The sequence below is a fragment of the Notolabrus celidotus genome, chromosome 14, assembly GCF_009762535.1.
Source record: "Notolabrus celidotus isolate fNotCel1 chromosome 14, fNotCel1.pri, whole genome shotgun sequence".
Classification (NCBI taxonomy): Eukaryota; Metazoa; Chordata; class Actinopteri; order Labriformes; family Labridae; genus Notolabrus; species Notolabrus celidotus.
Window position 1 is genome coordinate 3737030 of NC_048285.1, and position 113885 is coordinate 3850914.

Below are 113885 nucleotides of genomic sequence, written 5' to 3' on the forward strand. Positions count from 1 at the left end.
CCCTTGTCACTGATATCCGATCTAGCTTTTTGAGTCCGATCTAGCCGAAACCTGATACCAGGATCTGATCTGTGCATCCCTAGTTGTGGACTCATGTAGCGGGTGGCCCGAGTTCGAGTCTAACCAGCAGCTTCCTTCCCAAATGTCACTTCCCCACACTCTCCCAGTTTCCTACACTATCCACTGTCCTCTCCTCTGTAAATAAAGTTGTAAAAGCCCAAAAATAAAACCTTTAACCAAAAAAAAAGAACTTCTCTAGTCGCTATTAACTTCTTTTTCCTCAAAAATACAAAAAACTATAAAAAACAAACAAAGCTATGATTAGAAAATATGTTGCTCCTTGACCTGCTCGGATTAAACTTACTTTGCAGCACACATGCTCGGTTGCTTCAATCAGCAGCACTAATTACCTGCAGCATGACGAATTACTCTATGGCTCTAACAATAAGGCTAGATGCAATACACACATTAGTTCTGCAGAAAGTGAGCATAACACTCTCAAAAGTTTGAGCATCTCTGTCCTGAGCTTTGTCACATACGAGGACGTGGGAGATTTTCCTTTCAAACAAAAACCTAGAGGAGAGAATCAACATGTTTCTCCTGTTTACAGAGGCTTTTTAAAAATGTTTATTTGTGTAGCAGCGTGGATTGACTTAGTAAACAGATGCCACACTCTACAACATTTATTGTCATAGCTAACTTCTAGTAGCTGTCCAAGAGTGGCCTGCAGAATAGTGTCCATGCACCTTACAGAAACTCTGTTATTGTTAAAGTAAAGAACAGTGAACTGAGGGAACAAATGAAGGAGTGACATTTTGTTTCGTTCCTGAAGTTGCTGCCCAAGTTTTTAATGCTAGGTTGAAAAACTTGAGTAAATTCAACCTTTATCATGTATAATTAAAGCACTTTATTTTTCTAAAGATTGAAGGACTTCTTGTGCTTTGCAACCAGCACAAGTTGAAGGATATGATTGCATGTTTCTTAATGTGAAGAAAATAAAAGAGTTGCATTGAGTTTGGAGACAAAGAAGAATCCAGCGCAGACACCATTGTGTGGTTTGGTGCTCTAGCTGCATACTTGAATAACCGGTAGATCATTTCAGCTTGTGTTGGATGTATTTCCTTTACGATGCTCATCTGTTAAACAGGCAGTGATCTTGATGTACTTCCCGACGCCTTGGCTCACTAAATGAACTTCACAGCCGCTTGTTTACAGCCCTCCACATGCATTTAATTCTGCAACGCTGGTCATTCTGACTTTGCGGTTCAGTCAATGTAAAGAAAGGACAACTTAAAGCCTCAGTGGTTCCCATGGACGGGGAAACATTAACCCTTCATGGTCATTAGCCTCGTGAGCCGACTGTGAATGGGCGGACAGAAACCCACTTAGACAAGAGGGGAGAAAGTAACTCAAAATCCTCTCTGGTCTTGGCAGAGGCCGGTGTCAACTGCTGCGTTGTTGTGCAAAGCAGATAATGTGATTTCCGGACAAGAGCTCTCTTCACACCTCTCTGCAGAAGCAGCCCACTGTGAGATAAAACTCTTTAAGATGAACTCCAAGAGGGTGATTCTGTGAATACACTGGACCAAAGCGCTCACTCAATAGAGCCCGGATCCATTCAGGCGAAGTCCAGGTCCATTAAAGAGGCTAAAGCCTGAAGCAGGGATGACACAGGAGGACACTGCATGTCTCTGCTGCTTTACTCTCCTACAGACGGTGTTAAGAGGTGACAGTCACTATACAGCAACTACACTATAGCTGCTTTATAATGACAGACTTAGGACAAGAAGTTCAGCTGCTGCTGGATTTGATACTGCTGGTTTTCAGGGTAACAGTCGTGTTAAAGTATGAAATCTAACTTAAAAGTATTTTAAAGGTGTGTTTAGGCAGAGATTAAACTGTGTGCATGGCAATGGAAAGTCCAATCCTGTGATTAAAGCATGCAGTTGTTATTTGTTTCTTGCATGAGTTAAAAGAAATAGATTTGAGTGTAAAACTTGTTCCTTTGCAAAACCTAGAAGTTTGCAGATTTTACTGACATTTTGAGATTGCATCAGAATTAGACTCCCATTCAGAAAGCAAGCTTTATGAGAGTTGTTTGCATGAACTCTTGCTGACAGACCTGACAAAAACATATATATTCAAAATATTTAAAAAATCTGGATCCCTTTACAAGTATTTTCACATCCTTTTTGACTCATTTAATAAAGTTGCATGACAAGAAAGTATTTTATGTTGTTTTCATAGAGCTGTATAGGGTTAATCAGAGTCAGCCTCTGTGTGATGTTGAGAGAGAGATGAAAAGCTGCTCCGAAGCTGAAATGGAAAGTGAGTCGATCTTTTAAAATCTTAGAAATCTTTGCACCGTTTTGAGCTGAGCCTAAACTTTATAACATAAAGTTTATGCCAACAAAGTCCCTGTAGGCTGTTTGTGCTTCCCAATGTCACAGACATGTCAGCCATTATTTTAAAGGCTATATCTCAGGGGGAAATTTAAGGGAGGGAGATTTTACTGTCCGTTTAGTGTCAAATGTTCATGTGTAAAATAATGCTTACATATATTTTCTTCTCTTTTACTTTTAATACACCTTAATATCCCCTCAGATCGGAAGGCTCCTCTTTCCAGACACCCACTGCTTAAAGTTCTGTGTGGGTTTCATGGTAACAAGGGAATAATCTCAAAGTTTTATTGTTACTTTTTAAAGGCAACATATCACCCATTGTCAGTTTGGCGGACGGATGTCCCTGACCTCAGCCCTGACTTTGACTGGAGCAATGTTTGGAAGATGGTAAAACAGTCTTCAAGGAATCCCAACCATCAATTAATACACCTTAACTTCATACACAGGACTTATATGACCCCTCGTAGACTCTTCAGCATGAAACTGAAGCCTGACCCAAATTGCACTTTATGTCCATTAAGTGTAACTGGTACTTTTTACCATATGATCTGGGAATGCCCTGGTGTGGCAACTTTTTGGAAAATGGTTAAGGTAAATTTGTCCCTGTTGTTACATGTGTTTATACCGTTGCCTCCTTCCGTCTTGATTTTAAATGAGTTACATCAGCTGCAGCTTCATGGAGCTCAGAAACATGTGTTTTTAGCTTGACGGCTGCTAAGAAGTTGGTTGACACTAGCTGGAAACACCCCTTACTGCTTACTCATAAACAATGGTTATTAATGTTTGTTGATATTGTGTATTTAGAACTGTCTACAGCTCGCATCCATGGAGCCAAAGAGGACATAACTCAGCTATGGTGTGCTACAGTGGACGATCTTAGAACTTGCTGAACAGAGCAATCCCCCTCACACACAATTTCTCTTACATACTCACATACACACACCTACATCGACATAACTTCACCACATTACCATGACATATGAACTCTCTTTTGCTCTGCGCTACGCTCCCAACTTGCGTCCTGTGGACCAGGGCGCAAGCCCTCGGATAGAGCAAACATGCTGCGCAGCCATAACGTGGCGGACATGCATCCGGTGGACTTCCCGGGTTAGAGGTACCACACGTCCATCCTGTTTTTAGGCTCTGGGTCCTGAGTCCCAACAAATATCTGGAAAACACTAATATGACCATGACCCCTGATTTTGTATAATCCCTGTCCTGGTTTTAGCAGAACAGAACAATGCACCATGCCTGCAACACTGATTTGTCCAATCAATGTCATTGCCAAAGCTGTTGTTGTTTTAACAAATAGTTTAAAATCCCTGATGCATCATGAGTTCAATGATGATTTATTTATACATGTGCCAATCAATCACAGTGTGCAGCTGTTGCTCAGCTTGCCCAGCTCTTCATACAGACAGGCTCTGCTTCGTAACATCAGGTAGGCTGGCTGTTACGCCAAACAGGAAGTCAGCTTTTTCCAAAGAGCTCCAGAAGTTTCATAACTTTCCTTAAATAATATCCCGGTGGAAATACTGACGTACAAAGCCATGTTAGGAAGATTAATCCTAATGTTAGCTTGCTGGATTTTAAACATGCTGTTTTGATGTTTTAACAGTTTTCAGTGTCTCTTGTCTCAGTTACTGGTGATCAGTTACTGAGAAGTTAAATGAATGTGAGTCCATCTTCAAACCTGAAACAGCAGTACAGCACTGAAGCAGCATTCAGAGCCTCCCACCCAGAGAGAGACTTCAGAGGGAAGCTGCTGTGGTGTGAATGTGTTAGAAGGGCGGAGGAGCTGTGTGGGACTCTGGAAAATAAGAGTAATGACTGACTTAAACAAGCTGATTTAATTTCCAGACACATTCGATTCAAACCTTTTTATTGATGTCATACAACAAGTCACTCCTCCTGCCTCAGAGTCTAATTGTTTTTATTATGAGGAGAAATTCGACATAGCTGGTCACTGTGTGAATCATGAACTGGCTTCACCCTGACACGCCCGTCATTATAAACACATGTTACTCTGCCCGGCTTTGTCAGAACTCTTGGAAAGTCTTGAAAGTGGAGTGAAGACTGCAGACTTCACAGAAACATCATTATGTCAGGCTGAGTTAGAAGACGAGCGGCTGAAGATGTTTACTGTTTCAGTTTATTCCACCGCTTTATCTGTTCAGAAATTCAACCTTAGACTATTTCATCTTTTTGTGGCTTATGTTTTAAAGTAAAAAAAACACATTAAAGTGGAGAGAAAGGGGCTTAAATTGTGTTCCTCAATGAAGTCTTCTATTGCACTGAGCAATGTGCAATTTCTATGCAGATATGTAGCTCTTTCTAATACCTTTTATTGTCACCCTGCGAGCTACCCATATTGGTAGTCGAGCTCAGCCTAAGTTTTGTTGATAGTAGTGAGGTATGGACGAATCCAGTGGCTGTGACCTGTGCTAAAACTTGCACTACCCTCTCTACTGGTCTCTTGTTGTCCTGCATCAAGAAGCCTTTAAATCAAATTAGCACTCCTCAAGTTTTATTTACCTGATAGTATACCTCTGCTTTCTTTGAATTCATGAATAAGATCTAAACCTGCTCTCAGTGGAGTGTAAACTCTAAATAAAGTCCTTGTATCACTGGGTACAACTTCAACACTTACATGCATGCATGTCACTTTGCATCGCAGCACCTCGCACTGCCTCGCATCACAGCGCCTTGCATCGTCTCACCTCCAATCGCATCGCATAGCCCTGCATCGCATCGCCTCGCATCTCATCACTTTGCATCACCTTGCATCGCATAGCCTCGCATCGCATAGCCTTGCATCGCATCTCATCACCTTGCATCACATAGCCTTGCATCACATAGCCTTGCATCACATAGCCTTGCATTGCATAGCCTTGCATCGCATCTCATCACCTTGCATCGCATAGCCTCGCATCGCATAGCCTTGCATTGCATAGCCTTGCATTGCATAGCCTTGCATCGCATCTCATCACCTTGCATCACATAGCCTTGCATCGCATAGCCTTGCATTGCATAGCCTTGCATCGCCTCGCACCACATAGCCTTGCATCGCATAGCCTTGCATCGCATAGCCTTGCATCGCATAGCCTTGCATCGCCTCGCACCACATAGCCTTGCATCACATAGCCTTGCATCGCATAGCCTTGCATCGCTTAGCCTTGCATCGCCTCGCACCACATAGCCTTGCATCGCATAGCCTTGCATCGCCTCGCACCACATAGCCTTGCATCGCATAGCCTTGCATCGCCTCGCACCACATAGCCTTGCATCGCATAGCCTTGCATCGCCTCGCATCACATAGCCTTGCATCACATAGCCTTGCATCGCAAAGCCTTGCATCACATAGCCTTGCATTGCATAGCCTTGCATCGCATAGCCTTGCATCGCAAAGCCTTGCATCTCATAGCCTTGCATCTCATAGCCTTGCATCGCATAGCCTTGCATCACATAGCCTTGCATCGCAAAGCCTTGCATCACATAGCCTTGCATCGCATAGCCTTGCATCGCAAAGCCTTGCATCTCATAGCCTTGCATCTCATAGCCTTGCATTGCTTTGCATTGAATAGATTCGCCTCGCATTACCTTGCATCGCATAGCCTTGCATCACATCGCATAGCCTTGCATCGCATCGCATTACCTTGCATCGCATCGCATAGCCTTGCATCGCATCACCTCGCATCGCATAGCCTTGCATCACCTCGCATTACCTTGCATCGCATCGCATAGCCTTGCATCGCATAGCCTTGCATCGCATAGCCTTGCATCGCATTGCATAGCCTTGCATCGCATTGCATAGCCTTGCATCGCATAGCCTTGCATCGCATAGCCTTGCATCGCATAGCCTTGCATCGCATAGCCGTGCATCGCATTGCATAGCCTTGCATCGCATAGCCGTGCATCGCATAGCCTTGCATCGCATAGCCTTGCATCGCATAGCCTTGCATTGCTTTGCATTGAATAGATTCGCATTGAATAGATTCGCCTCGCATCACCTTGCATCGCATAGCCTTGCATCGCATCGCATAGCCTTGCATCGCATCACCTCGCATCGCATAGCCTTGCATCGCATCGCATCACCTCGCATTACCTTGCATCGCATCGCATAGCCTTGCATCGCATAGCCTTGCATCGCATAGCCTTGCATCGCATAGCCTTGCATCGCATAGCTTTGCATCGCATTACCTTGCATCGCATAGCTTTGCATCGCATAGCTTTGCATCGCATTACCTTGCATCGCATCGCGTAGCCTTGCATCGCATAGCCTTGCATCGATAGCCTTGCATCGCATAGCCTTGCATCGCATAGCCTTGCATCGCATTGCATAGCCTTGCATCGCATAGCCTTGCATCGCGTAGCCTTGCATCGCATAGCCTTGCATCGCATAGCCGTGCATCGCATCGCATAGCCTTGCATCGCATAGCCTTGCATCGCATAGCCTTGCATCGCATAGCCTTACATCGCATAGCCTTGCATCGCATAGCCTTGCATCGCATAGCCTCAGATTTTTATCGTATCTTGTCTTATCTTTTAACTTACGACACTAGTCTGGTCTGCCTTGTTTTGTATTCAGCATGCTTTGCGTATGGAAGGGCTTGCTTGCTTCTTGGAGGGCAATCTATTAATTTAAATGCTGTAACACAATAGAATAACTCTCTCTGCATATACACTGGACACAGCTCAAGTTACAGATGACAAATAGGTATAAAAAGTGTGTCTAAAATTGTGAAATGAGACCACCAGAAGATACATCAGAGGGCAGAATCAAGTCTACAAAGTATGTTGGCTAACAAAACTTGTTGCTTCAGATTCACTGCAAAGGAATAGTCAAAGGAATAATGTATGCTAAAAATTAAGTAAATTTGAAATAAGCAGCTGTTATTGACCACGTTACCCATAATACCTTAATAAGTTGATAAAAGCTTGATGTTTCACTCCCCCTGAACAGTTAAACAGTCTTTGCTGCTTCAGACCTTCAAACCTGAAGTCAGTTATGTAACAGAGAGGGAGACTCACGATTTACAAAGAGATGGTTGTTTAAACTTTTAAAGTTCAATAAATAAACTTGGCAACACATTGTCAACAGTGAGACCACAGCTCCACTAAAACTCAAACATCTCTGTCACACTGTATAAATACTCTCCATCACTCAGGATTAAATCTCGTCCTTTCTTCTGTCTCTTCTAATTTCCTCTCAACTCTTTGGAAAGTTTGTCAGAGAAACGATGACTCCGATTCTTCATTCAATCTTAAAATAATCTGAAGTTTACGTTTTTATGACAGGCCGAGTCTTCTGATCCGTGTTGTCTGTGAGAAACAAAGGTGGGAGAAGAGTTTCGTTGCTATAGTGCTGCAAAATATTTAGCTTCCCGTCAGCAGTGTTTTCTGTTAACCATAACAGCAGCTCCTAACCTTAACCTGGCCGGCCGTCTCACCTCCGTTTATGAAGACGGTTTGAAGCTTTAAGTATGACATAACATGAACAATGAAACCGGTAAATCAGAGACACTCATCAGCTGCGTTTCTGTTGTTTGTGTTGTTTTGATTGACACTGAAAAGATATGATGAAATGACAAATACTGGGTCAAAAAAGCTGGGTCAACCTTGGAGAAAGCTGGCACACCCGTCCTTGTTTGTTTTTGGACATGTAGACTAAACCACATCCTGCTGCAGGGTGAAGAAGTCCATACAGCATACACGCCATACAACAACATCTAACTGAGGTGCTGAGGAGAAATGCAAAAGATCAGAGTCATCACATGATCAGTTTCTCTGCTGGACAACCAAACCTGGAACTCTTCAGCCAGAGGACTCTGTTTTGTCTTCACGTTGAGAATCCGGCTCTGAATGTGTTTTGAACGCTGATCTGAAACCTGCTGCAGCTTCAAAGACGACCTTCGGTTAATGAGATAATTGTGTTTGTGTTTTTAGCTCGCTGCCCTCACAGGCCGCTCTGAAAGACAGACTAAACTTACTCTAACAGGTTTCATCTATAAAAGCAGAGAACAAAGCACATCTGGTTCACTGGCTCTCAGGTTCAGGCTCGGTCTCTTCAGGTGAGATCTAGAGGAATTCAGAGCATGTGGATATTTAGAGGAGAGGATTTTTTTTAAAGGGGATGGACACCTGCTGCAACACAAGACCAGATCTCAGTCTCATAATACTGCAGTGTCTCTCCTAAAATGCCCTTTGACCCTTGTGTGTAGCAATTTTTAAATAATTTGAATCATGTTTGAGATTCAGGCTTCTTTAACATCCAGCATCCAACAAATCAAGAAGTTTTCAAATCTGATGTAATGCAAAAATGCATCACTGTGCAATCACATGGCCTTCTTTTGAACCTTATCAGGATCCCTTTGGTGGTTTTAAAGTAAAAGGAGCACACCTCTGATTTAAGTTTTCATTTTAAATATCTTTAATCATCAACTCTGAGCATGGTGCCGATTCCCCAAAGGAGTTAGGAGATGTTAATTGATCTTTAAAGGTGACATATCACGCTTTTTTCATCAATATATATTGGTCTAAGAGGTCCCCAAAACATGTCTTTAAAGTTTATGCTCAAAAAAAACACTTTGAAATCAGATTTTGGCATGCCTGAAAAGTCCTCTTCTTCAGCCCTCCTCAGAACACTCTGTTTTCTCTCTGACCACGCCCCCTCAGGAAGTGGATGTGCCCTCGGCTCTCCAGCACGTTGATCTAATGTTTACATGTTGGCTGAATAGACACGGCTGCTCACAGATCACGTTACTTCAACCCTCTGAATCTGATCCAGAATCTGATCCTGACGGAGAGTCGCCTGCAGCAGGACCTTTCTGAAGGATTGGTCACAGATTTAGTGTTTCTTGTTGTTTTATTTATCAGTATGTAGACGTGTGTCTTGGTACACAGCTACGAACATGTAGCTATGTGGCTATGCTAACTAGCGCTGGCACTTATCCATGATAAATAAAAATCATCCACTAGATCTTCAAATCTGCAGACGTGGGGAGTAAAACCGACCTCTACCAGAAAGGCAGCAGGACCTTTCTGAAGGATTGGTCACAGATTTAGTGTTTCTTGTTGTTTTATTTGTTAGTTTATAGACGTGCTACAGCTACAGCTACAGCTACAGCTACAGCTACAGCTACAGCTACAGCTAAAGCTACAGCTAAAGCTACAGCTACAGCTACAGCTACAGCTACAGCTACGACATGTAGCTGTGTAGCTATGCTAACTAGCGCTAGCACTTTTCCATGAAAAATAAAAATCATCCACTAGATCTTCAAATCTGCAGACGTGGGGAGTAAAACCGACCTTTGTGTTTATTAAGACAGCCTACAACTAGCATGCCTCCCTCCTAAGCTCCTTGTTAGCACACATGTGTGCAGGGAATGAAAAACAGAGGAGGGATTCAGTATTATTTTATACAGTCTATGGGCTGAACAAGCTCCGAGCTCTGACTCCGTGACAGACCGGATATTGTTGTTACGTAACAAAAACACGGAAGTCTGAAACGGCTCGTTTCACACACATTTACAGAAAGGTGGAGAAATCAAAACAGGGGCAGAATGGATTTTTTTCATTCTCGGGGGGTTTGTAGACATGCCAGGGACACATATTTCAGGTAGAGAACCATTAAAAAGTCCATTTTGCATGATATGTCCCCTTTAAATCCAAAAAGACACAAAAAAGCCTTCCTAATCTTAATTTAAGAATCCGTGGGATTGTGCAGAGCGAAAACATATAACTTGATATTAATTAAAGATGGAGAAGATCTCCAGTAAGTCCATATTACTTTACATAATATCAACTCTACATTATTGATATTAGCTTCACCTTCCATCCTCAAACCTGATATCAATATGGATCACTGAACACTTATCTAGGTCAAATTTTTGGGGTGAGAGCGTCCAGACCTGAGAGACGTCTGTCCAACAAAGCTTCAGGCTTACTGGGCAGACGCTTGCCGAGCTGGGCGTGTTATCACAGCTCAGCCGGGACAACGGAGCTTAAATCAGCAGAATACCAAAATGGATGAATGAATATGTTTTCATCTGCGGTCATGCTTCAGCTGAGATATCACGACTGTCTCATCTCATGTGATGGAAGACTGCGCGGCACGGCAGAAATCTGCTGTAACAGATACCGCTGGAGCAGAGAGGGGCGTTCAAGACACAACACATCCATCCAGTCTGTCACCTCGTGATGAGATCCACTGAGGGGAACAAATGTGTCTCTTATGTATGAATCATGACTCAGCACACGGTTTTATTCTTATACATGTATACTTTATTTTATACAGCTAGATGAGTGTATACATAGTATACAATACAAAGACAAAAGTAAAAATTATATTAACTGTACATGATGCAAAAGAGAGAAAAATAAAACTGTACAGTATCATCTTTTAGATGATACGACTGATCCCTGTGACCCAAAAACACTGGAAATGAAATGGTTAAAGACGTTTTAAAGTCTTAAAGCTGCGATTAGAGAGTGAACCAAGATTTGCACGACTCTTGCACCAGTACACAGAAGTTATTTATCACGTGAAGACAAATGTCAGTGTTATTTTCACCTTAAAGGCACAGTGAGGAGTTTTCATGTTGTTGATTCTGGCGACCACTATATACAAATTCTATAGAGCTTTTCCGGTATGAAGACTACATTTCCCATGAGCACCATCACCCTCTGTGCTAAAGATGTGTCAAATTTGTTGTTGAAGCACATGAATGAATACAGATCTTCTTTTTAATCCTACTTTTGACTATTTCAAACTTGGCTAAAAGCTCCTCACAGTGACTTTAACCAATTGAAGAACTTGGTGGTGCTATGATTTCTAAATGACAGACAGTAAGAGGCGGATGAAGCCACTTTGATGTGACCCTTCATCTTTGGGTCTTTTCATCATGGCCTTGAGATTGGTGTCTCCCAAATTCCCAGTGACTTCCAAATCCCAGATAGCTACACCAAAATAAAAACCCTGCTGCTGCTTCATCGTTTATTTTACTTTGAATGGACTATAATATAAACTGAGACCCTTCATCCGTAGAGAAAGGTTATTAATCAACTGAGAAGAAAGCTTCTTCATCCTAGACTTCCCAACAACTGTTTTGGAACAGGTGGAATTGCCTCCTAATGGCTCGTAGAAAGACTGCAGGTTTAAAGCTCCTCTGCGTTGGCTACGTCCACTTCTCGCCCACAGAGGAGTTCCTTAAACAAACCATACTGCAACCACTGCACAACATGAAACAGTTGTTGGAAAAGTTAAATGGTCGAGCTTAAAATAAATGTAGGCACCAGTTGTGCACGTTGAGGTTCCCTGCACGGACTTCGCACAACAAAAATAACAAACATCACAAAATGAAGACATAAGAAGTAAAAACACTCGACTGTTTTGCAAATCTGGCAACCCCACCAAGACGCAGCCTCATGCAGAGGAAGACTCCTCCCTCCAGTCTGAAAGGTTATCTGTTATTCTGCGATGTCGGACGCTCTCCAGCTGTTACTTAATGATGAATGTTGACGCTGGACGTGCTGAGACTCTTAATCTCAGAGGTGTTGTAATCCCTCCGTTCAGTGCATTTTTCTCTGTTTTATTGTTGAACATGGCGAATATGTGAAAGATCGAGTCCAGACAGACGCCCTCACACTTTCCAAACTGAGGGTGTGACACCACAAATGGACTTTTACCAAATATCTTTGAGGCTGCTGATATATTCTCTACTTAGCTACACATGTTTCCAGCTGTGCGGGAAATGCAGTTAGAGTTATCCAATGAAAACAAATTCAGTTTGAGCAACAACACGGAGAGCCAGGGAGGAAACAAACCAGTGTGTGATTCAACGATAAAGGTGTCTCATAGAGGAGATCATTCCTGCACTCTTACGTCAGGTTCACGTAGCTGTCTGTTGAATAAAGCAACTTAAAAACCAAAACTAAAGATAGCTATAGCAGTGCTGAAGGAGGGCGGTATGCATGAGCTAGGCCATGTAACGTAACGTAACGTGCACGCTCGTCTCATTAAGGGCCAGAGGTGCTGAAGCAGTTGCAAAACTTCATCGGCTGAAGAAACTCAAACAACAAAAACATGTGAGCAACATAGAATCATTTTTGGCAGAATAAAGTAAGAAGCATTTTTTGAGCATGAAACACTCACCGCTGGTTTTCATGGAGCTTTAAAAAGGATGACAGACTCTTATCTTGTCCTCATCCCATTGATTACCAAGATCTTAGTCAGATTTATTTTGAGACAACACTAATTGATTTAGACAAAATCTCTGTTTATAGATTCTAAATATAAAATTTAGAATCTGTTGGCTCAGGAGAGGATTCAGGTGTCAGGAGGGATCTGGTATCTGTTTACATCCACCAGTGTTTCAGATGTCATTGGCCGTTTGCAGGATAACGGTTCATGTGAGGAGCGAAAGTAGGATTAAGACTATGGTAATGCCATGACAGAACTCATCAGTAATGATGATTCAACTTTCATTAATGTCCTTAAGTAGATATTTGCTGAAAAGGGCAGCTAATATTCTTATATCAAGACTGTGTTTGCTGTCTGATGACTGCAACACAGGACTATCATTTTTGTTTCAAGCTTTGGACATAATCTTTAGATGTAGACATATCTATTGTTGGTTCAAGGTCAATAAACTGTCCTTTTTTGGTTAGAACTATGTGCAGCTTGTGGCAAAAATAGGCGAGCCTGCTATCCTCAAGAATTTTGTTGCATTGTGCATGAGACGCCGACAATATGTGAGCTCTGATCTGTTAAAATGCACCACAGAATGAAAAAGAAGCCGTCACATGCTGCTCACAGCCAGGGTGAAATAACCATCCAACGCTGTTTGTGAACACCAATTTTAATCTTGCTTTTTAGAATTACTGCTCAGTCTGTAAACAATGCACTGAAAAGGAAGGTTGGAGGTCCTTCATTGTTAACCGCTAGCTAAACTGGAGCCTCAAAAAAGTTGTCTGTCGCTCCCAGTTTCATCAACAAATGATTGCTGATGTGTTCTGAGATTGCTTTGCAATTGAAAATTACTTCAGCAATAGTTTGTAGTCAGAAGTGATCTATGCTTTTGGAGAGGTTTGAGAAATCTACACACCTCAAACCCTTCATGGTTCTTCCAAAACAAACACCTGATCTTTCAAATGTCATAAAATACTAAATCCTGAAGCACAGATTGATATCTTAAGGTCCCTTCTTTTGTCTGATCCCCCCCTCACAGATTTGGTTTTCTGTCTTGATGAATTGGTTGTTTGGCTCTATCAGTCACCTTTCAGCTCCAGTTGGTGAGTGTTTGACAGTCAAAAGCCTTAGAGGAACACAATGCAGATGATGTTAAAGAACAGGATTGTAATCTGTAGTCAAATGAAACGATTTAATTTATGTGAGCACTGATTCTGTCCGTTAAAGCAGTACTAATGCGTCTTTGATTCTTTGGCAACGTAGAGCAAACAGGTAAGTGTGCTCAGTTTGGTTTACACAGAACAGACGTGGATGCATTATTGATGCACCGCTTCAAAAAGTGTAACGTACATTCACTACAGAGTATTATCACACCTTACCTCTACTACACTTGTTTCCCTCTTATTAAAAGTGTCCTTTGAGTTTTTGGTCCAAGTTAAAAATAAGGAGTTCTTTGATTTTGGTGAGAGACGTATATAAAGTTGAGACTTATGCATAGCGTGTGTCTTAGACTGCAGGATATAAAGCTGGTAAAGCCGTTTGTTAAGATGAAGTCGCTGTGAAATGATCGCTGCTGTCTTTGAGAATAAAAAAGATGAAAATAAAACAATAGAAAAGATATAAAACTGCATGGACCTGCATGAATGATACAGTACTGCTTCACATTTTGTTCAGTGAAATGAGAAAATGTCGTTTCACAGGTGAGATAACTGCAGTGTGTCTGCAGACGGTCGAGTTTCTCCTCACTACACTTTGTCTTTGTGTCCTGAACTTTAATTTCCCTCATGTTTTTTATCTCATCCCATAAACGTCACTACAGAAGGAGTAAGATATCTGTTCAGTCTGAGATCTCTGCATCCTCTTCCTCCTCTCTGTATGCTCAGGCACTGTGTCGTCGCTCCTGGTCGAGGTAGACAAACCGGCTGCAGAGGGTTCAACAGTTTGTCCCTCTTGTCTTAACAGAAGTCTGTGTCTTCAAACAACAGAGGAAGACCCTCTCTGTCTCCACTAGCTCTCTTTGTTGCAGCAGACGCCCTACAGGCGCTGTAAGGCTGCTTCAGAGAGTATCCACTCAGCACAGCCTCTTCAGTTATGCTGATTAGGGCTTAAGGTTCATGTCAAATCATCAATTTGACTGACAAAAGAAGTCCTCAGGCTGTGTCTGCTTCGCTCTAACATGGCCTCAGGTTGCAGAGGTCCAGTTCCTGAGGCTTCCTCCTTCCAGCACAGTGGTCTCTGGGTAGATGCATGCCGTTGTCTGTCATGCAGCGCACTGGTCGCCTTTTAAAGCCCCTCCCACAGGACTTGGAGCAGTGAGACCACACTCCTACATCCCACATGGGGCAGGGATCTCCACACGCTCTGGAGGCCACAGGCCTGTCGGCGCTGTCGCAGTCCACCGCAGGACGCCCGTCCATGCCCTGGCACTGCACCAGCCTCTTCTGCAGACTGCTCCCACAGGTCACCGGGCAAGAATCCCAACTTCCTGTCACCCAGTGGCTCACGGGCCTCTTCCCCATCATCTGCTTCTTCGCCTCCACCCTGTTACTGTCTGACAAGACGCTGTTCTGCGCCGCGTGGCTCCTCTCCTCTTTCCGTAGAGTCTTCTCCTCCTTGCTCTCCTTGGCGATGTAGAAGGAGTACCTCACCCTGGGAGGAGTCATCTTCCCCACAGAGAGCACCTCCACAGTCAGCGGCTCCTGCAGCGGCCTGGTGGCCTGGAGGATCTCCACAGAGGTGGAGGTGCCGCTGTAGCGCAGCAGGCTTCCCTTCACCAGCAGGTCGCGCTCCACCGCCGACACCACGTAGTTACCGTTCAGCAGGTACTTGCCGTAGCGGTTCTTCACCGCCAAGTAGTTTTCATCACTGACCATCCCTCGGTATCCACGCTGACGGATGTCGACATTAGAGGCTCCGATGGGTAGCATCACCACAAAGTTATAGCCATGACTGAAAAGACAGAGGGGAGATGTATCACATTAATATCACATGAATGAATCCAAAAGACGAGAACTTGAAGGCACTCATAAGAGAGGAGTTTACAGGAAACAGGTAAAGAGATGGGTTGGAATCAAACTAGTGAAGCTGCAGGGACCATCGGTGAGCATCATTTCCAAGGTGTTCCAATACACCATGAACCTCTGTAGTTTTTTTGTGCTAGTTTTGAATATTAGTGTCTCACAAGCCTGATCCCAAGGGGTTAGTAAATCCTAACTTTGCTCCATTGTGCAATTTACCATGTTTTAACAGCCTCTACTGTCAAAACAGTTTCTCAATGCCTCCAAGTTTTTAGCTGGACTGGCTCAGTATGTCTTGGGTTTAATAAATATCCAGTTTCCAGAACCGGATACAGTCTGCCTTGAATTCCCCCACATCATGCCTGAGGAATCACAGCATGCTTATGGAGAGGTTGCCAAAACATGACCTAAGTGTTGTCCACTTATGCACCTCCACAAATGTCCTCACTTATAGTTCTGCTGTAGGGTCCATGCTTTACTGAAGACGCTTTGTGAGCGGGATATTAGAGACGGGGACATGACTCGACAGACTGAAGCCATTCCTACAAATTAACTCCGGCCTCTTATAGATTATGTTAGGACAATCAGTCCCTGATGTTTCAGGACCTCACACATGAACCTCACAGGGGCAGACTATCTGTGTCGTACACTCACAAAACTAGAAGCACTCCTTTGGAGTAGTAGGTGAGGGGGAAGGTTGGGTAGGGCATGCAGAAGAAGGAGGATGAGTTGTCTTCTGAAATGTTAACTAACAGAGACAACCTGAAAGACATCGTTACTCCAACCACCCCAAATGTTGCTGACTATCACCTGCTGTGATCACACATGGGCTCAGCTAACTTCTTGTGGACTTTTTGCCAGGGCACTTGCAGGAAAAGTCTGGATTAAGTTGGTTTGCGTTCACACCTGCAGCCAACGCTCATATAGCCTTGACATTGTCAGGAGTGTGCTGCTGTGAAAGGGGCTGAAGAAAGTAGCTGGAAATGTTTTCTTGACCTCGCAACTTCTGCTTCTGCTGCAAATCAAAGTGCACCTTTTGGAGCTTCATAAAAAGGACACCTGTCGGGCGCTGTCAGTAAATTTAGGCCTCATAAAAACATATTGCATTGGACCCCATCATGCCACTTCTGCAGCTGTAATATATCTCTAAGCGCCCCTTTCAGTCTTTAGCCCTCAGAATCATCAAACATTTCTGCCCCTGAACATCTGAGATGCTTAAGACATATCAGGTTGATGCAGGAGTCCTTGGCTTGGTATATGTTTGATAAAATCCTGAGGAGCTACCCAAAAATGTCCCTTCCGCAAAACTCCTAAAAACCTTGATCTGAAGCTGTCCTGTGGATGCTGAAACATGACTCACATGGGTTTGGTGAACAGTCCTGAGACCTTCTTGCAGCCCTGGTTGTCCCCGCCACACACACCACATTTGTCAAACTTCTTGTTGGAGTCCAGTTTGCCGTCACATCCGGCCTTGATGCATTTCCCCTGAACACACACGGCGGAGGTATCAGGGGAGCAGGGCGTCCCGTCCACAACCTGCAGAGTCAGAAACATCCCATCACGCCACTTATTGTGCAACAACAGGGAAGAGGAAAGCACAAGACAGGAACCGTTGGCACATGCATGTTCCACCAATTTACAAACTTCATTCTTCTGACTAAACAAACCTAATAAGCCAATGAGCTTCAGTGCATAAACAGAGAGTCAGAGCAGCACCACAGGGAGTGTACAGTGTCCTTTAGTGTAAACGAGATGTTGGCTCGTGTTGCTGCTACAAGATTGTTTCCTTTCTGGTTGCATAAATAGTTGCTGACAAGCCACAGCTGTGAAGTGATACTGTCCCTGCATGTTTCCCTCCCTCACCACTCCATCAATCCTGCAGCAGCGGCAGCAATCACTTTCTCTGCTGCCAATAGCAAATCAGAATCAGAATCAGAATCAGAATCAGAATCAGCTTTATTCGCCAAGTATGCTTGAACACACAAGGAATTTGACTTTGGTAAACTGTGCTCTCTTTGTACAAGGCATAAGAATAGGAATAAGAATAAGAACTACAATAAAAAATAAAAAGAAAATATAATAACAATAACCTTAGCTATAAATACAAAGAAACAACAAATAGCTTGACTAATATGTACAGGCTAAAATAATATGATAAAGTGCAGTGGTGAGTTGCAGAGGTAGTTTTACATTATAAAATAGAAGTTAAATAATACAAAAAATAGAAATATGGAATTCTGCTTGAGAATTGTTGCATTGTATATCTACATGTATATTTACAGAGAGTATTTATCTGACAGGTATGACACTGTTATGGTTTAGTGTTCATCAGAGTGACAGCCTGGGGGAAGAAACTGTTCTTATGGCGGGTTGTTTTGGCGCACAGTGATCTGTAGCGCCTGCCGGAGGGGAGGAGTTTGAAGAATTTGTGTCCAGGGTGTGAGGGGTCAGCGGTAATGCTCCCTGCCCGTTTCCTGGCCCGGGACCGGTACAAGTCCTGGATGGGGGGCAGGTCGACACCGATGATTTTCTCTGCAGTCCTTATAGTCCGCTGCAGTCTGTGTTTGTCTAGTTTGGTTGCAGAGCCAAACCAGACAGTGATGGAGGTACACAGAACAGACTGGATGATGGAGGTGTAGAACATGATCAGCAGCTCCTGGGGCAGGTTGAACTTCCTGAGCTGACGCAGGAAGTACATCCTCTGCTGGGCCTTTTTTCTGATTGTGTCTATGTGGGAAGTCCACCTCAGGTCCCGGGAAATAGTGGATCCCAGGAACCTGAAAGAGTCCACAGTAGACACAGTGCTGTTCAGGATGGTGAGGGGGGGGAGTGGGGGGGGGCTTCTCCTGAAGTCCACTGTCATCTCTACCGTCTTGAGCGGGTTCAGCTCCAGATGGTTCTGACTACACCAGAGGGCCAGCTGTTCCACCTCCTGTCTGTAAGCAGACTCGTCTCCGTCCTGGATGAGACCGATGACGGTGGTGTCGTCTGCAAACTTCAGGAGTTTCACCGAGGGGTCCCCTGAGGTGCAGTCATTGGTGTAGAGGGAGAAGAGCAGTGGGGAGAGAACACATCCCTGTGGGGCGCCAGTGCTGATGGTCCGGGTGCTGGATTTGATGCTCCCCAGCCTCACCTGCTGTCTCCTGTCCGTCAGGAAGTTGGTGATCCACTGACAGATGGAGGCCGGCACTGTGAGCTGGGTGAGTTTCTGGTGCAGGATGTCTGGTATGATGGTATTGAACGCAGAGCTGAAGTCCACAAACAGGATCCTAGCGTAGGTCCTGGGGGAGTCCAGGTGATGCAGGATGTAGTTCAGACCCATATTGACTGCATCCTCCACCGACCTGTTTGCCCGATAGGCAAACTGCAGGGGGTCCAGCAGGGGGCCTGTGATGTCTTTCAGGTGGCTCAACACTAGTCTCTCGAAGGACTTCATGACCACAGACAAATCACCTCTTACTGAGCTCCACATTGCCTCTTCAGTTTTGGATGAAGGTCATTCAGATTCAGAAACATTTGAAACAGCATTTTTTTACTTAATGATTCACCTTCCTGTGAAGTTTTACGTCACGATGAGGCGTTCAAAGACGAGGAGTTCAGATTGCATAAGCAGGTATGATAAATGATGCCCCCTGAGCTTGGTTTAATAACATATTTTCCTAATGTTATGCTTTCTCTCCTGTCGGATCAAAGTGTGGTAGACTTTGTTTTTGACATTCACAGCAGCATAATGGAAGCTGACAGCATTGCACCATATACTCTCTACAGGCTGCAACCACATTTGCACTAAAGCTGGCAATTATCGGCCTCAAACCAGCCTCCAGATGGTTGGGTAATTATGTTTTGCTGGTAATGTGAAAGCAGTCAATATGTCATTTGGAGTTTCTCTACTTTTCTAACACAGCGTTCCCTCTTGGGTTCTCTAATGAGAATAATCTGAAGTTTGGAAAAGTGTGCCATTGATTCAAATGGAGATAATAATCTGGCGTGTGTGGAATAAATAATCAGCCACATACCTTTGGAGCGAGGACGTAGAAGTATCCCGTCCCGTTGGCGCGGCAGATGAGCTTACATTTGTCTTTGGGAGAGATGCCGGAGTATTTGGGAACCCAGACCACAGAGGAGCCCAGTCTGTTGGTGTTCAGGTTGAGGCCATTGAATGCCTCACACTGCTCCTCGCGGAAACTCTTACCTAGAGATGTGAAAACAAACACAGATATGATTAACAGCTGATCCAGCCCTGTTGTCCTCAGAGGATGGGATGCTTGTGTTGATAATGTCGTCAGATTTCAGCTTGTTTGAAGCTCGTAGTCGTGTTGTCAACCGCTGACTGTGGCTGGTTTATTTTATCAGCTATGTAAGCTGATATCAACTCAAATGCTTGGTTGCAAAACATGTCCCTAGCTCACTTTTTAACGTTCCACTGACTGATATGAAAATGCAAAAGCTTCACTCTGCAATAGCCAACTATGAAACATAATAGTTGTTTGCCTTTTTGAGCAGTTTGTTTACTTTCAATTTAAAGGATAAACAGCCTTAAAGGATAACGATGAAGCCCTTACAGCCTGTTGAGTGGCTGCCAAACAAACAAACAAAACTCAGGACCAATCATTTCTTTAGAGTCTAAAAATGTGAAATAAGAGCCAAGGTTTAGAAATATCAGGATTCCTTTGGAAATGAGGACGACCAACTGTCTTTGGCAAACGTAATGCTTTCTTTGAAAACTGTGGCCGGGATGTCCAAAGTGTACACTTTCTGAAGCATTTTGGAGCAAGAGGAAGCTAACGATCCCCCAGGAGCAGCAAACAAACAAGAGAGTAGATGTGCATGTCATGAAATGGGGCCTTTTTGGAGATGAATAAGAAAAATCTTGGCCCAGGAGGTACCGTGAAGAAACTTCCGGAGATGAAGCCAATGCAAAGACATGGAAACCCAATCAGGCAGGTCTAATGTTAAAGGTGACATATCACGCTTTTTTCATCAATATATATTGGTCTAAGAGGTCCCCAAAACATGTCTTTAAAGTTTATGCTCAAAAAAACACTTTGAAATCAGATTTTGGCATGCCTGAAAAACCCTCTTCTTCAGTCCTCCTCAGAACACTCTGTTTTCCCTCTGACCACGCCCCCTCCGGAAGTGGATGTGCCTCGGCTCTCCAGCACGTTGATCTAATGTTTACATGTTGGCTGAATATACACGGCTGCTCAGAGATCGCGTTACTTCAACCCTCTGAATCTGATCCTGACGGAGAGGCGCCTGTAGCAGGACCTTTCTGAACGATTGGTCATAGATTTAGTGTTTCTTGTTGTTTTATTTATCAGTATGTCGACGTGTGTCTTGGTACACAGCTACGAACATGTAGCTATGTGGCTATGCTAACTAGCGCTAGCACTTATCCATGATAAATAAAAATCATCCACTAGATCTTCAAATCTGCAGACGTGGGGAGTAAAACTGACCTCTGCCAGAAAGGCAGCGGGACCTTTTCTGAAGGATTGGTCACAGATTTAGTGTTTCTTGTTGTTTTATTTGTCAGTATGTTGAGGTATGTCTTGGTACACAGCTACAGCTACGACATGTAGCTATGTAGCTATGCTAACTAGCGCTAGCACTTATCCATGATAAATAAAAATCCTCCACTAGATCTTCAAATCTGCAGACGTGGGGAGTAAAACCGACCTTTGTGTTTATTAAGACAGCCTACAACTAGCATGCCTCCCTCCTAAGCTCCTTGTTAGCACACATGTGTGCAGGTAATGAAAAACGGAGGGGGGATTCAGTATTATTTTATACAGTCTATGGGCTGAACAAGCTCCGAGCTCTGACTCCGTGACAGACCGGATATTGTTGTTACGTAACAAAAACACGGAAGTCTGAAACGGCTCGTTTCACACACATTTACAGAAAGGTGGAGAAATCAGAACAGGGGTAGAATGGATTTTTTTCATTCTCGGGGGGTTTGTAGACATGCCAGGGAAACATATTTCAGGTAGAGAACCATTAAAAAGTCAATTTTGCATGATATGTCACCTTTAAACAACAGATCACACATGAAGACAGCCTGGTACAAAAAATGCTTTTGGTCACCAAACTTTTCGGGTGGAATCATGACTGACAGGTGGGTACATTGTAGCTTTTTGTCTGGTGGCAAGATTGCAGCTTCAACTGAGCCTCTTGGCCAGTTTCCAGATTTCCAATAAGGTGAGCACAATCTTAAAGCCTCATATAGCCAGTTCAGAAATCAATGGATGGTTCCCCAGAAACTTGTTCCAGGTAACACTGGATTTAGTTCTTGCTGCAGATGGGGAATAGTTAGCCTGCAAAGATGCTTTTTTGAAATCCATCCCTGTGAATTTTGCTCACTTTTTGGGATTTGCAAAGACGAAAGAAGGAGATACAATCCCTCCAAACATTACATACCCATGCACATTGCTTCAACAATCAAAGAAAGTTTCCTCATACCCGTTTCAAGACACTGGTTGAGGTTACAAGAGCGGTATTTGACTCGAAGGCCGTAGCAGTATTTGCCTCCGTTTTCAGGTACAGGGTTGTTGCACTCTCTCTTGGCCAGCTGAACTCCTCCACCACAGCTACGGGAGCAGTCTCCAAATGCACCCCACTTCCCCCACTTGCCATCCACCTGAGGTAGAAAACATGCACAGTGGTGTTTAAATGTGTTAGAGCAATCAGCTGACAGGATGAAGAGGTGCTTTCACCGTACACTCCCTCACCTGGATGTGCATGGTGGCGTTCTTGTCCGCGCAGGCTCCTCTGTAGCAGACCTTCCCGTTGCCACAGTTGGTGCCGTCCGCCCAGGGGAAGTGCCGGGTTTGGCAGACCAGCTGACCCCGAGCCTTCCCGGTGCACCACAGCTTGGAGCAGGGCTGCATGTACGGGCAGGGTTTGGATCCCTGTCCGAAGGCCAGCTCACACTGTCGGTGCAGACTGTAGCTGGAACCAGGCAGGTTGTCTGAGAGAGAGAGCTGCCTTTGAGGCTGGTCGAGCAGACAGTCTCCTGCAGACACAAACAGAGCAGATGTTCAGACTGCAGCACAGTTCTGAAGAAGAGAGGAAGTGTTTGGACATAATTGGTTTAAACGCTGAGATGACTGAGCTTTCCTGTTGTCTTATGCAGCCTCAAAATTAAAGCTGCACTCAGCTGTGATGTTTTTGTGTTTACAGAGGGAGCTTTTAATAAAGAAGGTGCTCCTTTATTGACCAACAGAGAAAAGCTGTAGTCACCTCTGTACTTTCCTTTAGTTGTATGGGCTGTTTTCATGTTGTTTGGATTTTAAAGATAAGCACGCAACTGTTTACCTTCACACTTTGAGCTCTCAACAACCTCCTATTGGCTTTTAAACATTTTTTACCCAGCTGTGCTAAATACTTGCCTCTGATTGGTCTATACCCCTCAACATTGAAGGGTTGCCAGTGACAATCTGATCCCACATGAATCAAATCAATCACCCTAAAGGACTCCAGCTAATTTCCCCTTTGCCTGTTGACACTGTGGCAACACTGTGGTCCCTGCCAGCATGCTAGGATATTTAGGGCCCGAGCACCGCTGGTGGTGAAGGCCCTATTGTAACCCTAAGGATTGTTCTTTCTTCCGCTACTTAAAACGCATTTTTGGACCCCTGAACGTGAATGAAAGCGCGGATATTTTTGCACACTCATCGGGTCTGGTGAAAATTGCAAGTTATTATAGGTCTCACAAAAAAAAAATCAGTAGCGCCCCCTAGAGGTAAAAAATAACATGCTACGCATAGAGTTTTTTTGAGCTACATGCATGAAAAGTCCTACACATATTCATGGCATCAGGACGCATAAAAAAGCCTCTTGCACCCATATTTGAAACTCAACAGGAAGAGCACCACCTAGCTTTAACATGAAAAATGGGGCCAAAATGTGTCCGTGCAAGGGTGCATACTTTTCTAATTTCTCCTAGAGCTTTTCTTCGATTCAGTCCAAACTAGGCACATTCTATAGTAAACCCATTGACGATTAATACAAAGTAAAGGCATTCCGTTCAGACGAAAGATGTGGGCGTGGCAGATTTTGGGGCGGGGCATAAAAAAAAAACTTCTGAAAATTGATTTTTGTGACTTTAAAATGCACGTAATTTCACCTCATCCAACACGCTCATCAGTCCTGGGGAAAAGTGCAACATTTTATGGGTTTCGCAAAAAATGTCAAAAAAATGTGCTCACTAGCGCCACCTACAGTTTTCAAAAACCCCTCCCCATAGGGGTTATTTTGAGCTACATGCTTGAAAAATTTTACCCATATTCATGGCATCAGAACACACAAAAAAGCCTCATGCACCCATATCTCAAACTCAACAGGAAGAGCGCCACCTAGCTTTGAACATGAAAAACGGGGCCAAAATAAGGATGTATACTTTCGCTATTAACTTTTAGAGCTTTTCTCCGATTCAGTCCAAACCAAGAGCAACCTATAGTAGACAACTTGATGAGAAAAAATTATCAGAACAAATTTTGCTCAGACAAAAAATGTGTACGTGGCAGGCGTTGAGGCGGGGCATCAAATGCACATACAGCTTTGAATGTGAAGAATGACGCCCAAATAATGGTGCATGCTTTTGAGAACTCCTCCTAGAGTTTTTCTCTGATTCAGTACAAACAAGGCACATTCTATAGCAGACATATTGACGATTAAATTATTGTTAAAGGAATTCTGTTCAGACTATAATTGTGGGCGGGGCACTCAGTCAAGTTTTGAGGTTTTCTTGGCAATCTGCCAAAAACTTGGAACATTTGCACCACCTGAGGCAGTATATACTCTCAGATCTTGCTTTCGCATCATGTGATGGCAAATATCAGGCGACGGTTTACATGTGGCGGCGGCTCGTTTGTCCTGTTCCAGTCTGATACAACACAGACACTGGATGATGTTTAGAATAAGTAACTTAATCGTGTTGGAAAGACTGCGGTGTATCTGTGGTGTTTTCATTCGGTTGTTACAGCGAGTGTGCTGCTCGAGGGGAGGTCATAAATCGTAGTCTAATTCTGTCTTTTAAACAGAATCTACTCACAGTCACTTACGGGAGTTTGACTCAGACTTGAAACAACAAGAGCTCCTGACGAGAAGAAGACCTTTGACGTATTAATATACTTCTGAATGTTAAGTTAATAGGGATGCTGGAAGAGTCTTATCATCAGCGTATAAATAACATCAAGACTTCCTTGGAAGCACATGTTCAACTTCTTCTCTGTCATTTTTATTGCACTCCAGTTTCAAGTGTTATTCTAACATGCAGTGCTCAATATTGTTTTATTTCTGAAGAGGTATCTGTGGGTTTAAAACCTTTAAAGGCTTTTGAACACAACATTAAATCTGCTCTGATTTAAAGCTGACTGTAGTTGCTGTTAATTTAAATGTGACAGGATCTAAATACAGTTACATATATTTATGAAATTATAGGCCAAGGACAAAACTTTGTGGTATAACTTGCTCAAGGTACAAACTCTTGGCCTAGAGAAAGCCTTGGCCTAAATATCTGCAGTCAGTTACCTGCTGTAGCTACATCTGAAGCCCTGACATGCTGAACATGAAAGGAGGATTCAGACTCTGTGTAGGTTCCCATATTGGTCATCCTCAAGGACTTTCCTAGCTTCGCTCTGAGACGCTGCAGGTGCTGCCGAATAAACGGGGCTTCTGAAAGCTGACGACCAGGTGTTCACTAAATCACTCATTTTTTTTTTTTGAAGCATTTCAAAATACACTTTTGGTTTAAAATGATTCATGTCTGAGTTAGTAGACAAGAAGTAAGTGGGATATTGTTCATTGATGAATATAGAACAGATAGCGTCAAGGTAATTATAGGGTTGGAAGCTCCCAGGGCTCCAACCTGAGATGAAAACACACTCATATGATCCCTAACTCATGAAAAAAGACACGGTACATAATCAAGATTAAACTCTCGTCTCAACTTAGACCCTTCAGAGTGAAACATCAAATCTTCTGTCATGTGAAAGCACTCCAGAGTTCAGATGTAACCATGACAAAGCAGCACCAAGGTCTGCTTTTGTTTCTTCGTGGGTACAATCAGATTACAACCAGCTGAGCGGCCTGAAGTCTGGACAGAATTAGCGCTCCATCTGAATCCACACGATCGTACAGGAAGTGTTCACTAACCATGACCTCTGTCCAGGAACTCCGTAATGATGGCTGCGCTGCACACGGACCAGGGCCGGCTCCTGTCGATCTGAATCAGAGTGGGAGACATCATGTGGTTGTCCTTCAGTTTCCCAAAGACCTCCTCGCATGCTTTCACATTGTCGTGGGGCATGTTGAAGACGTGGCCTGAAAGGAGGAGGAGGAGGAGAGAGACACAGGGTCAAGTACTTCTAATTTCAACCCTGGCATGATTTAAACTTGATAAGAGCTGGGTGAAATCCCCGGGAAGCTAAAGTAAAGCGTCTATGGACAGGACTCTCTGCCAGCTTCACTCCACACATGTATGTTTAAGGCAAACTTGGCCTGATTTGAGGCTGATGTCATCGCAGACAGGAATGCACTTAAACATGGGAATATCCAGCGTGGCATACGTCCACGTCCTAAACCAGCCCGGCAGGAGAATTCAGTTCCCAGGGAAATCATCTCAGTCCCTAAATACGAACTTAAGCTCTTTCCAGGAGAAAAAAAAACATGTTTCAGCAGACTCCCTCATGAAACAAGACCATGTTCGGGGGAAATGTGTAATTACTCCACATATATGTGACCAGTGTAAACTTATCCGTCTCCTGAGGCCTCATGAGTTACTTTTGAATCTGGTCTCAGGCATGAGTCATGTTTCTTTTCTCAACCACAGAGTATTGAACAGCAGAGAGAGAAGCTGTCACTTTAACAGGATTAGCTTTAATTAAGCAGATTCAGGAGTGTGTCAGGCTGCTGCAAGAAACTGCATACAAAGAAGACAAGGAGGGATTAACAGTTTAGCTTCCTTTCCTTTCGCAGCTGTAACGGAATACAAAAGGTTATCAAAACATGTTAGATTCACCGCTCTGCAGCAAGCTTTGTGTTACGTTTTCTTTCAGCATTGCAACACAGTAAAAAATCTCACTCAGTTTAGTTCAAACATTTCCCTCTCCATGTCTTGGATTAGGGCCCCTTTGACAGTCTGTAGACGATGTAAAGTCAACTGTAGGTGGCATAAGTGACCTTTTTAGAAACCACTATCAAATTCAAAGTTATAATTCAGGATTTTAAGAAATGTGTGTGTTGGCTTTCTTTTGAAGTGGGAAGACAGGCAGGTTAAAAATCAGTCTCATGCCTGCTGTTAGAGGTTTGAAGCATAGACTGTATAAATAATGGACGTAGTATCCGTGACGTCACTCATCTGTTCCTGAGAGCTGTTTTGAAGCCAATCGTCGGCGGCAGCCATATTGGAAATGCTTAACTCAACCAAACTTAGTGTGAGGTAAAGAGGCGGAGTTTGAGCCTCCTAGCGAACAGCTATGTGTTCGCGCCTGTCAGTCAAGTCAGTCATGTCCTTATTTGGGCAAAAACTCGTAATCTTAATATCTATTTCTGCTGTAAAGATTGTCTTCTTTGAATGGGTGTGTATGTGGTTTCCGGTGTTTCTGTAGCCAGCCTCTAGTGGACGCTCCATGAATTGCAGTTTCTAAAACGTCCGCATGGGCTTCATATTTTGAGACCGGAGGTTACCGCTTGGTTGAAAGCTAAGGCAGCCACATGGTTAGTATTAGCATCAGGACAGGGGTGTGTCCACAGGAGAGACCCCTGGTGAAACCCTCAACTATGATTGGATATTTGACTTATCAGAGGTGGTACTTTGTGCCTCTGTTGTTTAAAAATCGTCATTACTTGTGCTGTGTTGCAGACTGCTACAAACTTTCTTTGCATTTCAATATCACACATTCCCTTTTGTTGGAACTTTAAATTTTGACTTTGGCCAAACATCTTAGAGTATCACATGAGACAGAGAATTTAAAGAATGAAGGAAAGGAAACTTATGTTAGTTAAAGAGTTGAACACTGGGGATAGATTATTGGCATGTAGAGAAAGAGAGTCTGTCAGTCCAGTCAGCTGTGGCTCTAATGATGCAAAACTTGTACCTTTAAGATCTGCTGTAAACATGTTTATTAAGCTGGACTAAATTCTTGAAAAACAGCAGCCCATTTTACCTCTTCTTAAAGGGGAAGTATTTTGAACCATGTCTTGATTTTTGGGGTCCAAATTACTGAAGATCTTGAAATTGCCTTTGTAGAGTTCATCAGAAGCTGTAATGGTTGCAATCTTTCAGGGCCTAGTACCTGATCAAAGAAGGTCCAGCATGCATTGATCTGAACCTTGACCCCGAGACCTGCTGGTTTTGATTCAGTCCTTTGGATGAGGAGCTGATTTGTAGACCGAGCGTCAGGTGATTGTAATTTAAGAGCCACCCAGCAGAGCTCCAGGACGTATAGATCATCATGAACGTTACACGGCCCTCCACTGATTACTCAGGTTCACATCCGTCAACCGGACCCCTCGACTTTTTAAGCTAAGGTTACACTCTCAGGCCACATGTGCATTAGCATATTTCTAAACATGACAGCACTCAGGTATGTTAATGAACACCTTCCTCATGTTTTCCTCACCGAGCTCGTGGGCTGTTGTGAACGCTGAAGGCAGACCGTCGTCTTCAATAACAGAGCAGCTCCTCTTCGGGTCACACATGGTCCCAACATCCGCCATCCCCAAAGTGTCACAGGTTGTGGCTCCGCAGAGATCCTGTAAACACACAGACAGGAGTGTTAGCTCAGGTTAAACTCAGATAGGACTCATTCCAGGAAGGTTTGTGAGGCTGGGCCGGGAGCTCCGGCATGAACAAACCATGAAGAGCACTAATGCAATACACATGGAGCTCTGCTCTGCTCTTCAAACATATGAAAGCGGAGTATCAGGGGAGATAGCCCACCACACTCTGCCTCTGAGTGTTTGCTGGCTAGATGAGTCTCACCTGCAGCTTATTAAAGGTAGAGTTACACCATGACAGCTCCAGTATGGTCTTTATTTACACCTCTGTAATATAATAGCCTCCTTTTTTCATGATTTACCGCCATTTTTGTTCTCTCTGCCACTTAATACCTCTGTGAGTGTGATGTCACAGCTCTGGGAAGATGTTGTCAGATGGAAATGATTATTGTGACAGCATTTCTCTGAGGTTATCTTCCAGAAGAAGTTGAAATCTCATTGATGCAATGACAAGATATCAACACAAAACCTAATACGGCATGGTTTGGGCTGTGTGATCATAACAAGGAGATTCAGGGACATCGGCACTTTTGAACATCCTCACAGAAGAAGATAAAAGAACACCATGCATGTGCTGGTACTTTTGCTTTGCAGCTCTAAGTACAAAGATGGAGAGAGTCCTTGACGCTGATGTAGCTAACTAATACCTGGCAGGACCCTCCACTGGAATTATTCAATGGTTGCGTACTAAAGGTTGTGAGATTGTAAGCAGATACCTGTGGAAATCATGTATGAACATGAAAGTTTTATCATAACAGACAAAAATGTTAACTTTTGGACCAATTCTCACTTGGAAACATTATACCAGCTAATGTATGCACACAGTATGTTCTTGTAGTCATACCTAAAATGACCCAAACTCCTCCTCTCTGCATCGGGATGGGGTGATGAGATGTAAGGTGTCAGAATTAAGGATGTGAACATGTGAAACAAAGCCGACAGAAAGTCAGTAAGGATGTTTTTCCATGGTGGATGGACAAATCCATGACACAGAAAGAGATATGAGTCATGCTAACAGAAGACTTGTTCCTATTTTCTTTTGGTCAGGCTGTCACTGTCATGTTAACATTTTAAACTTTGGTCTTTTTTTGTGTGCCTTTATTGGATAGGACAGCTGAAGAGAGACAGGAAATGTGGGAAGTAGAGAAATGGGGAAGATATGCATCAAATGGTCCACCAGCCAGGAGTCGAGCCGGCGACCTCTACGAGGACTATAGCCTCTATAACGTGGGGCGCTTAGACCGCTAGGCCACCAGCGCCCCAACATTTTAAACTTTAAGTAAGAATGAGGCTGCGTGATGTTTTGCTGTTATTTTCCCCCTATTCACAGCCTCATCCTGCCCGTGTGTGCTCTGATTGGCTACTCACTTCCAGGGCTTTCTACCATCAAGCTCCCCACCAATGAGTGAGGAAGGAACTGTTTGTTTGCTGTGCACAAGTCCACTTATGATCCACTTTAAACCAAACCAAGGTGAGAAACACTTTCCACGTGCACTCTGCATGGACTCATGATGCAGAGTTGGATGGTTTTGGTAGTTTCAGTGATATCAGTGAGTCCAAACACTTATTTTCTGCAGCTTCACGAGCTGCTGATCTGTGAGTTTTTGTCTTCTAAATCAAAAAGACATTTCATAAACCTTCTCCCTCCGGAACAATACTTTATGATTGAAACAATTTGTTTTTATTGGAACCGTTGGTTGTTAGTCATGATCTCATTGGTTACCAGGATGATAGCTGCCTTGTTTTATCCCGAGGCTTACTGGAATTCTTCTTCAAAGTCTAAGAACTGATTCTGTCTTTGGTCAGGATTTTATTGTTTTATTGGATCAGAATGACTTCCCTGTGCTTTATTAGTGTCCAAACGAAATATTAACACACAGTGGACAGTGAACTTGCTAAACCCAATGATACAATACGGCCCGGCGGTGCCAGAAGCTCCCTCTGCCAGCCATGTGTATCCTGCAGCACTCGCTCTCCGTAACCTATTACGAGGTTTTTTCCAGCAGCAGCTGCACTCATTGTGCCCGACGAGGACGACAACACCGGACCTGCTCTTTCCTACATACAATCATCCTCAGTGTAAACAAGAGATCCGTCCCTGCAGCAGGGCGATCCTCTGCTGCTCTAGACCCTGAGATGTTTGTGGTTGTTGCTACGCAGCGAAGCATCGAGCACTCGTATCAGATGGCTTAACTGGATCTAATGGAAAGCAGGCGACAGTGAGCAGGCATCAGAGAGGGACAGACGAGGGAAAGTTAGAGATTATGGAGAAAGATTTACTCCTCAGTGGTCAAAGCTCCAGTATCCATGTGGGATGATTAGCTATGACAGGGCTGAGCGCTTCATAATCTCCCAGTGTGCAGGAGTTTGAATGAATGAACAATTAATGTGGAGTTTAAGTGGATTCTTCTAAACCTCACTGAAGGGGTCAGGTCGGGACTGAGCTCTTATTCCTTGAAGCAGACAGAGGTGAGGTGTTTCTTGGAAAGAGTGGGTGAAGTTTCTCTTTTCCACTGTCTCATTGAGGCAAATGAAGGGAACTCACTTCATGCTGCCCGAGCGTACACGTTTTAAGATTGACAGGCAAGAGGAGGCAATTTATTCTGGAGGGATTTTAAATTCTCTTCACATCCTAAAAAATAAACCCAGTAAAGAAAAAAGAAAGAGTATCTGTGGTTTGCAGCGAGTCCATCAGGTCATTTCATTTTCACAACCTGCAATGTGAGCAGAGTCTCCAAAAAGTGAGCTACTTGCACAAAAATTGAGGCTCAGATTTTCAGGCATTCCTATAAACACTCGTTAAACCTGCTGCTGCATTCTCCCTCTCCCCCATCCCCTCTCTCACTCTCCCCCATCCCCTCTCTCCCTCTCCCCCATCCCCTCTCTCACTTTCTCTCTGTCTGTCCATCCTCCTCTTTGAGGGTCCTAACCTAAGCTTCCCTACAAAGCAGACCAGTCTTTGCACAGCCACAATAATTGTCTGAACTCTTCTTGTTGATGATGTGGTCCCTGCTGGTGAATGACAGAGAAGGTTCTTCCAACACTCTCTTATAGACTCATCCTGGACTGTCAGTGAGAGCGCACTGATCTGTTTGGGGGAGTGGCTTTGGCTTCTTCTTCTTTCTGAATCAATCTTACCCTTTCGAGAGTCTCCAAAGCTGCCAAACCGAGCTTTTTGAAAACAGAAAAGTTGAATTTCTTTTGGAGTTGGACAAAGTTTTAAGCACAAAATTGTGATCACTGGATGTCTCCTTTTTTGAATGTGCAACCTTACAGGGTCTTACTTTTGCTGCATCCTTTTGTTTCCTAATAGAACATGCAGGTGTAATAAAATTTTCACCACAAAGGGACACAAAAAATCTCTTCAAATGACATCTCATAGATCTATTAGTTTGAGGGTTCTGATTCACCTGCAAAGAGGGACCTTTTAAAATGTCTGTTTAAGGAGGTGTCATAGTTCCCCCCCTGTGCATGCTTCAACTCCAATCTTTGCACCACCACTGATGCATCACAGCATGCTCACCCCTCCCCTGCTTACCTGTCTGGTGAACAGTATGGCAGTGTCCCAGTAGTCCGGGTGCTTGTCATTGTGTTTATTCAACTTCTTCTGCCAGGAACAGAAGTTGCGCAGAGTCAGAGCAGCGTTACTGGACACCTTCGGTCCCTTGTCAGCTTCATTTATCACCATGAAGCCCACCACCACTATGTTTATTGAGTTGAGAATGCTGGGGTGCTTGTAAAGGCGTGCTGCTACTGACATCAGGGTCAGGAGGTAATGCTTCAGGTCATCCCCGTGAAATTTGGCCATAGATTCATCTGCCACCACCAGGACCTCCACAAACCTGGGGATGGAAGCGAATCTCTTTGACCTCCCCAAACTTTTCAACACAGTTTCAGTTAAACCATCAATCTCCACCTCGCCCATGTGTTTGTATTTCTCCAAGGACACGTTGAAGTTGGAGTCAGGTGTAACTCCACACCTGCTAGTGAAGTTGCCGGTGTGCGCAGCGCGTCTCCGGCGGCGGATCACATGTGTCCTGTCGAAGGAGTTGGCAAATCCAGACGCGGCAGCTGCGTCCTCAGTCCGGCTCTGGCTAATGAAATATTCCATGCCGTCATAGGAGAATCCTCCATGGAGACCTTTGCACAGGCTGAGCGCTGCGAAGGAGTCCGGGTCTGAGTTCACATCCCCGGAGTAAAAGCATTCCCTAAGGTCAGCGGTGGTGGAGGGATTGGATGCTGAGGAATCGCTGTCAGGCAGAAGGCTGCCCGGTGCAATGAAAGCAGAATCCGGAGTGAGGTGGAGGTAAAATTCCTCTTTGAATGCACTCAATCTGAAAACAGTCTGTCTGTCTTTCACCTGCTCCGCGCGCCGGTGCAGATGTTTCTCGTGCTTTTGGTGATCCACACGCACAGGTATGCAGAAATCCACCTCCATGCAATAAGAGAGATTTAAATAAAGTAAAAACTTTGTCAGAATAATCAAATAGCTAATAAATGCTGCCATCTCTGCTACTGCCCAGCAAAGTCTACTCTGCAAATGGTCTGCGTTTGCATGCAGTGAAAGAAGTTGTGCGTAATGGCAAGGAGCGCCGCTCGTGCGTCCTCAGAAAACTAGGCACCCGTTGCCTTCCAGTTTCATTCTCATCTTGCACCGTTTCCACTCTGGCCACCGTCTCCTCTGCGCTGCTGAGCTTTAAAGTCGCGCGTAAAAACTGGAGGTCGCCATCAAGTGAAATCTTGTGTGTGCGCAAGAGAGAGAGCTCATTGGTCATGCGTCTCGGTTTGAGCTGCAGACCGCAGCCACTTGTAACTCTCCAAATATTATTGTTGCTGCACAGCATGTGTGACAGGAGCTGGAGCATCATCCCTCCTCCCCTCCCACTGCCAGACTCACGGCGAGGCGGACTCACAGGAGGTAAACACAAGATGACACAGGAAACACGGAAAGTGACTTAACCTGGTGGCATTAAATGTAATGTAACGCACCAGCGTTCAAACTGTGAATGAAATTATGTTATAGCCTATATTTCTCTACAATTCCCCACACACTCTCACGCCATTCCAACTTCAGCATATTTGTTAACCCTCAATAAGTTGTTTAAAAACCACATTGAATATATCGACCTAAAGATAGAAGAGGAGGTAATAAAGACGTTCACAGAAACACATTATTCTCTCTGCATATCATCTCATGTATACAAAAAGTTAAATCCAGCTGTAAACTGAACTGCAGGAAAAGAGCGACACCTGTTTGCATCAGAGGTGCACAGACGCCTCAGTGCGCCAAAACACCTCAAGACGTTTGTTAGTCTGTTGCGCCGTCCTGTGGTCAAACAGTATAACTACACCTCCAGGGTCATTATCATTGCTTGGAGAGCAGGCATTCTTCTGTTTAGTCTTGTACATCTGAAGCCTTTGAGAACAAATCTCTGTATCATGAAAAATTATTTTTACGCACTGAGTTTGTTGATGCAGGTCATAAATATTAATAAAACTTTCAGGGGTTCACTCTGTTAATAATCTAAATATATTTAGACCTCATTGAGTCATTGCTTCTTTTTATTGAAGGGTTATTTTGATGCACCAAATCTGTTTTTCCATATGAAGGCTGTTTGGTTTATCATTGTCAGAGGTATAAAAACGTGTATTTGCAGAACATGAAGCAAACAAGAAAAAGAAGGATTGAGTGATATTCTTCCAGAAGCTCTACTTGTGTGACTAAACATCTCTTGTTGTGGTGGTCTGCTCCACGCACGCACACGGCGCCTCTCTCCGTCCAGCGGTGGTTTTTTTCTGCGGGAATAAAGCGCCTCGGCCTTCGGGGGGGCTCCGGGCTCTGTGGGGGCCTGTCACTCACACACCGCTCCGAAATAACTCGAGTAGCGGACTTCCAGCTATGCGTAGTATAGATGTCCTGCCGCTGTCTTATAGCACGCTGGGTTAATAATAGGAGCACGGTTGTCAAGCTATTTCAGAAGGGGGGAGTGTCGGCCTATTCTCATTGGATCCGTTTTATCCGCGAGTGTCTCGTGAAGTGCGAGAGTGGGAGGAGAATTTTCCAGCAACGGAGGATATCAAAAATAAACCCCCTCATGTCAGGGAAGAGCAGAACGTATAAATACCCCCGATGTGTCCAGACTGCAGTGGTGCTGGAGAGTGGCACAACAAGACATAGCCTGGATAAGGAATTAGAAACGACAACTTAGACTGAAGTTTAACACAAGTCCAACTTTGATAACCAGGACTGACTCTACAGCACTGAAAACACTTTCGATTTGGAAAGACTCTAGAAGCTTCTCTTTTTATTGGAGACGACGCTCGACCCAGCAGGACATACATTTCAATAAATTGAATATTTTTACGATTTTTGATTGCAATTGAAGTTGCAGAAGATGTGCTCCACTTTGTGTTTTGCCTTTTCACTCCTGTGCGTAATAAACGCGGCACTCTCCACTTCATTTGAATCTGAGGATGTTGTACCTGTGCGGATAACTGGAAGAATCAGAGGTCGCTTTTGGAAAAGAAGCGAGGAGCTGCCGAGATATACCCTCAGCGCATTTGGCAAAGACATGACTCTCAATCTCATTCCTGACACCAGCTTTATCTCACCTTCCTTCACAATATCGCGCATCAAAGCCAGAGATGTTGGCGCTTTACGCACCGCTTCAGGTGCCGCGGGGCTCCAGAGTTTGATGAACCAGACCGTGGAGGATGAAGGACAGCTCAGGAGCTGTTTCTACTCTGGGAACGTGGATGATGATCAGAACTCGGTTGTGTCTGTCAGCTTGTGCTCGGGCATCTTTGGCTCCTTCATAACGGAGGGGAAAGAATATTTGATTGAGCCCAAACTTCAAGGCGGGCTGGGGCCAGACTCAGCAGAACAGCTGCATGTCATCAAGAGGAGGACATTCACCAAAAGCCACGGTGTTCCCCTCCTGTTTGATCACGCGGCAGCAGACAGTAGAGCTGATAAGCACAATGAGGAAAACTTTACGCACAGCGACAGTGACGCACGGAGGGAACCTCGCCGGAGACGCTTTGTTTCCGCGCCACGGTTCATAGAAACCCTGGTGGTGGCAGATTCAACCATGACCCACTTCTATGGAGATGAAATAAAGGTCAGACATGATGAACTAATTCTTTCCTGCACACACGGTTGATCTGTTGATATGTGAACCTAAACACAGCATAGTTGAGTTAAGCAGATTAGGGTGTCGCACAAACACCTCTGAAGACGTCATCTTTTCCCAATTTATTCCCCTGAATCTCGCCTGCAGGGATTCACAGCCCAGAAATATATTCTCAGGAATTGGTTATTCACTGATGTTTCATGAAAACATGTTTTGGCAGAGAGAGAACTTCAGAGGAAGTCTGTGTGCTCCCTGTTTTCCACAGACTGGGAATAAGGTCAGGCAATAGAAATGCATGCAATGCTGGAGCACATTCCTCAGGACTTGGTCACGATTTGGCAGCAGAGCCTCAGCATCATGCAGGGCAGATTCACAAGGCTTACAATATCCGTTTTATGCTGTTTTTACTCAGTAGTATGAATTCATTACATGGCTGTTTCCTGTCAGAAAATCCAATATTCAGATTGAACAAAATATGATGGACACTGATTTTATATTTAGAAATACCCATCCTGTGTTATTCTGGAGCGAAAATCCTGAAAAAGGAAGACAGTTTATGATCCTGGCACAGTCCAGGGCAGCCAAATTCTTGTCTGTTTGTACTTAACAAGCTCCTCAGCTGCCAGACTCGACTCTGTGCTACAGTTTGAAAGTAAAGTGAGGCCAAACAAAGAGAGCACAAACTGCTTTATATTCAAAAATCTTAATCCAGAAAACATCCACATTATTCTTGTTTTCTGTAAGCAGTTTTAGTAGTTTGGAAGTCTAAGGCTCAGACCAACATGTGTGTGTGTGTGAGAGAGTGTGTGTGTGTTCAGTGTGTGTGTGCAACACATGTGGAAACTTTCTTTTTTTTATGTGGGAAAATCCTCCGTCCCCAGAAAAAGTGAGTTCAGCACAGCTGATGGAAGACTTTACACTACACATCATGGCACAATCCTCCCACATTCACAGTGATTTACCACGACTCCACTAAAACACAACATCATGACAGCTCTGTGGAAAAGCCTGCACGTAACTTCTTCACACTCGATGATGCAATCATGGGCAAAAATAGAAAATCGGATGAAGCTTTTTGTAGTTACGTGTGTTTTTACTCAGAAAATAAAGCCTTGAATTAAAACTCTACTCTTTAAAGCTTTAGATGAAAATATGTGAAGCTGTGTCAAACAAATGTTTCCAGATCTAAGCTCATCCTCTGTCCCGTCGAGGTGCACAAACACGGAACATTATTTTAGGTTGAAAACATACAGGTGGCCTCAGACGTCTGTTATGATAACATCTGTTACTCTCATCCCCTTTAAGAGAAGCAGGCTCTTCACTGGGCCAGGAGGAGACTTCAGGTCGACTTCTTAAAGGGGAGAACTGCTCCTCTCCAGTTAGGAGCACAAATTATTGAATAAATAACTTTAAAAAAGTGTGATCATCATACATCTTGTAATGGTTTGAGGGCTAATTATGTCACTTTGTTGCTTAAGTTTCCATTTCTGGAGTCAGACACTCTTCTCAGTGGGAGGAACAGCACACACACAGTTTTTCCATTGTATTCGTCGGAACATGGAGTCAGTGACATAACACAAAATGAGTTTGAATATGAGTTCATATTTGTTTGAACCCTGCAAGCTTTGTAGACATCTTTGTAATGGATTGATTGTTTGTTTTGTGGGTTTGTCAAAAAACAAACATTGGCCGTTAAAGTGTGCAGGGTTTGTCTGGTATCAGGTATTTAAGACTGTTGAATGTCACTGTTGGCCTCCAGTCTGTGCAGCCAGGAACATTAGTGTAACATTATGCAATAATGGCTACAAGCAAAACAAGTCTTCTCACTCTGGTCTCTTTTATCCACCATGCAGTGCGTCTTTGAGATTGTGCAAGAAAGTTAAATGTCCTGCCTCTCCTCCTCAGCACTACATTCTGACCCTGATGTCGATGGCCGCTCAGCTGTACAAGCACCCCAGCATAAAGAACTCAGTCAACATGGTGTTGGTGAAGCTGCTGGTGGTGGAAGACGAAGAGGTCGGCCCGGCGGTCTCCAGCAACGGAGGCGTGGCCCTCAGGAACTTCTGCTCCTGGCAGCAGCTCTTCAACCCACCAAGCCAGAGACATCCGGAGCACTATGACACCGCCATGCTGTTCACCAGAGAGGTGAGTGACGAGTGCACGCCTGGTTTCACTTTACTACACAGCTCCATGATATCTTTATAGATCTGTGGAATAAAGCACACCATCATCGGCATAATGTCGTAGGCGTTTATAAGAATCATATGTAAGATGACCAGCAACCTCAGAGTTTGCTCAGTTGTCTCAAAGTCTCCATCAGTGAAATGACAACAGCAGAAGCCCAATACTTGATCCTTGGGGAACACCATATTTAACATTAGAAGGAGCAGAGGTATCAGGTGTAAGAAACTGATCTGTACTCGTAAGTCTCTGCTCAAGAAATATCACCAAACTCCTTGGTTTGCTTCAGCCATATATCTGCTGACTTGAGTTTTCTGATCTGATCTGTCATCATCTCTCTAACTTGAACTGCCGTCGCACTACTGGACCATTACCAAACAGCAAGTGGACAAAGATAGCCTCTAAGTGGGAATATAAAAGAGCACTAAGGGGCTAATACCCAGATGTTGTCTTTAGGATTTGGAGCAGACTAAAACAAATCTGCAAGGAGAGTGAAAATTAGCTTGTATACACCCAAATCATATGGATGGGCAATGATTTTCAAATATTTGAATATTCGTTCACTTTGTTAAAATCTAAGAGTTACTTTGAATATTTTCTCATTTTAAAAGTACAATTTTACATCGTTTTTACCGGTGCCTGGTTGTGATACGGTATTCCCGCCAGATGGTGGCTATAGAGCATCTTAAAGCTGTTTGCTAACCGCATTAAATAACAGAAGAAGAAGACATTCACGACAGTCGCAGCGATTTTCTCCATTTCTCAATCTCAAACTACTACACATTATGTGAATAATTGTTGAATCGATGCCAACGATTATCCAATAATATTTTCGCTTGGAATGTCCATCCCCACCAAATAACACCTTGTTTCTACTTACATATGTGACTGGTGTCTGTAGAACAGTAAGTAAGAACAGGTGATGCCTCTAGTGACCAACGCAAGGAAGTGCATCTCTATACAGATAGATAGAAATTACCTGCAGCCATGAGGGAGTGGCTAATTTTGTCTGATAAGTGATAAATGGCTAAATTGCTGCGGTGTTACATCAACAAATGTTCCTTTGAGAGTCAAAGCTAGTTGTGTTTGAGATGTGTTTCCCTATTTGGCGCACATTTAAGTGTCTGTTTAACCAACTCATAAAACCTCCGCTCTTTGTTTGCATTTACAAGACCTCTAATGATCGGAGAATAAAAGAGGCAAATAAAGTAGGATTTTACCTCCTTGCGCCACCCTCACAAAATAACAGAGTCCTTATTTGATGGCTATTTGAAGGACTGGAGTCATAAACTCTCTCTTCAATGTGTTTTAATGACCATGAACAGTGATTAAATCTTCACAGGCCTTCAATAAATCAAACATGTGTTACTTTGTTGGAGATTTTCGCCTTCAAGTTAGCAAAAAAAACAACAAACAAACAAAAAGAACGAAGCAGCTTTCACAGTTTTCACTGCTGACATGAAATACCTTGACTTCATTGTCAAATTTGTACAGAATATCTCATGATGGATTATAACTGCCTTACATGTAATCATGGTTTGGCAAAACAGCGTCTTCCAGGTTGTTAATTTAAGAGTGTAACACTGAAATGGAAAGTCTGCTCGCTCATGTCAGACTGTTATATTTTTCCTCCATTCAGAAGGAATAATCGAGCACGGATGAGTCATGAGTGGAGCACTCTTAGAATCCGGTCCAGCTGCGGTACATAATGTGGTTTCAGAAGCAGCAGACCCGACCGCACAACAATTACATGAAACCAAAGAGCCTTTGAGTGAAACAGGTGCATTTTGGGTAAAGAGTGGGGGGCCCCAGCTGGAAACCGACACTCCTGGCTCGGTCATCATCGGGTCTGTGAGATACCCAGGAGGACGCGTTTAAGATTAAAGAACGGATGAAAAGAGAGGAAGTTCAGGAAAGCCTTTTCAGCCCTGAGGGTGAATTAAGGTGCTGAAAAGAGATCTATGAGATGGAATAGTTGTAGTCTTTTCCAAGCAGAGGGAATGTCAACAGAGAACAAACAAACTGCTTTATGGATACTTTGACAGGAAATAAGATCATGAGTCCTCAGGGTTTGTGTTGTGATTGGCTCGCTCAGCTGTATTTGGCTGCCGTCTCCTCTCTGGTATGTACACGTTGACAAGGTGTTAGCAGACAATACGTTAGGCGCGAAACTCCTCTATTATTACTCTTTTATAGCTCGCTGCATTGCTGTTTGCACCATGATCGATGACAGGATGGTATTTATCCGCCTACTGAATGACGTGAGCATGTAAAACTGACCCTAGTTTGGGGGAAATGATGGATTCAACATATGGGATTCTGCAGACTTGTTGCAGAGGCTTTGGATCAAGGAAACCATCATTCACACAAACCCGGTTTATGTTTGTTTTTCCATTTCCGCGGAGATATGCTTTGAAACGCAGAGGACGGAAGGCTCCTTGTGGATGAGCTAACTTTAGTGCCGCCACAAATCAGCCTTGACATGATTAGGAACACTCTAAATGGTCAGGGCTCGGGTATGCAGCCGGGTCAGGGTTGAAAATGTGTGCCATGTCTGCCACAGTCATAAGACACAGTTGCTGCTACTACTGGCTGTTGTGAAACTCTAAACTAACCCTCCGTTTCTTGTAGTGGAAACATTTTTCTCATGCATTTTTGCAGTCGGGTACTGTACATGTGTTCTTTCATATCTGTCTGCATAATGCAATACTGCAGCTAATGCTGTGACCCATACATTCTGCTTTGTGTCAGTGTGTCTGCACACATGACTGATGGGAGTTATTGTGGAACAAGGTGTACAAACACACGCTGAGCTGTGTTTAAACGGCAGCTTCAGGTCCAGATGTGTTTCAGATCACAGTAAGCTCTGCTTTGTGGTTTTCTGAGGATGAGACGAGGACACGTCCATCTCCGTCCTACACAGCCAGGCTTCTCCTCAAGCAGGGAAAGATTTCTGATAGTCGACAGTATTCATTTTCCCCACCTCACGCTCTGGACGATGCGTGCTGTGGATATTTATTTGCTTTGTTTTATGATGGAAACACTGAGCAACATGTTTTTGATTTGTTCCACAAAAAATGGCAGAAAAACAAGTTGACGTAAATAGATGGTGAAGGTCTGCAGTCAGACTTGATTAATAAAACAGTCACTCAGCGCTGCCCATACACCCTCTAAATCTACTCGGACAGGATAATGGCTTTAACTCTTTGATTGCTGACTGTTTGCAGTCAATACTCCTGAATGGAAACAGGCCTCATTTGGGTTTTTAACGATGCACCCAGCCGATATCATCATGAAATAACCATATTTCTGTTGTTTGAGGGTTGCTCAATACTTCACTGATCAGCCGTGGTAATAAAGTAACTGTAACTCATTTGAATGAAACACTGGAATGGAGTGAAGACAAGAATGTATCTTCTCTGTTTGGCTCATGTGGCTCGTGTTATGCAGCTTTTGTTCCAGCAACACGAGTTGATTGGAGTTGGTATGTCAGTGTTGGTATTCGGTATGCTGCTGAGGCTCTGTTGTTTTATGGCACTTATAAATAGTCTGTCTCTCTTCTTCTACTGACAGATAACACTCTGCAACTGCGCACAGCACCTCTCTGTACCTAAGCTCACTGCTCTTTCTGATGTAGCTGTAATTTTTGATTAATGTTGCACACTGAGGTTGGAGAAGTTGGTCTGTAACTTTGCCTCGTGGTAACGTTGGTGCTGCAACTCAAGCTGACCAAGCAAAACTGAAAGATTCTGTGCTGCTTTTGTGTAATAATATGCATAGTATGTTTCAATGTGCAATCTTACATTACATATAAATAAACAGGTAAAGTCTAGGGCTGTCAAATGATACATTTTTCTGGCACTATTGCATCTTTAATCACGTGCTTAAAATTCCATTATTCTGCATTTTGTGTCAAAAAGGACAAAATAACACATGGTTAACAAACATGTCAGACCTTAAAGGTGACATGTCATGCAAAATTGACTTTTTAATGGTTCTTTACCTGAAATATGTGTCCCTGGCATGTCTACAAACCCCCCGAGAATGAAAAAAATCCATTCTGCCCCTGTTCTGATTTCTCCACCTTTCTGTAAATGTGTGTGAAACGAGCCGTTTCAGACTTCAGTGTTTTTGTTACGTAACAACAATATCCGGTCTGTCACGGAGTCAGAGCTCGGAGCTTGTTCAGCCCATAGACTGTATAAAATAATACTGAATCCCTCCCCCGTTTTTCATTACCTGCACACGTGTGCTAACAAGGAGCTTAGGAGGGAGGCATGCTAGTTGTAGGCTGTCTTAATAAACACAAAGGTCGGTTTTACTCCCCACGTCTGCAGATTTGAAGATCTAGTGGATGATTTTTATTTATCATGGATAAGTGCTAGCGCTAGTTAGCATAGCTACATAGCTACATGTCGTAGCTGTAGCTGTGTACCAAGACACACGTCGACATACTGACAAATAAAACAACAAGAAACACTAAATCTGTGACCAATCCTTCAGAAAGGTCCTGCTGCCTTTCTGGCAGAGGTCGGTTTTACTCCCCACGTCTGCAGATTTGAAGATCTAGTGGATGATTTTTATTTATCATGGATGAGTGCTAGCGCTAGTTAGCATAGCCACATAGCTACATGTTCGTAGCTGTGTACCAAGACACACGTCGACATACTGATAAATAAAACAACAAGAAACACTAAATCTATGACCAATCCTTCAGAAAGGTCCTGCTACAGGCGCCTCTCCGTCAGGATCAGATTCTGGATCAGATTCAGAGGGTTGAAGTAACGCGATCTGTGAGCAGCCGTGTATATTCAGCCAACATGTAAACATTAGATCAACGTGCTGGAGAGCCGACGCACATCCACTTCCGGAGGGGGCGTGGTCAGAGGGAAAACAGAGTGTTCTGAAGAGGACTGAAGAAGAGGGATTTTCAGGCAGACCAAAATCTGATTTCAAAGTGTTTTTTTGAGCATAAACTTTAAAGACATGTTTTGGGGACCTCTTAGACCAATATATATTGATGAAAAAAGTGTGATATGTCACCTTTAATGACATCAAGATTAACGTGTTAACGCTGACCTCCCTTATAAAGACCTTTTTATCTAATCCTCATTGATTTATAGACTGATGTAGGATTATTGGGCTTGATACTAATTCAGAGAGGGTTATAGTTTCTGGTGTGTCAGCCAGTGCAGCTTTTTATTAATCTGAAATGAGATGAGACTTTTTTTCAATTTATATTTTGCACCAATATGACCATGCAAAGGTGCTCAGATACCTAGGTCTAAGAGCCTGTGATTTCTGTATGTTTTATAGTTTTTACCTGGCTGCAGAACAGATCTCCACTTTGGGACATCAAAAGTTGAAGCTCAGGTTTATACAGGTTTAATTTATTGGTCAAACAAAGTTACATCCAGGCCGTTTTGTTTCACAGTTCAAGGCCATTGCACTGCGATAACTGTTCTGGTAAATACATCCCTACAGGTTGTCTCAGTGGCTAAGCTAACAGAAAATTACTTCATTCAATCTGTAAGAACAGGAGTGGCCTATGTTCCCACAGTTCCCACATTTATACATTTTTTTTCTGAAATTTGGTCCTATGTTCCCAAAATTCCTTTTTCATAAATTTGTATCAGATTGCATCCCCCTTTCTCCCTATTTGGTAGCCAATTACACTCAACCTATTATCCAGTAGCAATGGACTACAGATGGAATGTAGCTTTTAGCTAAATCTGGTGTGCCCATATCTTTGTTTATTGCAAACATTTAATGTAAGTGGAAATGTGGGACCATTGGGACGACCCCGTAAGAACAGCTGCCTGCAAAACACTTGTATAACTACCTGATTCACCCTGATAACATTCTTTTCCAAAAATTGCCTTATAAAGTTCCAGGGTCCTTCATCTCCACAGTCAAACTCAGAGAGGGATGAAGCTGCCCGTTTCATTGACAATAAATCCATGAATTCTTTTCACCAATCTTCGATGTTAAATTAATTAGGTCTACGTATTTTTCAATTCATCATAATAATATGCTTCACTGACAAACAGGGTAGCGTGATGATTCGTTGTATGAGCGTTGACGTATGGTTCCTATACATTACTTTGCATTAGCTTGATAGGATACAGAATACAACATGCTAGCATTTAGCTAACATTTTCAGTGATTTTCTGGCATGAAAATCATCACATTTAAGATGTCAAACGTCTATTTTTGCCAGTATCAACTTTAAATTGGTTTCAGTTATTTTTTTCAAGTTACTTTTGGAAACATAGGGGATCACATGGGGTAAAATACTTCCACCTCTCAGTTCAACTGCCACTCTTGGTTTCAGCGTCTCTAATCTCAGACCATCATGCCCTGAGTGTTTTCTCACTGTTCTCCGTGTCTGTGTTGCAGGACATCTGCGGACAGAGGAGCTGTGACACATTGGGTGTTGCCGACGTCGGGACGATGTGTGACCCCAAGAGAAGCTGCTCAGTCATCGAGGACAACGGACTGCAAGCTGCCTTCACAGCTGCACACGAGCTCGGTCAGTGCACATTTCTAGCTCATGAGTGGACTGTTGGGGGTGTAGGAATTATGAAAAAGGCTTAATCATAACATACCAGGTCTGTTAGATTCAACTTTGCATTCTACTATCATTCATAATCTCAGTGTGAGTCTATTTCCAGAAGATATTCTAACAAATCACAATCATTTAATGTTTACCTGGGGGCTAAAAGGTGACGTGAAAGCAGTTTTTAAATTCTCTAGGTGTGCAGGATTTGCAAACCGGGATCAAACAACATGATAAGACCTGATTAGGACAGAGCCAAACAGACACCTCGTCACTAGGCTGAATTATGATTGCATCCTTCCCCTCTGCAGGTCATGTGTTGAGTATGCCTCATGATGACTCCAAGACCTGTGAGAGACTCTTCGGAGACCTGGGAGGACATTACCTGATGGCTCCTCTGTTTGTCAGCCTCAACAAGACGTCGCCATGGTCCCCCTGCAGCGCTCTCTACGTCACAGAGTTCTTTGACAACGGACACGGTAGGAAATATATCAGGTTCAGTTAAATGACACGGAGGATAAATCCTGAACTGAGCTGCTCTGCAGAGGCCGGCTGCCAATATGGCCGCCTGCCACGACACTGTGGCTCAGTCATTAGAGCTGATTCAGAGATGAATAAAACATACTGGTAGACCTCTTGCGCTCCAACCATGGCTTTCCTGCTTAAACATGTCGCTGCCCTTGAATTATTGGTTACACGGATAGTTTATCTTGCCCCAGATTTCCACATCCTCTCTTTCCAAGTCCTCCTCCTCCTCCATCCTGTCTCTTTGTCTTCGCCCTGCCCGCTGTCGCTCATGTTTTGCGTCTTGCATTGTTTGTATCCTTGCAAGACCTATCATTGAACTGTCTTTTCCGATGAGTCATACGATGGACTTCTTCCTGTTCTTCACCCTCTCGGCCAAAAGCAACAGCTGGTGTCAGCAGAATGTGTTCTTTATCAGTCGGGGAAAAGCCTCCAGCTAAAAGCGAATGTGGCCGAGGAAGTTGGTTCCAAACTACAGACGTCATTGACAACAGCGGACAAAAAGCTTATTGAATATAAAAAACAATCATTAGCAGAATAATGCATGAATTCAGATTTCCAAAAGCTGCCGAAAGTCCAGATTTGGAGCATAAGGCGGCCAATAAAACTGCACTCCATTAGTTCAATTTAATGATTTATATTTATAGTCTGGACACAGCTTGACCTGAATAGTTCTCCACCGTTGTCATGCTACACATAAGGAGCAACACATTTAGAACTGTCAGTGCTCTAATCTCCATAAAGTACAAACTTCTCAGACTCATGAGGTGTCTCTTTCTACTGTAACCACAGGGGACTGCCTGCTGGACGTCCCAGAAAGCTCCATGTCCTTACCCAGAGAGCTGCCAGGAACCAAGTACAGCCTGGACCAGCAGTGCCAGCAGATCTTTGGAGAGGAGTTCATCCACTGCCCCAACACGTCTGAGAGCGACATCTGCAGCCAGCTGTGGTGTCAGGAGGACGGAACCATGCAGTGCTCCACCAAGAACGGCAGCTTGCACTGGGCGGACGGCACATCCTGTGGCGTCAACAGGACCTGCCTAAATGGAGCATGCAAGTCCACACAGGAAGTGATGGAACCTCTGGTAAGACTGAGTCTATATCTCATCTTAGCCTTACTCTTAATGTTCCTTTTCTCCTTTAGGGGTTTGCCACAACACCTGTAGTTTGTCCGTTATAACCCGCAGCTCCTGATAATTGGACGTTAGACCATATTTGCAAACTTAGCCTCGTGTTTGCACAGATTGGGTAGGGACATAGACATTTGGTTTTAAAAGTGAAGATGATGCATAAGTGCTTTCAACCTTCAAATATTTGGCAGGATGCAACATAGCTGCTTGCAAGAAGAAGTTAAACCGCATAGAAATCTATGAGAAAATGACTTTACCTTGCAGTTGATTCGTTAACTCAGCAAACATTTTCCTAATCTGCTAATCAAGGTGTCATTTAGTGTAAAATATGCAACAAAGCAGGGTATGTTTTTGGGTGTTGGTACCTGTGATTGACAAGTCAGCACCATAGCAAACTTTCAACCAGGTGTGGCAATGTTTATCCAACCACATCTCTAAATTTGGTCACCTCCGGGTGCATGTTTGGTTCAGTCTGTAGTACAGACATCTCATGTAAAGAGGCTGCAGCCCTCTCTGCACTGGTTGCAGGTTCATCCTGTTCCTGTCACTATTTGGTGCATGTTGGTGCACACATATGGTCACTTTTGGAGGTGAACTGTTAAACTTGAAACTTCAAAGTCCAAAACAAATAGATGACATCACCGTGGCTACATCTATCTTATCAAAGTGTTGAGCTGAATCTTTAATCTGCTGTTGGAACGTCACATATACCTTTATTTAGTTGAAGTTAACGATCACACAGTCTTCCTTTGATGCTTCACTCGTCAGTGTTCAGAAATGTCCCGTCAGGTGTCTTGACTTTGTGTGAAAGCTGACTTCATACTCACCAATTATCACCCCAAAGCAGCGCCGCTGTCTCTCAGCTCATTGCCTTTTTGATTCCTGGCAGACAGCTCCATGTTTTGGTTCCCTCTTAGAGCTCTGTGAAAAAGAGCAGTCTGTCCCTGCCTGCCGGGAACACAACACCAGAATTAGGGAAGAGTTAATGAACTCTGAAGAGCTTTTAGCAGCTAATGAGCGCGCTGTGTTCCTCCTGAGTCGGTGAAAAGAGGAATATGAGCTCTGAAATGAACGCAGCTGAAAGGCTTTTAGTGTTGCATGCTGCAGAATCAGCATGTTTGCTTGCACTCATTTTCTGCAGAGAGCTTCCTGTATAGGTTTCAGTGTGTCACTTTCACAGAGCGCTCTCCATGTACTCGGTTATAAGTGATCAAGTCTGAAGCAGTACGTGATTTTTAAGCATTTCACTGAATCCGTGAGCGTGTCAACTTTCGTTCTGCACCAGGAGTTTGCATGTGAATTATAAAACCCTGCTGGTTGGCTGGACCTTAATCTCTTGAATCAAACAAACGTTAAGATTTCAAGCTTTTAAGTTCAGTCTTGACCTCAGTGATTGGAAAATGTTTGTGATTTGATCAAAACCTTCAGAACATCCTGGAAGTGGGATTAAAGTTTACACGTTGGACGCTGTTGTTTCCGATGTTGAGTCTATTGTTTGAGGTTCGTTTGAATGATTCAGCTTCAGATGTGTTTGATTCAGCTCCTCTTTTAGATCAGCTTAGAAAAACAAAACGTCTTGTTGAATTTGATGAAAAGCACTTGATGTGATCTCAGTTCTCAGTTCATGGCGATGTGATCTCTCTGAGTATCCCACCTTGAGTCATTTGAAGCAGGAGTACATGAAGGAAACGCAGAGGGTAAAAGTACAGATCAGTGTTATTTGAATCGAGTGAGTTTAAATCCAGCTGCTACTTGATGCCTTTTTATATTTCCTTTAAGAACATTTATACATCTCGGTGTTTCATTTGAGCTCGGTTGCCTTGATATCTTCTCCTTGTGTTATGATCACACATGTGTTTGTGAAGCCAGACGTGCTGGCAGCTGGAACGTTAGCTGATCCAAACTCGTAAAAACTTCTGGAAAGGACACCCAATCTGGCAAATGCACAAACACACGCACACACACACACACACTTCGAATGTTGCTGCAGCATGGCAGCTCCCACTGGTGGTGAGTGACACATGTGGCAGGAATGTGGGTAGAGTCAGACAGCAGGCGCGTGCCGAACTTCAACACAGATTTAGCCTGGAGTGTCGGCCCGCCAACACACTGTGCGGCCTCAAACCCAGAAGCCAGACTGCGGTCGAGGCTACACAGCTGAGATTGCCTTTGGCGCGGAGCTCTAACCAACCACTCTGACGGCTCTTCTCTCGCTGTGTTTGACCGCAGGTGGTTGTGGACGGCGGCTGGAGCGAGTGGGGACCGTGGCAGCAGTGCTCCAGGACTTGTGGAGGAGGGGTGGAGTTCTCCTACAGGGAGTGCACGGACCCGGTGCCCCAGAACGGAGGGAAGTACTGTGAGGGACAGAGGGTTCAGTACCAGTCCTGCAACACAGAACCCTGTGACAACAACCAAGGTGAGAAGCGGCAGTGAGGAAGGTTTATGATGCAAAACTCAGACTTTAATTACCCTCCTGTGTTTGAACATTTTTATACTTTATTTTAACTCAATGCAATTAATCGAATATGTGAATAAAGCCAGAAAATTACATTATTACCATGAATCAGACATTTTTTGATTTTTTTCTTGATTCACCAAATTTTAACTTTATTCTCACATTGCAGAAAAAAAGAAAAAATATTTTTCCTATTTATTTATTTGGTCTGGCAGTTTTACTGAAATTTTGACTTATTATTTGCTTTACTGCAAATGATTGCATCTTTAAGTGCAGCCTCCAAAGTAGCTCCCCTCTTAACTTTACTGTACAGGTTATATTAGGATGTAAATAAATCTTCTGATCTATATTTAGATGAATTTCTAGCTCAACATGACATCATGCTGCACAGCCTGCATGATGCATATAGGGCACAATTACAGGCCAAGTGTATTTATACCTTTTAGAGCGACAAAACAATTAGTTTGAAAATTACTCTCCTGATTTGATACGTTTATAGATTTTAAAATGTCCATAAAACATAAAAAAACACTCTGAAATTTCCCCACAGCTCCAAATATTACTCAAATTATGAATTTCCTTCAAAAGTTGTCAATTTGATGTCATTTGACTTCTTGTTTTGAAGGCCAATATCATATGGGATTCAGCATACCTAATGTCTAATCTCTGTAATCCTCTGCAAAATTCAGAACTAAAAATCAGCAACACTGATCTATTCAACATAGATCATAGAAGTTACATTATTAGATAGTTTAATTAACTACGTCTCTTTTGATTTCTGCCCAGTTATAAAGTGTGTAAGAGCTTTCTGTTGACCTTTGTGCATTCGTCCTCACTCCCTCTCTCATCTTTAGGGAAGAGTTTCAGAGAGGAGCAGTGTGAGAAGTACAACAGCCCCAACTACCTGGACTTCAACGGGAACATGAAACAGTGGATACCCAAGTACGCCGGTGTCTCTCCCCGGGACCGGTGCAAGCTGTTCTGCAGAGCCAGAGGCAGCAGTGAATTCAAGGTGTTTGAATCTAAGGTACGGATACAACGCTCGTACACACATATATTTGGATATTCTAAACATGATGATACCTCACCGTACATCATTCTTGAGTAGCAAAGATTATAAAGAATGAATAATAATCTAAACTTAGAAAAGAGGAAGGCCACAGATGCTCAGCTCTTCTGATAGAATAATTAACAGCACCTTCTTGTTGCGTCTCTGCAGGTGATCGACGGGACGACCTGTGGCCCAGACACCACCTCCGTGTGTGTCCAAGGTCAGTGTGTGAAGGCAGGCTGTGACCAGGTGATCGGATCCAACAAGAGAGTGGATAAGTGCGGGGTGTGTGGAGGAACTGGACTCACCTGTAGAAAGATCACCGGCTCCTACAACAAGGCCACGTAAGTGCTTCAAAGATTTACCTCCATGTTTCATCCATCAACACTTTTCGCTTGCGTTATCTAATTCCTGCTCTTTTTCTCCCACCAGATACGGATACAGCGACATCGTCACAATTCCAATTGGAGCGACAAACATCGACGTGAAACAGCGCAGCAACAGAGGAATCAAACACGACGGGAACTACCTGGCTGTGAGTAGAGAGAGCGGTGGTTACATCCTCAACGGCAACTTCTCAGTGTCCACGGTGGAGCAGGACATCCCCGTGCTGGGAGCAGTGTTGAAGTACAGCGGCTCCTCCACCACACTGGAGAGGATCCAGAGCTTCATGCAGCTGAAGGAGGCCATCACCATCCAGATCCTGGCCACAGCAGGAGACGCCAACCCTCCGAAGGTCAAGTATACCTTCTTCATCCCCAAAGACGTTTCCTTCAATAAGTCAAAGGACAAAAAGTCGCCGTCTTTGCACATGATCCATCCGTTTGATGCGCCCGACTGGGTAATGGAGGAGTGGTCTGAGTGCTCCAAGAGCTGCGGCTCCGGGTGGTCCAGGAGGAACGTTGAATGCAGAGACACTGCGGGCTTCTTCTCCAGCCAGTGTGACAAAGACCTGAAGCCCATAGACATCAAGGCCTGTGGGGATCTGCCGTGCCCCATTTGGCAGATGGGACCGTGGTCCGCCTGCTCACGAACTTGTGGTCAGGGGGAGCGCCGTCGCAGCGTTGTCTGCATAGACTACACTGGGAAGACTGTTGAGTCAGAGAAGTGTGATCCAAAGAAAATGCCAGAACCGGTCTCTGGAGAGTGCCTCAACCAAGAGTGCTGATGAGCGGCGGGAGATCAGTGAACTTTGCCAATGTGGTCTGATTAAACTTACTAAACATGGATGGATTACTGCACAGGGAAACCTGGCTCAGGGTTAGGGGTCCGACTGCAAAAGACACAAAACATTTACATAAGACACCAAAAGAGAGACACACAAGCAGGAGAAAGAGACACAAAAACACACTGAACATTAAAACAAGAAGGGATGACAAAGAGTGAACACACAGAGACACCAAGATATGTAACAACACCACAAAAAAGCACTTTTTTTTTTTTAAAGAGACACAACATAATCACTTAGACACATGCAACTAACAAAAAAGACCACAGAGACAAAAACAAAAACAAGGAGACAGAGCGAGAAAAGATGTTATGACTCCAAAAAGATGCACAACAACTATACTCAAAAAATGACTATAGAAGATACAAAATAAGACTTGAGATTACTTTAAAGAGATGCAGAAGACAAAAAAATGACACAAAATGTCAACAGGTGTATGCAAAATGACAACAAAGAGAAAAGAAAGGCGACAGAGATATAAAAGATGGAAAGAGACACGAAACCTTTCAGGGCCACTCTAAACAATAAGAAAATTGACACAACATTTCTGCAGAGCATCACAGTGTGAGCACACAAAGACACAATTATTACAAAGAACAAAAAAACCACAAAATAACAACAAATTCCAACAATTACGTCTCTGAGATCTCCTGCAGATTGTGGGTCAGTGTTTGTTTTGTGTCTTTTACAGTCAGAGAGAAAAAGAGCTTGGGGCCTTGACTTTGATCTGAGCCCTGCTTCCTGTGAGCGTGTTTTCCATCCATGTAACCAACTGTTCATATGATGTTACATCCCAGGCTCCTGCCTAAATATAGTTTGTCATCTTTTGTTGACATTTTACAACCACTATTGAGAGTTGAACAATGTAAATCTACCTCAGGATGTACATGTGATGCTATGTATACATGCTACATGAAGGTGCTGTGTGTGAGTTTTCTCCAGAGGGAGAAGTTTTCTAGTCCCACGTCAACAGAAACCTTTTGTATGAAGTCTGGTTTAATCTGCGATGTTTCTTTAGTTTCAAAGTCAGCTGAGAATAATGGCATGAAACCTGCTGTCAACACCAGCACAGTGTAAATATACCTCCAAGTGTCCTCCACAGAACTCAAACCCCCATGAAGCTTTGATCAAGCTGTTACCTTTCACTGAGGTCACACGGTACATACGATTAATGCGATGGGCTTTAACCTCCTGTTTCATTACTTCTCTTTTCTTCACACATACCCAAATGAGATCCATATAAAACCTTTATCCTCGAACAAAGATGAAAACCAATCAGTGGCTTTAAACCTGACTAAATCTTCGTCTAGTTTAGAGCCTGATGTGAATCAGAACAGATGGTTCCATTTCTGAACCAGATGTGTAGAATTTATAGAAACTGATAAAGTTTAAGTTTACACGGTGTGTAAAAGACTAAGTGTAGATAATGACCAGTCGTTTATGACCAGGAAAACCCACGACAGAGAATTTCCCTCTACCTTGTAGTTTAATTTACCGGCTGCTTTCTAAGGCAGCCGAGAGGAGCTGCGGTGCAAAACCTGCAGAGCAACAAAAGCTTGTTTGGAGGCGATGACACAAGGACAAGTCATCACCACACTCTAAATGAAATCTAATATTGATTTCATTCATTTCCAAACATTTGTTTTTGAATGCATCATACGCAAACACTCACGGTTGTTTCCAGACTCTTGTATGTATATTTGATTTCTTCATTCCTGTTGTTAATTTACAGTATGTTATAAAAACTAAAGACATGGAGCATTAGGCCAGATATCCCTTCAGTGAAGGACCATGCTATTTTATTACTACAGCTTCCTTTTTAAGCTATTTATTTTTGTAAAGTTTTTACCTTGTATGTGTAATTAACATGGCAGATGCTGCTGTCTTTGAGGATTTTGTCTATAAAAAATGTCAAATAAACACATTTATGTCCAAACATGATGCAGCTCATTTTACTTGATTTATCATCTTCTTCTCTGTTGTGCACAGAAGCCAGAGTATTCAGGATTATTGATGTATATGCATCAGCAGTCTTATACCAGTATGAAGAAGAACCACTCTTGAATGACCCGTAAATCCCAAACAAATGTTCAACTTTCCAGAGCACTCTGTTAGACTACTGTGGGCCGCTTGAACCCACCAATGACGTCTAGACTACTGGAATTCTTTTAGGTGGGTCGGCATCCTCTAAAAGCAGGGTGAGGCTCGTTTCATTGCTGGTTTTACAAACTCCAACCTCTTCAGATGTTCAGTTAAATCCTCCCACAGTGGAATAACTTTGCTGCTCAGACGTCTGTAATAAAGACAGCTGTATAAAACATACTCAGTAGCTGTGGTTTGGGAGGAACCTTCATTCAACAGGCAGCAACAGGGACTGGCTAATTGTATCAGCAATAAGTCCACATTATACAGCACAAGTTACTAGTTTCATAACATATATATGCATAGGTTTCTTTAAGTCATGTTGGTAACTAAGTCCTCTGATTCTTGAAATGTTTCTGACATGGAAAAGGCAATTTTAGGGATGCAGCAAATATCCGAAAAGCTGGGTATGCATTCATCAGTTCTGCCTTGATTTTAAACCCTGTCACTCTTGAATCTCGGACCAGCTGTCACTGTGCTTCATCACCCTTTGTGCAACTGACTCATGGAAATGTGTGTTCACAATCTTCTGGGATATTGTGCTCAGTAGACCCCTGTCATTGACATTATTGTGATATTTTTTTTTATGACTTCTGGTAATCCATTCAATGGGGAATTGCATGTAGTTTGAACAGAGGAGGACCCAGGATCAAGCCCTGTGGGACTCCAAACACATATTCTTGACTGTTATAAGGAAGCATACAACTTTGACAGTGAATTTCTGGTTATGCAGTTATGATTTAAACCACAAAAGCAGTGTGTCTACTGCATGATCTCGTGATTCAATGTTACAGATGCAGAGCTAATGTTTTGGAATATGAGGTAGCTGTGTTCAGACAGAATTAGGTAAGAGAGCATTGAACAGTGCCTGTGTTTATAGAAAAAATAGCCGTTGTGATCACAAATTGCACTTGATTTGCAAATTAGTTGCACCTTTTCAATTGTTGATTGTTTTTACATACTGTCTGTATATATGCTCCATACTATGTACTATTTATTTCTTTTGGGGGGGGGGCATTTTTGCCTTTATGGATAGGACAGTTGAAGAGAGACAGGAAATGTGGGGAGCAGAGAGAGGGGGAGGACATCGGTATATTGGTCGATGCTGGAATCAAACCAGCTTTAAATAAGAAAATATAAAAAAATAAAATTAATCTAAAATTGATAAATACAGTGTGTACATTTTTTATGGCAACACTGAATTATTAAAAGGCATAACATTCACAACATATTTTAAAATAAAGCAGAACATCTACAAATAATTGAAGAAGGCATGAATAATGTCCAGATTCAGGGAACTGGAGTATAAGTATTTAAAGTGTTATAACTAGAAAATAAATTCATAATAGAATGTTCATTACTAAGATCATGAGGTCAACACGAGGCCACATAATGAACACAAACAGTGGGGATTCCTGAGCAGTGTGGATGTTGCTCATGTGAGACTTCCGGGTTCGTACAGTACCGTGACAGATGCGCGGTGCATTGTGGGGATACAAATACAGCGCAGAAAGGACAGCAGGGAGCACAAAGGAATGAAAACAGCACCCTGAAAACTTTAAACTTCAGCCCTTTGTGATGTGAATTAACGTGAGCGTCAGTCAGACTGTGAGTTTGGGCGGCTGGCAGGCTGAACGCTGCCTGAGCGAGAGGAATGTGAGTGTTTGGAGAGAAGCGGCTCGGCGCTCCGCTGTCTCCCTCCATCGCTGCTGTTTGTCAGCTGAGCTCCAGAGGCCCAGCAGAGACCGCGGGACTCATCCACAAAGGTAAATCCGCTCTGTTTGAAAACTATAACCCAGCTAAGTGCTGTTTAATATCACTACAATGCATCATTAGCCTGTCACAGGGGAGAGACACCGTCTGAAATACTGTGTTGTGTTGGCTAGCTCTGCGGCTAACGGTAGGAAGCTAACGTGCAGCTGCTGCGTATCCAGGGTTACCTACAGTCAAACCGGAAACTGGGCAAACTTGCCTTCACAATAAAATGAATAAATCATCCAACTTTTTCACTCGAGAGATCATTTAAATGCAAAGTTGTATATTACAATCGAGTCTGTTAAATAGGTGGACAACACACTGGTATGATAAGTAGAAGACTTATTAATATAAAGCCACGAAAATCAACAAAAACAGGAGATTTTTTGTGTTAAAGCTAAGATGTCATAAAGTTAGATGCTATACAAAGGGCTTAAAATAGTAAAATAATTGAGTTCAGTGGTTAAAATAGGCAATCTTTAAAATGTTATAAAGGATGCTTGAAAAAATGTTTAACCACTGTTAGTTAATTATACTCATCATGCTCAACCACATACTCATAAACAGGTGTCCATACACATCATATTCATATTTTGTACTTTTGAATTCTGTTTGTGTAATAACTGTATTTATGTTAATTGTTAATTTTGAATATTCTTATGTTATTTTCATTTTTAGTATCAACTTGTCTGTATATGTGTCAATTTAGTATATTATAATTTATTTTCAATATAACCCTAACCCATTTGGGTGGAGGCTTCAATTAAGCTCTCTGAGATTTCTGCCTCTTCCTGCACAGTATATTATTCATCTTTGCTCTTTTTTTGTGCACATTTTTTTTAATTGTGCAAATACAAATAAATAAATAAATTATAAATTAAATAAACGACGCTCCAGTAATAAAAAGTATAAATAGATGTTAGGAGCTTTAAAACTACAAATTAAAGTGCCTTTGCTTGAAGGAGGTGCATGTTAACTTATACCTTCTCTATCAAAAGTTCTGCAATGTCTGATGGTAATGCATATGAGTGATGCAGTGACGTGTATTTGGGTTCTGGTCAATTTAAGTCTTGCAAATTTGAAATAGGAGATGCAATTTTATGTATTCTTAGGAAGAAAATAATATCAGATATAAACTGAGCTAGGATTTTTTTTTTTACATTTAAAACATTATTTAACCTGAATTTAATGGTGGTGTCACTTCTTATTAAACCAAACAATATAACTTAATGAGCATTAAATGCTCATAGTTATGTTTTTGAAGTTATCTTTTATTTTGAAGCCAAACCGGATGTACTTCTCATCTCCCAGTTCCGCTTGACGCATGAATGTGACGCTGTTTGCTCCCGTTAGCCAAACTGTTATTGTTGCTCCAAACATGTTAGTTTAGCTTCCCTATCCCAAGATATTAGTGCACGTGCTTCAAATAGAAACATGTAATTGTTCTACTTTGTGTCTACACTTTGACTAAAGAGCATTTTCAGTGTATATGAGCAGCACTTTGACTCTGTTGTAAAAAGGTGATGTAAACAGAGTGAAAGTTGAAGAAGGATACGCCTCTTTTGCTTCATCGCCATCAGACATGTTTTTGTGGTGAATTTCAGTGTTTTTAACTCATATATCTGTCTTTAATAGCATCACTTTGCATTATTTAGTTCATATGAGCTTCACTATTTTATTAAATGTGTATTACTAAAACAAATTAGTGTCATTTTGTGTTATTCATAAATCAAAACGAAGCAGATTTCAGAGTACAACACCAAACTAACTAACTACAGCATTACAACAAAGATTCATCAGCAAGTTTGACACTGACTGTGAAGGAAACACATTTGATTTTAATTTGTTTTCTTATTTTTCCCACCAAAATGTGACATTTTGTTAGTTTTTATGTTTCCTCTTTTAGTTTCAGGGTTGTTATTATTAAGCCACAGGCTGTTTCAGGGTTGGTTTTGTGACATCGTTCTGTTATAATCCTCAAGAACACTGAGGCACATTTTTTTAAAGGGATCATGTAGCTGAATAATTCACCTCCAGGAGACATTGTAGCCTTTAGAAAACCCCTGTGGTGGATTAAAGCGTCCTCTTTGGTAGCCCAGTTTTCTGGTGCAGAATCGGCACTCTCCTGTTGCACCTCCACAGCCCACGTCTATAATTCACTTTGCCTTTTACTGGGCCAACATAGCCCAAGAGTATTTTCCTTTGGTCTGTGTGTGTGTGTGTGTGGAAAGGGGAGCGCGCTCCCCCTGCGAGAGCCCCTTCACTCGAGCTTTTGTTTGATGGAAAATCTCATGCCTCAGAGAATCCACATGTCTCGCAGACAGCTGCCGAGCATCCTGTAGTGCACTGGCCTCCACATGGGTCTGGCTCGCATCGCTGCGCATCTGCTTTGATTGTCGTTACATAACTTGGCATTTTGTCCCCGCTTTCACCCCCCCTTACCTTGCCTTTCCCTCAGAGAGCACCTTAGTATTTCTCTCTGCCTTCACCAACTGTTTCCACAAGATACTCTCCTGTTTTCATGCTGTCTGTACTGAGCCATATTTGACATCTCATTTAATGTTTGCACTCATTGATTTCTAATGGTTCAGTAAGTGACATCTGTTATTTCGCCCTGATTCTCTGACGGCTTGGCTGGATTCTGTTGAGTCAGGTAATGATTAGACACATTAAGGAGCTCGACACAAAGAAATAACACTTGGTCATAGATTTTTACAGCTGAATGGAAACACACAGATATTCTGGGCGCTAGAGGCTCTACTCTTTAAAATGCTCCTCGGGTCAGCCAGGTAGCCAGCTATGGCTTCCAGGGGGGCGCTCTGCAAAATCCCCTGCAAGGGTACAAACCGAGCGGCAACCTCCGGTCTAAAAATATTGGTCCAATGCGGAAGTGTTAAAAATTGCAGTTCATTGAGGATCCGCTTGAGGCTGGCTGCAGAAGTACTGGAAACCACATACACACTAATTCAAAGAAGACGATCTTTACAGCAGAAATAAACATGTTGACAGCCTGGTTCAAAAGACGAGTGTAGTCTGGATAGCTAATTTCTCGATCGGCACACACTGTAGGAGGGGGATTTTTTCATAACGCAGCAATTTCAAAGATATTGAGATGACTTGTCTTCCAATGAGAGGCACAGCTGACTTGATTGACAGGCGGGAACACTGTAGCTGTTGGTGAGGAGGCTCAAAGCCCGCCTCTTTATGTCACAATCACTCGGCAGTAGGGCTGAACGACTTTGGAAAATAATCTAATTGTGATTATTTTCCATAATATTGCGATTGCGATTTAATATGCCATTATTTCTTTAAGGTCCTCTTCTCATGTATTTTTCAACAAACACAAGCAATAAATCAATCTGTATTATAATAAACAATATCAGATTTATTATGCACAAGCTGTTCTTTCTCATAGGGTAGGCTTATGTTAAGATAAAGGCAAATGAAGCATGAATTAATATGAAAGAGGGTTTATTTATCTACTTCAATTACAGTTGTAAACTTACTGAATCCTTTGACTTGCAGTCTTAACAAAATTCTGCCAAACAAGTGTTCTAAGTTTAAAGCATGTTTGGATGTGAATCAGCTGACTGCACACAGCGGTAACGCTCAGCTGGGGGCCGCGGCTGAGTGACAGGTCTTTCTTTTTTCTCCACTGCTGGACTGATTCTGACCCGGTTGCGCTCCTGGTTGACACCTGACCACGTAAACATGCTATTTTTTCTCAATAAGAACCAGTTTACAGAAAACTAGACTCTATGAGTCTAAAATATGATTCTGTTCAGTTGTCCTGTTGCAGTAAATCCACATGTTGTCTGGGTCTTCACTGACTCTGCGTCTGCAGAGATTATTTAAAAGCCTGCTCCACATGTTGATATTCAGCGTGTTGATTATTTTGTACGCCTCAATATGATTGGTTCTTCTGCTGAGGTCATTTTTAAAGATGTCAACAACAAAACAACAAATCAAAACTTAGCGTGGCTAAAGTTGTTTTCTTCACCCCCCGCTCACACGTGTCTCGTTCTTCGGAGATTTCTGGCCGTCGGCAAACCAGCTGAAAGGTGTATTACAGCCACCTACTGCATGCAGGTCACGTAAGGTTGTGTCTGTGTACATGACTTTTTTATTTATTTTTTAATCGCAGCCTTTGCGATTTGAAAATTGCATTCTATAACACCGCCATGTCGGTTTGAATTTGATTAATCGTTAAGCCCTACTCGACAGCAGCAATATGGCTCCTGCTGACGATTGGCCTCAAAACAGCTCTTCAGAAACAGATGGGTGACATCACGGATACTACGTCCATATTTTATACAGTCTATGGTACAAACAAGCTTTTGGACGAGAGAGGAGGCTGGAGAGGTGGAGGCAGTGTGTGTGAGTGTTTCAGGGATCAGTGAGAGGGAAGATGTTAAACTGTACCACCTAATAGTGAGAAGACAGCTGACTGCAGCTGGGGCGTAGGACTCCTGGTCCTGCATGAGCACCAAGCTTCATTTAATCAAACTCTTCTTCTATCCCTGCTATAAAATTGATATTTGTCTTATAAGACAGGGGTTCCTAAACTTCTCAGCCCGCGACCCTGAAAATATAGGTGCTAAAGAATTATAACCCTCACTGTCCCTCAGAGTGATTTAATGTGGCTTCATTTAGCTGGTCTGCAGAAAATGACCCTACCTATATGAGCATGTGTCTGTGTTTCCTGTGCTGTTATGAATTAACCTGCTGCTACTGATGCTTTTGATAATTAACTGTTCACTAACTCTAAACTTAGGAGTCATCTGGAAACAAAGAAAGGCAGAAAACTCATTACATTTTCTATTTTCAAGGTTTTATTTGAAATTTAGCTACTATTTTGTGGATATTTTTTTAATATAATGGGTAACATTCTGCAAGACATCTCACAACCCCCTATTTGTGTCTCGCGACCCCCCCAGGGGGTCCTGACCCACACTTTCAAAACCCCTCTTATAAGGAACAGCTCATGTGCTTTAACTTCTGCAAACTAAAGTGTTGTTTCTCTCCTGTCTCCCTGCAGGACCCTTTCCCTGCACACAGTCAGAACCTGGCTCCCACCATGGGGGTGAAAACATTCACCCACAGCTCGACCTCCCACAGCCAGGAGATGCTGGAGAAGCTCAACGCTCTCCGCAACGAGGGCCACCTGTGTGATGTCACTATCCGGGTCCAGGACAAGCTCTTCCTGGCCCACAAAGTGGTCCTGGCGTGCTGCAGTGAGTTCTTCCGTACCAAACTGGTGGGCCGGCCGGAGGAGGAGGACAAGTTTGTGCTGGACCTTCATCATGTGACCGTCAGTGGCTTCGCTCCTCTGTTGGAATATGCTTACACGTCCACTCTGTCCATCAGCACGGAGAACATCATCGATGTTCTGGCAGCGGCAAGCTACATGCAGATGTTTGCTGTGGCGAGTACGTGTTCAGAGTTCATGAAGTCCAGCATCCTGTGGGGCCCGGGAAACAACAACAACAACAACAACATGGCAGCAGATAAACCGCATGAATCAGCACCAGAGAGCGCCTCGTCAAACTGTGCCCTGACGCCGCTGGATGGCAGCGTGTCGCCCGTTTCTTCTGACTGCAGCGTCATGGAGAGAAACGTTCCTGTATGCCGCGAATCGCGACGAAAACGCAAAACCTTTGTGACAATGGCGTCGCCCGAGAGTCCGCTCAAATGCACTACACAGATGGTCACCACCTCCCCTCAGATCCCAAACCCCTCCCCTTCTTTCTCAGACAGCACAGCTCAACCCGTGGAGTCCTCTCTGGCCTTCCCGTGGACTTTCCCTTTCGGCATCGACCGAAGGTTCCACTCAGACAAATCAAAGCTCCCGGAGAGCCCTCGTTGTTTAGAGCAGGGGGCACCGGGGACCTCGGAGGTGGTGGTAGGTCGGCGGCTCAGTGACTTCCTGACATGTGAAAGCTCCAAGGTGGTGTCGTCACCAGTGCCGGCGGAGGAGGAAGACGTGAGGGTGAAGGTGGAGCGTCTCAGCGATGAGGAAGTCCAAGAGGCGTCGTCGCAGCCGGTCAGTGCCTCGCAGAGCTCACTGAGTGACCAGCAGACGGTGCCGGGAAGTGAACAGGTCCAGGAGGAGCTGCTCATCAGTCCACAGTCCTCTTCGATAGGTGGTGATATTCTCCTTACCTCACTGAATCACAGCGTTTAGAAATAAACCTACAAATTAAACTCTGTTTGGATTTGCCTGGTAGTGTTATATTTTTCCAACTCTTCCTTATCCTCATAAAGCACACCTTAAAAAACAAACTAGTCATTTTTTATTTATAATGGGGTTAACTTCTCTACCTTGAAAAATTAGAACAATTAAGTCTATTAAAGTCCCTCTTGGGAGTTTTTATCTGGTCATGAAACTGAAATTAAAAATGCAAATCAATCAAGCTTTATGTATAGAGCACCTTTCATACAAATCAAATGCAACCCAAAGTTCTTTACAGCGATTGAAAACAAGAAAGAAGCAGAAATAAAATAATGGCAAGACATATTAAAAACTAAAATGGATTTTAAAATAGAGACTAAAGCACACCAACAACAATAAAATGTGTAATTAAATAAGTTTAAGCATCAAATAAACATCAAGAATATGAATAGTTAAAATAAATACATTTAAAAGGGTAAGGGTAAGAGTTGAAAATAAAGTAAAGTAAATAAAATATCAATAAAACTGAGTAGATAAATTAAAACAAATAAATATAAAAAAAATAAGATAAACAGTTAAAATGAATAAAATAAAAAGCAACATTTAAATCAATATAAAAGTAATACAATTGTAAAACCCTACATAAAAGCCAGACTGAATAAATACGTTTTTAGTATACGTTTAAAAGTCTCAATATTTAAATAAGACCATCAGCTACATGAGAGACAGTTGGGGTTTGGTGTCAGACCAGGAGACTGACAGCCTCTCTTACTTTTTCTGCAGCAGAAGAACGACACATTTGTTTGTTAAGCACATTAAAAAAGAGATAAAGTCATGCCAATCAATAAGAGGTATCACTTTGTCCCCTGGATGACAGAAAGGACACAAACAGAAGTTCCTCACTGGAGCTTTAAACCACCTTGAGGGGTTCATTTATTTTTAGCATCAGCAGTATGGCTGCAGCTGATCAGATCTTCTGTCCAGTACCTGTTTCAGCTTGAAACTTCAATCATCAGCAACAATTAAAAGCCTTCTTTGATGAAGTCCTCTCTACATCCTGTGTCATAAAGCTTCTTTAGAATATAAAGGAGGACACTGTTATTAAAAATAGCACATGTTGAAGGAGACTGTACATGAGATATAAAGAGCAGGCAGATGTTTTAACCATGCGACCAACAGTCACAGGGATAAATCAGCTGAAAGATGCAGTTCAGACACACAACAACACACTGGTGTTACTGTATCTATCACTGATACAACACAGGCTGTGTCCTGACCCACTTACCAGTGTCGCTTATAAAAACATGCAGCTCCAGCTCGAGCCCTCCACCTACAAGTTTTTATTTGTGTTTGTCTCTGTGGAAAGTTTTATTGTCCAGTGGCCCGAGTGCGTTTTCAAAGGCTCTCCTGCTGTAAATACAAAGAAAATGGAAAAACTTGTCATATTTTCCTAAACTACTTAGTAACACAGTGAATCCAGCTGCTTTAGGTCTTAAATGTAGGATTAACCCTCAAAGACTTTAATATGTTTGTCTAACCTGCTCAAGATGACTTGCTTTTTGCTCGTCTTTATCAGAAATTCAGAAGGGAACCATAAGAGTGATTTATTTTCCTCCTGTCTCCAGGGTCCATGGACGAGGGCGTGTCTGAGGGCTTGCCGTCAATGCAGAGTTCTTCCACCAGCGGAGGACACGCAGAGGACGATGAAAGGTATCACGATTTGTTAGGACTTGCAGCGAGGCAGTCGTAAGCAGTACAGAATATATAGACGTGAAGCACATGTCTGAGCCACACCTGTTTAGGTTATTAATTTACACGTCATGTTAAATAGCAGAGACGTGATGCACTGTTTCATAAAGATTGTAAAGGCCTCAGGACACAGGAGGAAGTTTCTGGGCATGCTTACGTGGTGTTTCTCTGGAAGTGAGTGAATGTCAGATACTGAGCAGAAGAAGCTGGAAGATCCAAGATGTTAGCTCATGAAATAAAAATAGATGTTGAGATGTTTCTGACACAATAAATCAACCCTAACTGATCCCTTTATTTATACAGCACCAAATCCAAACAAATGTTCTCCTCAGATTCTGTCGTAACAGAGCAGGTCTAGACCGTACTCTATGTTCTATTATTAACAAAGACCCAACATCAAGACAGGATCAGATCCAGTCCCATCTTACAGACAGGACTCAGTCTGATCTCATCTTAATCCACCATGAGCAGAGCACTTTGCAGCATTTAGCAAGTTACAGTGGCAAGGACAAACTTCCTTTAACAGGCAGAAACCTCCAGCAGAACCAGACTCATGTTAGACACACATCTGCTGAGACCGTGTTGGAGAGAGGGATAGAGGGAGATGAAGAGAGAGAGAGATGATAGTGGTGAGACGGATAGTAGTAGATGTAGCAGATGGAGTCTGGCACGTCCACAGCAGCAGAGATCCAGAGGAACCTACGAGACAAGGGAGCTCAGGGACTCCAGACAGGTCTATGGTTAGTAACTTTAATGGGAAAGGAAGAGTTAAAGTAAGAGACAGGCAGAGAGAGGAGAGAGAGGGAAAGACAGGATCCCAGTGTGTCGGTCTAAGCCTATAGCAGCTAACTAAGAGCTGGTCCAAGCCTGACCCAGCTCTAACTATAAGCTTTATCAAAAAGGAAAGTTTTGCAAGTTACAAACTTCCTCTAACAGGCAGAAACCTCCAGCAGAACCAGACTCATGTTAGACACGCATCTGCATCATTTTTTATGTTTTTTGGAAGGTGTTATTCAAATGAACTCTCATGAGAATGCACAGCAAGTCACTCGTGCTAATGTCAGATGTAGCTGTACAGGACAGTTCTTATTGGCTACAGTAAATGCCCTTCCTTTCTTCTTGTTTCCAAAATTCAACACTTATGGAGCGACGCCTGCGAGCTAGTTCAGGCAGACAACTCGAGCTGCAATGCCATACACGTCACATGTCCCACTCTCATAACCATCATCCATCCTGCCCTCTGCCTCTCAAATTGGCGGTCTATTTAAACTGGGAAAATCTCCCATCTTTCCCTCTGCCTGTCAACGCCTCTGCTGCTGCATGCCCATTGCTGATAATTTCTTCTTCTCCACCGCCTCCCCAGCATCCACCTGCAGGCTCCGGGGGGATGTTTAGTATGTTTTGCTCATCACTCCTCAATGTCTGCATGTAAACTTATCTGCAGGGAGTGATGAGGCCGGAGCCTGGGCGCCAAACATGAATATGTATTTGCTGCTACAATAAACAATTTAAACGTGAGTTGTCTGACTGAAATCACTTGAAGTGTAAAAGCTCAGGGTTGAATAACTCTCCACTCTCTCTGTTGCAGGTTAGAAGGTATTCAGTACCCTTACCACCTGTACATCAGCCCCTCAGCCAGGCCCGGCACCAACGGGCCCGACAGGCCGTTCCAGTGTCCGACCTGCGGCGTCAGATTCACGCGCATTCAAAACCTGAAGCAGCACATGCTCATACACTCCGGTACGTAAATCAAATAACTCAATAAGGACTGTTGTTGTAGAAGTTTGGAATCATTTCACAAACAGGCTGAGAAAGAAGTGTTTCAAAGAATCCTCTGATTTAGGATTTCACTCTTACAGACATGTTGAAAATGATAAATATATTAAAAACCTCAAGCATCCCCCCCCCCCATCAAACCTGTTTTGTTCCGTGTATTTTGAAGTGGAAACTTCATTAAGAGGGATGATTTCTTCAGACGTTTATGAGACTTTGAGATGAGCAAACATGTTTATACTCAGAGAGATGTTTTTATTCTTAGTAGAGCTTTTAATGGAAATGTGAATGAAGGTACATTTAAAGTTAACTGATGACACTTTCCGAGGATGTGTGTATAATATAGCTCAGTGATGAATCGATGAGGCTTTCTTGGAAGCAGAGATTAGTGTCAGGGCCAGCTTTGCGGTAAGATGTAGTCATTAACGGCCCTCCCCTCACTCACACACACACACAGACGCATGATTGACTTTGTTCTTTCCCTCCTCTGCAGGCATTAAGCCTTTCCAGTGTGACCGCTGTGGGAAAAAGTTCACACGGGCCTACTCCTTAAAGATGCATCGGCTGAAGCACGAAGGTAAACGCTGTTTCCGGTGCCAGATTTGTAGCGCCACATTCACGTCCTTCGGTGAATATAAGCACCACATGAGGGTCTCCCGACACATAATCCGCAAGCCGCGGATTTATGAGTGCAAAACGTGCGGCGCCATGTTCACCAACTCTGGCAATTTAATTGTACACCTGAGGAGTCTGAACCATGAGGCATCCGAACTAGCAAACTACTTCCAGAGCAGGTGAGGAGTCTGGGGGCGCTAACCTCTTCCATTTACTCAGATCCCACCTGGATCAGAAAATAAGACCGGTTAGGTTCTAGTACCTGAGGTTCATTTGCTCAGTTTTACTTTCATGGCTTTGGTTTTTTTGGAAGTGTTTTTGAGATGTTTACAGATGAGTGTGACGGGCAGATCAAGTGTACCTTAAGTATTCAACGACTGTATTGGGAATTTTTAATTTCATTCATGTAAAAGAATAGTTCAACTCTAAGGGAAATATATATATATTCACTTTCCTCTCATGACTTAGATATGAAGATATTGCACTCCTGTAAACATGCTCCCAGAGTCAGCACCTGATCACTAAGCTCAGAACTAAGACTGGGAATGGGTCGACAGCTGGCTCAGCTCAGTCCAGATGTAACAAACATGCCTACCAGTACTGTTAAACCTCTTTAATCAGCACATATCCAGTCCATTTAACTCCTATAGAAATTGCAGCATTAAAATTACACTTATTCAAAGTATAACAGGGGTGTTAAGACCTTTTTCTGCACGGAGATCTGCAACGACTCTTAGAGGTTGCTGTTCATAGCTAGAGCAAGAGGATGAATCTATTTCATCAGCTCATCTGAAATGTGTGCTTAAAGAATACAATTCAATTGCAACCCCAGCTTGTGTAATTGCAAGGGATGCATTTATATTTTGGCTGAGTATCAGTATCAGCCCTGCTGTCAGATTTCAAGCAATTAGTTCAGCATTCCCTGTAGTGCATATATATCTGCAGCATTTATGAGTTTATAACAGAGGCTAGAAACCTTGAGCTTTAGCCGATTGTAAGGGAAAAATAGTTTCTTTAAGGGGTGCTGGTGTAATGTGTGTGACCAACTCATGGGCTGTCTGCAAGAACAGAGGACGAGACTTCAAGTCCAAGGAATATTTATTATAACTGATCCAACTGGGTAACTGCTGAAAGTGGTTACAAAGGTAAACATGAACTATGATAGTTAGCATTCATTCCAACAAACTGAACAACTGTAAGTTAATATATCTATACATCTATAAATGCAAACTAAGAAACTACACACATCAAATACACAGGTGCTCAGTTGTGGAGATGTAGGATAAACAGCCAGCAGCCAGCTCCATTGTTCCCTCAAAAGGGCTCACACAGGTGAGCTGGCTGTCCTTTATGAGCTCTTGAGCTCCTCCCACTCAGGCTGCGGGTGAGCAGGCCAGGGAGAGACAGAAAGAAGGGGGGGTGGGAGGTTTCATGGATTTCCAAGGTTATTGGAAGATTATTGGAAAGTTTCTACTTTGAAAACAGAAAAGGTTTTATTATCATGGATGTATGATTTATTTGGGTGCCTTGGGGATGTTGACAACAAGCAAAAAATAAACAGAAATTACCTTTAAAAACACTCGTATTGGATTTATCTAGCAGCTGCATATTTATTTTTGGTATCAGTCCTGTGTTTTTTAATCTGTGCATGTCTGATAACTGTTTCCTGGATCTTCTTTAGTCTGCAGTGACTTTAGAGTTTTCTTAAGGAGCAGTTTGCTTCCATAAAGTCTCCTCAGTCCTCCCAAAATGTTTCAGTAATGCAGCGTCCCACCTTGATGAAATCACTGTTTATTATTGCTCAAAGCCTGAAGTGACAGAATCATCGTCAGACTCTTTTGTTTCTGCATCTCAAAAAGGTAGACAGATGAGTGGGAGAAGTTTGAGGCATTAGAATGATTAAATAATGTAAATCCGATGTCCTGAGGAAAGAGTTGAGTAATTGTGTGCATAATTATAAAATAGCAAATTCACATTTTTACTTGTCAGTGTTGTTTAGTCAGCGCTGTGCAGGCATTAGCATTAGTATCACATTTACATTAGATGCACAGAAGGTACACGTTTCTTGTAATCTAAATCTTGAGTGGTAGATAAAGGAGTGTATTTCCCAAAGCTTTGAACTATTCTTTTAAGTTCATGATGTAGACGTGGTGGCTCTTGCTCGTCTAGGCCTTGTTTGAGAAAACCGGAGGATGAAGTGGTTTATCAAAAGAAGAGTGACGTTTTTGTAAATCACTGCTTTTATTAGAACAACTGCAAAGTGTCCTGAAACAAATGAGATCGTTCCAAAGTTCTAAATCCTTCATTTGATACTCCCACTCTGACACAACTTTGCTCTTCAGGAATGTTTGGTCACACACAATAGCCACAAAACACAACCTAAATCATTTTGTCATCACTATTTGTGTCTCGCTGAATGAATTCCCCTTAACCAAACAGAGTGGGTTGGTTGTTTTCTATCAGCGGCTCAGCCCACAAAGCCTCGTGAAAAGCAGAACACAGTGTCTTTATGAAGTCGGAGAGTGTTTTTGTTTCCCAGACTTTTCCACTTCTTAATCAACTCAAGCCCTCACAGGTCGGCAGGGCTCAAACGGGCCATTGACTCCTCAAGAGTTTTATAGTAGAAGGTCTACGCTTGAGATCATAACAGTGTGGAAAATTCTCTGGCAGTCCAGTCGAGCTCTTAACTCCCATCCTCAGTCTTCACATAAAAAGAGATGTTAACTACACTGTATGTTGCTTCTTTTTTTCTAAGTTGCTGATTTGCATTCCAGCGTGTCAGATTCATCTGTCGGGGGATGATTACGCTGAATCTAAAGTATTTATCCTGGATGCTGCTCTCTGATTCCAACAGTTTGAGAGTCTGTACATGTTAAGATGCCGGACTGGGATTCATCTAGTTTACAGCTATGATCACATCGTGTACTCGCTCAATTTAAAGAGCCTCTGTCACAGGACTCCGAGTGCTCGCTGAGTCTGGAAATGTTCTGGAGTGTAGGTTAAATAAGGGAAACTTGGTATGCATTACACTTTTGTTTTTAGTGAGGCGTTAGTTTGAGTTTCATGTCTGCAACACTTGATCTTGGCACTATTTATAAATGGTTTGCTTTTAGAATAACCTGGAAAATCTGATTTGCTCCATAACATCACCTCTGCAGCATCTTTTATGGCTGCATCATTATTTTTGTACCAACTGTGCACCAAAACAAAGATTGACACGAATTTGAGGGTTCAAAGTGGGCGTCTAGAAACCGATGGCTGACGTCTCTGTCAGGTTTATGAAAAGTACATCGTAGGAGGAGGATTTCACACATTGTGTTTCTATCTTAAAATGTTAAAGAAGATCTCTTTTCTTATGCAACTTGCACTAAAAGTAAAACTAAATATGAACTCAAAACAGCTCATCATGTGTAGATCTTTGTCAGAAATTCTCCATTTGCATGAAAGTTAATTCTCAAAGTCACTCAGGAGACAGATTGTTAATCTTATTGACGTTGTTTTTACCTCGAGGCGTCATGTTTAGGTTTGTTGTGTTTCAGTGAGGTTTGAAAAGACTTGAATCTATCCCACTCTGTCCATCTCTACAGTGATTTCCTCGTGCCCGACTACCTGAGCCAGGTTCAGGAGGAGGAGGAGGCACTGGGAGTCCAGTATGAGCTGGAGGAGTCCCAACATCACCCCGTTTACCCGGGCAGCACCTCCACCTCCGCCACCACCGCGGCCTCATCCTCCTCCTCTGTCCAGATGCCTGTCATCTCCCAGGTCTCCTCCTCCACCCAGAATTGTGAAAACTCCTCTGGCTTCCTCTCACCTGAGCCCCTGGATCCCCTGGAAGCCCCATCCTCCCTTAAGATGGACGTTGACGAGGCTGCGGCCATGACGGAGGAGACCAAGATGGACCACAGTGAAGGAGGGAGTTCCCCGGAGGTGTTTGAGGAAGAGCAGCAGCAGCAGCAGCAGCAGCAGCAGCATGCACAGGCCAAGGAGCTGGCTTCTATTACCATCGAGTGATTCAAGCCTTCTACTTTGCCCATCATGTCTTATGTGCAGTCTCGTCATATGGGGACGTGAGATGGATGAAAGGGACAGCTGGGACATGTTTGAACCTCCCGACGTATTGAAGTCTGAAGACTGCGGCTGCTTGATGACTTTTGTCCTCGTGCAAATCAGATGCAGTTATTTTCTCTAACCAAACCAAATCCAGCAAAGTCAGTGATTTTGTAATCAAGTATTCCCAAACTTTCTGGGAACAATTTTTCATGCTTCAAGGATCGGCAGATTTCAGCGGGTGGAGAGAAGAATGGGGTCAGAGTAGCTTTGGAAGAAGGTTGTTTTTCCCATATGACGTGAATGCAGCACTAGCTTCAGTCCCTTTTGTCTTAGCTGATTTGAGGTCTGTTAAGTACAAGCCTTGCCCTACTTTTGGAAAGTGCCTGAGAGTTCCCTTTTTAACAGAGAAGCGTGTCGAGGAAGACGAGGTCGTGACTTTGCCAACGGAGACAAATCGAGTCTTTGCAAACTGAGCTAAAGAAAAAATCCTTGTATTTCATTTGTTGTGATTCTGCAGAGACTGTGTTACTCCTTCAGTGCCGTCGCTATAGGCAAACTGTTTAATGTCAATATTATCTATATTGCAATAGCTTGTACTGTTTTACTATTTGAATGCTGTGTATGTTGGGTGTTGTGAAATATGACATGTCAGGTGTGTGTATGTGCATTTCTTTTTGGATCTATATGAACACAGTACATTTCATTTTTCAATGTTTAAAACTTGAAATGATATTGACAGAGTATTCCCTTAAGATGTTTGCGCAGACTGATTTTAACATGTTACAAGTTCCTTTCATTTCCTTATTGATGCACTGTTGTGAAATCAAACCTTGGATCTCAAACGTTGAACTCTAGGAGTTTAGGAAACCTTAAAGCCAGCACTGAAAACACATTCAAATGAATGAGAACAGAGGACGGAAATGTACCTTTAAATTAACATTTCAATTTTGAAATTCAAAGGTTTTCTTACACCTGCAGTGTTAGACTCTCCAATGAGCTCAAAGATATATTAATGTAGCATTTCAGCCCCGTTTGGTTTAGTCCCGTGGTTTTGTGTCAGTTTTAAATGGTCGTCTTGATTTCTGTGCTCAAACACTTAAGGATACAACTTCACTAAGGTACATTTGAGTCTGTGTTTAGGTTGAATCCTGACGTGACTGAAACAGAGACTGATTAGAAGAAGTGGATGTAGCCTGATGATCTGTTGTTGACTTTGTTTTAAAGTCTTACGGGAGGACTTGAATAGGGATGGGCATTTCAAGCCAAAGTACTATTCGATAATCATCGGCATCTATTCAACGATTATTCAAATAGATCGTCACACACACACACACGTCCCATTAATAGCCGTCTGTGTGGCAGTCATGTTAACCAGCACTGGGACTAGGTGCTGCTAGTAGCGGGCACTGAATTAATCCTTTATGTCGGTGTTTCTGTGACCGGGCGTGGCGTGTGTGTTTACATTTTACAGCCACGCTCAGTCTCTGGAAATTCGTGTGCCGTAGTTGGAGATTTAGAAACGGAGAAAATAGCTGTGACTGTGGCAAATGTTTTCTTCTTCTACTGTTACCATACAGCTTTAAGACGCCCTGTAGCCACCATCTGGCGGGAACACCGTATTGCAACCAGGCACCGGTAAAAAAACGAGGAAAAATTGCACTTTTAAAATGAGAAAATATTTGAAGTAATTCGTCGTGAACGAATATTTGATTGTTCGAATGTTCGAAAATCATTGCCCATCCCTAGACCTGAATCAGTTGAGGCAGTATGCATGGTGGAGAAATGACTGATGGGGTAATAATTCGACTGAACCAACAATGATTCATTGGCTTCTTTCTTAATCCGACAGGCTACATCCCCTTCTTATATGAAGTCAGAGGTGATAACCCGGTGACATCACGTTATAACCAGCACCCTGTCTGTTTTTCTCTCACCTCAGTTGTCACAAAGGGAAGAACTCCATCGTGAAACAGTCCCAGATGAGAGTTTATAAAACAGGTGTGCGTCCGATGCACGACGCGATGAAAGCAGTCACAACAGGTTACCTGACAGTCCGGTGTTATGTGATAACATTGCTTTAAAAGCATAAAGGTGATTGCTAATGTGTGAATGCAAATACTGTGAGTTATTTTAGATGATGAATATATTATAATCTGACAGAGCTTTTATCCTCCACCTGAAACTGATAACATAGTTTGACAGATGAATCTACTAATTTCATTTCTTTACGTCGCTTTGAGTCTGATCTCCAGCCCCCTGTTACCTGTGTTGTGCCAACATGGTTGTAATTTTGTACTTGGACATTGTTGTGCCTGTATTTCTGACGAGATAATGACGCTCACGGCGGCGCTCCGTGAGTTGAATGCTACTGACTGTGACTTTGGTTTTCTTGTTCAGTGAAATCTTTATTTTTCCCCCCTGACAGTAGTGCACACAGACGAAGTGAAGGATAATCACAGCAGGATGTGAGACCTCATATACAGGGTTGATTGTAAATGTAAAGGTGAATCGTTGCTGTGGTGAGGGCATCGATATGACCCTGTCGTCATCACTGAAATTCACTGAGAGCTGTCTTAATTAGAGCCTGACCGATAAACCCGTCAGCTGATGTTATTGAGCGGATATCGGCCTGTCCCAGATTTCTCACAGTGTGTTACCGATTTGTGATCGTCTTATAATCATTTACAGAACACAAAAAGCAGAAAATAGTGCTCGGGTTGATGCAACAGATCTCTCAGCGCTGTCTGAAGCACATGTAGCAGAGCGTCACTGCTGAGCAGACTAATTGGTTGAACATATTTGAGATTGATTTGCTTTTATTTTGAAAGTCTTGTTCCTAAACCAGCTGTTTGAATCAAAAAAGAAAACAAGATGAGTAATCCACCTTGACACGGTCTCATTTCAAGGATAAGGATTGTTTTCTCCTCTTGAACCTGCATCAGTCTCCCGTATCGGTCAGGCTCTGGTCTTAATACGAGTTTGTATCAGCCTGTGACTTCCTGTACGTCACTGTCTCTAAATTGTGCCATCTTGCCCTTTTCTCTCTCCGGGTACTAATCATGCTTTTTCCTGAAGGACCAAATGTTCTCTATCTTATTGGGGATTTGCCATGGCAATCAGTAATTGCACATAAAAGAAGAAAGAGATAATCATTTTAAGTGGTCCATGCTATTTAGCAGAGGGGTCCTGCTGTTCTTTGCCCCTTAAAACACTGTATGATGTTGTGCATTTAAGAGGCTAGCCTTAGTATGTGGACCTATTAACTCTAGTTGCACAGTATCAAAATTTTAAGAAAGGTTTTTTCTATTCTCCATTTGTAAGTCATGCTTTTTCATCTGTTGTGTTCAGAGTCCGTATAAAAAAAAGAGGTTTTTATAATGAAATGCTGCTGTTCGTCCAAACGCAAAAGTGCCCAAAATATTTTTGTGAAACAATGGTGTGCAATAAATGGACAGGTTTGTCGTTTTCAAAGGTTTATTTCTGTTTTTTTTGGAATGATGAATTATATAAAAAAAGAATGTAGAACTTTTGTTTTATCAAATGTGACTGAAGGTGAATCAAATCGGCGAGGACCCCATTTGATCTGTGAATCGAGGAACACAAAGCTTGGATGGTTCTATTCAGCTCCTTTCTGTTTGTTTGGAAAGTTGCATGTTCATATCGTTCTGTGAAGTGGAGAGCATGTCTTCAGTTGGCGATGCGTTTTCTGTCAAGGCCTTATTTGTCGATGACTCTTCATCCGGCGTAGCTTCGATCTGTCCTTCAGCATGCCTTCTTCTTTTCTGTACGTTATCCCTTTTTATGTGCAATGTTTTCAGATATCTTGATTATATACAGGACATGCCTTTTCAATGTACACTCGATGTTGTATATGTTTCCAGTCCTTATTTAAAGTAGGAAAATATAAGACAAAAAAACACGGTAGCTCTTCATAACTGCATATATCTATTTTTGGTGACTTTTGTATGATGGTTGCTGTTTCATGGCATCTTTGGATATTCTTGTTAAATGTGAATAGAACAGCTTAGTTTGGGAGTATGGGGGGCCTTGGTAGTCTTCACTTTGTGACTGTCTGCAGTATGTGTATATATATAAATATACAGTATATACACTCATACTATGTTGCATATTCTTTATACTGTAGGCTACTTGACTACAACCTGCTTTGAGACAGATGTTGTATTTTGTGTCTTTGATACTGTATTTAAACTGTTGTTTGGAGAAACTGTACAAAAACATCCCAGATTAAAATAATGCAACCTGCTCATCGTGTATAGGGAGAACAGACGTTCGTGGTGTTGAGTGTTTTAACTGGATCATATTCCACAGTTGGCTGTTAAAAACTGACAAAGACCACTCTGTATTTTAGAGTTTATGGTTGTTCTGAATCTTTACTAGTGTTCTGGCTTTGCAGTCCTGTTGTTATTAAAAAGAGTCGTTTTTGTAAAAGTATAACATGTAAATAAAAAAGCCTAAGTCAGAAGAAGTCTAAACCTTGTCTGCCGTTGTTTTTGTTGCTGTTTTCATTCATAACTTGAGCACACATTTTTTGTTAATGCACAATGTTTTCAATATGCTTCATATTCACAGTACACAGTCTGTTTCTAACTATGACGAAGAAAAAGCTAAATTAAAATGCTGCAATTAAACTATTCCAACAGCGTCTCACATGAAAGTAAGAGAACATCACAACAAGATGCAAACAGTTTTAGAGACATTTGCAGCTTTAAGCATTTAAAGTTTCAAAGTAATCTGCTGACCTATCTCGCCTCACAGCAAGAAGGAGTTTGCAAATCCTCCTTGTGCATGCGTAGGAACCCCAGCTTCCTCCTACAGTCCAAAAACATGCACGTTAAGTCAACTGGTCACTCTAAAGTGTGCACAAGTCTGAGCGTGAGTTGCCCTGTGGTAAACGGGCGACCTGTCAAGGGTCTGCTCCGTCTCTCACCCTATGACAGCAGGGCCAGGCTCCAGCCCCCTGCAACCAAGAAGCAGGATAGGTAATGGATGAAGAATCTATCCTGTGCATATACAAGTTGTGTTTTCTCACAAAAAAAATCTCATCTTGCTTTCTTACTGCAACAGCATCCTTTACTACATCGGCCCAACATCTTAATTTGCTCCCGGTCCCCTACCGCATACAGTTTAAAATCCTCCTCCTCACCCACAAAGCCTTCCCCATAGCCGCCCCCACCCTCTGGATCTCTCCCCACTCATATCCCAAACTGCTCTGATCCTTCAACATTCAAGTCTCTATTAAAAACTCCCCTTTTGAAGTTAGCTTTTAATTTGTGATTGTACTGTTTTGTTTGGTTTGATGTGTATTCCTTGCTTGTGTTGATTTTAACAATTGTACAGTGTCTTTGATTTTCTGAAAAGTGCTTTATAAATAAAATGTCTTATTATTATTATGACAGTCAAATATCTCACCCACTGTGGATGTTTCGCATAGAAAAGGTTTTATAATGACTCAGTGACTTTACAGTGCATGGCTCATAAACCAACAGCAGGAGCACCACATACATACACTGTTCAGCCTGTTCTGCTATCTCACCTGTCCTACCTCAGTTACCAGCTCCAATCCCGGTGTTCTGTTAAAAGCGCTACCTATCAAAACGTTCAACTCAGCTGGGGTTGACATTTTTTAAAAACATCCAGTGACGTCACACAGCGCTACCCCTGGCAGTCAGGAAGGACTTCCTACTGCTACCCACTATGCAGAAATTACCGGCATCTGGGTCTCACAGGTCTCACCTTCATTCCCACTCCCAACCAACCCACCCGACCGGAGCTCAGAGGGGACCTCCACACTTTTCACAGGAGGCTGAAATTATTAGATCATTTCCAGGGGGGGGGGGGGGGCAGAGGCAGGAGCCCTTGCCGTTCACTGGACCTTCCCACTGGGAACCAAACATTCACAACATCTCACCTGCAATATCACAACTCATCCATAAAAACAACCAAGCACTCACACACTGGCGCCCCCATCCACATAGAGCACCAAACATTAGCCAGCAACACAAACGCATCATCAGAACATTGAGCAATTGGAAACATATAGTTATTAAGCCAGCAGATAAGGGGGGCCAAATAGTCATCCAAGATAGGAACAATTACATCTTAGAGCAGGGGTGTCCAAACTTTTTTCAAAGAGGGCCACATATGATGTTGTCAGAATACCTCAGGGCCAGTGGCTCCTACTGAGACTAAAGAATCCTAAAAGTTATACATGAAATATTTATTTAATATTTAGTATCATTATTTTCCTATGGCAGGATCACGATCTAGATTTCATCACACTTCTTTTTCATGTTTTTTTTAAGACCTTTCTGACCAGCAGACAACATTTTAAGAACTATATAATTACTTTCCGGAGTTCTGAACATTTTTGATGCACCAAATTGTGCCTTTTCTGCACAATTTTATAATTTGATCTTGTCTTGTGTCCTCTTTTGTGTCTTCTGAAGTTTTAGTGTTCATCAAGAACATTTTCACATCATGATAAAAACATGAATTTGAAAACTTGTCAACTTTAAGAGTCCTTGTGTTTCTTCTTTATTGCCGTCTTGCAGAATTCCCAGAGCTTCGGTTTTAGACAGGTAGTCCATATGAAGCATTTTGAGATGTTTCTGGATTGACTTTAGTTTTGTTTGTAGAAAGAAACTGTGATTAATTTCTTTGCTATAAATAACACATTTTAAGATGGAAGCTTGGGGCCATAAATAAATGGACCTTGGGCCGCAATTGGCCCCCGGGCCGTACTTTGGACACCCCTGTCTTAGAGGCACACAGACAATTAAATAACAGCACATATTTCAAACCATTACAGAACTCATTACAACTAGAAACACAGACACTAGTCAGGCAGATTACAGGCACACTTCACAGACAAAAAGTCATCACAGCCAAACAAAAACAATATCTGGACGGTCCAGATGAACCCAGGCCACAAGCCTCCTGTGACGTGGGCGGTCCCTCCTGTTGTTCCGGTCGGCTGTCCCATAGTGAGCGACTGTGGTTCAGAAACCTACACCATCACAGAATACATAGATCACTTCATTAACCCACTTTCTAACCTGCACCCCAGTTATATCAAAGACACCTATGATTTTGTAAATAAAATAAAAAACCTGCATGTTCCCCATCACACCTTCTTTTTTCCATAGACATAGATTCACTGTATACTAACATAGAAACACCACTCAGCCTTTCTGCCATTCAGGATACATTTCACAAACACCCTAACCCTTCCAGACCCGACAGCCACATCATACAGTTGCTTCACCTAACCCTCACCCGTAATGACTTCATGTTCAACAATAAACACTATCTCCAGCTGTGCGGCTGTGCCATGGGACGGAAGTATGCACCATCATACGCAAACATCTACCTGGCCCATTGGGAGGAAACAGCCTTCACCAAACTACCCCTCAAAGCCCTCCTGTATTTCCGGTACTTGGACGAACATCTTCGGCCTCTGGGACCACACACGACAGGACTTTTTGACCCTCATGGACATTCTCAACACACACCATCCAAAACTAAAACTAAAACATAACTTACAAACACATTCAGTAGAGTTCCTGGACACATGCGTCTTCTTCCGCAGCTCCAGCGACCAGGAAAAAACCCTGGCCACCAAAGTCTACTTCAAAGACACAGACCGACAGGCACTCCTCCATAAGAGCAGTTACCACCCCAGGCAAATGTACAGTCATGGCCAAAAGTTTTGAGAATGACACAAATATTACATTTTCACAAAGTCTGCTGCTTCAGGGTTTTTAGGTGTTTTTGTCAGATGTTTCTATGGTATAATGAAATACAACTAGAAGCATTTCATAAGTATCAAAAGCTTTTATTGAGAATTACACAGAATTCATGCAATAAGTCAATATTTGCAGTGTTGACCCTTCTTTTTCAAGACCTCTGCAATTCTCCCTGGCATGCTGTCAATCAACTTCTGGACCAATGGCTAACAGATGAGGAACAATGGTGTCATGCACCATCTTCCTTTTAAAGTGTCCAGTCACTCAATCATGGCAGATTGATCGCCAGCCTTGTCCTCATCAACACCCACACCTGTGTTAATGTGTGTGACACCTGTGTGTCATTGAAATGATGTTAGCTGGTCCTTTTGTGGCAGGGCTGAAATGCAGTGGAAATGTGTTTTTGGTGATTCAGTTCATTTTCAAGGCAAAGAGGGACTTTGCAATTAATTGCAGTTGAGCTGATCACTCCTCATAACATTCTGGAGTATATGCAAATTGCCATTATAAAAACTGAAACAGCAGACTTTGTGAAAATGAATAGTTGTGTCATTCTCAAAACTTTTGGCCATGACTGTACATTGGTCTGATAAAGTCCCAGTCCACAGAATCTGCACCTTCCTGGAGCATGTGGAGGAGGCAACCAGCACCCTCTTTAGTGCGCTGAGGCCCAGGGGTTACTCGGAGTGCCTCCTTAGAAACATCAGGGCGGAGGTCAGCCGTACCTTTAAGGACAGATACATCAACATCGGCCCACAGCCGTCCGGCCCTAACCTCGTCCCCATAGTTTTAACCTATTCAGAGACCCTAAAGGGTCTACGGTCCACCTGGAGGACAAACTTTGAGGGGTCGAGGAGGGACTGCGACGTGCTAGGGGACTGCCGGCTGATCTCTGCCCATCGAAGGAACAAAAATCTAAAAGATATGCTTATCCACTCAAACTTAAACAGGGACGAGCATCATAGGGAGGCGCTTCAAGGCTCGGAAATTGTTTTTATTTGTCTCCTCCACATTTTTAATCCCTTTGCCAGAGCTGGTGTTAACCCACGGCAGGCCCTGCAACCTACAACTAAGAATGCAGTGTATGTAATAAGATGTAGGGCCTGCCACAGACTCTATGTGGGAGAGACAAGACATGGTATAAACATTAGAATAAAACAGCACCTTTATAGAATAAACAGTAGGAGTGGCGCAAGTGTCTTATATGCACATTTTAAACTCCACGGCAAACAGAACCTACAGAGCATGGGCCTGGAGAGCAACAGGGACTGGACCACGGTCCAGAGAAGGGCAGCAGAGAGGAGGTGGATTCATCTATTAAAAACATTTAAAAACAATAGACCCAACCGGGTTCAGTGAAAAATACAATTGATGAATCCACCCCCACTTGTTAATTTTGCATGTTTATTGGGGATTTGCTAGAAATACTTACCTCCTAGTCTCCCAGGGCCTCTCTCCTACAGGTTTTAACAGAACCCTCTCTCCAGAGCGGGAATCCCATCTTATCTTAACCTTGTATTTATTTATTTATTCATCATTACTAATTTATATTATTTCTATTGCGTATTCCCCCTCAGCTGGTTTTTACAAATGTTATGACGAATGTTTTATAATTTTAAATATATTCCTTAATTTTAACATTTCTAACAATTTTGTAACATGGTTGTGTTTTTATCTTGTTTTAATTCAGCACTTTTATGCATGCCCCTATTATAAGCACTTTTTAAATCCAAGAAGAGGGGACGTACACAATTTCCTGAATTCATTTTATGTATTTAATTATTATATTTTTTTTACTAGGAACCTGCTGGGGAAGGGGCCTGATTTCAAACCCACTCTTGGAATTTTAATAAAGGATATAAGCTAGTTTATTCAATTTTAGCACTTATTATAAGATCTTTTAACGCAATAATAATACATTTTAAGTTTATTCTAATATATTTTATCATTAATTTGAACCTCATCGGCGGTCCTCGGGTACGTACCTACCTCAGAGACCCGGGGAGACTGGAGGGATTTTGGTAAATTTTAGATATCCCGTTGACCCTCTGCTCAGTTGCCCAGATTACCCTATATTTTAATAAAGATTTTAGATCATTTCTTTTTTTTTTTAACTTAATTTTTATTCATTTTTCTCATCAACAATACAATGTGCAAAATATGTCTTTTTTTTTTTCTTTTTCCAGCTGTATAGTTACATTCAGACATTATGACAGAATCAGATAACACAAATACAATAAAGCAAAATGTCCAGTCCAGAGAATATACATACAAACAATATTACACACATACATACAAGTGTAAGAATAAATGTTCTTATGAGTAAAGGAGAAATGAAAATCATAATTAAATATTGTAATCATGAAGAAATAAATTCTAATCCACTCAGATATATCGCGTGTCAAAGTACAGGTGCGAAGTTGAACCCAGGAAAAAGTAATGCATTATCTTGGTCTGCGCCTAAATTAAACATCACTCTCTATTGCATTAGTAGAGCAAGTACAGGTCTCCACCTTGTTGTAAAAGTTTCTCTTTGGAGTCTTAATTGATATGTAATTTGTTCCATTTGATAAATCTCCCAAACCTTCTGGATCCATATATTGTAAGTGGGAGGGTCTGGTTTCAACCAGCGTATGGTGATGCACTTCAGGGCCGCTGTAAACAGGATATTAAACAAGTACTTTTTGAAGATTTTAGATAATTTTAATGGGGAATTTTAAAATCCTTACTGGATTTTAATTTAGGGGACTTTTAAGGATTTTTGAATACTCTCGGTCCCCGAGTGCCTGTTCCCCCCATAGTGCTCCTCTGGGAGAGCTGCGTCTTAACCCTAACCCTAACCCTGAGGATGTTGCTATCACATGCTGAGCGTCTCAGACCAGCAGGACCCTCTTCAGTTGTTCAGTGTGACCAGTATCTGCTGGACTCTGGATCAAACATCACTCTCACAGATGTTCTGAGGATGTGCGCTGGCTCCCTTCAGGAGTTGGAGGCCAAAACATGGCTGTTATGCTTATGAGCATTCATTGTTTTAAAGTTGTGCTCTCTGTGCAGGCGCCGGCCCAGAATAATAAAGTCACTCAAAGTACACAGTGTAGGAGAGATCCACATCTGCATGGGTCCTCATCACTATTGCTCATCCTGTTTGGGGAGTGTTTGTAATCTTCTGAGGCCAGCTCTGATGTTCACTTTCACTTTGGCTCAGAGATAGTTATCATTCTTCTTCAGACCAAACACACCACGAGCCGTCTGAACTGTACTCATGCTTTGTTCAATGCAGAGTTGTGACATAAGCTCAGGTCAACCCAGATACTTCATTATATAACGCTCTGGTTGTATATGTGAACTGTTTAACCCGGACTGGAGGTGAGTGCTGGGTCCCTGAAGCCTTCTGCACACTGAAACCTTGTGTCTATCCACACTGAATTTACTGCTACCATAGTTTTAATAAAAATCACTTCAGTCTGACTTAAAAATACGTCATCAAATACAGCTTATTTTATTGTAATGGGACCATAGACTGTATAAAAAATGGACGTAGTATCCGTGACGTCACCCATCTGTTTCCAAAACGCTGTTTTGAGGCCAACCGTCGGCGGGAGCCATATTGCTGCTGTGGAGCGATTGTGAGGTAAAGAGGCGGGCTTTGAGCCTCCTAGTCAACAGCTACAGTGTTCCTGCCTGTCAATCAAGTCAGCTGTGCCTCTCATTGGAAGACTCGCAATCTCAATATCTTTGAAATTACCGCGTTATGAAAAAAATCTGCCCCCGTACAGTGTGAGCCGATTGAGAAATGAGCTATCCAGACTACACTTGTCTTTTGAACCAGGCTGTAAACATGTTTATTTCTGCTGTAAAGATCTTCTTCTTTGAATTGGTGTGTACTGTATGTGGTTTCCAGTACTTCTGGAGCCAGCCTCAGGTGGATCCTCCATGAACTGCAGTTTTTAGCACTTCTGTATTGGACTCATATTTTTAGACCGGTGGTTGCCGCTTGAATGAGACTTTAAATTTAGGCAAAGTTTTAAAGGCTTCTTCTCATCCATGCTGAGAAGAAAAAACTGGATCCTAATTTCAGAGTTGAACCAGCGACTGCTGAGACGAGGACTTTAGCCTCTGCAGCACTGACTGTAAAGAAAAGGGATGTAGTCTCAGTGACATTACCTTTTTGTTTTTGAAGCAGAATTCTGAAGCCTGTTGATGGTGTCCCCATATTTGAAATGCTGACTCAAGAGAGGCAAAGAAGGAGAATCGAGTGGAGGCGGGCCTTTAGCCTCCTCACTAACAGCAACAGTATGCCTGCCTGTCATTTAAATCCGCTGTGCCCCTAATTCTTCACTGATCAGATCTTCACTGAGCTGTAACTGATTTGGTGGTGAAAGGAATACAAATGACCTATCCTTATGTAATCTTTCTTTCACTTTCTCTTATTTTTTTTTTTTATTTTTTTTTTTTTTGTGCACGCCCTCTTTTACAGAACATGATATTAGCTGCCAATAAAAGATAGGCCAGAGTTCTAAGAGGGATGGTGATGGTTGCATGCACACAGTCACAAGCACAGAAGAAAAAGGTTTTCTTAATAAATTGCATTAATATTTGACAGTTTGTGACAAACATGACACAAACCAGAAATATATATGCAGACAAGAGAAAAAAGAAAAAGAGAAGAAAAAAAAAAAAAAAGAAAAAAAAAAAAGGAATACAAATGACCTAAAAACAAACACCAAGGAACCTTGAAGAAGTCACTTCATCGTGTGCCTGGTGAACAGCAAAACAACTGGTCAGACTAAGTGTGACAAAAACATTAGGGGTGACCCCAAATAGTCGAATATTCGACGATTCGGTCTGAAGAGCCTTAGTCGACTGCCAATCTCATAGTAGAATATTTGCATATGAAACATGGATCATTCCATTCAAACCATGGGGGTGCTCAATGTCTAATTTTACATTATTTTCCTGTTTCCCGTAAAAATAGTGTCTCATATATCCTATTTTGATATAAATATAGACTTATTTAATGTAATTCTGAGAACAGCTCTTGAAGTATTAAATCTCCTTAAAGTGGTAATTAAATCTCCCCTGGTAATTAAAGGTGGACTCTCCCATTTAGCAGGACCTGTGGAGCAGACGTACCTCAGCTGGCCTTTAAATCTTTCTATGTTCATGGTAGCTCAAAATGTCAGGAAATAAAACTTCAGTTGATTCTAAAAATAGTGATGAAGATGAGGAGCAGCTTCATGAAGAGGACTGTGAGATCAAGGATTACCGGACCACACAAAAAACTGTACGGGGCCAAAAGAACCAGGAGGGATACCCCAAAGCTGTCTGAAGCCTCAAAAACAATCCACAGCATCCCATCCACCTCCACATCATCAGAGAGGATATTCTCTATGACAGGATTTACAGTCAACAAAGCAAGGAGCGCACTTCTGCCCGTACACATGATGGTTTTCCTCACGTACAATTTGAAAAGACTCAAGCGGACAAAGACGCGATGAAAGACTGTTTTAAAAGGTTCTGTTAAGAGATTTAAAAACCCTTTAGCTGGTTCAGGTTTGATTTTGAACATTATACAAATGTTTAGTCTTAAGTTGGACAAACTACCCTCCGCAGTGCTGCTCTCCTCTGTGTGAACACTGTTTAAATATCTCTTGATTCCTTATTCTATAACGGAGCGTTGTTCCATGTTTAACGGATGGTGGCCTTATCTGAGTTTTCTCTCCTTCATCACCTCGTTGTTTTTGCAATATAGATTAAAAAAATCTAAGTTTTATACTTATAATATTCTGTTGTCCCTTTTACTTTAAGCTACGAGTCTCTTAATTGTAAATGGTTATGTGTAATATTGTCATGCGGTCACCATCATGCAGACTTTGGGTCAATAAGGAAAAACAACAAACATTCCACTATTTGTCGACTATGGGCAAAATCTGATGAATCAGATTCGACTAAGCAAATCCTTAGTCGGGCTCACTCCTAAAAAACATTTAAAATAGGAATATTAAAAAATATCTTTAGTGACAAAGACTAAACTAAGTGAATGAAGTCTGTCTGTTTCCCCTCAGCAGGCCACAAGAGGACAAGTCTGGGCACACCCGAGGTCCAGTGTGCAGAGCCGTGGCTTCTTTCAATTGTTATAAATACCTGCAACATTTAAAATAGATGGCATTATGTAAGCTGGCACAGCTGTCTCTCTACAAAAACAAAGGCTCACACAGCACAAAATATTTGTTCCACTAATCATTTACTGCCACAGCGAGCAGCCTTGCAGCCATTCATCTGTTTCTTCTTCCTCTGCATTTTTGTTGATGAAATTTGAGTTCTTTCTTTTTCTGATTTAAAAAAGGTTTCTGCCAGAGCTAACTACTGTTGTTTTTATTTCATTTAGAGCAGAGAACCACAGTTATTGTGTCTGTAAATAGAGGAGGCATCCATTCTTGTGTGGGTGAGGAATTTCCTGACAAAGGCGGCGGTTTACTGCCTTAAAGACATCTGATCCGTCTCCACTGCAGCTCTCTGTTAGACATTATTATAACGCCTGGAGAAACGGAGCTTTTAATAGAAAAATGCATATCTGATATCAATGTTTGGGGTTTGTTTGCTTCTTCACTACAAGCTGAGTGGAAATGATTGTTTATGACTGTCAGAAAACCTTCACCTCAATCATCTTTAAATGCAGTGCGGCTGAATAAGAACTGTCTGGCTGCACACATGACAGTGATGAATCATATAATCTAAATGGTCACTACAAATCAAGCCGTATATTCTCAGAGCTCTGAATGCGATGCTCAATAACCTGTGGAGTTAATTATCTGTGTTTTTACGTACTTAACCTTCCCAGCAGACGATCAACATCTCACGTTCACAAAGCATTTCAATCAGGACTGCTCACACTCGTTGATTCCTCGACTTGGACTTGATAAACTTTCAACTTCCATGTCCTCCAGGCAAAATGTGTTACACCACAGAAATGCAGTAATGTTAAAAAATAAACAAATAAACAAACAAACAAAGACTAATGTCAGAATCAACCACAGCAGCTTCTATAAACATCGCCTCAGTCCAGGCATGACAATAAATGAAGTTAAGGTGTTAACTTAGATTCGGGAGCAGGACCACGCCTAAACCACACCCTCAATCACCTGACAAGCCTTCTTAAACGTAGCCAGCCTACTCCAACTGCTTGTCCGTGATTCTTCAACCCACCCTCCCTCACCTTACTCTACTGCACTTAACCTATTTCCTTGTCCTCTCCTACTCAACTCGTGCTCGCTCCTTCTATGCCCTGTCTACTTCCAGGTACAACCTGGGTCAAGATCAGCTCCGGCAGGATAACGCTGAGACGGAACCCCCATCCTGAGTCTCCTTCTGCTGGGCACACCACGCACAACTAATTCATTAAATGTTCAACTTATATCCTTGTGTGGCGTGGTCCTTGCTAGTGAAGTGCAAACTAACAGTTATAAATAAGTTAGCAGTGAGTGTACTGCACACCCTCTACATCCGGACACACACATCTTTAGTTTACACACTTTTGGTTCAGAGTTAAAGCGTTTACAAACAAGTGACAATAACAAACTAAACTTAGACAATATTCTTCTTTTATATACTTTATTCAAAAGTGCAATATTTACATTATATAATAATGTTCTTATATCATACTAAATCAATCCCCTCCTTTTATCTGCTAAATTCATGTCTATGTTTACAAAGGGTCTGTGTATGTTTGCTTTGAACTTCTGTGTGTTTGTGTGAGTTTGTATGTGTGTGTTTGTCTTTTTCAACCTTAAAGCTGTGGTTGGTAGTCAGATTTAGAAACACTTTTTGTTATACTGGTTAAAATGATCTTTATGTCCCGATGGCATCAATACATCATGTGTTCTTAAAAAAGAGGTAAAAAAAGTAAGTAAACCTGGGAGAACACCAACCAATCACTGCCATCAGGAGCCAAATTATTAGACGGAGTCCTGAGGAAATGCTACATTCAAATTCATGCTAGTTTTCCATGACTACCAACCCTAGCTTTAATTTGTTGGCTTTTACTCAAACACCTGTAGCAGAAATAGGCAGCTGAAGGCACATTTAGAAGTTAAGCGGTCAAATTAGACAACCCTGGTCAACCCTCAACAGTTCACTAAGCACTGAGCAGTCCTCACCAGTCAATATGTCACCTGTGGATGAACACAGCCAGAGCTGATGTGTGACTTTCCTGTGATTGGATTGCAAAAGTAATTATCTTAATATCTCCTTAATATCTAAGCTGTACCATGACCAGTTCACACTCAATATTAGGGACCTTTCCTGAATCTTAAATGACCAGATATCAATATTTAGACAGAAAAGTACATTATAAGTATGGTTGTAATTAAATGCAAATATTACAGAAATGGAAGACAACTTGTGTTTAGGTTTTCAGCGTCTTCAACAAAGTTGAAACCTTCCTCAACGCCATATTTTAAAGACCTGAACCACAATCCACAGCTTTTATAAAAATGTTTGGAGCCAATTTGATCTCACAAAGAGCCATGAGGTAATCTGCTCAGCCTCTCCAAAAACACATTTCCACTGCATTTCAGCCCTGCCACAAAAGGACCAGCTAACATAATTTCAATGACACACAGGTGTCACACACATTAACACAGGTGTGGGTGTTGATGAGGGCAAGGCTGGCGATCGATCTGTCATGATTGAGTGACTGGACACTTTAAAAGGAAGATGGTACATGACACCATTGTTCCTCATCTGTTAGCCATGGTTACCTGCAAGGAAACACGTGCAGCCATCATTGCATTGCACAAAAAGGGCCTAACAGGGAAGTTTATAGCAGCGAGTAAGATTGCACCTCAGTCAACCGTCTATCGAATTATCAAGAACTTCAAGGAGAGAGGTTCAATTGTTGCCAAACAGGCTCCAGGGCGCCCAAGAAAGTCCAGCAAGCTCCAGGACCATCTCCTGACGGAGACACTAAGCACTGAGCAGTCCTCACCAGTCAATATGTCACCTGTGGATGAACACAGCCAGAGCTGATGTGTGACTTTCCTGTGATTGGATTGCATAATGAATTATCTTAATATCTCCTTAATATCTAAGCTGTACCATGACCAGTTCACTCTCAATATTAGGGACCTTAAATCTTAAATGACCAGATATCAATATTTAGACAGAAAAGTACATTATAAGTATGGTTGTAATTAAATGCAAACATTACATAAATGGAAGACAACTTGTGTTTAGGTTTTCAGCGTCTTCAACAAAGTTGAAACCTTCCTCAACGCCATATTTTAAAGACCTGAACCACAATCCACAGCTTTTATAAAAATGTTTGGAGCCAATTTGATCTCACAAAGAGCCATGAGGTAATCTGCTCAGCCTCTCCGTCTCTGTTATAAATCTTTGTTTCATAATCAGCTTTTGTTTTATTCCTGGAAATCTTTGTTGAGGACTTAGAGATCAGAGGATGAGGTTCAAGGTATATGTTTGGTAATGCGAAGCCGATCTATTCCACCTTCGAGCCAGATTTGTGTTGATTTTTGATTTCTGTAGATCCATCAGAGAAGGATCCATCACACTGCCCTGACGTGTGTTTACAAAGATGACGCCAGTTACTTAAAATTTGGAGAAAAGTCTTGGAATTCCCCGTGCTCTAAAAGCCTATGTTGGCTCCTTTGGGTCCATATTTTTGATATTACTCCTCTGCAGAGTTTTAAACAGCCACAAGCTAATTATGATGATGAAACGCCACAAAAATGCACCAATATCTGAGGAAAGACAGGTGAGCAGATCTGCGTCAGCGCTAATGGAGCCCCTCTCTCACCTCCCTCTCTTCACCCTGCATGGATTGCCCCCATTACAACCCCGTTGCATAACGCTGGGCTCTTACTTTGTTCCTTGTAAACTTTTACTGCAGAGCCAGAAATGTGTTTGCAGATGCATTTATGACTTGTTTACAGTTTTGGGCTTATCTGTTGGACGTGAATGGCTGGAGGGGGATTTTAGACAAACTGGATACAGCAGTTTGTGAGGAGAGTGATAATGCCGGGGCAAGCCTTCCTGCCAGGAAAAATAAAACACACAGCATGACTAATACACATGTCATACATTCCCAATCAATGGAGGGGCTGGAGTCAATGGAATATTCCACAAATCACATCGTTGCCAGATTCATTAGGCGTTTGTATCCACAGAAATAATAGTTAGACACTCAAACTCGGTATTTCAGAAGTGACCCCGGGACCTGGTTAATGTTTCTGGCCGGTCTTTTGGCCGGAGTCGAGCAGTTATGCAAAAAGGGAATCCATTTGTTCCTTCATTTTCCAGGTATCACGGACAGCGATGACAGGCCTCTGAAAAGCATTGACCTTGCTGATTTTTGCCCCTGCCTGGGCTCGGTGTTTCTACTCCACCGATTACCTGCTAATAGGAGCAATAATAAAATCACTTCATCCACCTACAGCGTGCTGTCAATCCACACTCTTCTCTAATGAGTTCCTCAGGCTTTTATTTGCTGTTCGATTCTTTCCACTACAGCTCAGAACTTAATCTGCTCTCTAGTGGCGGAAAAACTTCATTTTAGCCAGACGTGGAACATCCAGCCTTCATTCCAGTGTAAATTCCTCGGGATCACGTGATGTCCCGCGGTACCGTGCATGGAGGCAGGAAGAGGAGGCAAACATGTGAGAGGCCTGTGCGGAGGGTTTTCAACAATTAACCAACAGCTCTTAAATCCTCAGCAAATGTGGCTTAAAGTCATAAAAACACACCACTGATATGAAAGCAGAGTCTCATTCAGCATGAGGAACAGCAAAGGGTTTCTTTTCAGACTCTGTGGAAACGTGATCAGTCACGATCTCACTGACATCTGCAAAACAATGACACGTGACAATCAGTAGTGCAGCTTTATTAGTTCAAGTCCTCAGAACCAGACGAGGAAACAGAATCATCTGAAAGTTATTCCTTTTTATTGCTTACTAAATAGTTAGTCACAAATCCCTGAGTGTCCATAATGTTACACCCTTTCACACATGCCCCAAACTCCTGATCATGTCTTCACTTTATCCAGTCGGTCTGCGTGTGTGAACCCCAAATGTTGCATAACGACTTGGACTTGTTCCTGTCCCTGATGAAGTGTACAGTAGAGGTCGAGGACGATGTTAAGTGGAGATTCTTTCTCTCTTTCTTTACTGTTCCCCTCAGCTGCCTCTATCATGTTTTCTACTTTTGTATTTGTAATGCAGAAACATCTCTAAGCCTGGTTTATACCTCTACGTCGAATCAATGCTGTAGCCTACGCTGTTGGCCTAAATGTATCTACTGATCGAAACTACACAGACCTGTGGTTGGTCCTCTGGGTAGCATTTATTTCCTGCATTTACAGCCGTACATTTCATCTCCTCTTTATTCTTCCCTGTAATCAGAATCAGAAATACTTTAATTATCCCAGGGGGGGAATCCAGTCATTACAGTTGCTCTATATCGTTGCACTCATCATGCCTGACTTCCTCTCCAAGTCGTTCTTTTCTGTGCAGATTGATGCGTGTTGGGCGTGGGCTCCGTCGTAAATAGACCTGAAGTGTATCTCTGGCGGAGCGGCGCAGGGGCACGCTCCTGAGGCGGAGTTGAGACACGTGGCGCACCCTGTGTACACATGAGCATTGACTTGAATGGGAACGTATTGGCTGCGACGTGGAGCTTTACATCCTGTGTAAATTGGGGGTGACTCCTGCAGTTGTTAGTAGACCATGTTGGCTATCCGGCACTGCAACCATTGCTATCATTTCTCAGTACTGTAAGATGAGCCATCGTGTTCATAACACCCTAAATAACAGGGATACAGGAGCGTGGTGGATTTGGGTCAGCAGTGTTTTCAATGACAAACACCAAGAGATTCCACTGACTCCTGAATGCTGTTTAAAGATGCTGCCTGATTGTTCCCTATCCTAAAGTAACACCACAGAGGCCAAACCAAAGCCTGTTGCATCATTTTCTTTAAAGGCACCTTACACCAAAATAAAACTCTTCATCTGTGAGTTCTGGGCCTCAAACATCAGAGTGACACCAACAGACACGTCAAACACTGTATCCTCTGAGGATCATGTGCCTAATTAAAGAGTAGGTCATGATCTCCCTGCAGAACATCTCCCGTGTCTTCACAGTCCGTCTGATCGGGATGTTCCAGACACTTCTCTCTGCCACGGTAAATAAATTCCCAGCTTTGCATCAGTGTGTGTGCAATTAGGTCATCACTGTGATGTTTTTACACCAAACACCCCGTCCATCAAGGAGCTCTTTGATACTTTTTCTGAAGCCAAGTAGTCCACAGTGTTCTGTTTGATTCTGAACCTCGTGATTTACTGTCTGAGCACGTGCAGCACCAACGTATATGCATTTATACAAAAAGGCATGAAATGGATGAGCTTTGAGTAAGAGTTTTGAGTAGACACGAGACACTCTATGAGTGCTAATATACTTTATTAAAGCTGACAGGGCTGTCAGCGTTAACGCGCTTATCATGATGGAGTTCAGTTTTAAAATTAGCATGCTGATTCTTTTCCTTTAGACACTGTAATGAAGCAGCTGCTCCTGCTGCTGCTCTGATTGAATCCCACATATTAGATCAAATCACTCCCTGGAAAGGAGTCCGGCACACTTCACCTCTGCCAGCTGAAACTGTGGCACAAGCGATGGTTTCCGTTGGCATGCTAAATCAGTAAACATGAGGATGTTTGGAATTTTATTTCTGATATATTTTGGAGGGCACAAAACTTAAGATTCCTGGATAATGGCTGACCAATCAGAGAGGAGGAAGACAGCGCAGAGACAGAGAGGGAGGTTAGAAGGCACGAGGAGCCAAACAAAGGAGACCTCGACTAAATTAAAGAGGACAGACACAAAAAGGAAAACAAGATGAGCTTTGGTAGTGTTACAGGCCTGGTTGGGTGAAAATAAGAAGTCAAAACTCTTTAAAAGCTGTGCTGTAGAATATCTTAATCAGGTGCCAGGATCCTTTAATGCATGAGGTCAAAATGTTGATGGAAAAACCCTAACGTTTTGACTTTACAGTGACTGAAAATGTCCAGTTTGATGCCAGTCCCGAGACAGCTGATTAGAATATCCCCTTGCCGCGGAAACGCCACCAACCATGCAATCTATATAAGCTGCATAGATAAATCATTTATAAATGGATTTAATCATCAGTATTGGGTGTTTACTTGTTTGCTTCTTTAGTTGGTAGATGGGTAATAAGTGGGATGACGTATAGTGAGCAAGTGGTCACAGCAGACTGGAATCCTTCTGTGGTGAGATGAGACTCCTCTGCCTCACATCGTGATCCTGCTCACCTGCTCGCTCCTCCCTTACATGATCCAGAAGACTCCCTGACTTCTCCTCTTGCATCAGTGTGACACAGGACTTACACCTGATACGTGTCCAGTCCATCACCGATCTGCTGCGGAGCAGGACCGCCGAACAGCTGGAGTCATGTGACCAAGGTTTCCCCACAGTAATCACTGAATCAAGGATTCTCCTCTCCTCATCCATGTTGTCTTTCTGGTCCTCTGAAAACCTCTGACCTGTTGACTCCAGGCCTGGCTCTGCTCATCATGACGGTTTGTTGTTGTAGTTAAGTGAAATACGATCTGGTGATAACACAGAGTGTTTTATTCTGAAAATTAACCGGATGTTTTCATTTTGTTTTGGTGCCTGACTTCCTGTCCCGCTTCATCTGCGCTGTCCTGATAGAGCATCGTGCTCCGGCACTCAGCAAAAATAGAAGTCTTGTGTATCTGATTCCTACCAGCCAGATCAGCGATACAGCCGGAATGCAACGGAGCGGATCCAGTGGAAGATAACACATTGACTAGAATAGAAACCTATCAGATCTGGTGCTGTGACGGATCGGAGACGGATCTGGTGGAATCTGGCCGTAAAGCTCATATCTTAGAGTTGTAGTTAAACGTCTTTGAGCTCTTTGATAATAAGTCATGAATTGGTCCAGAGACTCCTGTTCCCCTGAGGATGAACTGCAGTAACCTTTCCAAAGCAACATTTTTACTCTCACAGACTTGACTTGGACGTTAAACTTGGTAAACACTGTATCTGTTTAACCCCAGCATGTTAGCAATGCTCCTCTGATGTTAGCATTTAAGTCAAACTGAGTGCAGCCTCAGAGATGCTAACATGTCTGTTTTCTGCTCTTATGCAAACTCGATCTATCTAACCTCAAATACGTTTAAGTTGCATAATCTTAAACATACCTTCCTTATTGTTTGAACCACACTGTGGTTGCCATGTGGATATATAATAGAAAAGAATACTTAGAATGTTGTCTTTAATGTAATTAGGAACTTCCAGGAATAGTCCAGCGTTAGCTCTGTGCTCTGGTGATGGGTTTCTTTTTGGACACGTTTTTTCTCTGCTGGTAATTTGAATTTCTTAAAGCTGCGGTCTTTTCCCTGAGAGCTGTCACTACTGCTCACGCAAACCGACCGCTCGCTCCTCTGTTTATTCCAAACAGAAGCTTAAAGTATTCCAAAACAATTTCTTTATGTAAGGAGAGACAAGATGGCTTGCATTTGCAACAGTCAGTGTAAAAGCTTTCTATTACTGCTGAGTGATTGTGAGTAGTAAAGCATATTTATTTAGATGAACACGTTCCAAATTTTGACTTGAAGAAAACTCTTTCCAAAACTTTATCCGCCCACCTGTCTCTCCTTTGGCCACGAGCACATTTTCCAACAATATCAGCAAGTTCATCCAGTCAGTTACATAAAGTCGACCTTTTGTGCTCCTCTTGGTCACTTTACAGGAACCGTGACTTTGTGGTGAAGTCCTGGGAAGGTGGCGTCCTGCCCTCGGGCTGATGTGATCTCTGTGAGAGGAGAGCCGCCTCAGCCGTCAGAGCAGCGGCCCTGCTGAGGCAGGCCTGCATATTTCTGCTCGAACTTCTGTGACACAGATTTATTGTTTTAAAAGAATCAATGTGAGGCTGCTCGGTGTGGACTCTTTGTTGTAATTGACCCGTAAGATCATGCTGCACGTCTCTGCGTCTCTCTCGGGGTCTGAATGTTGTTTCTTTAAGGAAAATGCTTCCATGTGTTGCAGAGTTTTGACATAAATCTCTGCAGACCTGGGCGGTTAGTCTTTAACATTTAGCCTGTGCTGAAGAGTCCTGCTTGAAGTTTTGCGTCATTGGACCGTCGCTGTCTGCAATTGGAGTCTCTAACTAACTGACCCTCCTCGGGCCTTTTGGTTTTCTTCTTTCATCACCTCAAGCAGCAGCTTCATTCCTCCTCTGGCAGGTAGAGAGCAACGTTTGGAGGTGTGTTTCTGACCACCTGCATGGCTAACAGAAGTCCAGTCTTTGCTCTCTCTTGAGCTGTTTTGGTTTCAGACTCTTTAGATGCTAAACTCTCCACTTTGGGTCCAGCTGAAGCTAGATTAATCCGTCTGCTGTTTGGTTCTGGATAGGTCCTGTATGCTGTGTTTATTCTGACAACAAATGCATGCAAAACCAGAGCTTCCAGTGTGGTCTCATAGAGGTACCTGAAATAGTTTCTGAACCTCTCTTTGCAAAGTGGTTTGATGTGTTGAAACTACGCGTCAGCACCACAGAATCACAGCTGAGAGAAAGACAAACACAGAAAAAAATATATAATTTTGAATTGGGCAAGGCATCTCATTTTTCTGATAAAGTGTGAAAAGCTTCAGGCGCCTTTAGGGCGAGAAAAAACAGGCATCAACAAAAGCCTTCAGGCCAACGAGTGCCTGCAACAGATGTCTGCTTGTTGGGCTGTTTCTTATTTGTTAGTCAAACATTAAAAAAAGGCTGCACAAGCCTATTTCAACTCCAGGTCGTAAAAGGAGGTTATTTAAAGTCTAATGGGGCTGAATTCTTTCGTAAAGCACTCTAGAGAGAGATCAAGTTGACCAGGGGAAGTGTAGGGAGTGATGGATAAATCAAACAAGGCTTGTTGTTGATACCTGTGACATGTGAAGCTGTGTATCTTCACATGCACAAAACTTCTTGAAAACATCCCAATTTCTTTTGGGGGGGGGGGGGGGGGGGGGGGGCTGCATGTGAGCACAATAAGAACTTACATTTTCAGCCCAACTTTCCTGCAAAGTCAGGGTGAGCTGAAGTGAGCAGGCAGCAGGAAGTATTTAGGGAAAGTCGACACAAGCAAGCAGGCGGTGATGATGTTTATATCGTGCAATCAGAGGAATCTTGAAAGAATGACATGAAACAAGATGAATAGAAATATCTGAGGATGGAGACAGAGATTCATTCTCACAATCAAACCTGCAAAGATATCTGCACATTCATCTGTTGACATGAAGACATTGTGTAAATGCAAATCATCATCAGGTCTCTGTTTTTGAAGTCACATCCATGCCTCTAAAGACTCACCTCCTCCCTGCTCACCACGCACCCATCTGACAGGGAAGACTTCATGCTGTGAGGGACGTGTGAGCAAGCAAATCTGGTCAGTTTCAGTGAAGAAGATTTAGTGCACATGCTGGAAGAGACACATGAAACTAAACATAATATACGCTGACCTGTGATATCAAAAGCAATACTACTACCATGCTTTTTGAGAGACTGGGTTTTTTCATCGATCTGAAGAACAGATTCCTGCTCTCTCTTTGAAATGGTGACTTCATTTAGTTTGGGATGAAGCCTAACCACTTTCTCCACCTGCCACATTTCATCCAGACAAACGTGATAAATCTCTGACATCTCCTTCAGCTCTGAACCGCTCTTCTTCTCCTCCTCGGCTCCTCAGGCAGATAGAAATATTGCTTAGTGTAACACCACGTGTGCCAGAAACCTGAAAACAGACATCACTGGTGTAATATATTCCAGCCTGGGTGACTCCTGAAGTACAGTGACTTCATTTGAGTTTCAGATGACACGCCGTGTGTCACTGCTGCTGCTGCATCACGTCTTTGTTCTGCAGCTGTTTGGCACTTTAGGCGTCTTAAATGTCAGATCTGTTTGGAGCGGAGTGGTGAAGCCCTCACATCGTGGAGTTAGACATGCTTTACGAGTCCGTCTGATGGTTCTCCTGGGTACTTATGTAAGCCTGATTTATTAAGGAGGCATTTGGATCTTAAGGACGACTGTTTGGGTTGGTAAGGAGTTCTGTTATACTTTACAGTAAGGTTAGCAGGACCAGGTCTTAAAAACAAAACCTGGAGTATCGGAAAAGTGTCTGTGAGTGTTTGGAGGACTTTTACTGCAGGGCCCCTTCATTTGACTGCATGCCTTCACACCGCTGCCTTATATGGTCTCTGCTCACCAGGTTACTGTCTCATTGTCTGCCTGCCTGCCTGCTCCTTCACTTCACGCTCTACATAGAGGAGATTCACATCAACATTAGACCTCAGCATCACGTCACTATCTGTCACTCTGTGTTCCAGACGCCTGCACACAGTCAGCTCTGCAACGCCGAGCTGGAGGAGACGACTCTGTTATGACGACTCTGGGTGTTCATTTGCAGAAGTGTCACCATGCAAACACCAGATCCTCTCCTCATGAGGATGGCAAAACGATTCTGCAGGTTGGAGTAAACTTTGGCCAAAACTTCTCAAAACACATCACCAGATATTTGTTTGGTAGCCTGCAGCATGAAGAATGTCTGTCCCACCTAGTTTGAGTCAGTTTATACGAGTTCTCAAAAGAAACGTCAGCATTATTTGTTTCAGCGTGCAGATTAACGTCACTCATCCAGATACGAAACGTCAAGCATGGAGGTGCTGCTGCAGAGTTATGACCTCTTCCCTCTTGGATTTCACTCCACAATGTGATTAAAAATATTGTGCAAAGATAGATTTTTATAGAAAAAGTCACGACAGAAAGAAACATTTTAGGATTCCCAAAATTTGGTTCACAAACAGACCACGCAAATAAAAGTAAGGAGATGAAGGAGCAAGAATGTCATTTGGTGTCAGGCCGATGTGAAAATGAGGTCTAGACCGCACAATCAGTCGCTCATAACTGATTCAGACCACCTGCTCAGAGGCAGCTAAGCGCCTGTTGCTGCAGCAGGTGATGTCATGTACCCGGACAACACGAGCAGGTGTTGTCAATCACTCATCAGCCACTTAACATCAGCTCATCCCTGACTGCCGGGCGGATTCACATCAGCAGAAAAAAAAGGAGCTGCATTAACGAGTTTGTTCCACTGAGTCAGCGAGTGTCAGTGAATGCATCTCAGGAATCATAAAAGGTGATTAAATATTTGCTCTTCCCGTCTGAGATAACTCTGACATCACTGCCTCCTCTTTGTGCTGTTTAACTTTATTGTCAGGAAACCCTTTTCTGTTTCTATCCGTCACTCAGCGCTGCCTTTGTGTTTCCCCGCCTCTGTGACTGTGCGCCCCACCCTCTGTGTTCTCACCTGAGCCTGATGTGTCTCACCTTCTTCTCATTACTGTTACCTCTACTGAAGGTGCATTTCGGTCTTTGAGCCCCCAGAACTACTTTGCCCTGAACTAAAAGGTTCCTGTGCCCCCATTGTTGTCTGTGTTTCGACAGCGGGCTGAAGTCCTGGGTAGATTGTTCAAATCAGGCCAGTGACATATGGAGAAAAAAAAAGTTAATGCACTACACCACCATACCAGTAGAGGGCAGTAAAACAAAGACGAATGCCATTCATCACAGATGACACCATAGAAGCAGACGGACAGGCAGGTATCATTATGAGCAACACAACAGTTAGCCTGTTAGCATGAAGAGACTCAGCTGGCTCTGTTTTAGATGGTGCTATATTTCATCACAGATGGATTCACTGAATCAACACGTGAGAGGAGATAAGCGCGAGTAGTAAAGACGTTTCAACACGGCTTTAAAATCCTTTTGAACTCAAAAAGCCGTGGCAGAGATCGGACAGTGTTTTGGTTTAAACTGCGACCCTGTTAACTGAAGACTCTCAGCTGGATGCATCCCTCATAAACGTCTTTAGACGATCATTAAATATCTGATGAGGATATTTTGAAATCTTAATAAAAACTAAACTAGTTTGCATTCCCAGGAACTCCCTCTGTGTATCAACAGCTGTGTAAACTCCACAAACACTGACACGTTCAGCTGAAGGTCTCCAGTTTACAGGGTCAATGTTTTTACCAACTTGTTTGTATTTTATGACAAGACCCCAACGCCAAGCCACACACAGATGCAGGCCGAATGACACACAAACATGCCCGAATGGAGAGAAGTCAGATTCAGGTGGCTGCATGCGAAGAGTCCAGGGTTAGATGTGTTGGTGAAGATCACCTCGGTATTGTTAGGAAAAGAACCAGCACCTTTGCAGCTGCCGGTCATTTTTCCAACTTTTGTTCAGAAGCAGCGACCCTCCTGTTGGATCAAACGTCCTCAAACGTCCAAACAACATACTCAGGCTAATCCTCCACTTCTCCCCTTGAATGTAGTCTCCAGTTTACAGGGTCACTTTTAAAACCGTAACACCGGGAGAGACGCATTCACGGTGGGCTGAGAGAAGACTACTGTTACAAGCTGCTAAATCAAGAGAATCACAGCTTCTTCTTTTGAAAAGTACACACACATACAAAAAAGATAGAACAAATCAAAACTAATGAAAGAAAGAGAAATCAAGTGAATCACAGATGTGTGTGATGTTATTGTGGACAGCGGGTGGAATAAAAACACTGCGGTTAATCTACCAATCAGACACGTTCAGCATTGCAAGCCCTGCCCCCCAAAAGTCCTGGGACCTTTCAAAAGTACTACCCCCCTAGCAGGGGGTTTTCAGGGGGGAGATTATCTACCCCTGAACTAAATTTAGACCCTGGGTCCGTCGGTCGAAACGCACGTAGTTCAGGGGTAAAGTTCCTCCAGTCGACAAACGCCTAGAGTATTTAGTCCTGTCCTCTCCTGTTTCTGTCTTCAGCCTAGCCTACATTGACTTGTGCGACTGATGGAGCGCTCTAACTGAGACCTTTATTAAACAACAAGCTCCCAGTATGAGCCCAGTTATTTTCACTCATGCATAAGGGCGAGCAACGTTTTCCCAGTATGGTGCCTGTTATCACCTGAGGAAGAGGAGCCTTTCCCAGTAAACCAACTAGCCTGCTCTGTATTAATGCTTAAGAGCAGAGCTGACATGCATTAAGAGTCAGTTTATGGCCCTTCAACTGTTTCCATTAGTGCTAATGCTCCTGAACAGATAGTTCAGCTATAAGACCGGGCAGTTCTGAGTTGTAGTCTTAATATTAGGCCTCAATGCACCTGGCCTTTGCAGGTCTTCCAATGTGAAACTGTGTCAGGCACAAGTCTTTGAATTCTCGACTACGCCTTGAACACCAAGCATTCACATCACCATTATGCTGTGTGTAGTTTGTGTAACGTGTGTGATGACCTATTTTTCCTCGTGTGTCAGAGGTTTGGAGTAAAACGCGTAAAGGTAACTGATCCTGATCTTGATCTTCTATTTGTCTTGGTTTCTGAAACAGTATGAGCGCTTTCTTTTAGGTCAGAGACTTTCGCCAAACCGTTACTGTCATCACTGACTGTTTAAACAGAGCGCCGGTCTATTTAAAACAGCACTGGAGACATTAACCAGGAGCCAGGAGCTGAATTTAGTCTGTGTGGTGACCTCATAGAGGCTAATCCTTACACTGAAGCTGTCTTGTGTATTATCATTTATTTTTTGATGGCCTCTTGATGGAGTATACTTTGCCTTCTATGAAACAAATGACTGTAGATGTGTTTTTAAAACCTAACTTCATGTTTCTTTACTTTTGTTTTTGTCTGCATAAAGCAAATATCTGTCTCTTTAGATGCTGAATGCTTAACTGTGCTCCTCTTTGGTTCTTGGAGGAAAGTTTGAAGTCTGCTTTGCACAGCTTTTCATTGAAAGGAGAGAATGCAGCAGTAGATATGTTTACAAGGACCAGAAATAATCAGAATAAAGCCTGATGTGAATCAAAACACAAAAAATGGTGGGTGGTGTGTGCAACAGGCCGTTTGTTGAACTGGTTGGAGGAAAATTGTCTGAAGGAGGAGGCTGCAGATGAGTGTAGACGGATGCAGAGGCGGAAAAACACCAAAACAAATATGGCGAGTGCTCCAGAAGAACCTCTGCCTGTATTTATCTACATTACATCAATAATCTGACTTAGCAGGAGGATGCAGATGCAGCTGCAGCAGCATGTCTCTGAGTGGTATGTTAGAACTATAGTGTTACTCTTACTGTCTTGCAATTTATGTGTGACTTGATTCTGCAACACAAAAGCAAAATCTCCACAGCTTAGGAAACAGAAGTGGTAGAGGAGTGGGGTTCATTCTTGTGCAAATCTCTACTGCTGTGACGTCACCACAGGAGCAAATTCAAATCTCCATTTAGAAGCTATGTTTTCTCTGTGGGCTACAGAAACAATGCAGATGATTTTTCGCCTTCACATTCTCAGAGTTGCTTAGCTGGAGGACGATTAAGGTATATACTGCATGTGTATCGACCAGGGATTCCCAAACTTTTCAGACCACGACCCCCCAAATATAGGTGCCAAAGACTCACGACCCCCACTGTCCCTCAAAGTGATTTAATGTGGCTTCATTTAGCTGGTCTGAAGAAAATCAGCCTACCTATATGAGCATGTGTCTGTGTTTCCTGTGCTGTTATGAATTAACCTGCTGCTACTGATGCTTTTGATAATTAACTGTTCAATAACCCTAAACTGAGGAGTCATCTAAACAAAGAAAGGCAGAAAACTCATTACATTTTCTATTTTCAAGGTTTTATTTCAAGTTTAGCTACTATTTTTGTCGATATTATTTACTATAATGGGTAAAACATACTAATTTTAGATAATGTTAAAAAAAAAGAAACATTCTGGAAGACATCTCACGACCCCCCATTTGTGTCTCGTGACCCCTCAGGGGCTCCTGACCCAAGCTTTGGGAACCCCTGGTATAGAGAAGGATAAAACAAGGTCATTAGATGTGACCTTTAACAGATGACGCCTGTGTTTATGTTATCAATCAATCAATCAATCAATCAATCAATCAATCAATCTTTATTTGTACAGCGCCAAATCACAACAAACGTTATCTCAAGATGCTTTTACAAACAGAGCAGGTCTAGACCACATATGTCAAATTATGAACAGAGACCCAACTTCAAGACAGGGTAAGACTCAGTCTGACCCCACCTTAATCCATCATGAGCATTGCACCTCGTAGTATTTAGCTAGTTACAGTGGTGAGGACAAACTTCCTTTTAACAGGCAGAAACCTCAGGCAGAACCAGACTCATGTTAGACAGCCATCTGCCTCGACTGAGTTTGGTCTGGAAAGAGGGGAGGAAGAGAGAGAGGGAGCGGTGATAGTGATGAGACGAGTAGTAGAAGCTGTTGCCGCTGGAGTCCAGCACGTCTGTATCAGCTGGAGTCCAGATCGTCTGCAGCAGGAGGACGTCTACGGCAGCTCAAAGGAATCTACGAGACAATGCAGCTCAGGGACTCCAGAAAGGTCTATGGTTAGTAACTTTAATGGGACAGGCAGAGTTAAAGTAAGTGATGAGGGGGTTGGGGGGAAGGGGGTGAGCTAGGATCCCAGTGTGTCAGTGTGCCAGTTCCCCCGGCAGTCTAGGCCTATAGCAGCATGACAAAAGCTGGGTCCAAGCCTGATCCAGCTCTAACTATAAGCTTTATCAAAAAGGAAAGTTTTAAGTCTACTCTTAAAAGTGGAGAGGGTGTCTGCCTCCCGGACCCTGACTGGTAGATAATTCCAAAGGAGAGGGGCCTGATAACTGAAGGTTCTACCTCCCATACTACTTTTAGAGATTTTAGGTACAACTAGCAAGCCTGCATGTTGGGAGCGTAGAGTTCTAGAGGGGTAATAGGGCACTATGAGCTCTTTAAGATACGAGGGTGCCTGATTTTTAAGGGCTTTGTAGGTTAAAAGAAGGATTTTAAATTCTATTCTACATTTTATTGGGAGTCAGTGTAGAGAAGCTAACACTGGAGAGATGTGCTCTCTCCTCCTAGTTCTAGTCAATACTCGAGCTGCGGCGTTTTGAACTAGCTGAAGAGTCTTTAGAGACTTATTGGGGCAGCCTGATAAGAGGGAGTTACAGTAATCTAACCTGGAGGTAACTAATGCATGGACTAGTTTTTCTGCATCGCTCTGAGATAGGAAGTGTCTAATTTTAGAAATATTGCGCAAGTGAAAATAGGCTGACCTTGAGATTTGCTGAATTTGGGAGTTGAAGGATAAATCTTGATCAAATAGGACTCCTATGTTAGGCGTGAAACATTGTGCGTTTTTCTTTTTCTGCAATTCTTTCTTGGATCTCATTTAAGTAGGAGGATGTGTGGAGTTTAGAGGTGAGTGTGAGTGGAAAAGGAAAACACTGATGCTTACTTTTTCAACTTCACGTAACAGACATTAGTGAGAGGACTTGTGTCTATTCTATCAATCATCTTGTGATCTGCACATTTACCCACCACAGGTCAAGTAAAGAAAGAGTTAGAAGAAGGATAGAGTATCTGTCTACTCTGTGATGGCTGTTAGAGTACAGATTACCAGAGAGAGATTTCAACAACTATCAAAACACATGATGTTACAGAGGGAAAGAATGCCAGGAATGTAATATGATGTCTTAACTTTCCAGTGATTGGTATATTTATTTACATCCCTAACAGATACATTTCCTAGAACTCTGTTTCACTTGTTGTATTGTTGCATTTGCTGTTTGACAGGCGTACACCCACACTAGTCGTTTGACTCTGACAGCTAAAGTGCGGTCATGTTAAGTAAAAACAGAATATATTTTGGAGAGAACGAATCACGTGTCTTTGCCACAAGAGATAGCTGGCATGTATCGACGCATGTGAGCACTGTCCTCATGTATTTAATCACATCATTTCAATGCAAAAGAAAGAATTATTGAATTTATTTTCTATATCTGCAAACTGTTCTCTAAAATCATCACGGTCCTGCAGACGTCAGCCTTCAAAGTCTGTCGGTACCTACAGCACAGCGTTGATAATTCCTGCTTATCTGCCAGCAGTCATGTCTCCAGATGTACAATTAGATCAACGACATAAAATAAAAGTCGACTATAAAGGAAATGAAAAGCTCCATCAGCTCCTGGATCCTGTTATTAACTGTGAGGAGCAGCAAGTTTCCGAGGGTGTGAGCAGGCAGGTAATAACATAAAGTTACATAAGCTGAGGAGGAACGGCTGCAGGCTACAGAGGAGCATAAAAGTTTCACTGTTTCACTTCGTGCCCTTTCAAGCATCTGCTCATGTGGAAACACCGTTAAATTCCTGCCTCATCTCACTGATCAGACCTCTCGCTGTGAATGGAGAGTCTGTTTCAGCAGCCGCACAAACAATGCACATCATAAACACACCCGAACGTGCTCGTTTACTGAGTCACATATTCCTCCTGTGTGGTGTGAAGACGGGCTGCGTCTGCTGGAGGGAGATGATCACAGGTAGGGACTCAGTGATCGCTTGTCCAGACATTTTAGGATCAAAAAACAGCTCTGACTTAATTTTTGTGTAATTTAGTTCAAAAAGTTAAAGTTCAGCTTCTGCTTGATTGAAGTATGATAAAAGTTGAATCTGCAGGTCATGCATTATCCTGATAGTTTGCAGAGCTTGCACTATCAAGACCAGCAGACTCTACGTCAGTTTAGTGCTTTTCATTGAAGCTTGGAGTACCATGACATCAGACTTCCACCAGATCCATGTCTGGTCCGTCTCCGATCCGCTGCGGTCCGGCTCCGTGCTCTCTCGTCCGTCAACACCCACTAGTTGAGTTTTCAGAACGCAGCACGGCGCAGGACCGCTGGAGTCATGTGACCGAGGTTTCCCCGCTGTAATCACTGAATCAAGGATTCTCCTTCTCCTCTCCTCATCCATGTTGTCTTTCTGGTCCTCTGAAAACCTCTGACCTGTTGACTCCAGGCCTGGCTCCGCTCATCATGATGGTTTGTTGTTGCAGTTAAGTGAAATACGATCTGGTGATAACACAGAGTGTTTGATTCTGAAAATTAACCGGATGTTTTCATTTTGTTTTGGTGAAACCTGACTTCCTGTCCCACTTCATCTGCTCTGTTGAGATTGTTGCGTCGTGCTCCGGTATCCGGCAGAAATAGAAGTGTTGTGTATCTGATCCGGAGGACTCTGACATGCCGGCTCAGAGACGCAGCCGGAACGCAACGGATCCAGTGGAAGTTAACACATTGACTAGAATAGAAACCTATCAGATCTGGTGCTGTGAGGGATCGGACACTGATGTGGTGGAATTTGGCCGTGAGTCAGCTCAGGTGTGCTCCAAGCTGTGACATGCATTCCCTTAACAGAAGACCTTTGTGTTTCCACTGTGTTGTGTTATTTTTAAAAGCAGAAAATGACACAGGAATAAAATGTGTGATACTTTTATGTTATGAACAATGAAGACAGAGAGGTAAAGTAAATGCTTTTTATCTCTGTTTGTTGCTTTATGCCACCCCTGCATAGGTCAGTCCCCGAGTTGGGCCGCCCCAGTCCCTCTTGACAGATCGTATGTGTCAAATTAAAAGGAAATCTTTACGTCTTTCCATTTATGAGTCAATCATATTCTTTTCTTCCTCTCTGGGGAAAGTCTTCTGTTCTTTTTTGGGCCTCCTCTTCCAGAGAAAAGTTTACAGCTTGCGGCGGTCCGCTTTATTAGAAGTTACAGTAAACAGTGTCACAACAATCCTCCAAAGAAGAAGAATCAAAGTTCTCTACAGTGGAACTTGTTTGTATTCTGTGATCGGCCGAGGTTTCAGACTCTTGCGGGGGGAGCAGAGATGAAATTAATGACTCACTCCTGAGCTATTCAAAGTAATTTCCAAGAATGTGTTATTCTTGCAACAATCCTGCGATGAGGTTGTGACTGCACCACTCTCGAAAGCGTCTTTGTGATCCGTTGTTTTCTGCCGTTGCTAAGGACACTATCTCATCTTGACACATGAATCTGACGTCAAACAGTGGTCTCATCTTCCCAAATAATCCTCCAGGTGCTGCCTGGACACTTTTCTCAGCACGGGCAGAGAGGAGGCCTGCTTTTCCAATCCGTAGCATCATCAATTCATTCATCCTGTGCGACGCGTTTACTTGCACACGCTGTGAGTGATTCAGCCCGCTCGCCTGTGTGTTGAAAGGAGGCTCTTAAGATGACAGATTTGTGACATTAGGCACGTGCTGAAGATATTAAAGCATGCTTTCACTTTTTCCCTCATTAGCTCGCAGCCTTTGTTTCATTTTAAAGGCAAGGGTGAAATTTATATCCGACAAATAGGACCAATATTTGGAGCACATGAGGGATTCTGTGATTTCCAACGAACCGACCGACCATCAGGAAAGGGTCTGGAGCAGTTTTTTCCATTCGTTCATGGCAAAGTCTTTCCATTGCATTTCTGGGAAGTCATGGAAAAGCCAACCTGACAGCAGTGACAGTAAAACGCCTGTGACACCTGTGACATTTTCCAGTAGCCCCGGTGTCAGCCAGCACATGTGGCCAATTTGTGGAGGCCAGAACCTGCGTATGAATTTCAGGGAACATGGGGGGATATTTTTCATCATAAGTATGTAGCTGCATACTCAGCTCATTACTGTAAGAAACAAACCTGAAGTGAATGACTTTTCTTTCCTATTTTCCAGATAAACTCGACTCATTTTAATCTGCTTTCAGGATCTCGTAGTTCTTACATTAGAAACTAATCTTCGTAGGTTAATGAGCTCGATTCACTTTTATTTTTATTGTTACGAATGCTTTTTGCGGTAACTCCCAGAGTGTCGGTCCTCAGGTTCTTCCCTTAGTAATGATTGTCACGTCTGTTTTGAATTGCTCTGTATATTTTTATATTTTTTTTATTCAATGGAATTTTACATACATCCAAAAACAGTTGATAGATATTGTGTTGTAGCGTTAGCAGCAGCTCCATATTTGCGGTAATTTTTGTTGACAAAGCTGATAACAGAAGTCCCGCCCCTTCTTCCTTTGCATTGGTCGGTGATGAAATAAGGAGAGACACAGGGGGTACCTCTTCGTCCACAGTGGGCACCAAAATCAATACAAACAGAAAGTTCCTCACAGGAGTTTTAAACCTTCTCCGTGGGTCCGAAGCTGCATCCACGACTCTTTGTTCTTGTATTTGGGTCCGCCCTTCTCAATCCGTTTTGCATGCGTAGGGAGGTGTTTGGAAGAATCATGGACTGTATAAATAATGGACGTAGTATCCGTGACGTCACCCATCTGTTCCTGAAGCGCTGTTTTGAAGCCAATCATCAGCGTCAGCCATATTGGAAATGCTGAATTCAACATAACTGCTCTTGAGCAAGGGTGATGTAAAGAGGCGGGCTTTGAGCCTCCTAGCCAAAAGCTACAGTGTTCCCGCCTGTCAATCAAGTCAGCTGTGCCTCTCGTAATGGAAAACTCGTAATCTCAAGCGGATCCTTGATGAATTGCAGTTTTTAACACTTCCGCATTGGCTTCAATTCTCTCGACCGGAGGTTGCTGCTTGGGAAGAACTTGCTTTTGTTGCAACAAAATGTTGGCCCACAGAAACATGAATGGAAAGGACGTAATGCTCAAGAATACACTGTTTTTGCTGCTTTGGATCTTAAGTTGTATTTACTGTAGAAATGCATCAGAATGCAGTTGGAGCATGACCAGAAATTTCTTACTGCTAAACTCAGAAAAAACTGAAGTGATTGTTATTGGCCCCAAACACCTCCGAGAGACCTTTTCTAATAATATAAGTACCTTAGACGGCATTAGTCTGGAATCCAGCACCTCTGCTACGAATCTAGGAGTCCTATTTGATCAAGATTTATCCTTCAACTCCCAAATTCAGCAAATCTCAAGGTCAGCCTATTTTCACTTGCGCAATATTTCTAAAATTAGACACTTCCTATCTTAGAGCGACGCAGAAAAACTAGTCCATGCATTAGTTACCTCCAGGTTAGATGACTGTAACTCCCTCTTATCAGGCTGCCCCAATAAGTCTCTAAAGACTCTTCAGCTAGTTCAAAACGCTGCTGCTCGAGTATTGACTAGAACTAGGAGGAGGGAGCACATCTCTCCAGTGTTAGCTTCTCTTCACTGACTCCCAATAAAATCTAGACTAGAATTTAAAATCCTTATTTTAACCTACAAAGCCCTTAAAAATCAGACACCTTTGTATCTTAAAGAGCTCATAGTGCCCTATTACCCCTCTAGAACTCTACGCTCCCAACATGCAGGCTTGCTAGTTGTACCTAAAATCTCTAAAAGTAGTATAGGAGGTAGAACCTTCAGTTACCAGGCCCCTCTCCTTTGGAATCATCTACCAGTCAGGGTCCGGGAGGCAGACACCCTCTCTACTTTTAAGAGCAGGCTTCAAACTTTCCTTTTTGACAAAGCTTATAGTTAGAGCTGGATCAGGCTTGGACCAACTTTTGTTATGCTGCTATAGGCCAAGACTGCCGGGGGAACTGGCGCACAGACACACTGGGATCCTAGCTCACCCCCTTCCCCCTCATCACTTACTTTAACTCTGCCTGTCTCATTAAAGTTACTAACCATAGACCTTTCTGGAGTCCCTGAGCTCCCTTGTCTCGTAGATTCCTCTGAGCTGCCGTAGACGTCCTCCTGCTGCGGACGATCTGGACTCCAGCTGATACAGACGTGCTGGACTCCAGCGGCAACAACCTCTACTACTCTTCTCATCACTATCACCGCTCCCTCTCTCTCTTACTCCCCTCTATCTGTCTGTCCAGACCCAACTTGGTCGAGGCAGATGGCTGTCTAACATGAGTCTGGTTCTGCTTGAGGTTTCTGCCTGTTAAAAGGAAGTTTGTCCTCACCACTGTAACTAGCTAAATACTGCGATGTGCAATGCTCATGATGGATTAAGGTGGGGTCAGACTGAGTCTTACCCTGTCTTGAAGTTGGGTCTCTGTTCATAATTTGACATAGAGTGGTCTAGACCTGCTCTGTTTGTAAAAGCGTCTTGAGATAATGTTTGTTGTGAATTGGCGCTATACAAATAAAGATTGATTGATTGATTGATTGATTGAGCATGCAATGCATCCTGGTACATGTATGCACTGCTGACACTTTTATGGATCTTATCTTTCAATATGCAGTGAGGAACACATAATATATTATATCCTTTGAAGGACTCCTTGCACGTCTCACTTTGACTTTTTTCCTCCCATCCTCTTGAAATACCGGCTGAACAGTGTACGTAAAAACTCAGCTGCTTACAGGTCGAAAATCTGAACTCAATCCAAAAGGACACATCGACCTAATTCAGCACTTTAGTTTCACCTGACAGTTTAACAACTCTGAATTGCTTAAACTGCAACTCGGATTCAACTTCTCACATGCAAACAATCAGTGTGTTGAAAGATTTTCAAGTGTAGCGATGTCATTTGCAACTTGGGCCAAACTTTAACCTTTTCTCGCCTTTAGTCTGAACTTTAAGCCAAATAGGCCAACGTGAGATCATGTTGACTCTGATATTTGTTATTCATTTCACTCTGGAGTTATGAAAACTATAAACCCAGATCGTACGATATACTTCAGTGATGTAGATCAACATTTAGAGCATGTGTTCCCCAGCTCGCCTAGCACAGATAGTGGGGCATGTGGAAGGGGCTTTGTGAAAGTATTTACAGGCAGATTTACAGGTCCTGTAATGAGCACAATTAAAGTTTATGTTGCTGAACGCAGTATGGAGCATGTTCAAGAGGGATGGAGGGGTATTTTAAAGTAAGCTATTTTGTGTTTTAAGCAAACAGCACTGAGGTGTTGCTCACTGTGAGTGCAGCACCTCCTGATGATTTGTGGTAAAGAGGTGGAGGAGACAGAGAACAGTAAAGTGGCCGAGCTGCAGCCACAAACTATGAAGGATAAAGAGTGTTTGAGGAGAATAAGAGGATGGTTTTCTGTGGAAGGGATGCCTTTATTTGCCAAGACAACTGTCTTAAGAGCACTCGGAGCAAATGTTCGACATAAAATGAGCCCATTAGAAAGTTTTCCATAAAGCGAATAATTCACCGTCCAAACTGTCCTGACATTTCTGCACGTTAGCTCCTGGGTTTGTGGGTCAGCAGATGTGACTCATAAATAATAAGGATTTTATTTCTCACGTGGCAACTTTACATCAGTCTGCGCTGGCCACACAACAACAAACTGACATGGTTGTGATGCAGAAAACACTGTCATTACCTGGCAACCTGAAGGAAAAAGGAAAAAGACATGCAAGTCTGTTTAAATTGATCCATCAATCTGCTCGTCTGCAGAGCTCTCTGCTTGTTGTCCTGGATGATAAGTGCAGGAGGAGGAGGAGGAGGAGGAATGAGTCTGGGTCTGGATCCCTCCTCATCTCAGGAATGCGTGTGGGTTCCTCTCCAAAAGTGCTGACGTCAGGAGTGGCCTTGGATTAAAAACAGCCAGTTTATAATAAAGCTGGAGCAGATCTGCTGTTATACGTCTCATCTGCTCTAAAGCTCAACTCGCGTATGTTTACAGTTTGAGACGCACATTTTTCACCCTTTAATGGACTCTCTGTGTAAACAAACTTTGTCAGTGAGGCATTATATGAAGAGTTAATTGACTGTGGGCCTGAACAATGCATTTAAATGTCAACGTGTTTTATAGCAGCTTTAAATGAAGGTAACAATTCAGCAGCAGACATTTACGGCTGTGGCTGTAACTTCAGAGTCAATGCATTCTGAGTTTAAGGAGACGCACGTCTGACATCAGCGCCGTGTTGATACTTCAGGAGTAAAGTGTCCTCACGCCTCATTTTTCACGTCTGCAACAAAACCCCTGAAAATGCGTCACTTTTCTGTCTACTTGTAATTTTTTATCATCCAGTAGACGATCCTAGAATTCCTGAGGACTCCAGAGAGCAGCCGGGCTTGGTGGACAGTTTTCATTGATGCTTTTGTGCTTCCTGAGGATGTTTTTATTCGACCTTTTATCATCACTTCCCAGAAGAATCAGCTATAAAGTGATGCTTTTAAGTGCCGTCATAGAGTTGTGTAGTGGATTTTGTGTCATATCTGACCCTTTAAGAAAACAATACTAATCTTATTTAGACTAGATCATAGACTGTATAAAAATGGGTCTACTCTCTGCGACATTGGTCTCTGCAGAGGCGTTATTAAGCCTCATGAGCGGTCATTGCTCCATATTGGAATTGTTTAATCTGACTGCCTTTCAATCAGTCTAGAAAAAGGCAGAGGTGACGGACAGGACACGTATCTGGTAGAAGTCCTGTGTAAACCACTGCTGCAGAGCAACTGACTGGAACCGATATATGAGGCAGACCCAGGAAAACCTTTTAACAAAATTGAAAGAGCAGCTAGAGATGCCTCCGATGAAAACCAAAAGACTGCGGTAAAAACCCACCCAACTTCGGCTAAGCTATTTTCTCATAGATCTTAACAGCGAGGGCAATATTACCAGGGATTTATGGTGCTTAAGAAACAATACAATGCAGAGATCACAGAAGAGCTCCTTTCATTAACTCTGAAGGTGAGCTAATGAGTCAGTAAAGGGAACTGGAGCCCAAGAGTATGTATAAGCTTCCCCCACCTGCTCCAGATCAAGTGCAATCAGGCCCACACACCTGACCCTGCACTGTGCTGATCAGCTCACCAAACTCAGAGAGAGTGGTAAAACGGAGTACCCCTCACACTCTCTGACTCTTTGCCTTAATATCGCATTCAAAAAGATGAATCCATTGACCAGTTTCAAAGAAATGAAGTGTCATGACTAAACATGAGCCACCTAAAGCCGGGTTCATACTTCTGCAGACTCTGTAACATAGCTGCACCGTAGTGGTGAGGGTGACCGAATGCCAACAATTCAAATGTGGGATAAAGAGTGTGTTTGTGTGGGATAATGTAAGTTGGTTACTGGATATCCATCTAACCTTTAAAAATGTATCTATTGAAGCCATAAGCTTACTGGCTCAGCATCAACAATTGTGCTTTACAGGTTGGTTTGGTCACACACACTTTACAGGTTGGTTTGGTCACACACACTTTACAGGTTGGTTTAGTCACACACACTTTACAGGTTGTGCATGAGGCCTTTATTTTAGAAAGGAAGGAAATTTAAGGATATTTTGTTTGAATGCATTTTTTTCAAACTCAGCAAAAAAAAAAAAGCAGTTCTCAAAGGAAGCTGATAGTTTCACACTTCTTTTGGGATAGTTTGCTTGTTTGCATCCACAGTATTCATGATCTTTTCAGAATAAAGTGCTTACAGTCATCAAGTCTCAAACCGTGCACAACACAACAAAACAAAAGAAAACAAAACAAAAGAAAACACACAGCTCTAACTCTCTGGAACAAATCTCCACAGGCTGTTTTTTCATTCTTCTGCAATCTCTGTGTCTGGAAAAACAACCGGAGCTATGACCACAGTCTGCTGACCTGTTTGATTGCGAGTGCTGCGCTGTGTAGTAAATGTTTGTTATTCCAGCAGCTGTTGCTGTCTCTGTTTGGCAGTCCTCTTTGAGTTTCAGGAGGAATGTATCCATGCATCAATGTTTCTTTTTATGAGCTCAGCGTTTCTTGAACGTCCAGTGTGTAGTGCGTTACTTCAAGTCATATTCTCCTTGGTGCTTTGTTTGTGCCGGTGGGGCATGACGTGGGCAACAAGGATGTTCACAAGTCTGCAAGTCCTTGACCCTATCGTCTCAATTTGCAAGACACGAGTTCCTGCACAATTCTGGACACCTGGTCACCCAAGTAACGTCAACGGCCCTCATTTATCAAACTTGCATACGACTGAAAACAGGGTGTATAACCATTTCAACGCAAAGGTCGGCAATAGTGCCCTGCAAAATGAAGATTTCAATGTAATTGTCCACAAACTTACAATTCTCATTCTCATCCCCCCACTCACTACTCCCCACATTTCCTGTCTCTCTTCAGCTGTCCTGTCCAATAAAGGCAAAAAGGCCAAAAATATATTTTAAAAAAAAAGAAGAAAATGAGCCATTAATGAGATCTCTCATTTTAAAGTCTCAAATAAGGCTCATGTCATGGTCTCAACTATTTCTCCTAGTGAATTTTAGGAGAAACAAATGAGAACCGAATGAGAACAATTTGAAACTTGAATGAGGCTGAAGTGAGAATCTCAATTTTGTCTCCTGAGACTTAGAAGAGAAAGCGTTGAGCAGTAAAATTTTCCTCTGGGTCAATCTGAACATGGGCGGAGGATACCCTCAAATCCCACGCCAGGTCTCAGCTCGTGTACGCAAGTTTTCATGTCAGTGTGGAGCGCGGTGCAGAGAAGTAAATCTGTCTGTGAATTAGATGTATTAGTACAGTGCATTTTCAGACAGACATACAGAGGCTCACAGATTAATATTTAGATCTTTAAATTAGATATGACTACAGAAATGTATTTTATGTTTCAATATCGAGACCTGCAAAATGCTTTGAAATGGCATTGAGCAGCGCAAGCTCTCAGCTGATTTCTTCCTATAACAAATGTGTGATTTCTTTATTGGTTTGGCGTGATATTTAATTGACGATTGTTTTCAGCCACCACATTTATCAACACTTGATCAGGCATACACTGTGTGATCAGGCATACACTGTGTGATCAGGCATACACTGCGTGCACAATTATCAGGCACATGAGTATTTTTGTGAATATGTTAAAAACTATGTTAACAGTCGTTTTCAAATTTGTCAAGAAGTCAGATAGTGAATATATTTCTTCAACTGTGTGGTTAAAATTATGCTTTTCGGCTGTATTTTTAAATAAATGCAGAATCTGCATAAATGAGCATGCCAAATTATTATGCAAGTTGGTGATAAGAGTATATAACTTGTAACAATTAAAAGCTAGGCACCATTTTAAACGTTCTGTTGATTGAACATAATAATATTTACTACAACTGTATTCAAACTTCAACAAAAACAACAGTTTTCTTTACATTTATGTACAAAATAAAACTGTTAATGTCTTAAAAACATTTCAAATCTAAAGTGTTTCTCAAATGTCCAATATAACCTCCTTTTCTTTCAGTGAGGGTCAGAGGTCACTGTAAACTGATTTAGTTTCTGATGACTTCTCTGTTGACTCTGTGAGCTGTACCTTGTATGGCTTTCCAAAGAGGCTCATTGAGTTGTATTACTCGCCATTACTGTAAATTATCTTCTTCAGTATTGACCACAAGTTCTCAGTCGGGTTGAGATCAGGTGAGCAGGCAGGCCAGTTCATGAGGCGATCTTCTTTAAAGCCCTGAGATGCCGTCCTGTCCTGGGAATAACGTGAGGCATGTGATGGTGTATTGTGCTCATGCATGAACACGAGCGTCTTCACTTTAGCTGAATGTATTTTCCTCCATGGAGGAAAATACAAAAGAGGATCGCCTCATGAACTGTCCTACCTGCTCACCTGATCTCAACCCGACTGAGAACTTGTGGTCAATAATAAAGCTGTAGTAAATATTATTATGTTCAATCAACAGAATGTTTAAAATGGTGCCTAGTTTTTAATTTTTACAAGTTATATGCTCTTATCACCAACTTGCATAATAATTTGACATGCTCATTTCAGCAGATTGTGCATTTATTTAAAAATACAGCTAACGTAATTTGAAAAGAATCATTTTAACCACACAGTTGAAGAAATACATTCACTATCTGACTTCTTGACAAATTAGAAAACGACTGTTAACATAGTTTTTAACATATTCACAAAAATACTCACGTGCCCAATAATTGTGCACGCAGTGTACACCGTGATTGACCCAGATACGCACGTTTCCTAAATGACACGTGGACGTTGTTGTAAGCTGACATCTGCGCCCAGATCTGCGTTGGTTTCTACACCAGATTGATAGATGAGCCCATAGTGAGCAATTCATATTTGTGCGTTGGAATGTCTGCATCACTCTGCGTTGCTCCAAACATTTCAGGCTTTGTTCTGTCATCGGGTGGAAAACTTCAAACAGAACCTCAGCGTCTTTTCATGACCACCTTTCAAAGTCGTTCAGTGTTTGCTGAAGTTTCATGACTTCATTGAAAAGCTTCTATTCAGGCACTTTTACAGTAAAGCAGCAACTCTTTCACCTCAATCAATGCACCACTGATGTCATCTGTGAGAGGTGAGCTGCCCCACCTGCTTAACAAACACACACACACACACACACTCTCACAAACACACTGCTGTTATTTAAGTAAACAGATTTATTCACACTGTACCAACCACAGCCCTGCACCACAAAAGCACCTGCTGAGGAGCACCAGCAGGTCTGCACAGGTGAGTAAATCAAACACACAGATGTCTTCCCGGGGGGTGACACTGTACATACAGGAGCGATTCAGGCTAATGTCAGGCTCTGCTTTCCTCTAATACTTCATGTCAGCTCATGTGAAGCGAGAAGTCCACTGACAGGCCCACCTCTCTGCGCTTTTGCACGACAAACGAATTGAAGCTGTCAGGCCTGCTCCTGTTGGCCAGAAAAGTTATGAAATCCAGTCATTATGAGCCGATATGTTTTCATTCATGAGGTCAGTTTGAAAAGCAAACAGACGATGTGCTGCATATTGAAAACCTGCAAGCTTGTGAACAAGAGGAATGACTATGGAGAGGGTTAATGATGCCCGCCGATGCAGTGAAAAGAGAAATACTTAGTGTTCTGAGACTGAGTCAACATTTGAACTCCTTCAATCACGAGAGCAGACAGCCAACGCCTGCCCCCACTGTGCAGACTCCTCACCTTACATAAGTCTGAGCCCCAAGACACATCTGGAAATCAGCTCGTCCAACATCAGGCCTCCGAGTGCCCACGGCAAGAAGGCTCTCTGGGAATGGACCACACGTTGTACATCAATTTGGTTTGGACATATTCTTTTTCAATCTCGCAGGCCTCACTTCATCTGTCATTGCTTTCCTCATTTGATTTCTGTCCTCGCCAGCTGCTCTGCACAGCATCAAATGAGCTAGACCTCATCTGCTGCTGACGACAGACTATTAACTTTATTATTACCTCAGGTGTTCCAACTCCTACCATAAAATATTACACACCGAGACTGAAATCAAGACTCAAAAGTTTCACATTAAATTTAAGTGATATGACGATATCCCTGATACTGGACTGTAAATTAACGAGAATCAAAAGGTGAAGAAATACGACACAAAACTGAAAGTTTGAAAGCATGCATGGTTGTATACGTGTCTGCATTCTTGATTGAAACCAGAAGTGAATGATAATGCATTATTTTACTCTTCATCTAATACAGATTATGCATTTGAATACTTCATCTATACAGCAGGGACAATATTTATGGTGTTGAAGCGATCTGGTTTCTGTTAGTGGTCTGCTTAATGTTGTCCACTCTACCACTTCGCAGTATGTAGAAAAACACTTAGTGGAGGTCTAAACAGGGAGACTGCAGTAGCTGTGACTCAGAACTGAAACTTGTACAGTCATGGCCAAAAGTTTTGAGAATGACACAAATATTACATTTTCCCAAAGTCTGCTGCTTCAGGGTTTTTAGGTGTTTTTGTCAGATGTTTCTATGGTATAATGAAATACAATTAGAAGCATTTCATAAGTATCAAAAGCTTTTATTGAGAATTACACAGAATTCATGCAATAAGTCAATATTTGCAGTGTTGACCCTTCTTTTTCAAGACCTCTGCAGTTCTCCCTGGCATGCTGTCAATCAACTTCTGGACCAAATCCTGACTGATGGCAGTCCATTCTTGCATAATCAATGCTTGGAGTTTGTCAGAATTTGTGGGTTTTTGATTGTCCACCCGCCTCTTGAGGATTGACCACAAATTCTCAATGGGAGTAAGATCTGGGGAGATTCCTGGCCAAGGGCCCAAAATCTTAATGTTTTGTTCCCCGAGCCATTTTGTTATGACTTTTGCTTTATGGCAAGGTGCTCCATCATACTGGAAAAGGCATTCTTCATCACCAAACTGCCCTTGTTCTTAATAATTCGATAGACGGTTGACTGAGGTGCAATCTTACTCGCTGCTATAAACTTCCCTGTTAGGCCCTTTTTGTGCAATGCAATGATGGCTGCACGTGTTTCCTTGCAGGTAACCATGGCTAACAGATGAGGAACAATGGTGTCATGCACCATCTTCCTTTTAAAGTGTCCAGTCACTCAATCATGACAGATTGATCGCCAGCCTTGTCCTCATCAACACCCACACCTGTGTTAATGTGTGTGAC

At 42.7% G+C, this 113885-nt stretch overlaps 3 protein-coding genes across 3 annotated transcripts; 2 read left to right on the forward strand and 1 right to left on the reverse strand.

The window, feature by feature from the left end:
* Positions 1 to 13243: 13243 nt before the first annotated feature.
* LOC117825721 (A disintegrin and metalloproteinase with thrombospondin motifs 15-like) lies at positions 13244 to 32898 on the reverse strand. The gene is made up of 8 exons (XM_034701650.1): positions 31930 to 32898; positions 28235 to 28367; positions 25767 to 25934; positions 22340 to 22623; positions 22071 to 22248; positions 19625 to 19800; positions 16969 to 17144; positions 13244 to 15540 (listed from the first exon to the last, which is right to left on the reverse strand). Exons 1-8 carry the CDS (start codon positions 32896 to 32898, stop codon positions 14763 to 14765), a joined length of 2862 nt encoding a protein of 953 aa, XP_034557541.1. The 3' UTR covers positions 13244 to 14762.
* Positions 32899 to 34370: 1472 nt separating this feature from the next.
* Positions 34371 to 52594, forward strand: LOC117825722 (A disintegrin and metalloproteinase with thrombospondin motifs 8-like). The gene is made up of 9 exons (XM_034701651.1): positions 34371 to 35512; positions 37430 to 37669; positions 44105 to 44237; positions 44576 to 44743; positions 45582 to 45874; positions 48149 to 48335; positions 49229 to 49401; positions 49594 to 49769; positions 49858 to 52594. Exons 1-9 carry the CDS (start codon positions 34787 to 34789, stop codon positions 50591 to 50593), a joined length of 2832 nt encoding a protein of 943 aa, XP_034557542.1. The 5' UTR covers positions 34371 to 34786; the 3' UTR covers positions 50594 to 52594.
* Positions 52595 to 54230: 1636 nt separating this feature from the next.
* Positions 54231 to 73402, forward strand: zbtb44 (zinc finger and BTB domain containing 44). The gene is made up of 6 exons (XM_034700772.1): positions 54231 to 54561; positions 59589 to 60693; positions 62348 to 62432; positions 64060 to 64211; positions 64738 to 65038; positions 68447 to 73402. The coding sequence occupies exons 2-6, from the start codon at positions 59628 to 59630 to the stop codon at positions 68868 to 68870; spliced, it is 2028 nt and encodes a 675-aa protein (XP_034556663.1). The 5' UTR covers positions 54231 to 54561; positions 59589 to 59627; the 3' UTR covers positions 68871 to 73402.
* Positions 73403 to 113885: the final 40483 nt, after the last annotated feature.

What these genes read in the sequence shown, in the direction of transcription:
- LOC117825721 (XM_034701650.1), bottom strand. Translation starts at nt 32,898, where the DNA reads ATGGCAGCATTTATTAGCTATTTGATTATTCTGACAAAGTTTTTACTT. An exon ending in CACAACAGCCCACGAGCTCG is followed by an intron (nt 25,935 to 28,234) that starts GTGAGGAAAACA and finishes TCCTCCTTTCAG; the next exon opens with GCCACGTCTTCAACATGCCC. An exon ending in GGACTGTTCACCAAACCCAT is followed by an intron (nt 15,541 to 16,968) that starts GTGAGTCATGTT and finishes CTGTCTTTTCAG; the next exon opens with TCATGGCTATAACTTTGTGG.
- LOC117825722 (XM_034701651.1), top strand. Translation starts at nt 34,787, where the DNA reads ATGTGCTCCACTTTGTGTTTTGCCTTTTCACTCCTGTGCGTAATAAAC. An exon ending in AGGAAGTGATGGAACCTCTG is followed by an intron (nt 45,875 to 48,148) that starts GTAAGACTGAGT and finishes GTTTGACCGCAG; the next exon opens with GTGGTTGTGGACGGCGGCTG. An exon ending in GGCTCCTACAACAAGGCCAC is followed by an intron (nt 49,770 to 49,857) that starts GTAAGTGCTTCA and finishes TTCTCCCACCAG; the next exon opens with ATACGGATACAGCGACATCG.
- zbtb44 (XM_034700772.1), top strand. Translation starts at nt 59,628, where the DNA reads ATGGGGGTGAAAACATTCACCCACAGCTCGACCTCCCACAGCCAGGAG. An exon ending in GCACATGCTCATACACTCCG is followed by an intron (nt 64,212 to 64,737) that starts GTACGTAAATCA and finishes CCTCCTCTGCAG; the next exon opens with GCATTAAGCCTTTCCAGTGT. An exon ending in GCAAACTACTTCCAGAGCAG is followed by an intron (nt 65,039 to 68,446) that starts GTGAGGAGTCTG and finishes CCATCTCTACAG; the next exon opens with TGATTTCCTCGTGCCCGACT.